At 40.2% G+C, this 144,179-nt stretch overlaps 2 protein-coding genes across 10 annotated transcripts in view; both read right to left on the bottom strand.

The window, feature by feature from the left end:
• Nucleotides 1-23,867: 23,867 nt before the first annotated feature.
• Cyp2c66 (cytochrome P450, family 2, subfamily c, polypeptide 66) lies at nt 23,868-118,661 on the bottom strand. 2 transcript variants are annotated; one of them, XM_087609343.1, is made up of 10 exons: nt 118,458-118,661; nt 104,150-104,312; nt 103,784-103,933; nt 82,589-82,749; nt 54,743-54,919; nt 53,411-53,552; nt 46,852-47,039; nt 45,260-45,401; nt 27,471-27,689; nt 23,868-24,120 (listed from the first exon to the last, which is right to left on the bottom strand). In XM_087609343.1, the coding sequence occupies exons 1-9, from the start codon at nt 118,623-118,625 to the stop codon at nt 27,508-27,510; spliced, it is 1,473 nt and encodes a 490-aa protein (XP_087465469.1). In that variant the 5' UTR covers nt 118,626-118,661; the 3' UTR covers nt 23,868-24,120; nt 27,471-27,507. The 2 variants fall into 2 exon arrangements, with proteins under 2 accessions (XP_087465469.1, XP_087465465.1); XM_087609339.1 differs by lacking the exon at nt 23,868-24,120 and having other exon boundaries at nt 27,220-27,689.
• A 23,915-nt stretch (nt 118,662-142,576) lies between these two features.
• Cyp2c55 (cytochrome P450, family 2, subfamily c, polypeptide 55) overlaps nt 142,577-144,179 on the bottom strand; it is a 73,425-nt gene continuing 71,822 nt past the window's right edge. For 7 of the 8 annotated variants that reach the window (XM_087641612.1, XM_087640953.1, XM_087641771.1 and 4 more), the window contains one exon: nt 142,577-143,113. In XM_087641612.1, the coding sequence (XP_087497738.1) occupies nt 142,932-143,113 (182 nt within the window). In that variant the 3' untranslated portion in view covers nt 142,577-142,931. The remainder of the gene's footprint in view (nt 143,114-144,179) is intronic. The other variant, NM_001419527.1, reaches the window with a different exon arrangement.

Here is a 144,179-nt window from a genome sequence, read left to right as displayed (position 1 = left end):
AGGACTGCTATAGCACCGTATAAACATAAAGGTTAAGAAGTTTGGATGAAGGTCTGCAGGGAGATAGGAGGGCCATTGACTAATGTTGGCCTAGCTGCAGCAATGGTACAATTAAAAAGGAAGGGTACTACAGAGATTTGCTTCAGATGTGGCCGTAAAGGGCACTAAAGAAGTCAGTGCCCAGACAGAAGTGGAGAACAGAGTAATAGCAGACCTCCACAACCTAGATTGTGCCCCCGCTGTAAGAAAGGGAACCACTGGGCAAATGAATGTCGATCTATAAAAGACATAGATGATCGCCCCCTAGCGACAGGATATGGTGTTGCACGGCCAAAAAACGGACAACAGGGCCCAGGTCCCCAGGCCCCTCAAATATATGGGGCTCTACAGAACGACAGGCAGGGACAAGACAGAGGCCTTGGCCTCCTCTTCACCACCCAAAGGACCGAGGAGAGCCACTAAAGGCTCTGCAGGACTGGACCTCCACTCCACCACCAGACTCATACTGACCCCCCAAATGGGAGTACAGCCTAAAGACACAGATTTTAGAGGACCTCTCCCTAAAGATACAGTTGGGCTGTTGTTGGGATGCTTCTCCTCTGCCCTGAAAGGTTTACAAATTGTACCTGGAGTAATTGACCCTGATTATTTAGGCACAGTAAAAGTCTTGGTAACCTCTCCCCAGGGAATTACTGCTATTTCTCCTGGAGACAGAATTGCTCAGCTGCTGCTTCTGCCTAGCTTGCATAGGCATTTTCCTGCTGAAAATAGAGTCAGAGGAGACAGAGGTTTAGGATCTACAGGCTCCCGATTTGCCTTTATCTTGTTAGAACTGGGTAATCGTCCAATGTTAACTTTGACTGTGGAGGGATGTTCTTTCCTTGGTTTGTGAGACACTGGAGCAGATCGTAGTATCATCTTTGTTCATGACTGGCCACCCAGGTGGCCTACGCAAACATCGTCTCAGGCCCTATGTGGTCTAGGGTACAAAATGGCTCCCTTACTTAGCTCCAAGGAATTGACATGGAAGGATGCAGAAGGAAGGTCAGGAAAGATTACTCCATATATTATAGACATTCCTGTGACACTGTGGGGCAGAGATGTATTAATAAATCTAGACATGAGACTGACTAATGAGTACTCCCCACAGGCCAAGGATATGATGATAAAAATGGGCTACATGCCCAGAAAAGGTCTAGGAAAAAATTTACAAGGACAAGCTGACCCAGTGCTGCTGAATTCTAAAAGGGACAGGACAGGTCTGGGTTTTTCCTAGGGGCCATTGAGGGAGGCACACCCATTACATGGAAAACAGAGGAACATGTGTGGATTCCTCAATGGCCTTTATCCTCTGAAAAATTAACTGCTGCTGCTGAATTAGTGTCTGAACAGCTGCAATTGGGACATATACAGCCATCCACATCACCCTGGAACACACCTATATTTGTTATCAAGAAAAAATCAGAAAAGTGGCAATTATGACATGATTTAAGAGCTATCAATTCTCAGATGCAAATAATGGGTCCCATACAGAGAGGTTTACCACTGCTCTCTAGTATTCCTGATGATTGGCCTATTATTATTATTGACATTAAAGACTGCTTTTTATTCCATTCCTCTTGCCCCACAAGATAGCGTGTGATTTGCATTTATTTTACCCTCTATGAATAATGAAGAACCTGATAAGCGTTATCAGTGGGTGGTCTTGCCTCAAGGTATGGCTAATAGCCCTACTATGTGTCAGCTGTATGTACGACAAGCCCTACAGCCTATACGTGACCAATTCCCAAAATTAAGAATAATACATTTTATGGATGATATATTGCTTTCTGCTAAAGATTGTAGCACCCTAGAAACGGCCTATGCTAAAGTGGTTAAGGTGCTTGAAAACAATCAATTGTTTATAGCACCAGAAAAGGTTCAAATGGGCAAAAAGGGAGAGTATTTAGGAACAAAGATTACTCCTCCTAGTATTTCCCCTCAGAAAATTGAATTACGAAAAGATCATTTAAAAACATTAAATGACTTTCAAAAGTTACTAGGAAGCATAAATTGGATTCGACCGTATAGTAAAATGCCTAATGTAGATTTACAGCCACTCTATGAGATCCTGAAAGGGGATTCTCAGCTTACTTCACCCAGTGCTTTAACCAAGGAAGCACGATTATCCTTAAGGAAAGTAGAGGAAGGACTGGAAAAGGCAATGCTAAGAAAGTACAGGGAAAAGGAGGATCTTCTTTTGTGTATACTGAGAACTTTTCGTCAGTCTACAGGAGTGCTATGGCAACAAGGACCACTTCTGTGGATTTATCCCCATATTTCTCCTAATAAGACCCTTGAATATTATCCTTCTGCTGTTGCACAGCTTGCTATGTTAGGTGTTAAATCTTGTATTCAGCATTTTGGTATTTTACCCAAGAAAATTATTATACCATATACTGCAACACAGGTGGAAACACTGTGTGCCCTAATAGATGATTGAGCCATATTACGCTGTAGTTTTGATGGAGAGTTTGACAATCATTATCCTAAGGATTCTTTGTTACAATTTTTTACTGAACATCCAGTGATTTTTCCTAAAGTCACTGCCTCAGAGCCTTTGTCTGGAGTGTTAGATATTTATACACATGGCTCCAAGACAGGTGTAGATGCCTATATGGTTGATTCTCAAGAACCAGTATTAATTCAATACAGTCCAGGCACCCCCCAAATTACAGAATGTAAAATTGTATTGGAAATTTTTATAAGATTTCATGATTCTTTTAATTTAATTTCTGATTCTGCTTATGTAGTTAACGCTGTGCGCTCACTTGAAATTTCAGGGCCAATTAGGTCGACTAGTACTGTATGTCAAATTCTTTTAGAATTACAAAAATTGATTTGGGCCAGAAAAAATAAATTTTTCATACAACATATTCGAGCTCATACTAATTTGCCTGGTCCCATGGCCAGTAATAATGCCCTGGTGGATGGTAGTACTCATAGAGAATTTATTTTTCATGCAGCTCCAGTTGATCTCCCTAGAGAATTTCATCAAAAGTTCCATGTTCCTGCTTTCACTCTTCAACAAAAATTTAAAATCTCTAGAGCTGCAGCTCGTAATGTGGTGCTAAGTTGCCAGAATTGTGTTCAATTTCACCCCCCTCCTCAGGTGGGAATTGACCCTCGTGGTCTGATTCTGCTAAGACTTTGGCAGATGGATGTCACACACATATCTCAATTTGGAAATTTAAAAAATGCTCATGTTTCTGTTGATACCTGCTCCGGTATTATACATGCCACTCTGATGACTGGTGAAAAGGCTCGTAATGCCATTAGTCATTGCTTAGAGGCGTGGGCAGCCTGGGGAAAGCCTGATAGTCTCAAGACAGACAACGGGCCTGCCTACACTGCAAAGTCCATTTGGGCATTTTGTCAAACTATGCAGGTCAAACATACTACAGGATTGCCATACAATCCCCAAGGTGAAGGAATTGTGGAAAAAGCACATCGTACCTTAAAAGAGCTCTTACAAAAACAAAAAGGGGGAATTGCCTATGGCAGAACACCAAGAGAACAGTTGTCTTTAGCTCTTTTTACTCTGAATTTCTTAATTTTGGACACGCATGGCTGCTCTGCTACGGATCGCCATACTGCTACTAAAACTATAACTAATGCAGACGTAAAGTGGAAGGATGTCTTAACTGGTGAATGGTGTGGCCCAGATCCCGTAATTTTGAGATCTAGGGGAGCTGTTTGTGTTTTTCCACAGAATCAAGACAATCCGATCTGGGTGCCTGAACGTTTGACTCGCAAACTGCCTCCTGCTATTCCTGAAGATGAGACTACGAACCTTACTATTACTACTGGGAATGGTAATCCAGGTTGGTTCACTCATGCTGTGGGCTAATGCTAGATCCTGGCCAGTACTTATGCCAGTTCATAGCAATTCTACTGTTTTGCCAACCTTTTTCTCCACATCCTGTTTGCGTGATGTTCCTTGTATAGTGCCAAATGGAGAATTGCCCCAACGGTATACTGCCACTAATCTTTCTTTGTTACATACATTATGTTTCACTCTTAAAAATTCCTCCCAGTCTTGCATATAGCTGCGAAGGACAACATTGGCAAATTGGTTAGATCCTGTGAGTAATAGTGCTATGGGCACTGGAACCATCCTGGCTGCCTTGAGTCAAATTACCCAAGGAGCCTCTTCAGGCAGTGGAGACACATCAATCAATAATTCTGCAAAGTTGAACATTACAACTTTAATTATGGTGCATAATTGTAGTTTTCCATCACCCCCAGGGCAAGGCATTCACACACTGGATAACTCTACCTGTCGTAGAGTCCTACCTACTTGCCCCCCCATATCAAGCCTTTCCACCTAATTTTACCCCATGTCAGAGTCCATTCCATAGAGCAAAACAATTCCTACCAGGATTTGAATTTTCCCCTCCTCTTGGCAATGTACAGTATGATATGGAAAAAAATAAGACTGGCAAGCGTAATTTTTGGCCTTGGTATCAATGGGCATTATCAAATGAGCAGGAAGCATGCACATCTCTAATTCCTTTTGCTCAATTATTAGGTGAAGAATTTACATTGTATAATATTTCAGCCACTAGAACTAATAACAAAACCAGTTTAGTAAATGTAAAGATTAATGGCCTTTTAGCAAATGATACTGCCGTTGGTGCTTCAGTATGTGTTAGACCACCTTTCTTCTTTCTCATAAGCACTAATGTAAGCGATAATGCTTTAAATTGTAATAACTCTGATGTAGTCTATTATTTAGCTGAATGCTGGGATGGCACCAATGATACTGCAGTGATGGTCAAGATTCCTTCTTTTGTGCCTATCCCTGTGGAAGCAAATCCAGATAATTTTCCCATACTTAATTTACTAAGAACTAAAAGGGATTTTCGTATTACAGCAGCTACAATTTCAGCCATTGTACTATCAGCCGCTACAGCTACAACAGCCGCGATTGCTATGACTAATCAACTACAGACGGCTAAGACTATCAATCAGATTGTGGAAAGAACCGCAGTGGCATTAGAGATACATGAAGAATTTAATGCCCACGTGGCATCTGGCTTTCTATTAGCTAACCAACGAATTGATTTAATTCAAGAACAAATTGAGGCATTATATCATATGACACAGCTGACCTGGGTTTCCTCCCTTAGAGGCTTATGTATTACTCCTTTGCAAGCTAACCTTTCTCAGTATTCTCAACAGAGCAAAGAAATCTCGAATTATCTGAAAGAAAACTGGTCCATGAAAGCAGAGCAGTTATCGAGACAATTGCTGATGCAGATTGCTGTCCTTAACAAAACTAGAATGGAACCGATCACATTTGGAGATTTCACCTCGTGGATTACCAATGCTTTCTCCTTTTTTAAAGAACGGGCTGGCATGTTTGCCTGGGGGGCCATTGTCCTCTTGGGATGTGGAGTATGTCTATGGCTCTTTTGCCATTTACAACGAGAGCATGCCAGAGACAAAGCGATTGTTTATCAGGCTATGGTTGCCATTGAAAGTGGTGCTTCTCCCAATATATGGCTGGCCTCTTTGAAAAATTAAGAGGTAGCCCTAGATCGTATTTTGTCACTGTTATGTAAAGCCATTGTATCCAGAGACGGGCAACTTTTCTTGGGCTTGGACCAACCTAAGGAAGGAGCCCGGTGGCGATAGGGTTATCCAACGACGGGTAAGGCCGAACTGTCTAGAGGAACGACCTAAGACAGGAGCAATGACAATATTGACTTGACACCCTGATCTAGACCAGTCATAGACAGAGGTGGCTACGCCCCGTTTGAACATTCGGGCTGGTCAAATGCCCCTCTGCCCAGTTTCTCCACCAAATTAAACACACACGAATAGCCCAGAACGGTGTGTTACACCATAAATCATCTCTAGCCATTGGGGTGCAGTCCTAACTGCAAGAGTGGCTTGCCATGGCCGAGCTGGGCACTCTGTGAGACATGTCTGATCTCTCTCAGACCACTACCTCCATCTAATGGTTTCATTTTTATAATACAATAAATGGGGAGTTGTTGGGAGTGGTTAAATATGGTGCTGACATCTAGTGGTCGTTTGTGGTATTACAACCAATTAGCTGTGTCCTTGGCATTTCCTCTGGCATTTACAAGGCCAGGGTGATATGCATGCTAATAAGGTATCTCATACTCCACCAATCCCCAGAGGACAAGTTTATAGCCACTGTCTGTTCTGTACTTAAGGCGAGTGCTTTTGATCCCCGGGGTCCCCCGTATCAAGAATGAGGTTTTCCTGCAATAAAGGCTGTTGAGAAGAACACAACGGTGTTGTGTCTTCCTTGCTGGTCAAGGTGGGCACTTCAGGCTGAAAGGAAATAGGAAAAACAGGTCTACAGCACTCCTGACACACAGGCTTAGAGGACAGTCTAGCCACTGTCAGAAATAGCAGAACGAGGTAACACCAGAGACAACCTGATGGCAAGAGGCAAGCACAGGAACCCAAGCAACTGAAACCAAGACTACATGGCATCATCAGAGCCCAATTCACCCACCAAAGCAAACACTGAATATCCAAACACAAAAGAAAAGCAAGATCTAGATTTAAAAACACCTTTGATCAAGATGCTGGAGGACTTCAAGAAAGACATGAAGAACTTCCTTAGAGAAACACAGGAAAACATAAATAAACAAGTAGAAGCCTATAGAGAGGAATCAAAAAAATCCATGAAAGAATTTCAGGAAAACACAATCAGACAGTTGAAGGAATTAAAAATGGAAATAGAAGCAAAGAAGAAAGAACACAGGGAAACAACCCTGGATATAGAAAACCAAAGGAGGAGACAAGGAGCCATAGATATAAGCATCACAAACAGAATACAAGAGATAGAAGAGAGAATCTCAGGAACAGAAGATTCCATAGAAATCATCGACACAACTGTCAAATATAATGTAAAACGGAAAGAGCTACTGGTTCAAAACATACAGGAAATCCAGGACTCAATGAGAAGATCAAACCTAAGGATAATAGGTATAGAAGAGAGTGAAGACACCTAGCTCAAAGGACCAGTAAATATCTTCAAAAAATCATAGAAGAAAACTTCCCTAACCTAAAGAAAGAGATGCCCATGAACATACAAGAAGACTACAGAATTCCAAATAGATTGGACCAGAAAAGAAACTCCTCCTGTCACATAATAGTCAAAACAGCAAATGCACAAAACAAAGAAAGAATATTAAAAGCAGTAAGGGAAAAAGGACAAGTAACTTATAAAGGCAGACCTGTCAGCATCACACCAGACTTCTCACCAGACACTATGAAAGTCAGAAGACCCTGGACAGATGTCATACTGACCCTAAGAGAACACAATTGCCATCACAGATTACTGTATTCTGTAAAAATCTCAATTAACGTAGATGGAGAAAGCAAGATATTCCATGAAAAATCCAAATTTACACAATATTTTTCTATAAATCCAGCAGTACAAAGGAAAATCTATGGTAAAGGCCAACATAAGGAGGCAAGTTAGACCCTAGAAAAACCAAGAAACTAATCATCTTGGCAAAAAATCAAAGAGCAGAAAAGCACACAAACATAATCTCACATGCAAATATAAATAACAAGATGCAATAATCACTATTCATTAATATCTCTCAACATCAATGGTCTCAACTCTCCAATGAAAAGACATAGATTAAGAAACTGGATATGCAATGAGGATCCTGCATTCTGCTGACTACAGGAAACACACCTCAGAGACAAAAACATACACTACCTCAGAGTGAAATGCTGGAAAACGAATTTCCAAGCAAATGGTCTGAAGAAGCAAGATGGAGTAGCCATTCTAATATCTAATAAAATCAACCTTCAATTTAAAGTCATCAAAATGATAAGGAAGGACACTTCATATTCATCAAAGGAAAAATCCACCTAGATGAACTCTCAATCCTCAATATCTATGCTCCAAATATAAGGGCACATACCTACATGAAAGGAACCTTACTAAAGCTCAAAGCATACATTGCACATCACACAATAATAGTAGGAGATTTCAAAACCCCACTCTCATCAAAGGACAGATCATGGAAACAGAAATTAAATAGAGATATACACAGACTAAAAGAAGTCATGAACCAAATGGACTTAACAGATATTTATAGAACATCCTACACTAAAGCAAAAGGATACACGTTTTACTCACCACCTCATATTACTTTCTCCAAAATTGACCATATAATTGGTGATAAAACAGGCCTCAACAGATATAGAAAGATAGAAATAATCCCATGCATCCTATCAGACCATCACGGGCTAAATCAGGTCTTCAATAACAAAAAGGGAAGGATACCCACATATACATGGAAGTTGAACAATGCTCTACTCAATGATAATCTAGTCAAGTAAGAAAAAAGAAAGAAATTAAAGACTTTTTAGAATTTAATAAAAATGAAGGTACAACATCTCCAAACTTATGGGACACAATGAAAGCTGTGTTAAGAGGAAAACTCATAGGTCTCAGTGCGGGCAGAAAGAAACAAGAGAAAGCATATGTCAGCAGCTTGACAGCACACCTAAAAGCTCTAGAACAAAAAGAGGCAAATACAGCCAGGAGGAGCAGAAGGAAGGAAATAATCAAACTCAGAGCTGAAATCAACCAAGTAGAAACTAAAAGGACCATAGGATGAATCAACAGAACCAAAAGTTGGTTCTTTGAGAAAATCAACAAGAAAGATAAACCCTTAGCCAGACTAATGAGAGGACACAGAGAGTGTGTACAAATTAACAAAATCAGAAATGAAAAGGGATACATAACTAGAGGAAATTCAAAAAATCATCAGATCCTACTACAAAAGCCTATATTCCACAAAACTTGAAAATCTGCAGGAAATGGACAATTTCCTAGACAGATACCAGGTACCGAAGTTAAGTCAGGAACAGACAAACCATTTAAACAATCCCATAACTCCTAACGAAATAGAAGCAGTCATTAAAGGTCTCCCAACCAAAAAGAGTCCAGGTCCAGACGGGATTAGTGCAGAGATCTATCAGACCTTCATAGAAGACCTCGTACCAATACTATCCAAACTATTCCACAAAATTGAAACAGATGGAGCACTACCGAATTCCTTCTATGAAGCCACAATTACTCTTATACCTAAACCACACAAAAACCCAACAAAGAAAGAGAACTTCAGACGAATTTCCCCTATGAATATCGATGCAAAAATACTCAATAAAATTCTGGCAAACCGAATCCAAGAACACATCAAAACAATCATCCACCAGGATCAAGTAGGCTTCATCCCAGGCATGCAGGGATGGTTTAATATACAGAAAACAATCAACATAATCCATTATATAAACAAACTGAAATATGAAAACCACATGATCATTTCATTAGATGCTGAGAAAGCATTTGAAAAATTCAACAGCCCTTCATGATAAAACTCCTGGAAAGAATTGGAATTCAAGGCCTATACCTAAACATAGTAAAAGCCATACACAGCAAACCAGTTGCTAATATTAAACTAAATGGAGAGAAACTTGAAGCAATCCCACTAAAATCAGGGACTAGACAAGGCTGCTCACTCTCTCCTTTCTTATTCAATATACTTCTTGAAGTTCTAGTCAAAGCAATCAGACAACAAAAGGAGATCAAGGGGATACAGATTGGAAAAGAAGAAGTCAAAATATCACTATTTGCATATGATATGATAGTATATTTACATGATGCCCAAAGTTCCACCAGAGAACTACTTAATTGGATAAACACCTTCAGCAAAGTGGCTGGGTACAAAATTAAGTCAAATAAATCAGAAGCCTTCCTCTACACAAAAGAGAAACAAGCCGAGAAAGAAATTAGGGAAAAGACATGCTTCATAATAGTCCCAAATAATATAAAATACCTCAGTGTGAATTTAAACAAGCAAGTGAAAGATCTGTATAAGAACTTCAAGCCTCTGAAGAAAGAAATTGAAGAAGACCTCCGAAGATGGAAAGATCTCCCATGCTTATGGATTGGAAGGACTAATATAGTAAAAATGGCCATTTTACCAAAAGCAATCTGCAGATTCAATGCAATCCCCATCAAAATACTAATCCAATTCTTCAAAGAGCTAGACAGAACAATTTGCAAATTCATATGGAATAACAAAAAACCCATGATAGCTAAAACTATCCTCAACAATAAAAGGACTTCTGGGGGAATCACTATCCCTGAACTCAAGCAGTATGACAGAACAATAGTGGTAAAAACTGCATGCTATTGGTACAGAGAAAGACAGATAGACCAGTGGAATAGAATTGAAGACCCAGAAATGAACCCATACACCTATGGTCACTTGATTTTTGACAAAGGAGCTAAAACCATCCAATGAAAAAAAGATAGCATTTTCAGCAAATGGTCAACTGGAGGTCAGCATGTAGAAGAATGCAGATCAATCCATGCTTATCACCCTGTACAAAGCTTAAGTCCAAATGGATCAAGGACATCTACATCAAACCAGATACACTCAAACTAATAGAAGAAAATATGGGGAAGCATCTCGAACACACAGGCACTGTAGAATATTTCCTGAACAAAACACCAATAGCTTATGCTCTAAGATCAAAAAACGACAAATGGTATCTCATAAAACTGCAAAGATTCTGTAAGGCAAAGGACACTGTTGTTAGGACAAAACAACAACCAACAAATTGGAAAAAGATCTTTACCATTCCTACAACAGATAGAGGGTTTATGTCCAAAGTATACAAAGAACTCAAGAAGTTAGACTGCAGGGAGACAATTAACCCTATTAAAAATGGGGTTCAGAGCTAAACAAAGAATTCACAGCTGAGGAATGCCTAATGGCTGAGAAACACCTAAAGAAATGTCAACATCTTTAGTCAAAGAGAAATGCAAATCAAAGCAACCCTGAGATTTCACCTCACACAAGTGAGAATGGCTAAATCAAAAACTCAGGTGACAGCAAATGCTGGCGAGGATGTGTAGGAAGAGGAACACTTCTCCATTGTTGGTGGGATTGCAGACTGGTACAACCATTCTGGAAATCAGTCTGGAGATTCCTCAGAAAAGTGGACATTGAACTACCTGAGGACCCAGCTATACCTCTCTTGTGCATATACCCAAACGATGCCCCAACATATAACAAAGACACGTGCTCCACTATGTTCATAGCAGCCTTATTTATAATAGCCAGAAGCTGGAAATAAACCATATGCCCTTCAACAGACAAATGGATACAGAAAATGTGGTACATCTACACAATGGAATATTACTCAGCTATCAAAAACAATGACTTTATGAAATTCATAGGCAAATGGATGTAACTCAAAAATATCATCCTGAGTGAGGTAACCCAATCACAAAAACACACATGGTATGCAATCATTGACAAATGTGTACTAGCCCAAATGTTTGAATTACACTAGATGCACAGAACACATGAAACTCAAGATGGATGACCAAAATGCGAATGCTTCACTCCTTCTTTAAAAGGGGAACAAGAATACCCTTGGCAGGAAATCGGAAGGCAAAGTTTAGAACAGTGGCAGAATGAATACCCATTCAGAGCCTGCCCCACATGTGGCCCATATATATACAGCCACCAAACTAGATAAGATGGATGAAGCAAAGAAGTGCAGGCCGACAGGAGCCGGATGTAGATCTCTCCTGAGAGACACATCCAGAATACAGCAAATACATAGGTGAATGCCAGCAGCAAACCACTGAACTGAGAATGGGACCCACGTTGAAGGAATCAGAGAAAGGCCTGGAAGAGCTTGAAGGGGCTCAAGACCCCATATGAACAACAATGCCTACCAACCAGAGCTTCCAGGGACTATACCACTACCCAAAGACTATACATGAACTGACCATGGGCTCCAACCTCATAAGTAGCAATGAATAGCCTAGTAATAGCACCAGTGGAAGGGGAAGCCCTTGGTCCTGCCAATACTGAACCCCCAGTGAATGTGATTGTTGGGGGAAGGGCGATAATGGGGAGAGGATGGGGAGGGGAACACCCATGTACAAGGGGCATGGGAGCGGTTAGCGGATGTTGACCTGGAAACCGGGAAGGGGAATAACAATTGAAATGTAAATAAGAAATGCTCAAGTTAATAAAGATAAAAAAAATAAAAAGATGCCAAAAGCCTACAATGGAAAAAAGAAATGATCTTCAACAAATGATACTGATCTAACTGGAAGACAATATGTAGAAGAAAGAAAATAGATCCATATTTATCACCTTGTACAAAATTCAAGTCCAAATAGATCAAGGACTTCAAATTAAAACCAGATACACTAAATATCATAGAAGAGAAAGTGGGAAATACCCATGAACACATTGGAACAGGAGACAATATCTTGAACAGAACACCAGTGTCTCAGGTCAGTTTTGAGGATCAACAATTGATAAATGGGCCCTCGTGAAACTCAAAGGCTTCTGTAAGTCAAAGGATATTGTCAATAAGGCAAAATGGTAGCCTACAGATTATGAAAGGATCTGAACATACCTACATATGAGAGAAGGCTAATATCTGAAACTTATTTTTTAAATTTTTTACTGTTTTTTTATTCATTTACATTTCAAATGTTATGCCCCTTCCCAGTTTTCCTTCCACAAGCCCCCTATCCTCTCCTTACTCCCCCTACCCCTATTTCCCACCTGCCCACCCACTATGGCCTCAGTGGCGTAGCATTTTCCTATCCTGGGTCATCAAGCCTCTATAGGACCAAGGGGTTGCCTTTCCAGTGACGCCATATAAGGCAATCCTCTGATAAATATCCACCTGGAGGCATGGGGAACCCCAGTATACTCTTTGGTTGGTGGTTTAGTACTTGGGAACATTGGGGGCTCTGATTGGTTGATATTGTTGTTCTTCCTATGAGGTTGCTACAGTCCTTTCCCTTTTCCTTCCAGGTCCCCATGCTTTGTCCAATGATTGGCTGTGTACATCCACATCTGTATTGGTTTGAATCTGGCAGATCCTCTCAGGGGAAAGCTCTACTGGGCTCCTTTCAGTAAGCACTTCTTTGCATTAGCAATAGTCTCTTTGTTTGGTATTATCAGATTGGATGGATCCCTAGCATCTGGGAATTTCTAGGGGCTACCAACAGTTCCCCTTCCCCCACTTGCTACACATCTACTTTCAAATTCCTAACCCTCTGTATTTCTCCACCATCTCCTTCCATATTTGAACTGCCCCCCCCTTTTCACTCCACCTTCTCTCTTCTTCCCAGATTCCTGTCTCCCTCTACTTTCCAGAGATTATTCTCTTCCCCCTACTGAGTAGTACTGCAGCATCCACACTTTGTGGATCTCCTTTTTTTTTTAGTTTCATATGGTCTGTGGGCCACATCATATGTATGCCAAGTTTCTTTTTGGCTAATATCCACTTATCAATTAGTACATAACATGTGTGTTCTTTTATGAGTGGGTTAACTCACTCAGGATGATATTTTCAAGTTCCATCCATTTGCCTATGAATTTCATGAAGTCATTGTTTTTAATAACTGAGTAGTACTCGTTGTGTAAATGTACCACGTTTTCTAAATCCATTCTTCTGTTGAGAGACATCTTGATTCTTTCCAGCTTCTAGCTAATATAAACAAGGCTGCTAAGAACATAGATGAGCATATGTCCTTGTTATATGTTAGGGCATTTTTGTGTATATGCCCAGGAGAAGTACAGCTGGGTACTCAAGTAGAACTAATTCCAACATTCTGAGGTACTGCCAGACTGTTTTCCACAGTGGTTGTACCAGCTTGCAATCCCACCAGAAATGGAGATGTGTTCTCTTTCTGCACATCCTCACCAGCATCTGAGTTTTTGATCCTAGCCATTCTGACTAGTGTGAGATGGATTCTCAGGGTTGATTTGATTTGCATTTCCCTGATGACGAAGGATGTTGAAAATTTTTAGGTGCTTCTCTTCTTGGCTGTTTGAGATTCCTGAACTGAGAATTCTCTGTTTAGCTCTGTGCCCCATTTTAGTAGGATTATTTGGTTCTCTGGAGTCTAACTTCTTGAGTTATTTGTATATTTTGGATATTAACCCAGTATCAGATGTAGGGTTGTTAAAGACAACTCATCTTTGCATTGCCATTTTGTTCTATTGACCATGTGCTTTGCCTTACAGAATCTTTGCAATTTTATGAGTTCTCACTTGTCAATTCTTGATCTTAGAGCATAACCATTGATGTTCTATGCAAGAAATTTTCCCTGTGCCAATGTGTTTGAGGTTCTTTCCCACTTTTTCTTCTATTAGATTTATCATATCTGGTTTTATGTGGAGGTCCTTGATCCACTTGGACTTGAGCTTTGTACAAGGAGATAAAAATAGGTCAATTTGCATTCTTCTACATGCTAACCACCAGTTGAACCATCAACATTTGTTGAAAATGCTATCATTTTTCCCACTGGATGGTTTTGGGTCCTTGAACTCAAGAAGTTAGACACCCACAATGCAATTTTAAAATGGGGTACAGAGGAAAAGAGAGAAATCTCAATTGTCTGAAGAACACTTAAAGAAATGTTCAAAGTCCTTAGTGATCAGGAAAATGCAAATCAAACAATTCTAAGATTTGATCTTACATATGTCAGAATGGCTAGGATCAAAAACTCAAATGGTAGCACATACTGATGAGGTTGTAGAGCACAGGGAACACTGCTCCATCGCTGGTAGGAGTGCAAACTTTTACAAACACTTGGAAAATCAATTTGATGCTTTCACAGAAAACTAGGAATGGCTCTACCTCAAGAACCAGATATATCACTCCCTGGGCACATATCCAAAAGATGCTCCACAATACCACAAAGACAGTTAATCAACTATGCAATGGCAGCTTTATTTGTAGTTGTCAGAAACTGAAAACAATCTAGATGTCCCTCAACTGAAGAATGGTTAATGAAAATGTGGTATGTCTATACAACAGAATACTTTCATCTATAAAAAAACAAATATTTCATGAATTTTACAGGCAAATGGATGGATCTTAAGAATTTTATCCTAAGTTAACCCAGTCTCCAAAGGACATGCTCTTGTAAGTGTATATTAGCCACAAATTACACGGTATCCATGCTACCACAGACTCAAGGAGACTGTAACAGAAGGAGAGCACAATCAAGGATGTTTGATGATCACTTGGAAGGGGACAGAGAATTGTGGAAGGCAGATGGGGATATGGAACTGAGTGGGAGAAGGGATCATGAAATGTGGTGGGAGATTCAGTGTTGGTTGTGTGGAGGAACAGGGGAGATGGCTGGATGGCCATGAGAATGAATGGAAAGCAGCAACTAACAGGGGGAAGGGCAACTTCAGGTAAATAAAGAGACCTGGTTTAGGAGAGACATCCAAGAATCAGTAGTTGTATCCTTACCTGTGACTCACAGCTTTGGGTATATGGAGCCAGGGAAGGCAGGAACCCAGGTTAAGCAATAGGAAAACCAACCCATCCAAAAATTTTGATCCAAAACTTTTCCTGTTTACAGGAAATGCAGGGCTTGGAAATGGAGTAGAGCCTGAGGAATGGCCAAACAAAACCAGCCCAACTTGAGACACATCCCAAGGACAAACACCAAACCCTGACACTATTACTAATACTCTGTTATGCCTACAGACAAGAGTCTAGCATGGCTGTCCTCAGACAGGCTCAAACTACCAACTGACTCAGACAGATGCAGACATCCACAGCCAAACAGTGGATGGAGTTTGGTGACTTTTATGGAAGAAGAGGAAGAGGATTGCGACCTTTCTTTTTAGAGAGGGGAAATCGACAAGAAGACCAACAGAATATCTTTTTAGAGATGGGAATTCCACAAGAAGACCAACAGAATCAACTGACCTCGGCAATTGGGGCTTTCAGAGACTTAACCACCAACCAAAGAACATAAAACGACTAGACCTAGGTCTCTTTGCACATATATAGCAGATGTACAGCTTGGCCTTCATTTGAGACCTGAACAGATGAAACTGAGGCTATCCCAAAAGCTGTTTGATGCATGTAGGATATGTTATTCTAGCTGTACTGCCTTGTCAGGATTCAGTGGGAGAGGAGGCACCTACTCTTGCAGAGACTTGAAGTGTAGGATTGGGGAATACCCAGGAGTCCCCCAACCACAGAAAGGAGAAAGTAAGAGAGGACTGGGGAAGGAGTATGTGAGGGGGGTTGACTGGGAGGGGAAGTGGGCCACATGTAAAGTGAATAATTAAAAAATAAAAAATAGAGGTCATCGGCATGTGTGCCCCTCTGAAGACTCTACAACCTGAAGGCCTCCAAGAAGATCTGCTGCACCCAAGGCAACAGGGAAGGTACCCTCCCAAATAACTTCAGTAGCTGGGCCCCCAAGGAGTCCAGTGGACTAGGTACCCATCTCATTTACACAAACTGTACATCCATTCTGGTCAGTGCCTTCTGCATGGGCAGATCATCAGCATATCAGTCCCTCAGAAGACTCCACAGTCTGAAGGCATCCCAGAAGAACTTCTGCACACCCATAGCAACAGGTAAAGAACACTCACAAATAACCACAGCACACAGGACCCCTGAGGAACCCATTGGACATCTCCATTCAAACTCCACCTCCCTTCAAGCCTACATCTTCTGCCAGGATGTATCATCAGCATATCTGCCCTTCTGATGATTCCACAATCTGAAGGACACCAAGGAGATCTGTTGAACCCGGGCAAAAGATCCCACAGAAAGAAGGCCTACTACGGGGACTGCTACACCTAAGGCAAGAGACCACACAGTCTGAAGGATTCCCAGGAGACCTACAACCAGGGCCACAGATCTCCCAGGGATACTGAAGCAAACCACTGACACAGGAGGTAGGTGCAAGACAGAGAAAACTAAATCAGTTAACAATAGAGATAACCAGATATTGAGAAGCAAGTGCAAGAGCATAATCAATGAAAGCAATGTACACTGGCACCATAAGAACTCATTTGGATACCCCAAAGCAAGTGAAAATTATGATGTTGACCTGAAATCCTATCTCATGAAGTTAAGAGGGTTAATTTAAAAAGACATAAGAAAAAGTGGGGAAGAATCTCAAACACTTGGGCACTGGAGAAAATTTCATGAACAAAAACCAATGGCTTATGCTCTAAGATCGAGATTCGAAAAATGGGATTTCATAAAACTACAAGGCTTCTGTAAGGCAAAGGACACTGTGGTTAGGAAAAACAGCAACCAACAGATTGGGAAAAGATCTTTACCAATCCCACAACTGATAGAGGGCTTATATCCAAAATACACAAAGAACTCACAAAGGTAGACTGCAGGGCGGCAAATAACCCTATTAAAAAATAGGGTTCAACCCATCCAGAGCCTGCCCCACATGTGGCCCATACATATACAGCCACCCAATTTGACAAGATGGATGAAGCAAAGAAGTGCAGACCGACAGGAGCCGGATGTAGATCGCTCCTGAGAGACACAGCCAGAATACAGCAAATACAGAGGCGAATGCCAGCAGCAAACCACTGAACTGAGAATAGGTCCCCTGTTGAAGGAATCAGAGAAAGAACTGGAAGAGCTTGAAGGGGCTCGAGACCCCAAAAGTACAACAATGCCAAGCAACCAGAGCTTCCAGGGACTAAGCCACTACCTAAAGACTATACATGGACTGACCCTGGACTCTGACCCCATAGGTAGCAATGAATATCCTAGTAAGAGCACCAGTGGAAGGGGAAGCCCTGGGTCCTGCTAAGACTGAACCACCAGTGAACTAGTCTATGGGGGGAGGGCGGCAATGGGGGGAGGGTTGGGAGGGGAACACCCATAAGGAAGGGGAGGGGGGAGGGGGATGTTTGCCCGGAAACCGGGAAAGGGAATAACACTCGAAATGTATATAAGAAATACTCAAGTTAATAAAAAAAATTGAAAAAAAAATAGGGTTCAGAGGTAAACAAAGAATTCACAGCTGAGGAATGCTAAATGGCTGAGAAGCACCTAAAGAAATGTTCAACATTTTTAGTCATAAGGGAAATGCAAATCAAAACAACCCTGAGATTCTACCTCACACCAGTCAGAATGGCTAAGATCAAAAACTCAGGTGACAGCAAATGCTGGAAAGGATGTGGAGAAAGAGGAACACTCCTCCATTTTTGGTGGGATTACAGAATGGTTTAACAATTCTGGAAATCAGTCTGGACGTTCCTCAGAAAATTGGACATTGAACTACCTGAGGACCCAGCCATACCCAAACGATGCCCATACATATAATAAAGACACATGCTCCACTATGTTTATAGCATCCTTCTTTATAATAGCCAGAATCTGGAAAGAACCCAGATGCCCTTCAACAGAGGAATGATAGAGAAAATGTGGTACATCTACACAATGGAATACTATTCAGTTATCAAAAAACAATGACTTTATGAAATTCATAGGCAAATGGATGGAACTGGAAAATTGGGATCTAGACTGAGGAAACCCAATCACAGAAAAACACACATGGTATGTATTCATTGATAAGTGGATATTAGCCCAATGCTTGAATTACCCTAGCTGCACAGAGCACATGAAACTCAAGAAAGATGAACAAATTGAGAATGCTTCATTCCTTCTTTAAAAGGGGAACAAGAATACCCTTGGGAGGGAATAGGGAGGCAAAGTTTAGAACAGAGGCTGAAGGAACGCCTATTCAGAGCCTGCCCCACATGTGGCCCATACATATACAGCCACCAAACTAGATAAGATGGATGAAGCAAAGAAGTGCATGCTGACAGGAACCAGATGTAGATCTCTCCTGAGAGACACAGCCAGAATATCGCAAATACATAGACAAATGCCAGCAGCAAACCACTGAACTGAGAGGAGGACCCTCGTTGAAGGAATCAGGAAAAGGACTGAAAGAACTTAAGGGGCTTGAGACCCCATATGAACAACAATGCCAACCAACCATAGCCTCCAGTGACTAAGCCACTACACAAAAACTATACATGGACTGACCCTGGGCTCCAACTGCATAGATAGCAATGAATAGCTTAGTAAGGGCACCAGTGGATGGGGAAGTCCTTGGTTCTGCCAAGGCTGGACCCCCACTGAACGGGATTGTTGGGGGGAGGGCGGTAATGGGGGGAGGATGGGAAGGGGAACACCGATATAGAAGGGGAACGGGAGCAGTTAGGGGTATGTTGGCCTGGAAACCAGGAAAGGGAACAGCAATTGCAAGGTAAATAAGAAATATCCAATTTCATAAAGATGGAGAAAAAAAAAAACTTCAGCGACAGCAGATGCTGGTGAGGATGTGGAGAAAGATGAACACTCCTCCATTGTTGGTGGGATTCCAGACTGGTACAAGAGGGGTAGGGTTGGGGTATGTTGGCCTGGAAACCAGGAAAGGGAATAACATTTGAAATGTAAATAAGAAATTCCCAATTTCATAAGGATGAGGAAAAAAAGAAAAAAAACAGGAAGAATAAGATGAAAATCCCAGAAGCCAGAGGGAGGGAAGAACTTGGGTTTGGGAAGAATACGGGAAAGGGCAAGGGGGAACAGGGTCGCATACAGGGTGGAGAGATAGGATAGAAACTCTGAAGGCCAGTATAACAAATGTAATTATGTGACCTCAGGGGTTGGGATCTGGGGTTACCCTCTAAAAACCAGAAATCTGGGAGGTGAGAGAATTTCTGGATTCAAATGAAGAACCCTTAAATAAAATGCCTTACAGTAGAGATAGGGACCTTGTACAGCATACCTCAAATAGGAAGACAGGGCATCAAGTGTACATTTGGGGTTGCCATCTCACAGTCAAACCCCTGACCCAGAATTGTTCCTGTTTAAAATAACTTCAGGGACAAAAATGAAGAAGAATCTGAGGGAAAGGAGGTTCAGCGATTGGCCCACCTTTGGATTCAGCTCAGGTGGTTGTTCCAAGGCTTGACCCTATTACTTATGCTGTGGTGTGGTTATAGGCAGGAGCCTAGCATGTCATTAATCTGAGAGATCCAACAAACAACTGATATAGATGCAATAATTATACCTAAACAATGGACTGAAGTTGAGAACCCCTGTGTTTGAATTAGGGAAAGGCTGGAAGAAGCTGAGGAGGAGGGTGACCCCATAGAAAAATCATCAATCTCAACTAACCTGAACCCCTGAGATCTTTCTTTCACGAAACCACCAACCAAGCAGCATACATGAGCTGGTCTGAGGTCCCCTGACATATATACAGCAGACTTCCTGGTCTGGCCTCAATGGGAAAAGTGCCTAACCCTGGAGAGAGTTGAGGCCTCAGGAAGTGTGGAGGCTTGGCCATATGAGGTTGGAACATCCTCTTGGAGATGATAAGATGAATGGGATAAGGAACTGTAAGAGGGTGACCAGGGAGGAGGGCAATGACTGGACTATAAAAAAATAAAAGTAATAATAGAAAATAAAATAAATAAAAATAAAACAGAAAATCCTGTTGTAGAACGTGTGTAGTCTACCACTATGTGTCCCACCATATACCCTTTTATTCACATATTTTTACTTGAAAATGTTCATTGCAATGAGTCATTGGTCTGGTTGAAGATCTCTGGCTTCCACTACATCATCAATAAAAGACCCTGACAGGAACTCCTCTCACATACCCTGATGTTGGCATATGTCATAGAGATCCTTTAGCTTTGGATCTGCAGGACCTGCCCTTTTACACACTCCAGCAGTTCATAGATGAGGTAGATGTTAGGGATGGGTCAACTCAAAGCCCTGTATTTGGGGCTGTGTGGTAGCTAAATTGATGGTCCCACCAGCTCTCCTGAACTCATACCACCAGGACAAACTCTCCAGCATTACACCTGCTATCTCACACAGAACTGTAATCAACAAGGAACGAGGCCAACTCTTACACTTTCATACTGTAGAAGCTGGCTCACCCATGCCATTGTCATCATGTCATCATATCATCTACTGTGCTACCCAGGCAAAATGCAGGGCCTCCCTCCCAGTGATGCAGCAAGGTAGGGTGGGCCAGTTCTCCTACCTTCATGACCCCATGTCTATTTCTTCAAACCATGATAGTGGAGAGGGCATCTTTCTAGTGTCTACCCCACATCATGGTAGGCAAGTGGCAAGTCCAGCTTTCTCACTCTCACACACTCAAGGCTGATGTACTCACAAGCAACTAGGCCTAGCTCTACTGTACTTTCAGGATGAGCTGCAAAGCCTACTCTCAGGGTGCTGCAGCTGGAGAGCAATGGGGCCAGCTCTTCCACAAGGCCCCAGCAAAGAATGAGGCAGTTTTTCACAGGCTGCAGATATCAACATGACCCCAAATGTCAGCCCAGGTCAGGGACATTCTCCTGGTCTTTGGTGATAATAGACTCTCACTGTCTCAGGGTCATGAACCTAGACATGGCCTTCGGTGGCAGCATAGACCAACACTTCAAAATGTCCTTAGGCAGTATCACTGTCTATTCATATCATGGTGCTCCTCACTACTCTCAAGTCTTCAGTTCCAACTCTTTACATTGTGAACACATCCTTCCACTTCTTTTTCTCTTCCATCTCTCCATCACTTAGCTACATGAGGTGGCCTCTTCTGTTTCCATGTCCCCACTATTTAGTATCTCACCTAAAGTCACCCACATTGACTCCTGGGAGCCTCCCCTCTCCCAAGTCTCTGGGACTTCTTAGAGATTCCCCTCCCCTCTCCACTCCCCTTTCCCCAACCCCAGCAGTTTCAGATTTCAATACATTCTCCTAGTCCTCTGGGTCTCTCTCTTGTCTCTCCCCATACCTAATCCTCTCTCCCATTCCCCCTTTCCCTTCCTCCTCTCGCCCAGTTCCCTCCCTCCCTCTACTCCCTGTGACTATTTGGTTTCCCTGTCTAAGTATGATTCAAGCATCCTTGCTCAGGCCTTCTCATTTAACTTCTTTGAGCTTATGAGTGTATCAAGAGTATGCTCTACTTAAAAATAATATCTACTCATCAGTGAGGACATACCATGCATGCCATTAGACGCTGAAAAAAGACTCTGAGATCCCAAGAAATACTTTTTAATAATGCAAAATAAGTCAATGATATTAACTGCTCTAACAAGTAAAATGCCAGTCAGGTGGTGGTGGCATATGCCTTTAATCCCTGTATTCAAAAGGCAGAAGCAGGTTGATTTCTGAATTCCAAGCCAGTCTTGTCTACAGAAAAAGTTCCAGAACAGCCAGAATTACAAATATAAATCTTGTCTCAAAAAAAAAACAACAACAAAAAACAAAAATAAGTGGAGAGGGATTTTGAGATCATTTATCATCATTCTGTTATCCTGAGGCTTTTCCTGGAATACTGCTTTATAGAAGTATAGAGGATTTTAATCCGGCAACATGGTCACTCTGGCAAGGGATCATGTCCAAAGACCCAGGTTGTGTGATCTAGCTGGAATGCAGACATACCACACATCTTTAATACCTTTGGTTGGAATTTAGACACACAGGTGTAGTGGGTGGGCCTAATGCTGATTCCTCAAGACCTGGTTACCCCAGAGACAAAAGAGTACACACGTAGATAAACAAAAGTGATACTATGTGACCTTACTCCCAAGTTTTTTCTGATTGGTAAATAAAGACGCCAACTACCAATAGTTGGACAGAAGAAACATAGTTAGTCTTGAGGATTCCAGGGCTTTGGATTGGGGGAAGAACCACAAGAGAAAGAAGGGCATGATGGAGAAACCATGATAGGTAAGGTGAGTCATGAAAATGTGGCCCTAAGGGTTGACCAATTGGACTTTTTTTAGTTAATGTTTTATGAATCCTTTTATTTTGCTGATGTTACTATTTTATATATATGAATGTACATACAGATTCACAGGCAGAAGAAAACCTCAAGCCCTACCCCCAGTAAGAGATACGAGAACTGTAGGATACCTGACAAGGAAAGCTACAGATCAGGTGTGGAACCAGAACAATTGGATGAAGTATGTTACAGTCAGCAAATCCAAAAGGAATTGGAAATATGAAGAATATTTTGACATCAGACATGGAAATGCAGAATTTGGGGTTTACTCTGCAGGTTTTTAGTATAACTTTGGTCCAGTATTTCCTACTATATTTCCTTTCCTTCCCCTTTGACAGTAATATATATCTGGGCCAATTGGACTTAAGAGCATCCCAGATGAAATATAGTAAGTAATTTCTCAATGTTATCCATAGGAAAATAAATTTTAATAGCATAGACAGCAGATATCTACCAAGCTCTTGTGATGTTTAAGGTTCATTGTAAATAATCAAAATTGTGTGTCTTTTATCTAGGATCTGAAAGATCAAGGCTGGGTAGAAATTCCAGATGGGGATTAAAATTTTCTGTAATACATGTTTGGTATGCACCTTTAAGATAAAATTAATTGGCAGAAGGAAACAGCCATATTTGAAAGTGACATCTAATTGAGGTGCAGACAAAATGATACAACAGAGAAAGTTTATAGAGAAAGAGCCAGGTAGGATGTGCCCAACTCTCATGGCAATAGGACAGAAAAGAGAAGCTATTTAAGAGTAGCGCAAGGAGAGTCAGTCAGTTCTGTGTAGAGCATTTGAGTGAGTGCAGTGCAGTGGAGTTGAGTTCATTTATAAGTTCATGCAGTTCAGTGCAGGTCAGCAGAGGAAGTTGAAGCCAGAGAATAAGAAGCCAAAGGATTAGAACATATTTCCAGAATTAGTTTCAGGCCAATCAGGGCCATTCAGAAAGAAATTGAGGGAAGCCAGATTGAGTCAATCAGTTTGGAAAGTACTTTGTGTCAAAATAGCTGAATTGGACCAGCCAGCCAGAATTCAGAGAAAACTAGAAACGTAAGCATCTTCAACATTAAGCATCCAAGACAGCAATTACATCTGATGAATAAAAGTTACATTTACATAGAAAATAGCAAAATACAAGGTACAAGCTATATGAGTTCAATTTAACAATGAATTTTATTTAATTCCATATAAATGCATATGTATATATGGCATGTGTTGGAAGTAAGTTGTAAATGTACCCATGTATATGTGCAGATATATATGCATCTAAGCATTAATATCTTACATTAATCAGTGATATTAGTTCTTTTGGGTTAACTTGAGAATTTAAGTTAAAGTTCTTCAAAATAGTAGGGCAGAATAAAAATAATGTCATTTGAGCCAGATCCTCTCTTACACAAATCCATTATCCTGTAAAAAAAAATTATATAATTAACCCCTTCTACTTGACAGGAACAACCAGTGTGATTGCAGCTCTAACAAAGAGAATGGCAAACAGATTCTTTGAGAAATGAACTTCAAAAGGCCAATTACTGAATTGGAGTGATGCTCAGTGGTTAAGAATACAGGCTGATCAAACCCAGACAATATTGCTGATGCCAAGAAGTGAATGCTGACAGGAGCTTGATATACCTGTATCCTGCAATGCTCTGCCAGAGTATGATAAATACAGAGGCAAATGCTGACAGCCAACCACTGAACTGAGAATGGGGTCCCCATTGGAGAAGTTAGAAATAGAATTGAAGGAGCTGAAGAGGTTTGCAACCACATAAGAAAAACAATATCTACCAACCAGAGTTCCCAGGGACTAAACTACTACCGAAAGAGTATACATGGACAGACCCATGGCTCCAGCTGCATATGTAGGAGAGGGTGGCCATGTTGGGTGCCAATGAGAGGAGAAGTCCTTGGCCCTGCCAAAGTTGGATCCCCCAATGTAAGGGAATGTCAGAGTAGGGAGGTAGGAAGGGGTGAGAGGTGGATGGGGGAACATCCTCATAGAAGAAGGGGAGGGGAACGGAATAGAGGCTTTATGAAATGAGAAAGGGGATAACATTTTAAATGTAAATTTAAAAATATCCAATAAAAGAGAAACCAGAGGAGACTACTCTCTGCCCACAATTCTGACTCTAGAGGAAAACACCTAGTGCCATCTGGGCCCCCTGCACACAGGGATCCAGGAGCAGTCAGGGCTAATGCACATGCCTACAGGAGGGACAACCATTGTCAGAAACAGCAATACAAGGTAACACCAGAGACAACCTGATGGCGAGAGGCAAGTGCAGGAGCCCAAGCAACAGAAACCAAGACTGGATGATACCATCAGAGCCCAATTCTCCCACCAAAGCAAACACTGAATATCCAAACACACCAGAAAAGCAAGAACTAGATTTCAAATCACATTTTATCATGATGATGGAGGACTTTAAGGTCATAAATAACCCTAAGGAAACACAGGACAACAAAAGTAAACGACTAGAAGTCCTTGAAGAGGAAACACAAAAATCCCTTAAAAAACTACAGGAAAAAACAAACAAACAGGAGAAGGAAATGAACAAAACCATCCAGGAGTTAAAAATGGAAATAGAAACAATAAAGGAAGCACAAAGGGAGACAACCCTGGAGATAGAAAAACTAGGAAAGAGATAAGGAGTCAGAGATGCGAGCATCACCAACAGAATACAAGAGATAGAAGAAAGAATCTCAGGAGAAGAAGATTCCATACACAACTACCAAAGATAATGTAAAACAGAAAAAGTTACTAGCCCAAAACATTAAGGAAATCCAGGACACAATGAGAAGATCAAGTCAAAGGATAATAGGTATAGAAGAGAGTGAAGACTCCTGACTCAAAGGACCAGTAAATATCTTCAACAAAATCATAGAAAAAAATTCCCTAACCTAAAGAAAGAGATGCCCACATACAAGAAGCCTACAGAACTCCAAATAGATTGGACCAGAAAAGAAACTCCTCCCGTCACATAATAGTCAAAACACCAAATGCAGAAAACAAAGAATATTAAAAGGAGTAAGGGGAAAGGGTCAAGTAATGTATAAAGGCAGAGTTATCAGAATTACACCAGACTTCTCACCAGAGTCTATAAAAGCCAGAAGGTCCTAGACCAATGTCATAAAGACCATAAGAGGACACAAAAGCCAGCCCAGATTACTATATCCAGCAAAAACCTCAATTAACATAGATGGAGAAACCAAGATATTCCATGATAAAACCAAATTTACAAAATATCTTTCTACAAATCCAGCCCTACAAAGGAAAATAAATGGTTAACCCCAACATAATGAGGCAAATTACACCCTAGAAAAAGCAAGAAACTAATCTTTTTTTCTGAAAAGCAAAGAGAAGAGAAGCACACAAACATAATTTCACCTCCAAATATGAAGATAACAAGAAATCACAATTACTGTTCCTTATTATCTCTCAATAACAATGGACTCAATTCTACAATAAAAAGACAGATTAACAAACTGGATACACAATGAGGATCCAGAATTTTCCTGCATGCAAAAAACACACCTCTGAGACAAAGACAGACATGACCTCAGTTTAAAAGGCTGTAAAACAACTTTCCAAGCAAATGGTCTGAAGAAGCAAGCTGGAGTAGTCATTCTAATATTAAATAAATCAATTTTCAAACAAAAGTCATTAAAAAAGATGAGGAAGGACACTTCACATTCATCAAAGGAAAAATCCACTAAGATGAACTTTCAATCCTAAATATCTATGCTCCAAATACAAGGGCACTTACATACATAAAAGAAACCTTACTAAATCTCAAAGCACACATTGCACCTCACACAATAATAGTAGGAGATTTCAACAACCCCACTCAAATCAATGAACAGATCATGGAAACAGAAATTAAACAGAGACATAGACAGACTACCACAAGTTATGAACCAAATGGACTTAACAGATATTTATAGAATATTCTATCCTAAAACAAAAAGATATACCTTCTTCTTACCACCGCATGGTACTTTCTCCAAAATTGACCATATAATCAGTCACAAAACAGGCCTCAACAGATACAGAAAAATAGAAGTAATCCCATGTATCCTATCAGACCACCACAGGCTAAAGCTGGTCTTCAATAACAATAAGTGAAAAATGCCCACATATACATGTAAGTTGAACGATGCTCTACTCAATGATAACCTGGTCAAGGAAGAAATAAAGAAAGAAATTAAAGACTTCTTAGAATTTAATGAAAATGAAGGTACAACATACCCAAACTTATGGGACACAATGAAACCTATGCTAAGAGGAAAACTCATAGCTCTGAGGGTCTGCAGAAAGAAACAGGAGAGAGCAATCATGACAGTTAATGTGCCATCCTCCCTATGTTGGGCCCTTTCTCTGTGTTCTTTTATAGCATCCTTCTTATTTTGATCTAACACTGCAGTTACTATTAGTGAGACTTTGCTAAAGAGCCTTTCTACCACTCACTCTTTCTTTCTTTATACTATAATGAAGAAACAAAACTATCTTGAGACATTCTTTTAATTTATTACCACTTTCCTTATGACCAAAAAAGGACAATATATCAGTTTTTGCTATAGATAAATGATAGGTAGATAGATAGATAGATAGATAGATAGATAGATAATAGATAGATAGATAGATAATAGATAGATAGATAGATAGATAGATAGATAGATAGATAGATAGATAGATAGATAGATAGATTCCCAGAACTCAGGTGGTAGGGTAGAGAGATATGTATGACAGAAGAGATTACCTATACCCTCAAGGAAAGGGCTTTAGGGAGAAATCCATTATATGGGAATGAAGCATATCTGGAACTTGGGTGGCACAGAAACAAATCCATTGGCAACTGGGTTGGTATCAAGTTCTTTCAGATCAACTGGAGATTTCAGGTTAAAATTCTGTAAAATTGTGGTCAGGAATAAAAATAATTCTGTTCGAGCCAGACCCTCTCCCACACAAATTCGTTTTCCTGCAAATAAAAAAATACAGAATGTAATTAACTCCTTGTACTTGACTTGGATAAGGACTGTGCTCACCACTATAATAATAGACAATCTATGTCTCTCTTTGATATGGATGGATGGATGGATGGATGGATGGATGGATGGATGGATAGATGGATGGACATTTGGATGGACAAATGTAAAAATGATAGACATATTTTTCTCTGTGTCTAATACAAGGAAACACAGTATTAAAGTAACTGTATAAAAAGCTTGAGTGGGTGAAATAGCTATTCTGAACACTGGACGTCCCATCAACACAATGACAACAAAGCAACACTTATTTAACTGCTCCTGGAAGTGAGTAGCCCTGGTAAACCCTGGAATTTAATTGAGCACAAAAGGAGAGCTGGTGTGCTCCAGAGAATATGAAGTATGCAAGAATCAGCTTACCACTGTTCTGGAAGCAAATACCAGGATAATTTAAAAGACTATCATCAAAGGGAAAAAGGGGAGAAGAGAAAGTGGGGCAACATAGACAGAAGGCTCCACCCAAATAAAAATGGTTTAAATAAGCAGATAACCAAAAACCTTCCTAACCAAGGAACTTTACAGAAAACCTTCACATATCTCTTAGCAAATACTCAGAGTACTATAGCCAGCAGCCATCTTGAGAATAATCCTAAATTATAAAACTTAAATTTCTCTGGGGACTAGAATACCTGATATCATTGCAAACTGAGTCACCACAGATGAACAGTTCACAGCTATAACTGGACAGGTAGTTGTCACCACAGACAGTTGCTTAGAAAAGAATGTGTAATGTGTACTGAATACAATATGTCATCCATTGACTCATATATTCGATTAAATATATAGTCCATAATTGTCAATGCTGTTTTATAATGTGGAAACTTTAGTAGGTAGAAACCTAGGATTGAAACTCAGTCACTGAAGATGTATCTTGAATGTTTATAGTCTCTCTAGCTTCCACCAGGCCATCTGTTTCATGTTCAGCCACAATGTGAAGTGTATGTTTCCAGCCACCCCAGTGCCACATATTTCCAGTTCCCCAAGCCTCCTACCAAGTAGCAAGTGCTAGGAAACCATCAATTCTTTGAACAAACTGGGGCTTCTGTGTCATGTCTCTTCGTCCACTTTAGACTATCCTCCCTCAAATCTTAAGCCAAAATAAGTCCTTATAGTGCTTAACTGGCATTTGTACACAAGAACAAGAAAAATAACTTGTACAGAATACTGGTACCAAGGTGTGGGCTATCATGATACTGGCAGCCTTCCTCACAAGTGCAAGGTGTCCTACTGTCTAGGAAAATAGTTTTATATCTAGACACACAATCCAACCACACTATGATCTAGTTGATGAGTTTAGAAAAAATAGGTCAACATTCTAAAGGCCCACTAATGTGGGTCTGAAGATATGTCTTGCCTCAGAGAAAATGCATGGGCATTGAGAATAATGATCAGATAAAATATAATCTACTAACCCAGAAGAAAATACATGTAAGTTTCAAGGGATGCATACAAGTTAGTCTGTGTTACCCAGATTTTTTTTTGAAATCCAAATATAATTACATCATTGACTCCTTCCCTTTACTTTCTGTAAACTTCTCCATGCCCTGCTTGCTCCCTCTCAAATCCATGATCTCTTTTACTATGTTATTGTTACATGTAAATGTTAAAATATATATACATATATATAATTAAATGTATACATAACATATATACATAAATATAAAAACATAACATGCTGACTCCATTAATGTTACTTCTTTGTGACCCGCGGATCCCGGCCCGCAGCAGCTCTCTGCTCCCAGACCCCATGGGAAAGAGACCTCACCGCCTGGTCAGGTGGGCACTCCTGAGGCTGCAGAGCGGAAGAGACCACCAACACTGCCCACCCCTGCCCACATCCCTGGCGCAAGAGGAAACTGTATAAGGCCTCTGGGCTCCTGTGGGGGAGGGCCCAGGAGCGGCAGGACCCCTGCCTGAGACACCGCGGGAACCTAAAGGAAACAGACCAGATAAACAGTTCTCTGCACCCAAATCCCGGGGGGAGGGAGAGCTAAACTTTCAGAGAGGCAGACAAGCCTGGGAAACCAGAAGAGACTGCTCTCTGTACATACATCTCGGACGCCAGAGGAAAACACCAAAGGCCATCTGGAACCCTGGTGCACTGAAGCTCCTGGAAGGGGCGGCACAGGTCTTCCTGGTTGCTGCCGCTGCAGAGAGCCCATGGGCAGCACCCCGCGAGTGAACTTGAGCCTCGGGACCACAGGTAAGACCAACTTGTCTGCTGCAAGAAAGCTGCCTGGTGAACTCAAGACACAGGCCCACAGGAACAACTGAAAACCTATAGAGAGGAAAAACTACACGCCCGAAAGCAGAACACTCTGTCCCCATAACTGACTGAAAGAGAGGAAAACAGGTCTACAGCACTACTGACACACAGGCTTATAGGACAGTCTATCCACTGTCAGAAATAGCAGAACAAAGTAACACTAGAGATAATCTGATGGCGAGAGGCAAGCGCAGGAACCCAAGCAACAGAAACCAAGACTACATGGCATCATCGGAGCCCAATTCTCCCACCAAAACAAACATGGAATATCCAAACACACCAGAAAAGCAAGATCTAGTTTCAAAATCATATTTGATCATGATGCTGGAGGACTTCAAGAAAGACGTGAAGAACTCCCTTAGGGAAACACAGGAAAACATTAATAAACAAGTAGAAGCCTACAGAGAGGAATTGCAAAAATCCCTGAAAGAATCGCAAAAATCCCTGAAAGAATTACAGGAAAACACAATCAAACAGGTGAAGGAACTAAAAATGGAAATAGAAGCAATCAAGAAAGAACACATGGAAACAACCCTGGATATAGAAAACCAAAAGAAGAGACAAGGAGCTGTAGATACAAGCTTCACCAACAGAATACAAGAGATGGAAAAGAGAATATCAGGAGCAGAAGATTCCATAGAAATCATTGACTCAACTGTCAAAGATAATGTAAAGCGGAAAAAGCTACTGGTCCAAAACATACAGGAAATCCAGGACTCAATGAGAAGATCAAACCTAAGGATAATAGGTATAGAAGAGAGTGAAGAGTCCCAGCTCAAAGGACCAGTAAATATCTTCAACAAAATCATAGAAGAAAACTTCCCTAACCTAAAAAAAGAGATACCCATAGGCATACAAGAAGCCTACAGAACTCCAAATAGATTGGACCAGAAAAGAAACACCTCCCGTCACATAATAGTCAAAACACCAAACGCACAAAATAAAAAAAGACTATTAAAAGCAGTAAGGGAAAAAGGTCAAGTAACATATAAAGGCAAACCTGTCAGAATCACACAAACTTTTCGCCAGAAACTATGAAGGCCAGAAGATCCTAGACTGGTGGCATACAGACTCTAAGAGAACACAAATGCCAGCCCAGGTTACTGTATCCTGCAAAATTCTCAATTAACATAGATGGAGAAACCAAGATATCCCATGACAAAACCAAATTTACACAATATCTTTCTACAAATCCAGAACTACAAAGGATAATAAATGGTAAAGCCCAACATAAGGAGGCAAGCTATACCCTAGAAGAAGCAAGAAACTAATCGTCTTGGCAACAAAACAAAGAGAATGAAAGCACACAAACATAACCTCACATCCAAATATGAATATAACGGGAAGCAATAATCACTATTCCTTAATATCTCTCAACATCAATGGCCTCAACTCCCCAATGAAAAGACATAGATTAACAAACTGGATACACAACGAGGACCCTGCATTCTGCTGCCTACAGGAAACACACCTCAGAGACAAAGACAGACATTACCTCAGAGTGAAAGCCTGGAAAACAATTTTCCAAGCAAATGGTCAGAAGAAGCAAGCTGGAGTAGCCATTCTAATATCAAATAAAATCAATTTTCAACCAAAAGTCATCAAAAAAGTTAAGGACACTTCACATTCATCAAAGAAAAAATCCACCAAGATGAACTCTCAATCCTAAATATCTATGCCCCAAATACAAGGGCACCTACATATGTAAAAGAAACCTTACTAAAGCTCAAAACACACATTGCACTTCACACAATAATAGTGGGAGATTTCAACACCCCACTCTCATCAATGGACATATCATGGAAACAGAAATTAAACAGAGATGTAGACAGACTAAGAGAAGTCATGAGCCAAATGGACTTAATGGATATTTATAGAACATTCTATCCTGAAGCAAAAGGATATACATTCTTCTCAGCTCCTCATGGTACTTTCTCCAAAATTGACCATATAATTGGTCAAAAAACGGGCCTCAATAGGTACAGAAAGATAGACATAATCCCATGTGTGCTATCGGACCACCACGGCCTAAAACTGGTCTTCAATAGCAATAAGAAATTGAACAATGCTCTACTCAATGATAACCTGGTCAAGGAAGAAATAAAGAAAGAAATTAAAAACTTTTTAGAATTTAATGAAAATGAAGGTACAACATACCCAAACTTATGGGACACAATGAAAGCTGTGCTAAGAGCAAAACTCATAGCTCTGAGTACCTGCAGAAAGAAACATGAAAGAGCATATGTCAGCAGCTTGACAGCACACCTAAAAGCTCTAGAACAAAAAGAAGCAAATACACCCAGGAGGAGTAGAAGGCAGGAAATAATCAAACTCAGAGCTGAAATCAACCAAGTAGAAACAAGAAGGACCATAGAAAGAATCAACAGAACCAAAAGTTGGTTCTTTGAGAAAATCAACAAGATAGATAAACCCTTAGCCAGACTAACGAGAGGACACAGAGAGTGCGTCCAAATTAACAAAATCAGAAATGAAAAGGGAGACATAACAACAGATTCAGAGGAAATTCAAAAAATCATCAGATCTTACTATAAAAACCTATATTCAACAAAACTTGAAAATCTTCAGGAAATGGACAATTTCCTAGACAGATACCAGGTACCGAAGTTAAATCAGGAACAGATAAACCAGTTAAACAACCCCATAAGTCCTAAGGAAATAGAAGCAGTCATTAAAGGTCTCCCAACCAAAAAGAGCCCAGGTCCAGACGGGTTTAGTGCAGAATTCTCTCAAACCTTCATACAAGACCTCATACCAATATTATCCAAACTATTCCACAAAATTGAAACAGATGGAGCACTACCGAATTCCTTCTACAAAGCCACAATTACTCTTATACCTAAACCACACAAAGACACAACAAAGAAAGAGAACTTCAGACCAATTTCCCTTATGAATATCGACGCAAAAATACTCAATAAAATTCTGGCAAACCGAATTCAAGAGCACATCAAAACAATCATCCACCATGACCAAGTAGGCTTCATCCCAGGCATGCAGGGATGGTTTAATATAGGGAAAACCATCAACGTGATCCATTATATAAACAAACTGAAAGAACAGAACCACATGATCATTTCATTAGATGCTGAGAAAGCATTTGACAAAATTCAACACCCCTTCATGATAAAAGTCCTGGAAAGAATAGGAATTCAAGGCCCATACCTGAACATAGTAAAAGCCATACACAGCAAACCAGTTGCTAACATTAAACTAAATGGAGAGAAACTTGAAGCAATCCCACTAAAATCAGGGACTAGACAAGGCTGCCCACTCTCTCCCTACTTATAAAATATAGTTCTTGAAGTTCTAGTCAGAGCAATCAGACAACAAAAGGAGGTCAAGGCGATACAGATCAGAAAAGAAGAAGTCAAAATATCACTATTTGCAGATGATATGATAGTATATTTAAGTGATCCCAAAAGTTCCACCAGAGAACTACTAAAGCTGATAAACAACTTCAGCAAAGTGGCTGGGTATAAAATTAACTCAAATAAATCAGTTGCCTTCCTCTATACAAAAGAGAAACAAGCCGAGAAAGAAATTAGGGAAACGACACCCTTCATAATAGACCCAAATAATATAAAGTACCTCGGTGTGACTTTAACCAAGCAAGTAAAAGATCTGTACAATAAGAACTTCAAAACAATGAAGAAGGAAATTGACGAAGACCTCAGAAGATGGAAAGATCTCCCATGCTCATGGATTGGCAGGATTAATATAGTAAAAATGGCCATTTTACCAAAAGCAATCTACAGATTCAATGCAATCCCCATCAAAATACCAATCCAATTCTTCAAAGAGTTAGACAGAACAATTTGCAAATTCATCTGGAATAACAAAAAACCCAGGATAGCTAAAGCTATCCTCAACAATAAAAGGACTTCAGGGGGAATCACTATCCCTGAACTCAAGCAATATTACAGAGCAATAGTGATAAAAGCTGCATGGTATTGGTACAGAGACAGACAGATAGACCACTGGAATAGAATTGAAGACCCAGAAATGAACCCACACACCTATGGTCACTTGATTTTTGACAAAGGAGCCAAAACCATCCAATGGAAAAAAGATAGCATTTTCAGCAAATGGTACTGGTTCAACTGGAGGTCAACATGTAGAAGAATGCAGATCGATCCATGCTTATCCCCCTGTACAAAGCTTAAGTCCAAGTGGATCAAGGACCTCCACATCAAACCAGACACACTCAAACTAATAGAAGAAAAACTAGGGAAGCATCTGGAACACATGGGCACTGGAAAAAATTTCCTAAACAAAACACCAATGGCTTACGCTCTAAGATCAAGAATCGACAAATGGGATCTCATAAAACTGCAAAGCTTCTGTAAGGCAAAGGACACTGTGGTTAGGACAAAACAGCAAACAACAGATTGGGAAAAGATCTTTACCAATCCTACAACAGATAGAGGCCTTATATCCAAAATATACAAAGAACTCAAGAAGTTAGACCGCAGAGAAACAAATAACCCTATTAAAAAATGGTGTTCAGAGCTAAACAAAAAATTCACAGCTGAGGAATGCCGTATGGCTGAGAAACACCTAAAGAAATGTTCAACATCTTTAGTCATAAGGGAAATGCAAATCAAAACAACCCTGAGATTTCACCTCACACCAGTGAGAATGGCTAACATCAAAAACTCAGGTGACAGCAGATGCTGGCGAGGATGTGGAGAAAGAGGAACACTCCTCCATTGTTGGTGGGATTTCAGACTGGTACAACCATTCTGGAAATCAGTCTGGAGGTTCCTCAGAAAATTGGACATTGAACTGCCTGAGGATCCAGCTATACCACTCTTGGGCTTATACTCAAAAGTTGCCCCAACATATAAAAAAGACACGTGCTCCACTATGTTCATTGTAGCCTTCTTTATAATAGCCAGAAAATGGAAAGAACCCAGATGCCCTTCAACAGAGGATTGGATACAGAAAATGTGGTACATCTACACAATGGAATATTGCTCAGCTATCAAAAACAACGACTTTATGAAATTCGTAGGCAAATGGTTGGAACTGGAAAACATCATCCTGAGTGAGCTAACCCAATCACAGAAAGATATACATGGTATGCACTCATTGATAAGTGGCTATTAGCCCAAATGCTTGAATTACCCTAGATGTCTAGAACAAATGAAACTCAAGACGGATGATCAAAATGTGAATGCTTCACTCCTTCTTTAAAAGGGGAACAAGAATACCCTTGGCAGGGAAGAGAGAGGCAAAGATTAAAACAGAGACTGAAGGAACACCCATTCAGAGCCTGCCCCACATGTGGCCCATGCATATACAGCCACCCAATTTGACAAGATGGATGAAGCAAAGAAGTGCAGACCGACAGGAGCCGGATGTAGATCGCTCCTGAGAGACACAGCCAGAATACAGAAAATACAGAGGCGAATGCCAGCAGCAAACCACTGAACTGAGAATAGGACCCCCGTTGAAGGAATCAGAGAAAGAACTGGAAGAGCTTGAAGGGGCTCGAGACCCCATATGTACAACAATGCCAAGCAACCAGAGCTTCCAGGGACTAAGCCACTACCTAAATACTATACATGGACTGACCCTGGACTCTGACCTCATAGGTAGCAATGAATATCCTAGTAAGAGCACCAGTGGAATGGGAAGCCCTGGGTCCTGCTAAGACTGAACCCCCAGTGAACTAGACTGGTGGGGGGAGGGCGGCAATGGGGGGAGGGTTGGGAGGGGTACACCCATAAGGAAGGGGAGGGGAGAGGGGGATGTTTGCCCGGATACCGGGAAAGGGAATAACACTTGAAATGTATATAAGAAATACTCAAGTTAATAAAAAAAAGTTACTTGTTTGCATATAATTTAAAAGCTAACAAGTTAGTAATTTAAAAACAATTAGGAGGCTCATCAATGGGGACAAAGTTTTTTCCCCACTCTTGGTATTCTTTAGCTGTCTGTGGTACTTTGTTTAGGAATGGAGCCCCAAGAGATTTCCCTTTTTCATGCTAGCATACCTATTGGTGCTGTACATGCTCAGATATTGTTAGGCAGCAGTATAACTGAGATATAATGGGTCGAATTTTCCTGTCACTTCTAGGAGACACAATTTCATAAGGGAAGGAGGCAACCAATATTCCTACCTATCTATGATATTGATGATCTACAATAATACCAAGCATGTCAAAATATCTCTATGGGTTCAATAGTGACAACACATATCTTATTGGTAAACAGTGGCTGTCTTGTCAGGAGCCATAATAGACAAGCTAATAACCAGCAGGTGATCATCCTGGGATGGCCAGCCTTGGATTATTATATAATCTGTGACTGGTTTGCCCTTATGAAGCAAGGCTGTAAGAGACTCATTTTAGGAAAGATGTCTGCTATTAAAATGCTTTTCCTGTTGTTATTATTAAACATATACAACAATCATTAAGTAATAGCACACCCCTTTGGAGCAGATCTCTGCGATCAATGAAAATGTACTGTCTCGTAGTGCTGCCATATAGACAAATAGATCACTTCTTAAGTCTTAATGATAATCCTATAAGAATTCCTAAATTATATCAGTGATTGTTAAGCTCTTTTATAGTGGGACTGCTATTAAGTCTTTTTCTGATAGTCAAAACTGCAGTAAGAACTCTGCCAGTCTCCCAAGTGTCAACAGTTAATTGTTCCTAGTAACCAGACTTTCTCCTACTCAGAACACATTCTAAGAGGTTGTAAAACAATTAACCAACAATCATAAAAAAGGGAACCAGTGATTTATTATAAGTGCTAGGACAGCGGATAAAATATTTACTGGGTTTATCTATACAAAGCTTCACTAATAACTTAGTTATGATTTTAAACATTCAGTGAACCGTGGAGCTGTGACAGGTGATGGATGGTTGGCAACATAATTACTGCTGATGGATATGCATGTAAATATTCTCTGTTTTAACTTCTATTTCAATTTATGATTTGAATTTTCATATTAACTTGTGATGAACTTTATAACATGTGATCATGTATTCTGTAAGATATTTAAATGCTGAAGACTGAGCTCAAGAGTCAAGGACTGAGCTGGAGGGGATTGAGTCAGGACTGAGTGAAGTAGAACTGAACTGAATTGAGCTAGGAGAACTGATCTAAAAAGATCTGGGCTGAGAAGAAATGCAGAGTGGAATAACTTAGAGACTACAGGTAACATAAGAGAGAAATGTGCAGAATGCAAAGGGAAAGAGGCAAATGAAGAAACTGGAGAGAGCAGAAGGAGCAGGCAGGTTTTTCCTTACCATGGAACAAAACAGGTCATTTCTCAATAGCAACGCAAGCTTAGTCTTATTAAAAGGAATATGTCTTTTCTCTTACAAACTTGGGTTTAAGTAATTTAGCATTAAAAGGGTAGAAGCTATTTCTTTCCCTATGCAATAAAGATTAAAGCTCATCTTTCATACAGAATGAATGAGTTCTTTCTGTACTGGGGCTTGGTATTTTGCTCCATATGCATATGCAAGTATGGATGTCTGTGTAAGTATGTAATTGTGAGATTGTATGCATGTGTATGTGTAAGAATGTAATTGTAGGCTGAGTCCTACTATTTTGAGTCTAAATGTATAAATACTACATATATGAAAGTATATACATTTATGCATGTTTGCCTATGTAAAAGTTTTTCCTTCTGCAAGTGCTAGTCACTTCTCTTGGTTCAATAGACCTTTATTGCTCCAAACTTACGCCTAGCATGACAAGCAAGAAGCCTAGGGACAAAAGGGAAAAGGCTCTGACAATTTATCCTCTACTTTATCTCCTGATGTCCTAGAATGAGGTGCTAAATGCCAGAGACTGAAGTTTCTGGCCTCAGAGGAAAACAAAAGGCAGGTCAGTTACAATAGCAGAGCATAGTGACTTAGATATAAATAAGTAAATCAGCTACAGTAACATAGTAACTTAGACTTAGCTAAGAAAACATATTATTATACAGCAACCCTAAATATCTCCTAAGAAGAGTTTTAAACCCATATCTCTTAAGAGAAAGTCTTACCCTCTGCCAACGCTCTTCCCCCTCTGCTGCCTCAAGAAGAACCAACAATAAAGAAGACTAATGCTGCAGCTGGCCCCCCAGCACTGAATAATTGGTCTTTTTTTTTAAATTTTCTTCTCCATTGTTATTAAATTGGGTATTTCATATTTACATTACAAATGTTATTCCCTTTCCTTGTTTCCAGGTAAACATACCCCTAAACCCTTCCCTTCCCTTCTATATGGGTGTTCCAATCCCCACCCTCCCCACATTGCAACCCTCCTTCCAAAAATCCCATTCACTGGGGGTTCAGACGAGGCAGGACCAAGGGCTTCCCTTTCCACTGGTGCCCTTACTAGGCTATTCATGGCTACATAGGCAGTTGGAGTCCAGGGTCAGCCCATGTGCAGTCTTTGGGTAGTGGCTTAGTCCCTGGAAGTTCTGGTTGGTTGGCATTGTTGTTCATATGGGGTCTCAAGGCCCCTCAAACTGTTTCAGTCCTTTCTCTGAATCCTTCAACAAGAGTTGAGTTCTCAGTTCAGTGGTTTGCTGCTGGCATTCATATATATTTTTGCCATATTCTGGCTGTGTCTCTCAGGAGAGATCTACATCTGGTCCCTGTAAGCTTGCACTTCTTTCATTCATCCATTGAATCGAGTTTGGTGGCTGTATATGTATGGGCCACATGTGGGGCAGGCTCTGAATGGGCATTCCTTCAGTCTCTGTTCAAAACTTTGCCTCCATATCCCCTCCCTAGGATATTCTTGTTCCCCTTTTAAAGTAGGAGTGAAGCATCCACATTTTGGTGATCCTTCTTGAGTTTCATGTGTTCTGTGCATTTAGGGTAATTTGAGCATTTGGGCTAATATCCACCTATCAATGAGTGCATACCATGTGTGTTTTTCTGTGATTGGGTTACCTCACTCAGGATGATACTTTCCAGTTCCATCATTTTGCCTATGAATTTCATAAAGTCATTGTTTTTGATAGCTAAGTAGTATATTCCATTGTGTAGATGTAACACATTTTCTGTAGCCATTCCTCTGTTGAAGGACATGTGGGCTCTTACCAGCTTCTGGCTAGTATAAATGAGGCTGCTATTAACATAGTGATGCATATGTCTTTGTTATACATTGGGGCATCTTTTGGATATATACCCAAGAGGGGTATAGATGGGTCCTCAGGTAGTTCAATATCAAATGATCGGAGGAAGCTCCAGACTGATTTCCAGAATAGTTGTACCAGCCTGCAATCCCAGCAACAATGGAGGAGTGTTCCTCTTTCTCCACATACTCACCAACATCTGCTGTCACCTGAGTTTTTGATCTTAGCCATTCTGACTGGTGTGAGGTGGAATCTCAGGGTTGTTTTGATCTGTATTTCCCTTATGACTAAAGATGTCGAACATTTCTTTAGGTGTTTCTAAGCTTTTCGGCGTTCCTCAGCTGTGAATTCTTTGTTTAGCTCTGAACCCCATTTTTAACAGGATTATTTGTCTCCCTGCAGTCTAACTTCATGAGTTCTTTGTATACTTTGGATATAAGCCCTCTCTGCAGTCTAACTTCATGAGTTCTTTGTATACTTTGGATATAAGCCCTCTATCAGTTGTAGAATTAGTAAAGATCTTTTCCCAATTTGTTGCTTGCAGTTTTGTTATAACAACAATGTCCTTTGACTTACAGAAGCTTTGAAGTTTTACAAGATCCCATTTGCCGATTCTTGATCTTAGAGCATAAGCCATTGGTGTTTTGTTCCAAAAGTTTTCTCCAGTGCCCCTGTGTTCAAGATTCTTCCCCACTTTTTCTTCTATTAGTTTGAGTGGATCTGGTTTGATGTGGAGGTCCTTGATCCACTTGGACTTAAGCTTTGTACAGAGTGATGAGCATGGAATGATGCATTCTTCTACATGCTGACCTCCAGTTGAACGACCACCATTTGCTGAACATGCTGTTTTTATCCATTGGACGATTTTGGCTCCATTGTCAAAAATCAACTGATCATGGGTGTGTGGGTTGATTTCTGGATCTGCAATTCTATTCCACTGGTCTATCTGTCTGTCTCTATACCAATACCATGCAGTTTTTATCACTATCACTCTGTAATACTGCTTGAGATAAGGGATAATGATTTACACAGAAGTCCTTTTACTGTTGAGAATAGTTTTATCTATACTGGGTTTTTTGTTATTCCAGATGAAATTGCCATTTGTTTTGTCTAACACTATGAAGACTGGGTTGAAATTTTGATGGGGATTGCATTGACTCTGTAGATCACTTTTGGTAAAATGGCTATTTTTACTATATTAATCCTGCCAATCCATGAGTATGGGAGAACTTTCCAACTTCTGAGATCTTCTTCACCTTCTTTCTTCAGAGGGTTGACATTCTTCTCATACAGATCTTTCACTTGCTTAGTTAAAGTCACACCAAGGTATTTTATATTATTTGGGACTGTTATGAAGCATGTCATTTCCCTTATTTCTTTCTCGGCTTGTTTCTCTTTTGTGTAGAGGAAGGCTACTGATTTATTTGAGTTAATTTTATACCCAGGCACTTTGCTGAAGGTTTTCATCAGGTTAAGTAGTTCTCTGGTGGAACTTTTAGGATCACTTAAGTATACTACCATATCATCTGCAAATAGTGATGTTTTGACCTCTTCCTTTCCAATCTGTATCCCCTTGATCTCCTTTTGTTGTCTTATTGCTCTGGCTAGGACGTCGAGAACTATATTGAATGAGTAGAGAGAGAGTGAGCACCCTTGTCTAGTCCCTGATTTTAGTGGAATTGCTTCAAGTTTCTCTCCATTTAGTTTAATGTTACTGATTGGTTTGCTGTATATGGCTTTTACTATGTTTAGGTATGGGCCTTGAATTCCTATTCTTTCCAGGACTTTTATCATGAAGGGGTGTTGAATTTTGTCAAATGCTTTCTCAGCATCTAATAAAATGATCATGTGGTTTTATTCTTTCAGTTTCTTTATATAGTGGGTTACTTTGATGGTGTTCCATACATTAAACCATCCCTGCATGCCTGGGATGAAGCTTACTTGATAATGGTGGATGATTGTTTTGATGTGCTCTTGGATTCAGTTGGCCAGATTTTTATTGAGTATTTTTACGTCGATATTCATAAGGGAAATTGGTCTGAAGTTCTCTTTCTTTCTTGGGTCTTTGTGTGGTTTAGGTATAAGAGTAATTGTGGCTTCATAGAAGGAGTTCGGTAGCACTCCATCTGTTTCAATTTCGTGGAATAGTTTGGATAGTATTGGTACGAGGTCTTCTATGAAGGTCTGATAGAATTCTGCAGTGAACCTGTCTGGACCTAGGCTCTTTTTGGTTGGGAGACCTTTAATGACTGCTTCTATTTCGTTAGGAGTTATGGGGTTTTTTAACTAGTTTATCTGTTCCTGATTTAACTTCGGTACCTGGTATCTGTCTAGGAAATTCTCCATCCTGCAGATTTTCAGGTTTTGTTGAATATAGGCTTTTGTAGTAGGATCTGATGATTTTTTTTAATTTCCTCTGATTCTACAGCTATATCTCCCTTTTCATTTCTGATTTTGTTAATGTGTTCACACTCTCTGTGTCCTCTCGTTAGTCTGACTAAGTGTTTATCTATCTTGTTGATTTTCTCAAAGAACCAACTTTTGGTTCTGTTGATTCTTTCTATGGTCCTTTTTGTTTCTACTTGGTTGATTTCAGCTCTGAGTTTGATTATTTCCTGCCTTCTGCTCCTCCTGGGTGTATTTGCTTCTTTTTGTTCTAGAGCTTTTAGGTGTGCTGTCAAGCTGCAGATATATGCTCTCTCCTGTTTCTTTCTGCAGGCACTCAGAGCTATGAGTTTTGCTCTTAGCACAGCTTACACTGTGTCCCATAAGTTTGGATATGTTGTACCTTCATTTTCATTAAGTTCTAAGAAGTCTTTCATTTCTTTTTTTATTTCTTCCTTGACCAGGTTATCATTGAGTAGAGCATTGTTCAACTTCCATGTATATGTGGGTGTTCTTCCCTTGTTATTGAAGACCAGCTTTAGCCCGTGGTGGTCTGATAGGACACATGGTATTATTTCTATCTTTCTGTATCTGTTGAGGCTTGTTTTTTGATCAATTACATGGTCAATTTTGGAGAACGTACCATGAGGTGGTGAGAAGAAGGTATATCCTTTTGTTTTAGGATAGAATACTCTACAAATGTCTGTTAAGTCCATTTGGTTCATGACTTCTCTTAGTCTGTCTACGTCTCTGCTTAATTTCTGTTTCCATGATCTGTCCATTGATGAGAGTGGGGTGTTGAAATCTCCTACTATTATTGTGTGAGGTGCAAGGAGTGTTTCAGCTTAGTAAGGTTTCTTTTATGTATGTAGGTGACGTTGTACTTGCAACATAGATATTTAGTATTGAGAGTTCATCTTGGTGGATTTTACCTTTGATGAATATGAAGTGTCCTTCCTTATCTTTTTTGATGACTTTTGGTTAAAAATCAATTTTATTCGATATTAGGATGGCTACTCCAGCTTGCTTCTTCAGACCATTTGCTTGGAAGGTTGTTTTCCAGCCTTTTACTCTGAGGTAGTGTCTGTCTTTTTCTCTGAGGTGTGTTTCCTGTAGGCAGCAAAATGTTGGGTCCTCATTTCGTATTCAGTTTGTTAATCTGTGTCTTTTTATTGGGGAATTGACTCGATTGATGTTGAGAGATATTAAGAAATAGTGATTGTTGCTTCCTGTTATATTTATGTTTGAATGTGAGATTATGTTTGTGTGCTTTTCTTTGTTTTTTTGCAAAAATGATTAATTTCTTGCTTTTTTCTAGGGTGTAGCTTACCTCCTTGTGTTTGGGGTTTACCATTTATTATCCTTTTTAGGGCTGGATTTGTAGAAAGATATTGTGTAAATTTGGTTTTGTCATGGAATATCTTGGTTTCTCCATCTATGTTAATTGAGAGTTTTGCTGCATACTGTAACCTTGGCTGGCATTTTTGTTCTATTATGTCTGTGTGACATCTGTCCAGGATCTTATGACTTTCATAGTCTCTGGTGAGAAGTCTGGTGTAATTCTGGTAGGTCTGCCTCTATATGTTACTTGACCTTTTTTCCTTACTGCTTTTAATATTTTTCTTTGTTTTGTGCATTTGGCGTTTTAGCTATTATGTGACGGGAGGACTTTCTTTTCTGGTCCAATCTATTTGGAGTTCTGTAGGCTTCCTGTATGTTCAAGGACATCTCTTGCTTTAGGTTAGGGAAGTTTTCTTCTATGATTTTGTTGAAGATATTTCCATGTCCTTTGATTTGGGAATCTTCAATCTCTTCTATACCTATTATCCTTAGGTTTAATCTTCTCATTGTGTCCTGGATTTCCTTTATGTTTTGGGCCAGTAGCTTTTTCTGTTTCACATTATCTTCGGCAGTTGTGTCGATGATTTCTATAAAATCTTCTGCTCCTGAGATACCCTCTTCTATCTCTTGCATTCTGTTGGTGATGTTTGTATCTGCCGCTCCTTGTCTCTTCCTTTGGTGTTCTATTTCCAGGGTTGTCTCCCTTTGTGCTTCCTTTATTGCTTCTATATACATTTTTAATTCCTTCACCTGTTTGATTGTGTTTTCCCATAATTCTTTCAGGGATTTTTGTGTTTCCTCTCTATACGCTTCTGCTTGTTTATTTGTGTTTTCCTGCATTTCTCTAAGGGAATTCTTCATGTCTTTCTTGAAGTCCTCCATCATCATGACCAAATGTGATTTTCAATCCAGATCTTGCTTTTCTGGTGTCTTTGGACATTCAGTGTTTGCTTTGGTGGGAGAATTGGTCTCCGATGATGCCATAAAGTCTTGGTTTCTGTTGCTTGGGTTCCTGAGCTTGTCTCTTGCCATCATGTTGTCTCTGGTGTTACCTTGTTCTGCTATTTCTGACAGTGGTTAGACCGTCCTATAGGCCTGTTTGTCAGGAGTGCTGTAGACCTGTTTTCCTGTTTTCTTTCAGCCAGTTATACGAACAGGGTGTTCTGCTTTCAGGCGTGTAGTCATTCCTGTCTCCTGGTCTTCAAGTGTTCCTGTGGGCATGGGTCCTGAGGCCACTTGGCAGGTCACTTGGAGCAGAAATGTTAGTCATGCCTCTCGTCTCAGGCCTGAAGCCACTCCTAGTAGGTGGGTTTCAGCTCTCAGTGAGGGCATCAAACAGAAGGGCCTGTCCCACTTTCTCTTGTGTCCCTGTGCACAGAGGGCACAGATGGTGCTATGTGTTTTCCTCTAAAGTCGGGAATGTGGGCAGAGAGTAGTCTCTTATGGCATCCCAGGTGTGTCTGCCCCTCTGAAGGTCTAGCTCCCTCCCATGTGATTTGGGTGCAGGGCGCTGTTTGACTGGGTCCCTTCAGACACGGGAGCAGTCTGGACCGCAGCCTGGACCACAGAGTTCCTGCAGCTTGAGTGCCCCCTTCTTCCTGTTCTCAGAGGCCCTATACAGCTTCCTCTTGGGCCAGGGATGTGGGCAAGGGTGGGCAGTACTGGTGGTCTCTCCTGCCCTGCAATCTCAGGAGTGCCCATCTGTCTGGGCGATGAGCTCTCTCTCTCTCTCCCACAGGGTTTGGGAGCAGGGAGCTGTGGGCCGGGATCAGCGAGGTTCAGGCCCCAGCTAGAAACCAGAAGTGTCCGGTCCCAGAGGAATTTTTGTGTCCTGAGTCCACCAGGCTGGTCACTTGGAGCAGAAAATTTGGTCTTTCCTCTTGTCTCTGGCATGAAGTCGCTCCTCAGAGCTGGGTTTCAGCTCTCAGTGAGGGCAACAACCAGAAGGGCCTGCCCCACCTTCTCTCAGGACCCTGTGCACTGGGGGGAGCATAGATAGTGTTAGACATTTTCCTCTAGAGTCTGGAATGTGGCCAGAGAGTAGTCTCTTCTGGCTTCCCAAGTGTGTCTCTGTCTAATTGTTTTTAAAGTCCCTCCAAGAGGTACTGGAAATTTATTCAACTTCTCTGAGATAGCGAGGTCCTGCTTCTTCTTATCTATATTTGCAGACAAGTGTCTTTCTCACATTCATCAAAGAAGTTTGCCTTTGCAACAAAGAAAGACCCTTATATAAAACCATAACTGATAAAAATTCAAAGAATAATTGAGCACTGGGTGTCTAGCTCCAGCAGAAACATCTACAACATAAGTCCTGCAGGTAAGGCTCAAGGAGCATTGCAAAAGCATAGGTGGAAATATTGTAAGATTCAAAAAGCCCAGGAAATAATTTTGAATACCTGTTGAGAAAGGGAAAAAGTAGTCACTTTTCTTAACCTTGCCATTCTCATCCAGAAAGTGACTAGGATCAAACTTCTCTGGGTTGGGGAATTCTTTATCATCATACAACACAGAAGTCAATGATGCTATGACAGTGGTGCCCTGGAAACAAAAAGAATAGACAGGTCAAGTTATAAAAAGATTACAAAACAATGATCATGGCATAGTAAAAGCTTATGAGCAAATCATACCCAAACAAGGGTACATATACAAGAGTATATCTAGACAGACAAATCATGTAATACACAGGAATGGGTTGGCAGTAGTCCAGTGGCAGTAATCTTGATACAGTGTCCTCCAAATAAGTAATGGTATGTTCTGTTATCAACAGAACACTGTTATGCATCACCATCCACTTCTTTCCTATGCCACTGTTATTACTGAATCATGCATGCTTGAAATGTGGTTTCAAATGTAAGGTTTTGTGTGAAAATTGGAAGTATCTACTCATAGCAGTGTTGCATAAGTAGTATCTGATGAAAGTAAAAATGTCTTGTGGAATAACATGGACAAAACCAAATTATTCAGAGTTTTCCCTGACACACAGTTTATTTGCCTTAATTTTAAAACATAGGTGAGGTCTTTTCATAGTCAAGACAACTGGGGAAAAAAACTAAAGAGATGACAGACTTAGAAACTTCGTGATTTTCTAGGAACTTCAGTCAGAGACATCAGTTTACTTGAGTATAAACATTGAAACTGCAAAACTGATCAGATGACTCACATAAATGGGATATTCATAAGATGCCAATGAGCTATACCATAGGTTTTATTAAGTACAAAAGAGCAGAACTCCTGTAATGGGGAGATCTAAATATCACCTTAAGACAAGATGTAGGCATATCCACTAACAGCATAGTTAACATGCTCCAGCCCACCTTACAACATGAGAACCCTGTAGTATCTCATTTGTCCATTTTTCTGCCAAAGCTTTAACTGGTAGCAAACTATTAAAGGACAATGACATGCAAGCCAACCCTGAAACAGAGGACATAATTATATGAACTGGAATATTTAATAGGTCAATATATGAATTATGCTAAATGTACCTATATTCTTCTTGGCATTCTGATAAAATCATAGAAGAATCTTCACAGAGACCTATAATCTGAACTTTAAATTTTATTTGAAATGTGAATAGCCAAGATAAATTTGGAAGTCCTACAGAGCCAAAAACTAAGACTTGATCTAAAAATTTACTCTCCAGCTCTTACTGGAAATAGCATAAAGTTTATCCAGGTTCCATACTTAAATTGTTTGTTATTATGGGGACAGAAAACTGCAATCAACCACTGAGTAAATTCTTAAGAATTCTAGGACAGTCTGATTTTGAATATGCTATCTGTACTTTGGTTGGCTTAATCACCTAAACTCCTTGAAGGTATATATATATATATATATATATATATATATATATATATATATATATTCTTTCTCTTTAACATTGATAATCTGAAATTGCAAGATCCAATATCTTGGACCAATGATCTAATGTCACTCACTCATTTGAGATCAAGACCATTAAGGCACAGTGTAGAAGAAGGAAGCTTACCTTGGGAATGAAATAATCTCTGAATTTCATGTCACAGGTCAGTGCATGGGGAAGGCTGGTGGGAAGGAGGTCAATGTATCGCTGTATCTCATGCAATACAGCATCAGTGTAGGGCATGTGATGCCTGTCCTGCATGCAAGGGCTCCTGTGTCTGCCAATCACATGGTCAATCTCTTCCTGGACTTTGGCTGTTTCAAGACAGTGAAAAATGACAGAAATGGAAAGAAGTGGCACACTGGTCACAACTCAGGGTTGCTTGCAGGATGCTAGATGAGCGTGCCTGGCAATGTTTTGAAAACATGATATATGCTAATGAAGTGACAGTTGCTATGATATAAATACTAACATTCAATATATTAGGTGTCACACTATATAACCCTTATGTATAAATTAGCATACTTAAATTTGATATTGATTTCAAACAATGAAAAGAACATTAATTCGAGAAAAATAGCTTTTATAGAAGAAAGCTATTAAACAACTATGTTTATACCAAAACAATATAATACATTTAAAACTCATTTTAATGGCATTGTGTGAATGTTTTTACGAAATTTCCAAAGGTATGTAAGACTGTGTAATTTGCTGAATATGGCCGCATTCTAACAATTTCTCTTGAAATTTATGTTTATATGTAATGACTATTTCATTCTTATCTATCATTGGAGAAATTTAATTCTTCATGTGGGAATTGGGGTTTCATATTTTGTAGATGTGTTAAATATAAACAAATTTCCCTGAGTCTAATTCTCATAGGGCAACTGTGTTCTATTCATTGGTTAAATCTTTGTTACTACATAAAATCTGTGCCCTACCACCACCAGAAAGCATGCAGGAGCTGAACCTAGAGCACCCCCATGCATTTTTAGCAAATTTACAAGTTGGTCTTCATATAGGGCCCTTAACAAGTGAAATGGAGGGGTGTTTTGGTATTGGTCCTTGTCACTGGAACCCCTTCTCCCTACCTGGACTGCTTGGTTGTGCCTCAGTGGAAAAGGGTATGCCTAGTCTTGCTGGGACTAGATTCCCCAGAGTGGAGTGGGACCCCAGGGGACTCCTCTTTTCTGAGGAGAAGGGGATGGACCAATTGGGGAGGCACTTACAAAAATGGGACTGGGAAGAGAAGAGGGAGGAGAGGAGAATCCGTGCCTGTTAAGAAAACAATGACTATTTTCATTGTTGATGATACCTTGGACTTAACTCTATTTCTCTTTATCAGTTTAGATTTTTTTCATTTTATTGGAATTATTTTGAAATACTCAAGTAGATGTTTCAAAGTTCAACTGAAACATGTCCAATTATATGTTTTATATTATCAACCACTTATTTCTGCTTACTTCCTTGTGCTCTTCTCACATTTTTATTATCCATCAGTTGTTCCGAAATGATCAGTGAGTTTTTAGGTGTGATGCCCAGCAGCCTCCTTTACATTTCAATCTCCCCATGAGTACTCCAAATTCCTGTAGCCCATTACTTCTTATGACTTTGTGTCAGATATCAGAAATGAAAAGAAAGACATAATGACGGAATCTGATGAAATTTTTAAAAAATCAGATCCTCCTACAAAAGCCTATATCCAACAAAACTGGAAAATCTAGAGAAATTTTACAATTTGATGGACAAATACCAGGTGCTAAAGTTAAATCAGGATCAGATAAACCATCTAAACAACCCCATCACTACTAAAGAAATAGAAGCAGTTATTAAGTCTCCCAACCAAAAAGAGCCCAGGACCAGATGGGATTAGTGCAGAATTCTGTCAGACTTTCATAGAAGACCTCATACAATACTGTTCAAAGTATTCCACAAAAAGAATTTCTTTTCTGGTCCCACCTATTTGGAGTTCTGTAGGCTTCTTTTCTGTTTATGGGTATCTCTTTTTTAGGTTAGGGAAGTTTTCATCTATCATTTTGTTGAAGATATTTACTGGGCCTTTAGGTTGGGAAACTTCACTATCTTCTATACCTATTATAATGAGGTTTGGTCTTCTCATTGTGTCCTGAATATTTTCGGTTAGGAGATTTTTACATTTTATATTTTCTTTGATGTTTGTGTCAGTGTTTTCTATGGTATCTTCTTCCCCTGATATTCTCTGTTCTGTCTCTTGTATTTGTTGATGATGCTTGCCATCTATGTCTCCTGATCTCTTCCCTATGTTTTCTATCTCTAGGTTGTCTCCCTTTGTGATTTCTTTATTGCTTCTATTTCCACTTTTAGATCATGGAATGTTTTGTTCAATTTTTTTACCTGTTTGGTTGTTTTTTTTGTAATTCCTTAAGAGATTTTTGTATTTCCTCTTTAAGGTCTTCTACTTTTTCATCTGTATTCTCATGATGTCTTTAAGGGAGTTACTTATGTACTTCTTAAAGTCCTCTATCATTATCATTAGATGTGATTTTTAAATCCAAATCTTGCTTTTCTGTTTTGTTTGGGTATCCAGAACTTTCTGGGTTAGGAGTATTGGGTTCTGGTGATGTCAAGTAGTCTTGGTTTCTGTTGCTTAAGTTCCTGTGCTAGCCTCTCACCATAAGGGTGTCTCTGGTGTTAGCTTGTCTTGATGTCTCTGACAGTGGCTTGACATTCCTGTAAACCTATGTTTCAGCACACCTGGAGTCCTGCTTTCTCCTAGTGAAATATGGGTACAGAGAGCTGTGCAGCTGGGTCAGCTCTGGGCCCAGGTAGAAACTGGAAGTGTCCTGTCCGAGACTGCTCCTAAATTTGTGTATCCTGAATCCCCCAGGCAGCTGCTCAGAGAAAAAGAGTTAGTCTAACCTCTGTTCTCAGGTGTGTCAGTGCTCCTGGAGACTGGTTTACAGCTCCCGGCACTGGCAGGGAATGGAAAGATCCTCTCCCTGACTGCTCCTAGGTTCCAGTGTCCAGAGGGCTCTAGGCGGGTTCCTCTTGGGGCCAGGAATGTGAGCAGAAGTAGTGGTCTCCCCTGAGCTCCCCTGAGGATTGTCCACATTTCTGAGTGTCCACCTCTCTCCCCCACCAGGTTTGGGTACAGAGAGCTGTGGGCCCAAGTGAGCTCCTTCATTGGTCAATTTTAGTAAGCAATCTCAACTCCTCTGAACTTAAAAGTATTAATTCAGCTTTGAAATTATCATCACCAAAGATCTCCCACCCTGCTGCAGACACATCTTATTTCAGATCTCTAACTGTGCCTGGAAGTAGATCCTGTGCTCCAGCTCTACCCACACACACCCAGAGACAGTTTGACTCCCAGGATTTCTGTCACCTCCAGGCTCACAGGTGTGTCCTCTACTCCCTAATCCCTGGTCTAGCGGGGGCCCCCCACCAAGGGCCCAGAGGAAGCAGAACCTCCCACCTTGCCAGAGATACAAATACCTTACAATTTGAATCTGTGCTGGGAAGCATATCCTGTACTCCACTTGATCCCCACCCTGCCCAAACCTAGAGAAAGCTTGATTCCCAGGATTTCTGACACCCCCAGGCACACAGGTGAGTCCTTTGCCATACCCCAATACCTAACATAACTGAGAACTCCTCCAAGGCTCAGAGGATGCAAGATCTCCTGCCCTACTAGAGACATGTACAACTGGGAGCAGATCTTGTGCTACAATCCCCTTCTGCACATTGTCAACATCCAGAGACAGCTTGACTCTCAGGACTTCTGATACAGTCAAGCACACAGATCAGTCTCTCTAGATTCCCTTCCATACCTAAAGACAATCTGACCCCAAAAAGCACAGTATAACCAGGCTCAAAGGCAAAACAGGCTTCAGTCAGAGACAGCAAGGCCACTTAATATCTGAGACAACCAAATGATGAAAGACAAGCACAAGAATATAAGAAACAGAAACCAATGTTATGTGGCAACATCAAAACCCAATTCTTCCACCACAGCAAGCCCTGGATACCATAACCCACCTGAAAAGCAAGATTCTGATCTAAAATCCCATCTCCTGAAGATGATAGAGGACCTAATGGAGGAAATAAATAGCTCCCTTAAATAAATACAAGAGAAGACAGGTAAACAGGTAGAACCCCTTAAAGAAGAAACACATAAATGCCATAAATAAATACAGGAAAACACAATCAAATAAGTGAAGGAATTGAACAAAATTGTGCAGGATCTAAAAATGGAAATAGCAACAATAAAAAAATCACAAAGGGAGACAATCCTGGAGACAGAAAACCTAGGAAAGAGGACAGAAATCACAGATACAAGCATCACCAGCAGGATACAAGAGATAGAATCTAAAGAGAATCTAAAGTGTAGAAGGTAGCAAAGAAGATATTGACACAACAGTACCAGGCAAAGGGCAAAAAAGCTCCTAGCCCAAAACATCCAAGAAATTTAGGATGAAAAGACCAAACCGAAGAATAATAGGAATAGAAGAGAGTGAAGATTCCCAACACAGAAGGTGAGTAAACAACTTCAAGAAAATCATAGAAGATATCTTCCCTAACTAAAGAAAGAGATGCCCATAAACATACAAGAAATCTACAGAAACCCAAATAGATTGGATGAGAAAAGAAGTTCCTCTGGTCACATAGTAATCAAAACACCAACTGCACAAAACAAAGAATATTAAATCTGGTAAGGATAAAAGGCCAAGTAACATATAAAGGCAGATGTCTCACAATTACACCATACTTTTCAACAAATACACTAAAAGCCAGAAGGTCTTGAACAGATGTCATACAGACCCAAAGAGAACAAAAATGCCAGCCCAGCCTACCATATCCAGCAAAACACTCAATTACCATATAAGAAGAAACCATGACAAAACCAAATTTGAACAATATCTTTCCACCAATCCAGCCCTACAAGGGATGACAGAAAAAAAATCCCAACACAGGGAGGGAAATTGCACCCAAGAAAAAACAAGAAATTAATCTTCTGTCAAAAAAAAAAACAAAAGAAGAGAACCACACAAACAATAAAACCTCCTCTAACAACAAAAATATCAGAAGCAACAATCATTGGTAGTGAATATCTCTCAATAGCAATGGGCTCAATTCCCCAATAAAAAGACGTACACTAGCATACTGGTTACATAAATAGGACCAAGCATTTTGTACATACAGGAAACAATTCTCAGTGATAAAGACAGATACTACCTTAGGGTATGAGGCTGGAAAAACTTTCCAACGTTGGAAATGTAAACAAATAAAATAATCAATTAAAAACGGAAGAAAAGAAATAATAATCATCACTTGAGTGGACTTGTGGCAAAATTGCAAAGTTTTTTTCACATGTGTGACATAGTTCAGGTTACTTTCTTACATTTTTTTATTCTCTCTCTCTCTCTCTCTCTCTCTCTCTCTCTCTCTCCCTCCCTCCCCCCTCTCTCTGACTTTGTATGTGGTGTGTGTGTGTGTAATATGTGTATGCGTGTGCATGCATTCACATGAGGACATGAATGTGGGTATGTGGATGTGCAGTTTTGCATGTGCTGCAGTGTGTGTATGGAGAAAGACCTATGACATCAAGGAGTCCATTCTCTTCTTCCACCATATACCTGGGAGCAAGGAATATAGATTTTCAGCAAGAACCTTTCCTCATTAAGGCATCTGACTGTTCTTGCTTGTAACTCTTTAAGAAAACTTATAGAGATGTTCTTAAAAGAGAAAATTATAGGGCTATCTTGTTGGGCCTAAGTGAGAGAATTAACCTAATCTGCCAGATATTTGATGTGCCAGGGTTGGGGAAAACCTAGAGGGCCTCACCCTCTCAGAAGAGAATGGGAGAGAGGAGGAACTCTGTGAGGGAAGGGCTGGGAGGGGAGCAGTGTTTGGGTTTGTTAATTGATTAACTACTTAATAAAGATAAGAAAAATGGCTGAACGGTTAAGAGCACTTGTTGCTCCTGAAAAGACCTAGATTCATTTCCCATCATTCATACATTGGATCATAACCATGTATAACCTACAGTTCTAGATCTATGATTCCCTCTTCTAACCTCTGTGGGCAATAGGCATGCACATGGTACACAGAAATAAATATAGGCAAAACATTCATATACATAGAAAATTTTTAATTTAAAAATTTATAGTTCCTCAATAATTTGTTCTTTGTTAAATAATATTTTAGGGAAGCAGATTTCTAAAATAACAGATGTGGAGACTTTTTTAGAAAGTCTGCCTAAAAGGAGACATCCTCTCATTAAATTCTAAAACTGATATTTATTTTCTGTAAAAAAAAGTTTCTATAACAAGAAAAGAATTATAAGAATAAGTAAAAATACCTTCGAGAATGGATCTGCTATTCAGTATAGCTTTTTCCTATTTAAACTAACTTGTATCTTTAAAACAATTTGTATGAACACAATCACTTGCTATGAAATCTATGCACTAAATCTGGACTTTAGAAATCTTTATTTTTTTCTCCTGCCTTGTGTCTTCACTTTTATACAGCATCCTCCTCTGCTATGGACTAAGATATCTCACTTCAGTCCTACTGGAAAATATAGCAGATTGTAGTTCTGCAAAAGATTAAATTGTGAGGCTTCTCTTAGACAAGCAAAATGAAGAACTCAGGGGCATCTTCTAATTTCTTTCTGAAACCACTTGCTTCCCACCTATGTCCTTACCTGTCACTTCTGGATACTTGAGCAGGAGCAGCAGAGAGTACCTCAGGGTTGTACTAGTTGTCTCTGTCCCAGCAGCAAAGAGATCAGATGCTGTGAAGATCAAGTTCTCACAAGTAAACTCTGTCTTTGGGTTGTGTTTTTCCTAGGAACAGTTTGACTGTGTTATCCAACAAATAATTTGTCAATGTGCATATTAGAGTGAATAAAATTACTTATACATGGAAAGTTTGACCTGACAGACCTTACAGAGTTTAGCAAACGAAGAAACTGACCTGTGTTCAGGAGATATGTACACTCCCTGCCCTATCTTCCAATCTTACACCAAGTTTCTTGTGTGGAAAATTTTTCATGAGACTCTTTAGTCAGCTGAGACATGAAGCCTACTGCATTCCCAAAAATAGATAAACAAAAGAAATGGTCCCCATTTCCTTTTTGTAAAAAACAGGTTTTACTCATAACATACATAAGGATAAAAAGCAGATGTCCTGTGATATGGGAGCTAGTCATGACGATAAAGGTCTCAATTGTAAATGTAGTAAAGAAAACTGGAAGGTCACTGACTCATCAGGTAAGTATACTGCTTGAATAAGAAAGAAAATCCATTACACAGCAAGCATAAGTGTATATGTCGGTGGATCAGAATGGAGAGCTAACAAAACGAAGACCAACAAAGACATTTATGGTGAGTTCCAACAGAATTAAATGGAAACAAGTGGCTTTTCAACAAAATGAAGCCATGAGAGAAGCATTTATTCATATAGGTGCCTTAAAATTAATCTATAATTCCATATCCATGTAAATTCAGTTGAAGTTACACAGTTAAGAAACCTTTCATCCTTAGTACTAATGATTTACTTCTCATGCTACAACGTACACCTTAGATTCCATCTGAAAGCCCTTCACCCATACACAGCTAATATTATAAGATTTGGTATCTTAAAATTCCACCTGCAGATGTTGTAGTTAGTCTGCCTATCTTGAACTGCTTTTCTAAGTTTTGATATATTGTCTACAAAGACAGTATTCATCTCTATTATATGACATGACATTTTCTGAGAATTTTGGAAATATATCCATTTTATGGACACATTGCATCCTATGACTCTTTAAGGTTATTTTTGTCTACAAAATACGGCCAATATAATCAAATTACTGAACTTTGTAATGTCTGGAATGTTTACTGAAAATTCATATACACATTAGGCACATAAAGTGCTTGTCAAAAATTGCCAGTCTGAACCATTTAAATGTCCCTGTAAACACAGACAATTCATGGAACAAAACATGCTCAAGCAGTCAAATAACTAAATTGGAGTTTTATTAACATTTTACCTGCTCCATCTTGATCAGGAAACAATCAATAAAGTCCCGAGGATTGTTAATATCCAGTGACTCTTGATGCTGTATTACTTTGGCCAAAAAGTAATGTTTTGCAAAGGCAAAATTTTTAAGTAATTTTCTGTGTCTTCCTGGTAAATAATCAATGATAGCAGGAAAATTATTGCAAATCTACAAAAGAAAATGATAGAAGTTTAAAACACAGAATGCATGTATGTGCAACTTATAGTACAGTATATCTTGGACAGAAAAAGTAAATACAAATATAAATAATGTTATCCACCCTGATAAGTGAATTTATGCTTTACATAGAAATTTTTGCTTGTAAAAATGTCTATGGAAATATGGAATAAGACTTTTAGTAGGGAGCCTTCCGGTATCCATCTGCACCCCAGAGTTAACACTGTGGCACAACACTACAGACACAAGCACCTCTCAGAGAGCTGGTCTCTCAGGAGTGTTTTGCCCCTAAGTTCACATGTTAGACAAATATTTTGCTACAAAAAATGGCCAAAGAATGACCAACTAGGAGACCACACAGATCAGGAACCACAGAGTAACTGAGGTAAGGATCTTTCTAGTCTCCATCAGCAAGGTAAAAGAGTGAATCTCAGGTGCAACATTTTCATAAAAAAACATTGACACAACAGTGAAAGAAAATGCAAAATGCAAAGAGCTCCTAACCCAAAACATCCAGAAAATCCAGGAAACAATGAGAAGACCAAACCTAATTATAATAGGTATAGAAGACAGTGAAGATTCCCAACTTAAAGGGCCAGTAAATATCTTGAACAAAATGATAGAAGAAAATGTCCCTAACCTTAAGAAAGAGATGCCCATGAACATACAAGAGACCTAAAGAAAGCCAAACAGATTGAACCAGAAAATAATCCCTTACTCTCACATAATAATCTAACCACCAAATGCAAAAAAAAAAAAATTAAAAGCAGTAAGGGAAAAGGAGTCACTTAACATATAAATACAGACATGTCAGAAATACACCATAATTCTTACCAGAGATTCTAAAAGCCAGAAGATCCTGGTCAGATGTCACACAGAACCTAATAGAACACAAATACCAACCCAGGCAAAATTCTCAATTAACATGAATGAGGAAACCAAGATATTCCATGGCAAAACAAAATTTACACAGTATCTTTACACAAATCCATCCCTACAAAGAATAATAGTGTTGGGAGCGGCTAAAGATGACACTGACATCTAGTGGTTGTTTGTGGTATTACAACCATTATAGCCGTGTCTTTGGCCTTCCTCTGGCATTTACAAGGCCAATACATGCTAATAAGGTATTTCATACTCCACCAATCCCCAGAGGACAAGTTTACAGCCATTGTCTGTCTTGTATTTAAGGCGAGTGCCTTTGTTCCTCGGGGTCCCCCATATCAAGAATAAGGTGTTCCTGCAATAAAGGCTGTTGAGAAGAATCCAACGGTATTGCGTCTTCCTTGCTGGTCGATGTGGGAGCTTCAAATAGATTGAAAACTCCAACAAAAGCAGGAAAACTACATGCTAGGAAAGGCACGAAAGTAAAGTTCTTTCAAAAAACCAAAAAAAAGCACAATTCCTTCCTCCCAAAACCCATGGGAGAGAGAGTTCACCAGTCAGATAGGTGGGAACTCCTGAGACTGCAGGGCAGGAGAGACTTTCAGTACTGCCCACCCTTGCCCACATCCCTGGCCCAAGAGGAAACTGTATAGGGCCTCTGGGAACAGTAAGATAGGGTCACTCAATGCTGTGGCCCAGACATCACCCGAATCTGAAGGGACCCAGTCAAACAGCTCCCTGCACCCAAATCCCGTGGGAAGGAGAGCTAGACCTTCAGAGGGGCAGACACGCCTAGGAAGCCAGAGTAGACTACTTTCTGCCCACATTTCTGACACTAGAGGAAAACACCTAGCACCATCTGGGCCCCCTATGCACAGGGTCCTGAGCAAAGGCGGGGCGGGCCCTTCTGGTTGCTGCCTTCACGGAGAGCTGAAACACTGGCTCAGAGAAGCAACTCCAGGCTCAAGACCAGAGGTAAGACCAACTTTTCTGCTCCAAGTGACCAGCCTGGTGGACTCAGGACTCTCAAAGGCAAAATGCCTCTGGGACCGGGCACTTCCGCTTTCTAGCTGGGACCCAAACCTCACTGATCCCGGCCCAGAGCTCTCTGCTCCCAAGGGTTTTGGGAGCAGAGAGCTCACTGCCCAGAAAGGTAGGCACTCCAGAGACTGCAGGGCAGGAAGGAACACCAGTACTGCCCACCCTTGCCCACATTCTTGGCCAAAGAGGAAACTGTATAGGGCCTCTGGAAACAGGAAGATAGGGGCACTCAATGCTGAAGTCCAGACAGCATCTGGATCTGAAAAGACCTGGTCAAACAGCTCCCGGCACCCAAAACCCTTGGGAGGGAGAGCTAGACTTTCAGAGGGGCAGACATGCCTGGGAAGCCAGAGGAAACTACTCACTGCCCACAATTCTGACTCTAGAGGACAATGCCTGGCACCAACTGGGCCCCCTGTGCACAGGGTCCCAAGTGAAGGGGGGGCAGGACCTTCTAGTGGCTGCCCCCACTGAGAGTTGAAACCAGGTGTGAGAAGTGACACCAGGCCTGAGACCAGAGAAAAGATCAACTTTTCTGCTCACACTGACCTGCCTGGTAGACTCAGGACACACGCCCACAGGAACACTTGAAGACCAGTAGACAGGAAAGACTACACACCTGAAAGCAGAACACTCTGTTCCCATAACTGGCTGAAAGAGAACAGGAAAACAGGTCTACAGCACTCCTGACAAACAGGCCTACAGGACTGTCTAACCACTGTCAGAAATAGCAGAAAAAGGTAACACCAGAGACAATGTGATGGAAAGAGGCAAGCACAGGTACCCAAGCAACAGAAACTAAGACTACATGGCTTCATCGGAGCCCAATTCTCCCACCAAAGCAAACACTGAGTATCCAAACACATCAGAAAAGCAAGATCTGAATTTAACATTACATTTGATCATGAAGATGGAGGACTTCAAGAAAGACATGAAGAACTCCCTTAGAGAAATGCAGGAAAACACAAATAAACAAGCAGAAGCCTATAGACGGTAAATGCAAAAATCCCTGAAAGAATTACAGGAAAACACAATCAAACAAATGAAAGAAATAAAAATGGAAATAGAAGTGATAAAGAAAACACAAAGGGAGACAACCCTGGATATAGAACACCAAAGGAAGAGACAAGGAGCCATAGATACAAGTATCACCAACAGAATGCAAGAGATAGAAGAGAGAATCTCAGGAGCAGAAGATTCCATAAAAATCATCAACTCAACTGTCAAAGATAATGTAAAACAGAAAAAGCTACTGATCCAAAACATACAAGAAATCCAGGACACAATGAGAAGATCAAACCTAAGGATAATAGGTATAGAAGAGATTGAAGATTCCCAAATCAAAGGACCTGGAAATATCTTCAACAAAATCATAGAAGAAAACTTCCCTAACCTAAAGCAAGAGATGCCCATAAACATACAAGAAGCCTACAGAATTCCAAATAGATTGGACCAGAAAAGAAACTCCTCCCATCACATAATAGTCAAAACAGCAAATGCACAAAACAAAGAAAGAATATTAAAAGCAGTAAGGGAAAAAGGTCAAATAACATATAAAGGCAGACATATCAGAATTACACCAAACTTCTCACCAGAGACTGTGAAAGCCAGAAGATCCTGGATAGATGTAAAACACACCTTAAGAGAGCACAAATGCCAGCCCAGGTTACTGTATCCAGCAAAACTCTTAATTAACATAGATGGAGAAACCAAGAAATTCCATGACAAAACCAAATTTACACAGTGTCTTTCTGCAAATCCAGCGCTACAAAGGATAATAAATGGTAAAGCCCAACACAAGGAGGCAAGCTATACCCTAGAAAAATCAAGAAACTAATAGTTCTGCAGCAAAACAAACAGAACACAAGCACAGAAGCATAATCTAACATCCAAACATGAATATAACAGGAATCAACAATCACTATTACTTAATATCTCTCAACATCAATGGAGTCAATTCCTCAATAAAAAGACACAGATTAACAAACTGGATATGCGACACCCGCGGATCCCGGCCCGCAGCAGCTCTCTGCTCCCAGACCCCGTGAGAGAGAGACCCAAATGCCTGGTCAGGTGGGCACTCCTGAGGCTGCAGAGCGGAAGAGACCACCAACACTGCTAACCCCTGCCCACATCCCTGGCCCAAGAGGAAACTGTATAAGGCCTCTGGGCTCCCGTGGGGGAGGGCCCAGGAGCGGCAGGACGCCTGCCTGAGACACCGCCAGAACCTGAAGGAAACAGACCGGATAAACAGTTCTCTGCACCCAAATTCCGTGGGAGGGAGAGCTAAACCTTCAGAGAGGCAGACAAGCCTGGGAAACCAGAAGAGACTGCTCTCTGCACACACATCTCAGACGCCAGAGGAAAAAGCCAAAGACCATGTGGAACCCTGGTGCACTGAAGCTCCCGGAAGGGGCGGCACAGGTCTTCCTGGTTGCTGCCACTGCAGAGAGCCCGTGGGCAGCACCCCCACGAGCGAACATGAGCCTCGGGACCACAGGTAAGACCAAATTTTCTGCTGCAAGAAAGCTGCCTGGTGAACTCAAGACACAGGCCCACAGGAAGAGCTGAAGACCTGTAGAGAGGAAAAACTACACGCCCGAAAACAGAACACTCTGTCCCCATAACTGACTGAAAGAAAGGAAAACAGGTCTACAGCACTCCTGACACACAGGCTTATAGGACAGTCTAGCCACTGTCAGAAATAGCAGAACAAAGTAACACTAGAGATAATCTGATGGCGAGAGGCAAGCGCAGGAACGCAAGCAACAGAAACCAAGATTACATGGCACCATCGGAGCCCAATTCTCCCATCAAAACAAACATGGAATATCCAAACACACCAGAAAAGCAAGATCTAGTTTCAAAATCATTTTTGATCATGATGCTGGAGGACTTCAAGAAAGACGTGAAGAACTCCCTTAGAGAACAAGTAGAAGCCTACAGAGAGGAATCGCAAAAATGCCTGAAAGAATTCCAGGAAAAACATAAATAAAAAAGTAGAAGCCCATAGAGAGGAGACACAAAAATCCCTGAAAGAATTACAGGAAAACACAATCAAACATTTGAAGGAATTAAAAATGGAAATAGAAGCAATCAAGAAAGAACACATGGAAACAACCCTGGATATAGAAAACCAAAAGAAGAGACAAGGAGCTGTAGATACAAGCTTCACCAACAGAATACAAGAGATGGAAGAGAGAATCTCAGGAGCAGAAGATTCCATAGAAATCATTGACTCAACTGTCAAAGATAATGTAAAGCAGAAAAAGCTACTGGTCCAAAACATACAGGAAATCCAGGACTCAATGAGAAGATCAAACCTAAGGATAATAGGTATAGAAGAGAGGGAAGACTCCCAGCTCAAAGGACCAGTAAATATCTTCAACAAAATCATAGAAGAAAACTTCCCTAACCTAAAAAAAGAGATACCCATAGACATACAAGAAGCCTACAGAACTCCAAATAGATTGGACCAGAAAAGAAACACCTCCCGTCACATAATTGTCAAAACACCAAACGCACAAAATAAAGAAAGAATATTAAAAGCAGGAAGGGAAAAAGGTCAAGTAACATATAAAAGCAGACCTATCAGAATCACACCACACTTCTCGCCAGAAACTATGAAGGCCAGAAGATCCTGGACTGATGTCATACAGACCCTAAGAGAACACAAATGCCAGCCCAGGTTACTGTATCCAGCAAAACTCTCAATTAACATTGATGGAGAAACCAAGATATTCCATGACAAAACCAAATTTACACAATATCTTTCTACAAATCCAGCACTACAAAGGATAATAAATAGAAAAGCCCAACATAAGGAGGCAAGCTGTACCCTAGAAGAAACAAGAAACTAATCGTCTTGGCAACAAAACAAAGAGAATGAAAGCACACAAACATAACCTCACATCCAAATATGAATATAAAGGGAAGCAATAATCACTATTCCTTAATATCTCTCAATATCAATGGCCTCAACTCCCCAATAAAAAGACATAGATTAACAAACTGGATACGCAACGAGGACCCTGCATTCTGCTGCCTACAGGAAACACACCTCAGAGAAAAAGACAGACACTACCTCAGAGTGAAAGGCTGGAAAACAACTTTCCAAGCAAATGGTCAGAAGAAGCAAGCTGGAGTAGCCGTTCTAATATCAAATAAAATCAATTTCCAACTAAAAGTCAACAAAAAAGATAAGGAAGGACACTTCATATTCATCAAAGGAAAAATCCACCAAGATGAACTCTCAATCCTAAATATCTATGCCCCAAATACAAGGGCACCTACATACGTAAAAGAAACCTTACTAAAGCTCAAAACACACATTGCACCTCACACAATAATAGTGGGAGATTTCAACACCCCACTCTCATCAATGGACAGATCATGGAAACAGAAATTAAACAGTGATGTCGACAGACTAAGAAGTCATGAGCCAAATGGACTTAACGGATATTTATAGAACATTCTATCCTAAAGCAAAAGGATATACCTTCTTCTCAGCTCCTCATGGTACTTTCTCCAAAATTGACCATATAATTGGTCAAAAAACGGGCCTCAACAGGTACAGAAAGATAGAAATAATCCCATGCGTGCAATTGGACCACCACGGCCTAAAACTGGTCTTCAATAACAATAAGGGAAGAATGCCCACATATACGTGGAAACTGAACAATGCTCTACTCAATGATAACCTGGTCAAGGAAGAAATAAAGAAAGAAATTAAAAACTTTTTAGAATTTAATGAAAATGAAGATACAACATACCGAAACTTATGGGACACAATGAAAGCTGTGCTAAGAGGAAAACTCATAGAGCTGAGTGCCTGCAGAAAGAAACAGGAAAGAGCATATGTCAGCAGCTTGACAGCACACCTAAAAGCTCTAGAACAAAAAGAAGCAAATACACCCAGGAGGAGTAGAAGGCAGGAAATAATCAAACTCAGAACTGAAATCAACCAAGTAGAAACAAAAAGGACCATAGAAAGAATCAACAGAACCAAAAGTTGGTTCTTTGAGAAAATCAACAAGATAGATAAACCCTTAGCCAGACTAACGAGAGGACACAGAGAGTGCGTCCAAATTAACAAAAACAGAAATGAAAAGGGAGACATAACTACAGATTCAGAGAAAATTCAAAAAATCATCAGATCTTACAATAAAAACCTATATTCAACAAAACTTGAAAATCTTCAGGAAATGTACAATTTCCTAGACAGATACCAGGTACCGAAGTTAAATCAGGAACAGATAAACCAGTTAAACAACCCCATAAGTCCTAAGGAAATAGAAGCAGTCATTAAAGGTCTCCCAACCAAAAAGAGCCCAGGTCCAGACGGGTTTAGTGCAGAATTCTCTCAAACCTTCATACAAGACCTCATACCAATATTATCCAAACTATTCCACAAAATTGAAACAGATGGAGCACTACCGAATTCCTTCTACAAAGCCACAATTACTCTTATACCTAAACCACACAAAGACACAACAAAGAAAGAGAACTTCAGACCAATTTCCCTTATGAATATCGACGCAAAAATACTCAATAAAATTCTGGCAAACCGAATTCAAGAGCACATCAAAACAATCATCCACCATGACCAAGTAGGCTTCATCCCAGGCATGCAGGGATGGTTTAATATAGGGAAAACCATCAACGTGATCCATTATATAAACAAACTGAAAGAACAGAACCACATGATCATTTCATTAGATGCTGAGAAAGCATTTGACAAAATTCAACACCCCTTCATGATAAAAGTCCTGGAAAGAATAGGAATTCAAGGCCCATATCTAAACATAGTAAAAGCCATATACAGCAAACCAGTTGCTAACATTAAACTAAATGGAGAGAAACTTAAGCAATCCCACTAAAATCAGGGACTAGACAAGGCTGCCCACTCTCTCCCTACTTATTCAATATAGTTCTTGAAGTTCTAGCCAGAGCAATCAGACAACAAAAGGAGATCAAGGGGATACAGATCGGAAAAGAAGAGGTCAAAATATCACTATTTGCAGATGACATGATAGTATATTTAAGTGATCCCAAAAGTTCCACCAGAGAACTACTAAAGCTGATAAACAACTTCAGCAAAGTGGCTGGGTATAAAATTAACTCAAATAAATCAGTTGCCTTCCTCTATACAAAAGAGAAACAAGCCGAGAAAGAAATTAGGGAAACGACACCCTTCATAATAGACCCAAATAATATAAAGTACCTCGGTGTGACTTTAACCAAGCAAGTAAAAGATCTGTACAATAAGAACTTCAAGACACTGAGGAAAGAAATTGAAGAAGACCTCAGAAGATGGAAAGATCTCCCATGCTCATGGATTGGCAGGATTAATATAGTAAAAATGGCCATTTTACCAAAAGCAATCTACAGATTCAATGCTATCCCCATCAAAATACCAATCCAATTCTTCAAAGAGTTAGACAGAACAATTTGCAAATTCATCTGGAATAACAAAAAACCCAGGATAGCTAAAGCTATCCTCAACAATAAAAGGACTTCAGGGGGAATCACTATCCCTGAACTCAAGCAGTATTACAGAGCAATAGTGATAAAAACTGCATGGTATTGGTACAGAGACAGACAGATAGACCAATGGAATAGAATTGAAGACCCAGAAATGAACCCACACACCTATGGTCACTTGATTTTTGACAAAGGAGCCAAAACCATCCAATGAAAAAAGGATAGCATTTTCAGCAAATGGTGCTGGTTCAACTGGAGGGCAACATGTAGAAGAATGCAGATCGATCCATGCTTATCACCCTGTACAAAGCTTAAGTCCAAGTGGATCAAGGACCTCCACATCAAACCAGACACACTCAAACTAATAGAAGAAAAACTAGGGAAGCATCTGGGTCACATAGGCACTGGAAAAAATTTCCTGAACAAAACACCAATGGCTTATGCTCTAAGATCAAGAATCGACAAATGGGATCTCATAAAACTGCAAAGCTTCTGTAAGGCAAAGGACACTGTGGTTAGGACAAAACGGCAACCAATAGATTGGGAAAAGATCTTTACCAATCCTACAACAGATAGAGGCCTTATATCCAAAATATACAAAGAACTCAAGAAGTTAGACCGCAGGGAAACAAATAACCCTATTAAAAAATGGGGTTCAGAGCTAAACAAAGAATTCACAGCTGAGGAATGCCGAATGGCTGAGAAACACCTAAAGAAATGTTCAGCATCTTTAGTCATAAGGGAAATGCAAATCAAAACAACCCTGAGATTTCACCTCACACCAGTGAGAATGGCTAAGATCAAAAACTCAGGTGACAGCAGATGCTGGCGAGGATGTGGAGAAAGAGGAACACTCCTCCATTGTTGGTGGGATTGCAGACTGGTAAAACCATTCTAGAAATCAGTCTGGAGGTTCCTCAGAAAATTGGACATTGAACTGCCTGAGGATCCAGCTATACCTCTCTTGGGCATATACCCAAAAGATGCCTCAACATATAAAAGAGACACGTGCTCCACTATGTTCATCGCAGCCTTATTTATAATAGCCAGAAAATGGAAAGAACCCAGATGCCCTTCAACAGAGGAATGGATACAGAAAATGTGGTACATCTACACAATGGAATATTACTCAGCTATCAAAAACAACGAGTTTATGAAATTCGTAGGCAAATGGTTGGAACTGGAAAATATCATCCTGAGTGAGCTAACCCAATCACAGAAAGACATACATGGTATGCACTCATTGATAAGTGGCTATTAGCCCAAATGCTTGAATTACCCTAGATCCCTAGAACAAACGAAACTCAAGATGGATGATCAAAATGTGAATGCTTCACTCCTTCTTTAAATGAGGAAAAAGAATACCCTTGGCAGGGAAGGGAGAGGCAAAGATTAAAACAGAGACTGAAGGAACACCCATTTAGAGCCTGCCCCACATGTGGCCCATACATATACAGCCATCCAATTAGACAAGATGGATGAAGCAAAGAAGTGCAGGCCGATAGGAGCCGGATGTAGATCGCTCCTGAGAGACACAGCCAGAATACAGCAAATACAGAGGCGAATGCCAGCAGCAAACCACTGAACTGAGAATAGGTCCCCTATTGAAGGAATCAGAGAAAGAACTGGAAGAGCTTGAAGGGGCTCGAGACCCCAAAAGTACAACAATGTCAAGCAACCAGAGCTTCCAGGGACTAAGCCACTACCTAAAGACTATACATGGACTGACCCTGGACTCTGACCCCATAGGAAGCAATGAATATCCTAGTAAGAGCACCAGTGGAAGGGGAAGCCCTGGGTCCTGCTAAGACTGAACCCCCAGTGAACTAGTCTATGGTGGGAGGGCGGCAATGGGGGGAGGGTTGGGAGGGGAACACCCATAAGGAAGGGGAGCGGGGAGGGGGATGTTTGCCTGGAAACCGGGAAAGGGAATAACACTTGAAATGTATATAAGAAATACTCAAGTTAATAAAAAAAAAACTGGATATGCAATGAGGATCAAACATTTTGATGCCTACCGAAAACACATCTCAGAGACAATGATAGACACTACCTCAGAGTAAAAGGCTGGAAAACAACTTTCAAAGAAAATGGTCTGAAGAAACAAGCTGGAGTAGACATTCTAATATCGAATAAAATAGATTTTCAACCAAAAGTCATCAAAAAAGATAAGGAAGGACACTTCATATTCATCAAAAGAAAAATCCACCAAGATGAACTCTCAATCCTAAATTTCTATGCTCCAAATACAAGGGCACCTACATAAATAAAAGAAACCTTACTAAAGCTCAAAGCACACATTGCACCTCATGCAGTAATAGTAGGAGATTTCAACACCCCACTCTCATCAATGGACAGATCAGGGAAATAGAAATTAAACAGAGACATAGACATACTAAGAGAAATCATGAACCAAATGGACTTAACAGGTGTGTATAGAACATTTTATCCTAAAACAAAAGGATATACCTTCTTCTCACCACCTCATGGTACTTTCTCCAAAATTGACCATATAATCTGTCATAAAAAGGCCTCAACAGATTCAGAAGCATATAAATAATCCCATGTGTCCTATCAGACCACCGCAGGCTAAAGCTGGTCTTCAATAACAATAAGGGAAGAACACATATACGTGGAAGTTGAACAATGCTTTACTCAATGATAACCTGGTCAAGGAAGAAATAAAGAAAGAAATTAAAGACTTTTTAGAATTTAATGAAAATGAAGGTACAACATACCCAAACTTATGGGACACAATGAAAGCTGTGATAAGAGGAAAGCTCATAGCTCTGAGTGCCTGCAGAAAGAAACAGGAGAGAGCATATATAAGCAGCTTGACAGCACACCTAAAAGCTCTAGAACAAAAAGAAGCAAATACACCCAGGAGGAGTAGAAGGAAGGAAATAATCAAATGCTTCACTCCTTCTTTAAAAAGGGAACAAGAATACCCTTGGCAGGGAATAGGGAAGCAAAGTTTAGAACAGAGGCTGAAGGAATGCCCATTCAGAGCCTGCCCCACATGTGGCCCATACATATACAGCCACCCAATTAGACAAGATGGATGAAGGAAAGAAGTGCAGGCTGACAGGAACCAGATGTAGATCTCTAACGAGAGACACAGCCAGAATACATCAAATACACAGGTGACTGACAGCAGCAAACCATGGAACTGAGAACGGGACCCCCATTGAAGGATTCAGAAGAAGGACTGAGAGAGCTTTAAGGGGCTTGAGACCCTATATGAATATCAATGCCAACCAAACAGAGCTTCCAGGGACTAAGCAACTACCCAAAGACTATACGTGGAATGACCCTGGGCTCCAACCTCATAAGTAGCAATGGATAACCTAGTAAGGGCACCAGTGGAAGGGGAATCCCTTTGTCCTGCCAAGACTGAACCCCCAGTGAACAGGATGGTTGGGGAGGGCAGTTAAGTGGGGAGCATGAGAAGTGAAACACCCATATAGAAGGGGAGGAGGAGGGATTAGGGGGATGTTGGCCTGGAAATCTGGAAATGGAATAACAATTGAAATGTAAATAAGAAATACCCAATTTAATAAAGAGGGAAAAAATGTTAGGTAAAAAAAAAAAAAAGACATAGACTAACAAACTGGATAAATTAACAGGACACAGCATTTTGCTCCATACAAAAAACAAAGCACGGTGAGAAAAACAGACACTATCTCAGAGTAAAAGACTGGAAAATACATTTTCCAATCAAATGGTCCCCTCAAAAAAGTTGAAGCAGCTATTCTAATATTGAATATGATCTATTTTCAAAGAAAAGTTATTAAAAAAGATAAGGAAGGACATTTCAAATTCATCAAAGGAAAAATCCATCAAGCTGAACTCTCAATTCTAGACAACTATTATCCCAATGCAATGGCAACCACATTCATAAAAGAAACTTTACTAAAGATAAAAGAACAGAATGTACCTCAAACAATAATAGTTGGAGACTTCAACATTCCACTCTCATCAATGGATAGATCATGGAAACAGAAATTGAACAGAGATACAGTGAAAGGAACAGAAGTTATGAACCAAATGGTTTTAACAGATACCTATAGAACATTTCATGCTATAACAAAAGAATATACTTTCTTCTCAGAATATCATAAGACTTTCTCCAAAATTGATCATATAATCAGTCCCAAAACAGGTCTCAACAAATATAAGAAGATTGAAATAATCCCATGCATCCTATCAGATGACCATGGAATAAGGCTGTTCTTCAATCAACAGAAAGTCCATGGAAGCTGAATACATTCTACTCAATGATAACTTAGTCAAGGAAGAAATAAAGAAAATGAAGACTTTTTAGACTTTTTAGAACTCAATAGAAATGAAGTCACAGCATGCCCAAATTTATGGGACACAATGAAAGTAGTGCTAAGAGGAAAACTTATAGCTGTGAGTGCCTCCAAAATGAAACAGGAGAGAACATACATTATCAGCTTGACAGCACACCTAAAAGTTCTAGAACAAAAAGAAACAAATAAACCCAAGAGGAGTAATGACAGGAAACAATCGAATTCAGGGCTGAAATCAACTGAATAGAAACAAAATCAACAAAACCAGGAGCTGGTTCTTTGAGAAACTTGACAAGATAGATAAACCCTTAGCCAGATTAATCAGAGAGCACAGAGAGTGTATCCAAATTAACATAATCAGAAATGAAGAGGGAGACAAACAACAGAAACCAGGAAAAAGTTGAAAAAAATCAACAGATCCTACTACAAAAGTCTATACTCAACAAAATTGGAAAATCTGGAGGAAATGGAAAATATCCTGGACAGACACCAGTTAAATCAGAATCAGATAAACCATCTAAACACTCCCATAATCCCTAAAGGAATAGAAGCAGTCATTAAAAATGTCTCCCGACTTGTTCTCTCTGTTCTTCTCTGCTCTTCCTTGTCTCTTTTCTCCCCATACTCCCTCCCCCTCCCCCATATGCCCATGGCTAGCCTCCTTTCCTCTTCTCTCTTCTTCTTCTCTCATTAAACCTCTCCACATGGAAAAAAAAGCCTCCCAATCAAAAAGAAGCCCCAGACCAGATCAGTTTAGTGCAGAATTCTATCAGACCATCAAATAAGTCCTAATACTAATACTCCCAAATTATTCCATAAAATAGCAACAGAAGAAATAATATTCAATTCATTCTATGAAGCCACAATTACGTTTATAATTAAATGACAACAAAGACCCAACAAAGAAAGAGAACTTTGGGCCAATTTCTCTTATGAATACTGATGCAAAAATACTCAATAAAATTCTCTCAAATTGAATCCAAGAACACAACAAAATGATCATCCATCATGATCAAGTAGGCTTCATCCCAGGGATACAGGGATAGTTCAATATACAGAAATCCATTAATGTGATCCACTATAAAACAAACTCAAAGAAAAAATACCACATGATGCTTTCATTAACTGCTGAGAAAGCATTTGACAAAATTCAACACTCCATCATGATAAAAGTCTTGGAACGATAAAGAATTCAAGGCCCATACCTAAACATAGTAAAAGTAATATACAGCCAACCAGTGGCCAACATCAAGAGAGAAACTTGAAGCCATGCCACTAAAATCAGTGACTAGACAAGGCTGCCTAATCTCTCCCTACCTATTTAATATAGCACTTGAAGTCCTACCCAGAGAAATTATACAACAAAAGGAAATCAAAGGGACGCAGATTGGAAAGGTAAATGTTAAAATTTCAATATTTGCAATGAAATGATAATATATGTACGACCCCAGAAAATTACATCAGAAACTGTTAAACATGATAAACAACTTCAACAAATTGGCTGGACAAAACTTGACTCAAATAAAACAGTAGCCTTCCTCTGCTCAAAAGGATAAACAAGCTAAGAAAGAAATGAGGGAAGTGACAGCTTTCACAATAGTCACAAATAATATAAAATACCTGGGTGTGACTCTAACCAAGCAAGTGAAAGATCCTATGACAAAAAAACTTCAAGTCTCTGAAGAAAGAAATTGAAGATCTCAGAAACTGAAAAGATCTCCCATGCTCATGGATTGGCAGCATTAATCTAGTAAAAACTGGCACCTTGCTAAAAGCAATCTACAGATTCAAAGCAATCCCCATCAAATTTCCAACTCAATTCTTCATGGAGTAAGAAAGAACAATTTGCAAATATATTTGGAATAAGAAAAAACAAAACAAAAACAAAACCGGATAGCCTCTGCCACCTCCTCTTTTCTGCTGGGACAGACTGCTAGCTAGTCTGCTCCCCAGAAGAGGCTATACCCTGAGACATTCCAAAGGATCCACTGCATTTAACATTTTGTATGAATTCAGCCCCGAAATCCCACAGATGCTGCTGGGGGCCTTGGACTCTGGGACTCACCATGGCCACAAAACCCCACATGCTGAATACCAATCCACTTCTAGCTGGTCCTCCCCCCACCCTGGATATTTTTTATTTGCCTTCAAATGTTATTCTCTTTCGCTGTTTCCCATCTATAAGCCCCCTATCCCGCCCTCTCCCATTATAAGTGTGTTCCCCCTCTCCAGCCACCCCCTGCCCTCCTCCCTGCCCTGATACTCCCCTACACTTGGGGAAGGAGGGTTCAGCCTTGCAAGGACCAATGGCTTCTCCTTTCATTGTGCCCAACAAGACCATCCTCTGCTACATATAAAGCTGGAGCCATGGGTCTGTCCATGGGTAGTCTTTGGGTAGTGATTTTCTTCCTGGGAGCTCTGATTGGTTGGTATTGTTGTTCTAATGGGGCTGCCAGCCCCTTCAACTCCTTCCACCCTTTCTCTAACTCCTCCAACGTGGACCCCTTTCTCAGGTCAATGGTTTGCTTCTATCATTCACCTCTGTATTTGTCACATTCTGGCTGAGCTTCTCAGGAGACAGATATACCAGGCTCCTGTCGGCATGCACTTCGTGGCTTCAGCAATACTGTCTACTATTCCTTCAGTCTCTGCTCCAAACTTTGTCTCCATATCTCCTCCGATGAATATTTTTAAGACAGACAGAAGCATCCAAACTTTTGTCTTCCTTCCTGAACTTCATGTGCTCTGTGGATTGTATCATAGGTAATTTGAGCTTTTGGGCTAATATTCATTTATCAGTGAGTGCATACCCTGTGTGTTTTTTATGATTGGGTTACCTCACTCAGGATATTTTCTAGTTCCATTCATTTGCCTATGAATTTCATGAATTCATAGTTTTGGTAAATGAGTAGTACTCCATTCTGTAAATGTACCACATTTTCTGTATTCATTCCACTGTTCAAGGGCATCTGGGTTCTTTCCACCTTCTAGCTCTTATAAATAAAGCTGCTATGAACAGAGTAGACTATGTGTTCTTGTTGTATATCAAGCACCATTTGGGTATATGTCCAGGAGTGGAATAGCTGGGTCCTCAGGTGGTAAAATGTCCAATTTTTTGAGAAGGCTCCACACTAATATCCAGAATGGTTTGACCAGCTTTCAATCCCATCAACAATGGAGGAGTGTTCCTCTTTCTCCACATTCTTGCCAGCATCTGTTGTCACTTGAGTTTTTGACCTTACACATTCTGACTGGTCTGAGGTAGAATCTTAGGCTTGTTTTGATTTGCATTTCCATGATGACAAAGGATGTTGAACATTTCCTTATGTATTTCTGAGTCATTAGATGTTCCTCAACAGCGAATATCTTGTTTAGCACTGTACCCCATTTTTAATAGGGTAATTTGACTCTCTGGAGTCTAAATTCTTGAGTCTTTGTATATATTGAATATTAGCTGTCTGTTGGATGTAGAATTGGTAAATATCATTTCCCAATATATGGTTGCTGTTTTGTTCTAATGACAGTGTCTTTTGCCTTACAGAAGCTTTGCAGTATTATGAGGTCCCATTTGTCAATTCTTGATCTTAGATCATAAGCCATTGGTGTTTTGTTCAGGATATTTTCCCCTATGCCTATGTGTTCAAGGCTCTTCCCAAATTTTTCTTCTATTAGTTTTAGTGTATCTGGTTTTATGTGGATGTCCTTAATCTACTTGGACTTAAGATTTGTATATGGAAAAAAGAATGGATCAATTAGTATTCTTCTACATTCTTACCTTCGATTGAACTAGCACCATTTGTTGAAAATGCTGTTTTTTTCCACTATATGGTTTGAGCTCTTTTGTCAAATATCAAGTGATCATATGTGTAGGCTCATTTCTGGGTCTTCAATTCTATTCCACTGATCTACCTGTCTGTCTAAGAGCAGAGGTAAGACCAATCTTCTGCTCCAAGTGACCCACCTAGAGCCCTCAGGACAAACAAACCCAGGAGCACTCTGGGGCAAGACCCTACTTGTTTCTGCCTGCACCCAGAGATGAACAGTCCCACAGCTCTTTCTACCCAGATCTGGCTGGAAGAAAACATGTCTACAGGAGGGTCAAGCCTCTGTCAGAAAGAGCAAGGCCAGCTAACACCAGAGACCACCTAATGGAGAGAGGCAAGGGCAGGAACCTAAGCAACAGAAAGCAAGAATGCTTAGGATAATCAGAGCCCTGTTACCCCAACAAAGCAAATACTGGATATCCAAACACACCGAAATGGCAATATTTGGATTTAAAATCACATCTCATGATGATGATAGAGGACTTTAACAAGGCCATAAATAACTCCCTTTAAAAAATACAGAACAACACAGGTAAACATGTAGAAGCCAAGATGAAACACAAAAATCCCTTTAAAAATTACAGGAAAACACAAGAAAACAGGTGAAGGAATTGAACAAAACCATCCGGGGTTTAAAAGGGTGAATAGAAACAATAAAAAATCATGAAGAGAGACAACACTGGAGATTGAAAACTATGAAAGAGATCAGTAGTCATACACACAAGCATCACCAACAGAATACAAGAGATAGAGGAGAGAATCCCAGGGGCAGAAGATAACATAGAAAGCATTGACACAACCATCAAAGATAATGTAAAATGAAAAAACGTCCTAATCCAAAACATTCAGAAAATCCAGGACACAATGAGAAGATCAAACCTAAAGATAATAGGTATAGAAGAGAGCTAAGACTCCCAACTTAAGAGCCAGTAAATATCTTCAACAAAATGATAGAAAATAACTTCCCTAACCTAAAGAAAGAGATGCCCATAAACAAACAAGAAGCATACAGAACTTGAAATAAATTGGACCAGAAAAAAAAATTCCTCCTGTCAGATGAAAGTCAAAACACCAAATGTACAAAACAAAAGAAGAATATTAAAATCAGGAGTGGAAAAAGGTCAAGTAACATATAAAGGCAGAACTATCAGAATTACATGAGACTTTAACCAGTGACTATGAAAGCCAGAAGATCCTGGGCAGATATCATACAGACCCTAAGAGAACACAAATCCCAGCCCAGGCTACTGTATCCAGCAAAACTCTCAATTAACATAGAAGGAAAAACCAAGATATTTCATGATAAACCCATCAATAAACTAAATTCCCTAATAAAAACATAGACTAACAGACCAGAGATGTAAAGAGGACCCAACATTTTGCTGCATAGAGAAAACACATCTCAAAGACAGACACTACCTCAGACTAAAAGGCTGGAAAAAACTTTGCAAGCAAATGGTCCGAAGAAACAAGCTGGAGTAGTCATTTTAATATTGAATAAAATCAACTTTTAACCAAAAGTTATCAAGAAAGATGCGGAAAGACACTTTATAATCATGGAAGCACATATTTCACCCCACACATAATAGAAGGAGATTTCAACACCTCACTCTCATTAATGTACAGATCATGGAAACAGAAACTAAACAGAGACATAGAGAAACTAACAGAAGTTATGAACCCAATGGATTTAACAGATATTTATAGAACATTTCATCCTAAAACAAAAGGATATACCTTCTTCTCAGCAACTCATGATACCTTCTCCAAATTGACCATATAATCGGTCACAAAACAGGCCTCAACAGATACAAGGAGATTGAAATAATCCAATGCATCCTATAAGATCACCACAGACTAAAGCTGGTCTTCAATAACAACAATAAAGAGAGAAAACCAACATATACATGGACATTGAACAATGGCCTACTCAATGATAACTTGATCAAGGAAGAAATAAAGAAAGAAATTAAAGACTTTTTAGAATTTAGTGACAATGAAGGCATAACATACTCAAACTTATGGGACACAATGAAAGTATGGCTAAGAGGAAAACTCATAGCTCTGAGTGCCTCCAAAAAGAAACAGGAGAGAGCATACATTAGCAAATTGACAGCAAATGTAAAAGCTCTAGAACAAAAAGAAGCAAATGCAAGAGGAGTAGAAGGCAGGAAATACTCAAACTCGGGGCTGAAACTGACCAAGTAGAAACAAAAAGGACTATATAAAGAGTAAACAAAACCAGGAGCTGGTTCTTTGAGAAAATCAACAAGAGAGATAAATCCATAGCCAGACTAACCAGAGGGCACAGAGGGTGTATCCAAATTACCCAAATCAGAAATAAACAGGGAGAAATAATCTTAGAAAGGACTGAAAGAGCTTGAAGCGGCTCAAGACCCCATATGAACAACAATGCCAACCAACCAGAGCTTCCAGGACTAAGCCACTATCCAAAGACTATACATGGACTGACCCTGGGTTCCAACCTCATAGGTAGCAATGAATAGCCTATTAAGAGCACCAGTGGGAGGGGAAGTCCTTGGTCCTGCCAAGACTGAACCCCCAGTGAACGTGAGAGTTGGGGGGAAGGGTGGTAATGGGGGGAGGATGGGGAGGGGAACACCCATACAGAAGGGGAAAGGGAGGGGTTAGGGGGATGTTGGCCTGGAAACCGGGAAGGGGAATAACAATCAAAATGTAAATAAGAAATACTCAAGTTAATAAAGAGCCCAGGGTCAGTCCATGTATAGTCTTTGGGTTGTGGCTTAGTCCCTGGAAGCTCTGGTTGGTTGGCACTGTTGTTCATATGGGGTCTCAAGCCCCTTCAAGCTCTTTCAGTCCTTTCTAAACAGATACCAAGTACCAAAGTTAAATAAGGATCAGATAAACTATCTAAACAATCCTATAAATCCTAAAAAAAAAAAATAGAAGCAGTTCTTAAAAGTTTCCCAACCAAAAAGAGCCCAGGACCAGATGGGTTTAGAGCAGAATTCTATCCAACCTTCATAGAAGACCTCGTACCAATACTGTCCAAATTATCCATGAACTAAAAACAGAAGGAGCACTACTAAATTCCTTTTATGAAGCCACAATTAGGCTTATACCTAAACCACACAAAGAAAGAGTACTTCAGACCAATTTCCTTTATGAATATTGATGCAAAAAATCCTCAAAACACTTCTCACAAACCAAATCCAAGAACACATCAAAGTGATCATCCATCATGATCATGTAGGCTTCATCCCAGGGATGCAGAGATAGTTCAATATATGGAATTCCATCAATGTAATTCCCCATATAAATAAACTCAAAGGAAAAAACACATGTTCATTTCATTAGATGTTGAGAAAGCATTTGACAAAATTCAACACCCCTTCATGATAAAAGTCCTGGAAAGAATAGGAATTCAAGGCCCATACCTAAACATAGTAAATGTAATATACAGCAAACCAGTAGCCAACATTAAACTAAATGGAGAAAAACTTGAGGAAATCCCACTAATATAGGGGACTAGGAAAGGCTGCCCACTCCCTTCCTACTTATTCAATATAGTACTTGAAATCCTAGCCAGAGGAAACAGACAACAAAAAGGAGTCAAAGGGATACAAATTGCAAAGGTAGAAGTCAAAATGTCACTGTTGGCAGATGATATGATAGTATACTTAAATGACTCCAAAAGTTCGACCAGAGAATGACTAAGCCTGATAAACCACTTAAGCAAAGTGGCTTTGTATAAAATTAACTTAAACAAATCAGTAGCCTTCCTCTACTCAAAGGATAAACAGGCAGAGAAATAAATTAGGGAAATGACACCATTCACAATAGTTATAAATAAAAAATACCTCGGTGTGACTCTAATGAAGCAAGTGAAAGACCTATATGACAAGAATTTCATATCTCTGAGGAAAGAAACTGATGACGATCTCAGAAAATGCAAAGACTTCTAATGCTCAAGGAATGCAGGATTAATATACTAAAATGGCCATTTTGCAAAAAGCAATCTACAAATTCAATACAATCCCCATCAAAATTCCAACTCAATTCATCATAGAGTTAGAAAGAGCAATTTGCAAAATTCATTTGAAATAACCTAAAACCTAGAATAGCAAAAACTATCTACAACAATAAAAGAAATTCTGGGAGAATCACCATCCCTAACCTCAAGCAGTATTACATAGCAATAGTGATAAAAAAATAACTGTATGGTATAGGTACAGATAAAGGCAGGTAGATCAGTGGAATAGAATTGAAAGAAACCCACACACCTATAGTCACATGATATTTGACAAAGGAGCTAAAACTGTCCAGCGGAAAAAAGATAGCAGTTTCAACAAATGGTACTGAAGGTCAGCATGTAGAAGAATGTAAATCAACCCATTCTTACTGACTTGTACGAAGCTTAAGTCCAAATGGATAAAGGACCTCAACCTCAAACCAGATACATTCGAACTAATAGAAGAAAAATTGGGGCACATGGGCACTGGGGAAAATTTCCTGAACAAAAAACCAATGACTTATCTCTAAGATCAAGAATCAACAAATAGGACCTCATACAACTACCAAGCTTCTGTAAGGCAAATGACACTGTCATTAGGAACCAATAGATTGGGAAAAGATCTTTACCAATCGTACATCCAATAGAGGGATAATATCCAATATATACAAATAACTCAAGAAGTTATACTCCAGAGAGCCAAATAACCCTATTAAAAATGGGGAACAGAGCTAAACAAGGTATTCTTAGCTGAGGAATATTGAATGACTAAGAAGTACCTAAAGAAATGTTCAACATTCTTAGTCATCATGGAAATGCAAATCAAAATAACCCTGAGATTCCACCTCATACTAGTCAGAAAGGCTAAAATCAAAACTTAGGTGACAACAGATGCTGGAGAGGATATGGAGAAAGAAGAACACTGTTGGTGGGATTTCAAACTAGTACAATCTCTGGAAATCAGTCTGGACTTTCCTCAGAACATTGGACATTGCACTGCCTGAGGACCCAGCTATACCACACCTGTTTATATCCCCAAATGAAGCTCCAAACTACTACAAAGACACATGCTCCACTATGTTTGTATCAGTCTAATTTATAATAGCCAGAATCTGGAAAGAGCCCCAATGTGATAAATAACTTCAGCAATGTGGCCGGATATAAAATTAACTGAAATAAATTAGTAGCCTTCCTTTATGCAAATGATAAATGGACTGGAGGAAAAGGGGGACACAACTCCCTTCACAATAGCCACAGATGATATTAGATATCTTCGTGCTACTCTAACCAAACAACTGAAAGATCATTATGATAAGAATTCAAGAAAGAAGTGAAAGAAGACCTCAGAGACCTCAGAGACCTCAGAGATCTCGGAGACCTCAGAGATCTCCCATGCTCATGGATTGGCAGAATTAACATAGTAAAAATAGCCACCCTACCAAAGGCAATCTACAGATTTAATGCAGTCCACATCAAAATCCCAACACAATTCTTCAAACACATGGAAAAAGCAATTATCAAATTCATCTGAAAAGTCAAAAAATCCAAGAGTAGCAAAAAAACAATTCTTAACAATAAAAGAACTGCTGGGTGAATCACCATCTCTGACCTCAAGCTCTACTGCAAGGCAGTAGTGATAAAAAGTGCATGGTATTGGTACAGAGACGCAAAGGTTAATCAATGGACTAAAATTGAAGACCCAGAAATAAAACCACACACTTACATACACTTGATATTTGACAAAGAAACCAAAAATATACAATGGGGGGGGGGAGCATCTTCAGTAAATGGTGCTGATCTAACTGGCAGTTTGTATGCTAAAAAATGAAAATAGACCCATATTTTTCACTATACACAAAGGTCAAGTGCAAGTGGATGAAGGACTTCAACATAAAACTAGACACACTGAATCTAATAGAAGAGAAAGTGGGAAAGAGCCTTGAACTTACTTTCACAGGGGGAAAATTGCTAAACAGAACTCCAATGGCTCACTCTAAGATCAAGAAACTGGAAAATTTCTGTAAGACAAAGGGCATAGTCAATAAGACAAATCAACATCCTACAGATTGGGAAAACATCTTCACTAACCCCATATCTGATAAAGGGCTAATATCCAAAACACATAAAGAACTCAAGGAGCTAACCACCAAAAAAACAAATAACCCAATCAAAAATGGGGTATAAAACTAAACTGACAATTCACAACAAAAGAATCTTGAATGGCAGAGAAGCACCTAGAGAAATGTTCAAAGTCCTTAGTGATGAGAGAAATGGAAATCAAAATGACCTTGTGATTCTACTTTACACCAGTCAGATGGCTAAGGCCAAAACCTCAGGTAACAACACAAGGTGGTGACGATGTGGAGAAAGAGTGACACTCCTCCATTGCTGGTGGGATTGCAAAATGTTACCACCACTCTAGAAATCTATTTGGAGTTTCCTCAAAAAATTGGAAATAGACTTACCTAATGATCCAGAAATACCAGTCTTGGGAATATACCCTAAAGATGCTCCACCATGCCATAGGGGCACATGTTCCACTATGTCCATCGCAGCCTTATTTGTGGTAGCCAGAAGCCAGAAACAACCCAGATGTCCCACGACAGAAGACTGGATACAAAAAATGTGGTTTCTTTACACAATGGAATACTACTCAGCTATTAAAAATGAGCACATCCTGAGTTTTGCAGGCAAATGGTAGAACTAAAAAATATCATCCTGAGTGAGATAACTCAGACCCAAAAGGACATACATGGTATGTTTTCACTAATAAGTGGAAATTGGGGGGGGGGGATTTACAGAATACCCAAGATACAGTCCACAGAACTCAAAATTTCAACAAGCTTAAGGATCCAAGAGAGAATGCCTCAGTTCCTCAGAACCACAAGGGAGGAGGGAAGGAGGGACAGAGGAAGGAAAGGAGATGAGGGGAGCATGATTTAGTACTGGGTGGGGAAAAAGGACTGAAGCCTTGAGGGCTAGCACAAAGAATAGAAACAGGGAACTTCAGGACATAGGAAGTGGGGAGAATTCTCCAGAATGTACCAGAGACCTGGGAAGTGAGAGACTCTCAGGACTTAAAGGGAAGGACCCTAGATGAAGTGCCCTACAGTGGAGAGAGGGAACTTACTAAAACCAAATCCAGCATAAAGACAGGGCATCAAGTGAGGGGTGGGATTGCTATCCCACAGTCAAAGTTCTGACCCATAATTCTTCCTGTCTGAAAAAAATTGCAGGGATGAAAATGGAGAAAAGCCTGAGGAAAAGAAGGTCCAATGACAGGCCCAAAGTGGGATCAGGCTCAAGGGAAGGCCCCAAGACCTGCCACAATTACTGAGGCTATGGGGTGTTCACAAAAAGGGACCTATCATGACTTCAGACCTTTTCCCCCACCCAGTACCAGATCATGCCCCCCCTCATCTCCTTTCCTTCCTCTGTCCCTCCTTCCCTCCCCCCTTGTGGTTGCTTTCTTCCCTCCCAAGTGGAACTGAGGCCCAACAAAAGACCCAACAAGCAGCTGAAAGAGTCAGATGCAGATATTTGCACTGAACCAATGAACAGAAGCTGCTGACTCCTCTGGGTGAATTAGGGAAAAGATGGAAACTGAGGCAACCCTGTAGGAGGACCAGCAGCCTCAATTAACCTGGACCCCTGAGACCTCTCAAACCCTGGATCGCCAAACAGGCAGCATAAACCAGCTTAGATGAGGCCTCCAACACATATACAGCAGAGGACTCACAGGTCTGGGTTCAGTCAGAGAAAAAAGTGGAGCCCTCAGGAACTTTAGAGGTCTTGAGGTGTGGGTGGGGTAGGGGACATATTTGTGGAGGCAAAGGGGGGAGGAGTTATGGAATGTGGAACTGTTCGGGGTCGGGGGATGTGTACCAGGACTGGAATAAAATCTGGAATGTAAAAATATGTGAATAAAAAATATTTAAAATAAAACCCAGGATAGTGAAAAATATTCTCAACAATAAAAGAACTTCTACCCCTGACTCCAAGCTGTATAACAGAGCAATTGTGATAAAAACTGCATGGTATGATACAAAGACAAGCAGGTAGATCAATGGAATAGAATTGAAGACCCAGAAATGAACCCACACACCTATGATCACTTGATCTTTGACAAAGGAGCTAAAACCATCCAGTGGGAAAAAAAAGATTTGACAACTATTTGTTGTCAACAAATAGTGTGGGTTTGACCGGATTTCAGCCTGTAGAAGAATGCAAATTGATCCATTTTTTTCACCTTATACAAAGTTCAAGTTCAAGTGGATCCAGAACCTGCACATAAAAACAGATACACTGAGACTAATAGAAGCCAAAGTGGGGAAGTGCCTCAAACACATGAGCACAGGAAAATTTCCTGAACAAAACACCAATGGCTTATGCTCTAAAATCAACAATAGACAAATGGGACCTCATAAAATTGCAAAGCTTCTGTAAGGCAAAGGACATGATCAACTGGACAAATTAGCCACCAACAGATTGGGAAAAGATCTTTACCAATCCTATATTCTATAGAGGGCTAATATCTAATATATGCAAAGAACACAAGAAGTTAGACTCCAGAGAATCAAATAACCCTATTAACAAATGAGGTATAGAGCTAAACAAAGAATTCTCAAGCTAGGAATATTGAAAGACTGAGAAACACCTAAAGAAATGTTCAACATTCTTACTCATCAGGGAAATGCAAATCAAAACAACCCTGAGATTCTATCTCATACTAGTCAGAATGGATAAGATCAAAAACTCAGATGACAGCAAATCCTGGCATGAATGTGGAGAAAGAGATACTTTCCCCCATTGCTGGTGGGATTGCAAACTGGTACAACCACTAGGGAAATCAGTCTGGTGGCTCCTCAGAAAAGTGAATATAGTACTACCTGAGGAACCAGCTATACCACTCCTCCTCATATACCCAAAAGATGCTCTAATATATAAAAAATACACCTGCTCCAATATGTTGATAGCTTTCTTATTTATAATAGCCAGAAGATGGAAAGAATACAGAGGTCCTTCAACAGAGGAATAGATACAGAATATGTGGTACATCTACCTGATGGAGTAGATGTTTAGAGCAGAGACTGAAGGAATGGCCATTCTGAGCCTGCCTCACCTGGGGATCCAGACCATATACATATAGCCACCAAACCCAGACAATTTTGTTGATTCCAAGTGCATACTGACAGGAGCCTTAAATAGCTGGCTCCTGAGAGGCTCTGCCAGAGTATGACAAATACAGAGGCGGATGCTCACAGCCAACCATTGAACTGAGAACAGATTCCCCATTGGAGGAGTTAGAGAAAGGATTGAAGGAGCTGAAGTGGCTTGCAACTCAATAAGAACAACAATACCAACCAACCATAGTTCCCATGGATTGAACCACCACCCAAAGAGTACAAATGGACAGATCCATGGCTCCAGCTGCATATGTAGCAGAGGATGGCCTTGTTGGGCACCAATGAGAGGAGAAGCACTTGTTTCTGCCAAGTCTGGATCCACCAGTGTAGGGAAATGACTGGGAAGGGAGGTGGGCAGGGGTGGTTAGGTGGGTGAGGGAACACCCTCATAGAAGGAAGGCTTCTATAAGGAGGGATGGGATAGGGGGTTTATGGACGAGAAACTGGAAGAAGGAATAAAATTTGAAATGTAAATAAAAATGTCCAAAAAAAAGTAAACAATGACTTCATGAAATTCTTAGACAAATGGATTGGAACTAGAAAATATCATCCTGAGTGAGGTGAACCAATCACAAAATCATACATGCTATGTAATCACTGATAAGTAGATATTAGCCCAAAAGCTTCAAATACCTAAGATACAATTCATAGACCACATGGGGCTCAGAAAAAGGAAGACCTAAGTGTTGAATCTTCAGTCCTTCTTAGAAGGGTGAACAACATATTCACAGGAGGAAATATGGAGACAAAGTGTGGAGCAGAGACTTAAGGAAAGGTCGTCCAGAGACTGCACCACCTAGGAGTCCATCCCATATAGTCATTAAATCCAGACTCTATTGCAGGAAGGCCAGAAGTGAATGCTGACAGGAGCCTAATAAAGCTGTCTCCTGAGAGGTTCTACCAGATTCTAACAATTACAGAAGCTTGCACTCAACCATTGGACTGAGCACTGGGTCCCAAATGGAGGATTTGGAAAGAGGACTGAAAGAGCTGAAGGGGTTTGCAACCTCATAGGGAGAACAAAAATATCAACCCTCCAAACTCATCAGAGATCCCAGGGATGAAACCACCAACCAAAGAGTACACATGGAAGGACCCATGACTCCAGCCACATATGTATCAGAGGATGGCATTCTCAGGTGTCAATGGAAGAAGAGTCCTGTGAAGGCTAGATTCCCCCATGTAGAGGAATGTAAGAATGGGGAAGGTAGTGAGTGTTGGGGAAGCACCCTCATAGAAGCAGGGGGAGGAGAGATGGGATAGTGAGTTTATGGAAGGGAAACCAGGAAATGGGATAACATTTGAAATGTAAATCAATTAAAATGTTAATTAAAAGAAAAATTAACATACCAACAGTGTTTAGAAGATATTTGAAGTGTTTGAAGATATTGCCAGCTCAGCAACAGGAAAAATTTGATGGGATCAAGACACTACTCAAATATTTTGTCACTCCTATGCCAACTATATGGCTACTTAAGTTGTTGCCTGTTGATTAAATACTAGTGCTATATTCCAGGGTTCCTAGCAGTTTCAACCCCAATCACTGTCTCTACTTGAAGAAAATATTCTTATTGCAAATTATGATGTTTCTGCTAAGTGTTTTGATGACCAGGTCTCTAATATTTAATGAAGCATAAGCCTTGCTGCTAACAGAAAATTTCAACAATGAAATAAATATCCACTCAATTATGTAGGCATCTTCTAAGCATTGACCTGATAATTTATATCAGTGAACAGTGTTCTACCAGCCCACGGTTAAGCCTTCATTTCTCTAAATCTTTTTTTGAAATTTCATGGAACCTATATCTCTAAGTGGTTGTTGTTTCATGTGGTGTGGTGTGGTGTGGTGTGGTGTGGTGTGGTGTGGTGTGGTGTGGTGTGTGTTGGGTTGGGTATGGTCAGGTTGGGTTTTTAAAACAGAAACATAAACTCACCTGAATCCAAGGAGAACTCAGAATCTCTACATTTTCATTTAAGATGTCTATTAGGGCAAGAAATTCCTGATCTTTATAATCAAAACGATTCTGGAAAACAATGGAGCAGATGACATTGCAAGGAGCACAGCCCAGGATGAAGGTGGGATCACAGGGTACACCTAAAGGATTGGGAACAATTATAAAACGATACTGAAATATATATGTGTGCACAAAATGATATCTCTTAGCAGATAAAGAAACTGATGATAATTTAAGCAAGTCTTACCCACATATGGTCTGATAGACATAACAGTATGGACTACACCTCTGTACCATTTTTACATTTATTTAAGTTCATTGACCTGGCCTGCTATCTAAGTCATGAATTTAAGTATGCTCAGTTCTATTTTCATACCTCTATTGGCTGGCCTTTCAAACAAGGTGTCTGCTCTTTTACAAAGAGGAAAAAGACTGCAAATCTTTAGCAATCCAAAGCTAGAAGTTAGTCATGTCTGTTTGTCAAGGCTCTAAACAACACAATACAAAGATGAATGGGGATGGAAGGCAATATGGATCTGGGAACATTTTGGGGATGAGTATGATCAAAATGCACCGTACAAACTTCTCAAAGAACTAATAAAAATGAAAGAGAAAAAACATTACCCTCCAAAAAGTGGGGGGGGGGGATATGGAATTCTAGAAACACTTATATGTAGCAGTTAAAAGATTCATGTCTTTAGCCAGTAGGATATAGTAAATAGAGATTGTCAAGTTCATGTATTGGGAAAACTAACATGAAAATGAAAGGCATCTATGTTATACGACATGAAAATTATATAAATAGGTATTAAATATAAAACTGATTTCTTAGAGCAAAATTAAGATGAGAGCCTTTATTTGATGACAATCTTGATTTGAAAGATGTCCCCAAAAAGAAAGAAAACAAAAGTAATAAATAGATAAAATTTTAATTCTTTCTTTTATTTCAAAAACTCCTTATAATTTCCCCCCATTTAAAGGGAACTAAATGTCTAAGTTGCTTAATATTGATTATCATTGTGACAGGCTCTCATATCACAAGGAAGAAGAGCTTCTAGACATACCAGTGGAGTGGGAAGACCCATCCCATTGATTAGCACCATTCCATAGGCTTAGGTCCTGGACTTCATAAATTGAAGGGAGTTGGCTAAGCAGGACCACTTTTTCATGATTATACTTCATATTTATTTATATTTTTATAAATTATTTTATTTATTAACATTCTAAATGTTGCCCCTTCCTGTCCCCCTCTCAAAGTTCTTTACTCTGTTTGCCTATAAGAGTGTGCTCCCCTACCCACCCTCCCTGCTTACACCCACCTACCCCCACCTCAACCTCCCCAGCATTCCCCTTCCTTGGAGTATCAGGTCTGTACAGGATTAAGCCCATCCTCTCCCACTGAGGCCAGACAAGGTACTCCTGTGCTACATATGTGCCAGGGACCATGGAGTAATCAGGAAGTGATTCAAGTTCCCCTTCTGTGAAATTCCACCATGATAGATTATAACCAAAAACTATAATCCCAAATTATTCTCCTTTGGATGCTTTTGTCAGGTATTTTATTATAGCAACAGAAGTACCTAAAATGTCCATCATCATTTAACATTATTACATTTTAACATTTGTGTATTGTTTGAGGAGGACTTTATAATCAAATCAATAAAAGACGTAGAAAACTTGAAACCTAAAATAAAAATAACTTGAATTAAAAGTACTTTGGAGAAGGGGAATGGGAGGGGATAGGCGACTTAAGGGAAAGGGAATAACATTTGAAATATAAATAAAATACATCCAATTAAAAAAAAACAAAGGAAAGAAATCTGCCCCCAGTGCCAAAGAAATTATACAAAAAAAAATTAAAAATCGGCTTTTTTATAAGTACTTTGAATAAATATTGGGATGTTAGATAATAAGAAATTGAGTTAATCATTCAAATTTGATGTACATTAAACAATATAGCATTGTCGGAAATATTCTCTCAATAAATATTTTGTTATGTCAAAGAACAAAATAAACTTTCCTAAAGAAGCATGGATGTATGTGTGACTCAGAATAGAAATCTGACTTTTTTCTCTTCTGTCACTTAATGTGAAAGACAGCATTTCAAAACCAGGTCATGTTTCATTGTGACAAGTACTTAAAAACTTTCTAAACCTGAGAATGAAAGAAAACAATTATTGTTATAAATTTGCAATGCCTAATACATCAAATAAAAGGAAATGAGATAAATACATGAAGATAGAGCCAATAATGAAACCTAGTTATACCAACCACTGATATTGAGCATTGATGTTTAAAATCATATACATTTATTCAAAAATATAAATCAATAGCATAAGTAATTTATTCTAATTTTTATAAGTTGTGCTATTATTTCAATAGAACATAAACTGATAAATCTTTATTAAGATAAGCCATGCAAAAAAGTGTTACACAGCAAAATTCTATCAGAATTTTATGCATGGATGTAACATATATTGGTTGTACAATATAGTCCAATCAAAGACAATTGTGCTACATGGTTTATTTTTCTTTTTGACTTTTTAATTTTATTTTCTTGGCTATTTTACATTTCAAATGTTATCCCCGTTCCCCACTCTTCCATACCCCTTACACCTCCCCAAGCATGGATGATGACCCTCCAACTCCCACCCTCTCACTCTCACCCAAACACACTGTCAATCCCCTACATTGGGGAGACATCCCAGGGCCAAAGGCTTTTCCTCCTATTGATGAAGGAAAATGGAATCCTCTGCTACCTGTGGGGCTATAGACATGGGTCCCTCCATATGTACACATTGGTCAGGAGATTAGTCCCTGGGAACTCTTGGTGTGGTCTTGTTAATTGATATTCTTGTTCTTTCTATGGGGTTGAAAACCCTTTCAGTTCCTTCAGTCTTTTCTCTAACTCCTCCATTGGGGTCCCAGTGCTCAGTACAATGGTTAGCTGCATCTTCATCTGTAATAAGTAGGACTCTGGCAGACCTTCTAAAAAGACATCCATATCGGGCTCCTGTCAGCCAGCAATTCTTGGCAACAGCAATAATGACTGGGTTTGGTGGCTGCATATGGAATGGATCCACAGGTGGGGCAGTCTCTGGATGACCTTTTCTTCACTCCATGCTCCACCCTTGTCCTTGTATTTCTTCCCTTGATAATTTGGTTCACCCTTATAGGTGTTTATATGTGGATTAAGTTGATAAATTTCTGTATATTGAGCCATCATTGCATCCCTGGAATGAAGCCTACTTGACTATGATGTCTGATTGTTTTGAAGTGTTCTTGGTTCTGTTTGCATGAATTTTATTCAGCATTTTTGCATATTCATAGGGGAAATTTTTCTGAAATTCTCTTTCTTTGTTGGGAATTTTTGGCTTAAGTTTAAACATAATTGTGACTTCCAAGAATCAATTGGATAGTGTTCTTTCTCTTTCTATTTTGTGGAATAGTTTGAAAAGTATTAGTATTAGGTTTCTTTGAAGGTCTGATTGAATTCTGCAATAACCCATCTGGTCCTGGGCTTTTATTGGTTGGGAGACTTTTAAAAACTCCTTCTATGTCTTTAGGGGACTCTAGATGGCCTATCTGATCCTGATTTAACTTTGGTTACTGGTTTCTGTCTAGAAAATTGTCTTTCATCCGTATTTTCCAGTTTTGATGAGTATAGAATTTTATAGTAGGAATACATTTTTTGAATTTCTTAAGTTTCTGATGTTATATCTTCCTTTCCATTTCTGATTTTGTTACCTTTGATACTCTTTCTGTGCCCTCTGGTTAGTCTGGCCAAGTGTTTATCCATCTTGTTGATTTTCGCCAAGAGCCAGCTCCTGCTTTTGTTGATTCTTTGAATTGTTCTTTTTGTTTCCACTTTGTTGATTTCAGCCCTGAGTTTTACTATTCCCTGCCTTCTACTCCTCTTAGGTGAATTTGCTTCCTTTTGTTTTAAAGTTTTCAAGTGTGCTATCAAGCTGTTAGTGTATGCTATTTCCAGTTTCGTTTTGGAGGTACTCGAAGCTATGAGTTTTCCACTTAGCACTGCTTTCATTGTATCCCATAAATTTGGGTATGCTGCGCCTTCATTTTTATTAAATTCTAAAAAGTCTGTTTTCTTTATTTCTTCTTGACCATTGAGTAAAGGGTTGTTCAGCTTCCATATAATTGTGTGCTTTTTGTTGTTTTGGTTGTTATTGATGACCAGCCTTATTCCATGGTGATCTGATAGGATGCACTGGATTAGTTCAACCTTCTTGTATCTGTTGAGGAATGTTTTGTGACCAATTATGTGGTAAGTTTTGGAGATGGCACCATGAGGTGCTGAGAAGAAGGGATATTATTTTGTTTTAGGATGAACTGTTTTATAGATATCTGTTAAATCCATTTGATTCAGAACATCTGTTAGTTTCACTGGGTCTCTGTTTAGTTTCTGTTACCATAGTCTGTCCATTGATGAGAATAGTGTGTTGAAGTCTCCCACTATTATTTTGTGAGGTGCAGTATATGCTTTGAGCTTTAGTAAAGTTTCTTTTATGAATGTGGGTGCCCTTGCATGTTAAGCATAGATATTCAACATTGAGAGTTTATCTTGCTAGATTTTTCTTCTGATAAGTATGAAGTGTCCTTACATGTCTTTTTGATAACTTTTATTTGAAATTTGATTTTATTTGATATGGTTACTCCAACTTGTTTCTTGGGACTATTTGCTTGGAAAACTTTTTCCCAGCCTTTTACTCTTAGGTAGTATCTGTCTTTGTCCCTAAGGTGCATTTCCTATATGTCACAATGTTGAGTCCTTTTTAGGTATCCTGTTTGTTAGCCTATGTATTTTATTATGGAATTGAGTCCATTGATGTTAAGAGATGTTAAAAAATAGTGATTGTTGTTTTCTGTTATTTTTGTTGTTAGAGATGGAATTATGTTTGTATGACTATCCTCTTTTGGATTTGTTGCAAGAAGATTATGTTCATGCTTTCTCTCGGGTGTAGTTTCCTTCCTTGTGTTGGAGTTTTCCATCTATTATCCTTTGTAGGGTGGATTTGTGGAAAGATATTGTGTAAATTTGGTTTAGTCATGTACTATCTTGGTTTCTCCATATATGGTAATTGAGAGTTTTGCTAAATATAGCAGCATGGGCTGGCATTTGTGTTCTTTTAGCGTCTGTATGACATCTGCCCAGGATCTTCTGGCTTTCATAATCTCTGGAGAGAAGTCTGGTGTAATTCTGATAGGTCTGCAGGTTGTATGTTACTTGACCATTTTCCCTTACTGTTTTTAATATTCTTTCTCTGTTTTGTGCATTTGGTGTTTTGACTATTATGTGACGAGAGGAATTTCTTTTCTGGTAAATTGTGTTTGGAGTAATGTAGGCTTCTTTTATGATCATGAGCATCTCTTTCTTTGGGTTAGGGAAGTTTTCTTTCATAATTTTGTTGAAGATATTTTCTAGCCTTTTAAGTTGGGAATCTTCATTCTCTTGTAGACCTATTATCCTTAGGTTTGGTCTGCTTATTTTGTCCTGGATTTCCTGGATGCTTTGGTTTAGGAGGTTTTTGCATTTTACATTTCTTTTTTTTTTCTTTTCTTTTTTCTTTTTTTCAGAGCTGGGGACCTAACCCAGGGCCTTGGGGTGGCTAGGCAAGCACTCTACCACTGAGCTAAATCCCCAACCCCTCATTTTGCATTTCTTTTGATGCCTGTGTCAATGTTTTTCTATCAATCTTCTACCTCTGAGGTTCTCTTTTACATTCTTTTGGTAATGCTTTCGTATCTGACTCCTGATCTCTTTCCTATGTTTTCTTTTTTTTTTTTTATTATTATTAACTTGAGTATTTCTTATACACATTTCGAGTGTTATTCCCTTTCCCGGTTTCCGGGCAAACATCCCCCTCCCCCATCCCCTTCCTTATGGGTGTTCCCCTCCCAACCCTCCCCCCATTGCCGCCCTCCCCCCATAGACTAGTTCACTGGGGGTTCAGTCTTAGCAGGACCCAGGGCTTCCCCTTCCACTGGTGCTCTTACTAGGATATTCATTGCTACTTATGGGGTCAGAGTCCAGGGTCAGTCCATGTATAGTCTTTAGGTAGTGGCTTAGTCCCTGGAAGCTCTGGTTGCTTGGCATTGTTGTACTTTTGGGGTCTCGAGCCCCTTCAAGCTCTTCCAGTTCTTTCTCTGATTCCTTCAACAGGGGACCTATTCTCAGTTCAGTGGTTTGCTGCTGGCATTCGCCTCTGTATTTGCTGTATTCTGGCTGTGTCACTCAGGAGCGATCTACATCCGGCTCCTGTCGGTCTGCACTTCTTTGCTTCATCCATCTTGTCTAATTGGGTGGCTGTATATGTATGGGCCACATGTGGGGCAGGCTCTGAATGGGTGTTCCTTCAGTCTCTGTTTTAACCTTTGCCTCTCCCTTCCCTGCCAAGGGTATTCTTTTTCCTCATTTAAAGAAGGAGTGAAGCATTCACATTTTGATCATCCGTCTTGAGTTTCGTTTGTTCTAGGGATCTAGGGTAATTCAAGCATTTGGGCTAATAGCCACTTATCAATGAGTGCATACCATGTATGTCTTTCTGTGATTGGGTTAGCTCACTCAGGATGATATTTCCAAGTTCCAACCATTTGCCTACGAATTTCATAAAATCGTTGTTTTTGATAGCTGAGTAATATTCCAATGTGTAGATGTACCACATTTTCTGTATCCATTCCTCTGTTGAAGGGCATCTGGGTTCTTTCCATTTTCTGGCTATTATAAATAAGGCTGCGATGAACATAGTGGAGCACGTGTCTCTTTTATATGTGGAGGCATCTTTTGGGTATATGCCCAAGAGAGGTATAGCTGGATCCTCAGGCAGCTCAATGTCCAATTTTCTGAGGAACCTCCAGACTGATTTCCAGAATGGTTTTACCAGTCTGCAATCCCACCAACAATGGAGGAGTGTTCCTCTTTCTCCACATCCTCGCCAGCATCTGCTGTCAACTGAGTTTTTGATCTTAGCCATTCTCACAGGTGTGAGGTGAAATCTCAGGGTTGTTTTGATTTGCATTTCCCTTATGACTAAAGATGTTGAACATTTCTTTAGGTGTTTCTCAGCCATTCGGCATTCCTCAGCTGTGAATTCTTTGTTTAGCTCTGAACCCCATTTTTTAATAGGGTTATTTGTTTCCCTGCGGTCTAACTTCTTGAGTTCTTTGTATATTTTGGATATAAGGCCTCTATCTGTTGTAGGATTGGTAAAGATCTTTTCCCAATCTGTTGGTTGCCGTTTTGTCCTAACCACAGTGTCCTTTGCCTTACAGAAGCTTTGCAGTTTTATGAGATCCCATTTGTCGATTCTTGATCTTAGAGCATAAGCCATTGGTGTTTTGTTCAGGAAATTTTTTCCAGTGCCCATGTGTTCCAGATGCTTCCCTAGTTTTTCTTCATAAGTTTGAGTGTGTCTGGTTTGATGTGGAGGTCCTTGATCCACTTGGACTTAAGCTTTGTATAGGGTGATAAGCATGGATCAATCTGCATTCTTCTACATGTTGCCCTCCAGTTGAACCAGCACCATTTGCTGAAAATGCTATCTTTTTTCCATTGGATGGTTTTGGCTCCTTTGTCAAAAATCAAGTGACCATAGGTGTGTGGGTTCATTTCTGGGTCTTCAATTCTATTCCATTGGTCTATCTGTCTGTCTCTGTACCAATACCATGCAGTTTTTATCACTATTACTCTGTAATACTGCTTGAGTTCAGGGATAGTGATTCCCCCTGAAGTCCTTTTATAGTTGAGGATAGCTTTAGCTATCCTGGTTTTCTGTTATTCCAGATGAATTTGCAAATTGTTCTGTCTAACTCTTTGAAGAATTGGATTGGTATTTTGATGGGGATTGCATTGAATCTGTAGATTGCTTTTGGTAAAATGGCCATTTTTACTATATTAATCCTGCCAATCCATGAGCATGGGAGATCTTTCCATCTTCTGAGGTCTTCTTCAATTTCTTTCCTCAGTGTCTTGAAGTTCTTATTGTACAGATCTTTTACTTGCTTGGTTAAAGTCACACCGAGGTACTTTATATTATTTGGGTCTATTATGAAGGGTGTCGTTTCCCTAATTTCTTTCTCGGCTTGTTTCTCTTTTGTATAGAGGAAGGCAACTGATTTATTTGAGTTAATTTTATACCCAGCCACTTTGCTGAAGTTGTTTATCACCTTTAGTAGTTCTCTGGTGGAACTTTTGGGATCACTTAAATATACTATCATGTCATCTGCAAATAGTGATATTTTGACCTCTTCTTTTCCGATCTATATCCCCTTGATCTCCTTTTGTTGTCTGATTGCTCTGGCTAGAACTTCAAGAACTATATTGAGTAAGTAGGGAGAGAGTGGGCAGCCTTGTCTAGTCCCGGATTTTAGTGGGATTGCTTCAAGTTTCTCTCCATTTAGTTTAATGTTAGCAACTGGTTTGCTGTATATGATTTTACTATGTTTAGGTATGGGCCTTGAATTCCTATTCTTTCCAGGACTTTTATCATGAAGGGGTGTTGAATTTTGTCAAATGCTTTCTCAGCATCTAATGAAATGATCATGTGGTTCTGTTCTTTCAGTTTGTTTCTATAATGGATCACGTTGATGGTTTTCCCTATATTAAACCATCCCTGCATGCCTGGGATGAAGCCTACTTGATCATGGTGGATGATTGTTTTGATGTGCTCTTGAATTCGGTTTGCCAGAATTTTATTGAGTATTTTTGCATCGATATTCATAAGGGAAATTGGTCTGAAGTTCTCTTTCTTTGTTGTGTCTTTGTGTGGTTGAGGTATAAGAGTAATTGTTGCTTCGTAGAAGGAATTTGGTAGGGCTCCATCTGTTTCAATTTTGTGGAATAGTTTGGATATTATTGGTATGAGGTCTTCTATGAAGGTTTGAGAGAATTCTGCACTAAACCCGTCTGGACCTGGGCTCTTTTTGGTTGGGAGACCTTTAATGACTGCTTCTATTTCCTTAGGAGTTATGGGGTTGTTTAACTGGTTTATCTGTTCCTGATTTAACTTCGATACCTGGTATCTGTCTAGGAAATTGTCCATTTCCTGAAGATTTTCAAATTTTGTTGAATATAGGTTTTTATAGTAAGATCTGATGATTTTTTGAATTTCCTCTGAATCTGTAGTTATGTCTCCCTTTTCATTTCTGATTTTGTTAATTTGGACGCACTCTCTGTGTCCTCTCGTTAGTCTGGCTAAGGGTTTATCTATCTTGTTGATTTTCTCAAAGAACCAACTTTTGGTTCTGTTGATTCTTTCTATGGTCCTTTTTGTTTCTACTTGGTTGATTTGAGCTCTGAGTTTGATTATTTCCTGCCTTCTACTCCTCCTGGGTGTATTTGCTTCTTTTTGTTCTAGAGCTTTTAGGTGTGCTGTCAAGCTGCTGACATATGCTCTTTCCTGTTTCTTTCTGCAGGCACTCAGCGCTATGAGTTTTCCTCTTAGCACAGCTTTCATTGTGTCCCATAAGTTTCGGTATGTTGTACCTTCATTTTCATTAAATTCTAAAAAGTTTTTAATTTCTTTCTTTATTTCTTCCTTGACCAGGTTATCATTGAGTAGAGCATTGTTAAGTTTCCACCTATATGTGGGCATTCTTCCCTTATTGTTATTGAAGACCAGTTTTAGGCCGTGGTGGTCCAATAGCACGCATGGGATTATTTCTATCTTTCTGTACCTGTTGAGGCCCGTTTTTTGACCAATTATATGGTCAATTTTGGAGAAAGTACCATGAGGAGCTGAGAAGAAGGTATATCCTTTTGCTTTAGGATAGAATGTTCTATAAATATCCGTTAAGTCCATTTGGCTCATGACTTCTCTTAGTCTGTCGACATCACTGTTTAATTTCTGTTTCCCTGATCTGTCCATTGATGAGAGTGGGGTGTTGAAATCTCCCACTATTATTGTGTGAGGTGCAATGTGTGTTTTGAGCTTTAGTAAGGTTTCTTTTACGTATGTAGGTGCCCTTGTATTTGGGGCATAGATATTTAGGATTGAGAGTTGATCTTGGTGGATTTTTCCTTTGATGAATATGAAGTGTCCTTCCTTATCTTTTTTGTTGACTTTTAGTTGGAAATTGATTTTATTTGATATTAGAATGGCTACTCCAACTTGCTTCTTCTGACCATTTGCTTGGAAAGTTGTTTTCCAGCCTTTCACGCTGAGGTAGTGTCTGTCTTTGTCTCTGAGGTGTGTTTCCTGTAGGCAGCAGAATGCAGGGTCCTCGTTGCGTATCCAGTTTGTTAATCTATGTCTTTTTATTGGGGAGTTGAGGCCATTGATATTGAGAGATATTAAGGAATAGTGATTATTGCTTCCCTTTATATTCATATTTGGATGTGAGGTTATGTTTGTGTGCTTTCATTCTCTTTGTTTTGTTGCCAAGACGATTAGTTTCTTGCTTCTTCTAGGGTATAGCTTGTCTCCTTATGTTGGGCTTTACCATTTATTATCCTTTGTAGTGCTGGATTTGTAGAAAGATATTGTGTAAATTTGGTTTTGTCATGGAATATCTTGGTTTCTCCATCAATGTTAATTGAGAGTTTTGCTGGATACAGTAACCTGGGCTGGCATTTGTGTTCTCTTAGGGTCTGTATGACATCAGTCCAGGATCTTCTGGCCTTCATAGCTTCTGGCGAGAAGTCTGGTGTGATTCTGATAGGTCTGCCTTTATATGTTACTTGACCTTTTTCCCTTACTGCTTTTAATATTCTTTCTTTATTTTGTGCGTTTGGTGTTTTGACAATTATGTGACGGGAGGTGTTTCTTTTCTCGTCCACTCTATTTGGAGTTCTGTAGGCTTCTTGTATGTCTATGGGTATCTCTTTTTTTAGGTTAGGGAAGTTTTCTTCTATGATTTTGTTGAAGATATTTACTGGTCCTTTGAGCTGGGAGTCTTCACTCTCTTCTATACCTATTATCCTTAGGTTTGATCTTCTCATTGAGTCCTGGATTACCTGTATGTTTTGGACCAGTAGCTTTTTCTGCTTTACATTATCTTTGACAGTTGAGTCAATGATTTCTATGGAATCTTCTGCTCCTGAGATTCTCTCTTCCATCTCTTGTATTCTGTTGGTGAAGCTTGTATCTACAGCTCCTTGTCTCTTCTTTTGGTTTTCTATATCCAGGGTTGTTTCCATGTGTTCTTTCTTGATTGCTTCTATTTCCATTTTTAATTCCTTCAACTGTTTGATTGTGTTTTCCTGTAATTCTTTCAGGGATTTTTGTGTCTCCTCTCTATGGGCTTCTACTTGTTTAATAATGTTTTCCTGTAATTCTTTCAGGGATTTTTGTGTCTCCTCTCTATGGGCTTCTACTTGTTTATTTATGTTTTCCTGGAATTCTTTCAGGGATTTTTGCCATTCTTTCAGGCATTTTTGTGACTCCTCTCTGTAGGCTTCTACTTGTTCTCTAAGGGAGTTCTTCATGTCTTTCTTGAAGTCCTCCAGCATCATGATCAAATATGATTTTGAAAATAGATCTTGCTTTTCTTGTGTGTTTGGATATTCCATGTTTGTTTTGATGGGAGAATTGGGCTCCGATGGTGCCATGTAGTCTTGGTTTCTGTTGCTTGGGTTCCTGCGCTTGCCTCTCGCCATCAGATTATCTCTAGTGTTACTTTGTTCTGCTATTTCTGACAGTGGCTAGACTGTCCTATAAGCCTGTGTGTCAGGAGTGCTGTAGACCTGTTTTCCTCTCTTTCAGTCAGTTATGGGGACAGAGTGTTCTTCTTTCGGGCGTGTAGTTTTTCCTCTCTACAGGTCTTCAGCTGTTCCTGTGGGCCTGTGTCTTGAGTTCACCAGGCAGCTTTCCTGCAGCAGAAAATTTGGTCTTACCTGTGGTCCTGAGGCTCAAGTTCACTCGTGGGGTGCTGCCCACGGGCTCTCTGCAGCGGCAGCAAGCAGGAAGAACTGTGCTGCCCCTTCCGGGCGCTTCAGTGCACCAGGGTTCCAGATGGTCTTTGGCTTTTTCCTCTGGCGTCCGAGATGTGTGTGCAGGGAGCAGTCTCTTCTGGTTTCCCAGGCTTGTCTGCCTCTCTGAAGGTTTAGCTCTCCCTCCCACGGGATTTGGGTGCAGAGAACTGTTTATCTGGTCTGTTTCTTTCAGGTTCTGGAGGTGTCTCAGGCAGGGGTCCTGCCGCTCCTGGGTCCTCCACCACGGGAGCCCAGAGGCCTTATACAGTTTCCTCTTGGGCCAGGGATGTGGGCAGGGGTGAGCAGAGTTGGTGGTCTCTTCCGCTCTGCAGCCTCAGGAGTGCCCACCTGACCAGGCGGTTGGGTCTCTCTCTCACCGGGTCTGGGAGCAGAGAGCTGCTGCGGGCCGGGATCCGCGGGTGTGGGACTTCCGGTAAACACAGAACGTGTCCGGTCCTAGAGAAATTCTGCTTCCGTGTGTCCCAAGCTCACCAGGCAGCTTTCTTGCAGCAGAAAATTTGGTCTTACCTGTGGTCCCGAGGCTCAGGTTCGCTCGTGGGGTGGTGCCCAGGGACTCTCTGCAGCGGCAGCAACCAGGAAGACCTGTGCCGCCCCTTCCGGGAGCTTCAGTGCACCAGGGTTCCAGATGGTCTTTGGCTTTTTCCTCTGGCGTCCGAGATGTGTGTGCAGGGAGCAGTCTCTTCTGGTTTCCCAGGCTTGTCTGCCTCTCTGAAGGTTTAGCTCTCCCTCCCACGTGATTTGGGTGCAGAGAACTGTTTATCCAGTCTGTTTCTTTCAGGTTCCTGCGGTGTCTCAGGCGGGGGCGTGCCGCTCCTGGGCCCTCCCCCACAGGAGCCCAGAGGCCTTATACAGTTTCCTCTTGGGCCAGGGATGTGGGCAGGGGTGAGCAGAGTTGGTGGTCTCTTCCGCTCTGCAGCCTCAGGAGTGCCCACCTGACCAGGCGTTTGGGTCCCTCTCTCACCGGGTCTGGGAGCAGAGAGCTGCTGCGGGCCAGGATCCCTATGTTTTCTATATTCAGGATTGTCTCCCTTTGTGATTTCTTTATTGTTTCTATTTCCATTTTTAGATTCTGGATGGTTTTTGTTCAGTTCCTTAACCTGTTTGGTTGTTTTCCTGTAACTCTTTAAGGGATTTTGTGTTTCATCTTTAAGGGTTTCTATTTGTTTACCTGTGTTTTCCTGTATTTCTTTTTTTTTTTTTTTTTGTTTCTTTTTTTTTTTTTTATTAACTTGAGTATTTCTTATATACATTTCAAGTGTTATTCCCTTTCCCGGTTTCCGGGCAAACATTCCCCTCCCCCCTCCCCTTCGTCATGGGTGTTCCCCTCTCAACCCTCCCCCCATTGCCGCCCTCCCCCCATAGACTAGTTCACTGGGGGTTCAGTCTTAGCAGGACCCAGGGCTTCCCTTTCCACTGGTGCTCTTACTAGGATATTCATTGCTACCTATGGGGTCAGAGTCCAGGGTCAGTCCATGTATAGTCTTTAGGTAGTGGCTTAGTACCTGGAAGCTCTGATTGCTTGGCATTGTTGTACTTTTGGGGTCTCGAGCCCCTTCAAGCTCTTCCAGTTCTTTCTCTGATTCCTTCAATAGGGGACCTATTCTCAGTTCAGTGGTTTGCTGCTGGCATTCGCCTCTGTATTTGCTGTATTCTGGCTGTGTCTCTCAGGAGAGATCTACATCCGGCTCCTGTCGGTCTGCACTTCTTTGCTTCATCCATCTTGTCTAATTGGGTGGCTGTATATGTATGGGCCACATGTGGGGCAGGCTCTGAATGGGTGTTCCTTCAGTCTCTGTTTTAATCTTTGCCTCTCCCTTCCCTGCCAAGGGTATTCTTTTTCCTCATTTAAAGAAGGAGTGAAGCATTCACATTTTGATCATCCGTTTTGAGTTTCGTTTGTTCTAGGGATCTAGGGTAATTCAAGCATTTGGGCTAATAGCCACTTATCAATGAGTGCATACCATGTATGTCTTTCTCTGATTGGGTTAGCTCACTCAGGATGATATTTTCCAGTTCCAACCATTTGCCTACGAATTTCATAAACTCGTTGTTTTTGATAGCTGAGTAATATTCCATTGTGTAGATGTACCACATTTTCTGTATCCATTCCTCTGTTGAGGGGCATCTGGGTTCTTTCCAGTTTCTGGCTATTATAAATAAGGCTGCGATGAACATAGTGGAGCACGTGTCTCTTTTATATGTTGAGGCATCTTTTGGGTATATGCCCAAGAGAGGTATAGCTGGATCCTCAGGCAGTTCAATGTCCAATTTTCTGAGGACCCTCCAGAATGATTTCCAGAATGGTTTTACCAGTCTGCAATCCCACCAACAATGGAGGAGTGTTCCTCTTTCTCCACATCCTCGCCAGCATCTGCTGTCACCTGAGTTTTTGATCTTAGCCATTCTCACAGGTGTGAGGTGAAATCTCAGGGTTGTTTTGATTTGCATTTCCCTTATGACTAAAAATGTTGAACATTTCTTTAGGTGTTTCTCGGCCATTCGGCATTCCTCAGCTGTGAATTCTTTGTTTAGCTCTGAACCCCATTTTTTAATAGGGTTATTTGTTTCCCTACGGTCTAACTTCTTGAGTTCTTTGTATATTTTGGATATAAGGCCTCTGTCTGTTGTAGGATTGGTAAAGATCTTTTCCCAATCTGTTGGTTGCCGTTTTGTCCTAACCACAGTGTCCTTTGCCTTACAGAAGCTTTGCAGTTTTATGAGATCCCATTTGTCGATTCTTGATCTTAGAGCATAAGCCATTGGTGTTTTGTTCAGGAAATTTTTTCCAGTGCCCATGTGTTCCAGATGCTTCCCTAGTTTTTCTTCTATTACTTTGAGTGTGTCTGGTTTGATGTGGAGGTCCTTGATCCACTTGGACTTAAGCTTTGTACAGGGTGATAAGCATGGATCGATCTGCATTCTTCTACATGTTGACCTCCAGTTGAACCAGCACCATTTGCTGAAAATGCTATCTTTTTTCCATTGGATGGTTTTGGCTCCTTTGTCAAAAATCAAGTGACCATAGGTGTGTGGGTTCATTTCTGGGTCTTCAATTTTATTCCATTGGTCTATCTGTCTGTCTCTGTACCAATACCATGCAGTTTTTATCACTATTGCTCTGTAATACTGCTTCAGTTCAGGGATAGTGATTCCCCCTGAAGTCCTTTTATTGTTGAGGATAGCTTTAGCTATCCTGGGTTTTTTGTTATTCCAGATGAATTTGCAAATTGTTCTGTCTAACTCTTTGAAGAATTGGATTGGTATTTTGATGGGGATTGCATTGAATCTGTAGATTGCTTTTGGTAAAATGGCCATTTTTACTATATTAATCCTGCCAATCCATGAGCATGGGAGATCTTTCCATCTTCTGAGGTCTTCTTCAATTTCTTTCCTCAGTGTCTTGAAGTTCTTATTGTACAGATCTTTTACTTGCTTGGTTAAAGTCACACCGAGGTACTTTATATTATTTGGGTCTATTATGAAGGGTGTCGTTTCCCTAATTTCTTTCTCGGCTTGTTTCTCTTTTGTATAGAGGAAGGCAACTGATTTATTTGAGTTAATTTTATACCCAGCCACTTTGCTGAAGTTGTTTATCAGCTTTAGTAGTTCTCTGGTGGAACTTTTGGGATCACTTAAATATACTATCATGTCATCTGCAAATAGTGATATTTTGACCTCTTCTTTTCCGATCTGTATCCCCTTGATCTCCTTTTGTTGTCTGATTGCTCTGGCTAGAACTTCAAGAACTATATTGAATAAGTAGGGAGAGAGTGGGCAGCCTTGTCTAGTCCCTGATTTTAGTGGGATTGCTTCAAGTTTCTCTCCATTTAGTTTAATGTTAGCAACTGGTTTGCTGTATATGGCTTTTACTATGTTTAGATATGGGCCTTGAATTCCTATTCTTTCCAGGACTTTTATCATGAAGGGGTGTTGAATTTTGTCAAATGCTTTCTCAGCATCTAATGAAATGATCATGTGGTTCTGTTCTTTCAGTTTGTTTATATAATGGATCACGTTGATGGTTTGCCGTATATTAAACCATCCCTGCATGCCTGGGATGAAGCCTACTTGATCATGGTGGATGATTGTTTTGATGTGCTCTTGAATTCGGTTTGCCAGAATTTTATTGAGTATTTTTGCGTCGATATTCATAAGGGAATTTGGTCTGAAGTTCTCTTTCTTTGTTGTGTCTTTGTGTGGTTGAGGTATAAGAGTAATTGTTGCTTCGTAGAAGGAATTCGGTAGGGCTCCATCTGTTTCAATTTTGTGGAATAGTTTGGATAATATTGGTATGAGGTCTTCTATGAAGGTTTGGTAGAATTCTGCACTAAACCCGTCTGGACCTGGGCTCTTTTTGGTTGGGAGAACTTTAATGACTGCTTCTATTTCCTTAGGAGTTATGGGGTTGTTTAACTGGTTTATCTGTTCCTGATTTAACTTCGATACCTGGTATCTGTCTAGGAAATTGTCCATTTCCTGAAGATTTTCAAATTTTGTTGAATATAGGTTTTTATAGTAAGATCTGATGATTTTTTGAATTTTCTCTGAATCTGTAGTTATGTCTCCCTTTTCATTTCTGATTTTGTTAATTTGGACGCACTCTCTGTGTCCTCTCGTTAGTCTGGCTAAGGGTTTATCTATCTTGTTGATTTTCTCAAAGAACCAACTTTTGGTTCTGTTGATTCTTTCTATGGTCCTTTTTGTTTCTACTTGGTTGATTTCAGCTCTGAGTTTGATTATTTCCTGCCTTCTACTCCTCCTGGGTGTATTTGCTTCTTTTTGTTCTAGAGCTTTTAGGTGTGCTGTCAAGCTGCTGACATATGCTCTTTCCTGTTTCTTTCTGCAGGCACTCAGCGCTATGAGTTTTCCTCTTAGCACAGCTTTCATTGTGTCCCATAAGTTTGAGTATGTTGTATCTTCATTTTCATTAAATTCTAAAAAGTTTTTAATTTCTTTCTTTATTTCTTCCTTGACCAGGTTATCATTGAGTAGAGCATTGTTCAATTTCCACGTATATGTGGGCATTCTTCCCTTATTGTTATTGAAGACCAGTTTTAGGCCGTGGTGGTCCGATAGCACGCATGGGATTATTTCTATCTTTCTGTACCTGTTGAGGCCCGTTTTTTGACCAATTATATGGTCAATTTTGGAGAAAGTACCATGAGGATCTGAGAAGAAGGTATATCCTGTTGCTTTAGGATAGAAAGTTCTATAAATATCCGTTAAGTCCATTTGGCTCATGACTTCTCTTAGTCTGTCGACATCACTGTTTAATTTCTGTTTCCCTGATCTGTCCATTGATGAGAGTGGGGTGTTGAAATCTCCCACTATTATTGTGTGAGGTGCAATGTGTGTTTTGAGCTTTAGTAAGGTTTCTTTTACGTATGTAGGTGCCCTTGTATTTGGGGCATAGATATTTAGGATTGAGAGTTCATCTTGGTGGATTTTTCCTTTGATGAATATGAAGTGTCCTTCCTTATCTTTTTTGTTGACTTTTAGTTGGAAATTGATTTTATTTGATATTAGAATGGCTACTCCAACTTGCTTCTTCTGACCATTTGCTTGGAAAGTTGTTTTCCAGCCTTTCACTCTGAGGTAGTGTCTGTCTTTGTCTCTGAGGTGTGTTTCCTGTAGGCAGCAGAATGCAGGGTCCTCGTTGCGTATCCAGTTTGTTAATCTATGTCTTTTTATTGGGGAGTTGAGGCCATTGATATTGAGAGATATTAAGGAATAGTGATTATTGTTTCCCTTTATATTCATATTTGGATGTGAGGTTATGTTTGTGTGCTTTCATTCTCTTTGTTTTGTTGCCAAGACGATTAGTTTCTTGCTTCTTCTAGGGTATAGCTTGCCTCCTTATGTTGGGCTTTACCATTTATTATCCTTTGTAGTGCTGGATTTGTAGAAAGATATTGTGTAAATTTGGTTTTGTCATGGAATATCTTGGTTTCTCCATCAATGTTAATTGAGAGTTTTGCTGGATACAGTAACCTGGGCTGGCATTTGTGTTCTCTTAGGGTCTGTATAACATCAGTCCAGGATCTTCTGGCCTTCATAGTTTCTGGCGAGAAGTCTGGTGTGATTCTGATAGGTCTCCCTTTATATGTTACTTGACCTTTTTCCCTTCCTGCTTTTAATATTCTTTCTTTATTTTGTGCGTTTGGTGTTTTGACAATTATGTGACGGGAGGTGTTTCTTTTCTGGTCCAATCTATTTGGAGTTCTGTAGGCTTCTTGTATGTCTATGGGTATCTCTTTTTTTAGGTTAGGGAAGTTTCTTCTATGATTTTGTTGAAGATATTTACTGGTCCTTTGAGCTGGGAGTCTTCACTCTCTTCTATACCTATTATCCTTAGGTTTGATCTTCTCATTGAGTCCTGGATTTCCTGTATGTTTTGGACCAGTAGCTTTTTCCGCTTTACATTATCTTTGACAGTTGAGTCAATGATTTCTATGGAATCTTCTGCTCCTGAGATTCTCTCTTCCATCTCTTGTATTCTGTTGGTGAAGCTTGTATCTACAGCTCCTTGTCTCTTCTTTTGGTTTTCTATATCCAGGGTTGTTTCCATGTGTTCTTTCTTGATTGCTTCTATTTCCATTTTTAATTCCTTCAACTGTTTGTTTGTGTTTTCCTGGAATTCTTTCAGGGATTTTTGCGATTCCTCTCTGTAGGCTTCTACTTGTTTATTAATGTTTTCCTGTGCTTCCCTAAGTGTGTTCATGTCTTTCTTGAAGTCCTCCAGCATCATGATCAAATATGATTTTGAAACTAGATCTTGCTTTTCTGGTGTGTTTGGATATTCCGTGTTTGCTTTGGTGGGAGAATTGGGCTCCGATGATGCCATGTAGTCTTGGTTTCTGTTGCTTGGGTTCCTGCGCTTGCCTCTCGCCATCAGATTATCTCTATTGTTTCTTTGTTCTTCTATTTCTGACAGTGGCTAGACTGTCCTATAAGCCTGTGTGTCAGGAGTGCTGTAGACCTGTTTTCCTCTCTTTCAGTCAGTTATGGGGACAGAGTGTTCTGCTTTCGGGCGTGTAGTTTTTCCTCTCTACAGGTCTTCAGCTGTTCCTGTGGGCCTGTGTCTTGAGTTCACCAGGCAGCTTTCTTGCAGCAGAAAATTTGGTCTTACCTGTGGTCCTGAGGCTCAAGTTCGCTCATGGGGTGCTGCCCACGGGCTCTCTGCAGCGGCAGCAACCAGGAAGACCTGTGCCGCCCCTTCCGGGAGCTTCAGTGCACCAGGGTTCCAGATGGTCTTTGGCTTTTTCCTCTGGCGTCCGAGATGTGTGTGCAGGGAGCAGTCTCTTCTGGTTTCCCAGGCTTGTCTGCCTCTCTGAAGGTTTAGCTCTCCCTCCCACGGGATTTGGGTGCAGAGAACTGTTTATCCGGTCTGTTTCTTTCAGGTTCCGGCGGTGTCTCAGGCGCAGGAGTCCTGCCGCTCCTGGGCCCTCCCCCACGGGAGCCCAGAGGCCTTATACAGTTTCCTCTTGGGCCAGGGATGTGGGCAGGGGTGAGCAGTGTTGGTGGTCTCTTCTGCTCTGCAGCCTCAGGAGTGCCCACCTGACCAGGTGGTTGGGTCTCTCTCTCACCGGGTCTGGGAGCAGAGAGCTGCTGCGGGCCGGGATCCGCGGGTGTGGGACTTCCGCTAAACACAGAACGTGCCCGGTCCTAGAGAAATTCTGCTTCCGTGTGTCCCAAGCTCACCAGGCAGCTTTCGTGCAGCAGAAATTTTGGTCTTACCTGTGGTCCCGAGGCTCAGGTTCGCTCGTGGGGTGCTGCCCAGGGGCTCTCTGTAGCGGCAGCAACCAGGAAGACCTGTGCCGCCCCTTCCGGGAGCTTCAGTGCACCAGGGTTCCAGATGGTCTTTGGCTTTTTCCTCTGGCGTCCGAGATGTGTGTGCAGGGAGCAGTCTCTTCTGGTTTCCCAGGCTTGTCTGCCTCTCTGAAGGTTTAGCTCTCCCTCCCACGGGATTTGGGTGCAGAGAACTGTTTATCCGGTCTGTTTCTTTCAGGTTCCGGCGGTGTCTCAGGCGCAGGGGTCCTGCCGCTCCTGGGCCCTCCCCCACGGGAGCCCAGAGGCCTTATACAGTTTCCTCTTGGGCCAGGGATGTGGGCAGGGGTGAACAGTGTTGGTGGTCTCTTCCGCTCTGCAGCCTCAGGAGTGCCCACCTGACCAGGCGGTTGGGTCTCTCTCTCACCGGGTCTGGGAGCGGAGAGCTGCTGCGGGCCGGGATCCGCGGGTGTCCTGTATTTCTTTATATACAGGAGTTATTTATATCCTTCTTAAAGTTCTCTACCATCATTCTGATGTATTTGTATTTTTAAATCCAAATCATACTTTTCTGGTACATTGGGGTATCCAATATTTACTGTGGTAGGAGAACTGGGTTCTGATGATGCCAACTAGCCTTGGTTGTTGTTGCTTAGTTTCTTGTGCCTGCCTCTTGCCATCTGGACATCTCTCACGTTTGTTCATCTTGCTGTCTCTGACTGGAGCTTGTCCCTTCTGTGAGCCTGTGAGCCTCTGAGTCTGTGATACTGGGAATGAGAGTTCTTCTGGGAGTCCAGCTCTCTCCAGGCAGGTTTTGGGTCCATATGGCTGTAGGACAGCCTTAGCTCTGGGCACAGATTGAGACTGGATGGATCCTGTTGCAGTCTGCCCTGTTGCTCCCATGTCCCATGTGCTGAGGGTGGGTCTCTCCTTGGACAGTCAGTGGAGCGAAAGTGGGGTCCCACCTGTGAGCTCAAGAGTGAGAGCACTTGTGGTAGACCAGCTATTTGCAGGCATGTTTTGGATCCAAAAGACTATGGGACAGCCTTAGCTCTTAGTGCAGATGGCAACTGAATGGTGGTTTCTTTTCTATACAAATGTGATGCTGTGATTACATGCAGCATGTTTTCTAGTGAGGTTAATATTTATACTAATGGAAATTATCATCCTTAAATAGTCAGAAAATAAGCTCACAACATAGATTCATATAATCATTTTGCTATTTGAAAACAAAGCACTTGGGAAAATTGACATGAAATGATGGCTTAGACCCTTTAAAACAGACACAATCCCACCATAAAACAAGTATCACAGATATAAAAGCTCTCCTATTTTTCTCTACATATCATGATTTCCATATGAAGGCGGAGGCATAATATAGAATGAAAGTTCTAGCAAGCCTCAAAATTCCTTGAAAACCTCACAAAATATAGAAGTCAAAGATGAGGGACACCCACCATTGGTTTTTCTCAACTCATCTACAAGACAGCGAGCCTCCTCTTGAACTCGGTCTTCAATGCTTCTCTTCCCCATCCCAAAGTTTCGCAGAGTCATGAGTGAGAAGCGTCTCATCTCTTTCCAGGTCCTCCCACTACTGAAAACAACCCCTACAAGGAAGAGCAGAAATGAGAAGCGAATTCCCAGATAAGGAAGAGGGCTGATGGGTGGCTGCCACACAGAAACCCAAGTTGGGATTGAATAATTTTCAAGTCTGCCTTCCATCCTCACATCCCCTATGACCACAGTTCAACACATAGGTGCATGAGAACAGTTGGATTCATAGATACTTAGGCACATGGGCATATTGGTTCATGGACATTTACCACAGTTTTTGTTAAACTTCTCAGCCACTGGAAAGATTCCTCTTCCAGCAAATTCCTCCCCATGATCAATCAAGGCTTCTTTCACAGCTTCATATCCATGTAACACCACAGCAGGCTTCCTGCCAAAGTACAGGGTGAACACAGGGCCATAGACTTTTGAAAACTGAAAAACAAAAAAGAGATGAAAACGTAGTAAAAAGTTGTCAGTAGGTGGAAGGCCATACCTGGCAGAAGATAAGGTAGACTGTCCATAGACCTTTCCCTCTTTGTTTCTTACCATAAACACAATTCTTAAGGTAACCCCTAGTATATCAACAGAATACAAGCTGCAGCTCCTCTTCCCACTGTTTATGACTCCTATGGATTTCACAGATCACCCCACCCTTGACATCCATCACCACCTCTCTGCTGTATCTCAGACCCAAACTCAAGATTGATACACCCTGTTCAAGCACAGGAGATGCTGAGCAGAAGTCAGGTAGGCTTCCCTACACTCCATTTTCCAGAAACAATAATCTGGGTCTTGCCTACCACAATAGGAGGGAGCACCTTTGGGACAAGCCAGAGATTTAGAATGAGAGAAACTCCTCAGAGGATCACCTCCTGTAGCCAGGCAGGAACCCCAGTGGAGGGATAAGGACACCAACCCACCCACAAAATCTTTTACCTGAAATTTGCCCTACCTATGAGAAGTACAGGAACAAAGATAGAGTAGAGACAGAGTGAATGGCCAACCAATGACTGTCCTAAATTGAGACTCATTCCATGGGAAAGAAACACTCTCTGACATTATTACTGATACTATGCTATTCTTGCAGACAGGAGCCTAGCATGACTGCCCTCTGAGAGGCTCCACCCATCAGATGACTGAAACAGAGTAATCTTGGCTGTGCAAAGACCCACAGCCAAGCATTAGACAGAACTCAGGGAGTCTTGTGGAAGAATTGGCTTAAGGATTGAGGGACCTGGAGGGGATATGACCTGCCCAAGAGGACCAACAGTGTCAACTGGCCTGGACCCTTGGGGGTTTCCAAAAACTAAACCATTAACTAAATAGCATACACGGGCTGCACCTAATTCTCCACACATATGTAGCAGATATGCAGCTCAGTCTTCATTCAGGTCCCCAATCACTGAAGCAGGGGCTGTCCCTTAGTCTGTTCCATGCCTGTAGATTCTGTTCACTTAACTGGGTCTCCTTGTCTGGCCTCAGTGGGAAAGGACTGACTAGTCCTGCAGTGAACTGAACCAGGGTGGAGTGATACAGGGGTCTTGCCTTTCTCAGAGAGGGAGAGGGAGGAAAAACAGTTGCGTGAGGAGTTACTGAGAGAGGTGGAGGCTGTTATAGTGATGTAAAGTGAATAAATACATCAATTGATTTAATAAAAAAAGTAAAAATAAACAAAATGAACCAAATATATTTATGTATTTATAGAACATTCTACCCCAAAACAAAATAATATACCTCTTTCTCATTGCCTCATGAAACTTTCTCAAAACATGGCTACATACTCTTCCACAAATTAAGTTTTAATAGATAGAAGAAAATTGAAATAACCCCCTGCATCTTATCAGACCACCACACATTAAACCAGAAAGCTTACAAACTCATAAAGACACAATTCTCTACTGAATGAAAATGGTTCATACGAAAATAAAGAAAGAAATTAAATACTTTTTAGAATTCAATGAAAATATATACAAACTTATGGGACATGCTGAAAGCAGTACTAAGAGGGAAGTTCATAGCACTGAGTGCTTACATTAAAAAAAATGAAGAAATTTCATACTAACAGTTTATCAGCACACCAGAAAGGTCTAAAACAAAATGAAGTAAGTGCATGCAAGGAAAGTAGACAGAAGAAATAATCAACCTGATGGTAAAAATCAATAAAACAGAAACAAAGAAAACACTAAAAATGGATGAAGATAGAAAATATCATCCTGAGTGAGGTGACCCAGTCTCAAAAGAACACACATGGTATGCGCTCACTGATAAGTGGATATTAGCCCAAAAGTTTGGAATACCCAAGATATAATTCACATACCATATGAAGCTCAAGAAGAAGGAAGACCAAATGTGGATGCTTCAGTCCTTCTTAGAAGGGGGACAAAATACTCATGGGAAGTAGAGGGTGGGAGGGACTTCGGAGGAAGAGAGGAGGGAGAAGGGAAAGGGGAGCAGGATCAGGTATGAGAGAAAATTGGGATTCTATACAGAGAAGTAGGAATTTGAACAGAGGTGTGTCAGAATGGGGAATGGGGACTAGAGGTTGCCACCAGCAAGGCCCATATGCCAAGAAAGCAAGAGGCTCCAAGGGCCCAACAGGGATGAGATGAGTTGAAACACCCAACAAAGGGGAGAGAGAACCTGTAGAGACCATATCCACAAGTTAGGTCCCTTTGGGGGATGGGGTCACCCACCCTTCTCAAATTTTTAACCCAGAATTTCTCCTGTCTAAAGGAAATACAGGGACAAAAAGTGGAGCAGAGACTGAAGAAAAGGCCATCCAGAGATTGCCCTACCTGGGGATTTATACCATATGCAACCATCAAATCTAGTCACTATTGTTGGTGCCAAGAAGTGCTTGCTGACAGGAGCCTGATATGGACATCTTCTGAGAGGTTCTGTCAGAGACTTACCTATACAGATGATGATGCTTACAACTAACCATCAGACTGAGCAGGGGGACCCCAATGGAGGAGATAGAGAAAAAACTGAAAGAGCTGAAGGGGTTTGTAACAACATAGGAAGAACAACAACATCAACCAACCTGGCACTCCAGAGCTCCCAGGGACTAAACCACCAACCAAAGAGTATACATGAAGGAACCCATGGCTCCAACTGCATGTATAGCAAAGGATGTCATTGTTTGGCATCAAAGGAGAAGAAGCCTCTGGTCCTGTGAAGTCTTGTTTCCCCAGTGCAGGAGAATGCCAGGGCAGTGAGGTGGAAGTGGGTGAGTGGGAAGGGGTAGCATCCTCATAAAAGCAGGGGGAGGTGGGAGGGGTATGGAAAAGTGAGGAAAGGGGATAACATTTGAATGTAAATACATAAAATATCCAATAAAGATGCAAAAAATTCAATGAAACAAAAGAGTTGATTCTTTGAGAAAATGAACAAGACATACAAATACTTATTTAAATTAACTAAAAGGCAGTGAAAGAACATACAAAGTAATGAACTTAGAAACAAAATGTTGGACAAAACAACAGAAGAGATGCAGAAAATCACTAGGTCTTGCTTCAAAATCCTATACTCTACCAAATTAAAATCTAAAAGAGATTTACTTTTTTCTCAATTGGTACAATTTATCAACATTAATTCAATATCAGACAAACAATTTAAAAAGACCTATAATCTCTGGTGAAATATAAGCAGTCATTTAAAGTTTCCCAGCCCGCATCCTCCCAAAAAACATGTCTATGGCCAGACAGTCAATCAAAAATACATTGAAAAGGTCATCCACCATGTTCAAGGAGGCTTCATCCCAGAGATGCAGGGATGATTCAACATATGAATAAGCAACATATTATAATTAAACTGAAAGAAGAAAAACACAATTGTCTCATTAAACGCAAAAAGGGGGCACTGGCTAAATGCAACACCCCTGATTTTTAAAAAAAGGAACTAGAGAAATTAAGGATAAAACACAATTTCCAGCAAGCCTATAGCCAACATTAAATTAAATGAAGAGAAATTCAAAGCATTTCCTCTAAACTCGGGAAACAATTTGCCCCCTGTCTCCAGTCTATACAATATAGTATTCAAAGTTTTAGCTAGAACATTAACACAACTAAAGCAGATCAATTAGAAACGACATCACAGTATTATCATTTGCAGATGCTATGGTAGTATTTCATGGGTCATTTTAAAAATACTAGGGAACTTTTACAGCTGATACACACTTTCAACAAAGTGACTGGATACAAGATAAATTCAAATAATGGCAACACAACAAAAACAGTAGCTTCTTTCCATACAATTGCCAAATATACTAAAGGAAAATTAGAGAAGCAATACATTCCACAATAGACTCAAATAACACAAAGTATCTCGGAGTGAGTAATAGCTAACCAAGCAAGTGAAAGACTTGTATAATTAATAACTTCAAGTCTTTGATGAAAGAAGTTGAAGGGGATATCAGAGAATGGAAAGACCTAACATGCCTATGAGTTGCTAAATTTAACTTAGTTAAAATAGCCATACTACCAAAAGCAATCTACGCATTCAATGCAATCTCCTTCAAAATTTCAACACAATTATTCTCGGACTTTAAAAGGAAAATTATCAATTTCATATGGAAAAACAAAAACTCCAGTATAACTACAACAATCCTGTAGAACTTCTAGTCGTATCAGCATCCCTGATTTTAAGCTCTACTACAGAGCTATAGTAATAAAATGGCATGGTATTGGAATAAAAACAGACAGGTATATCAATGGAATTGAATTAAAGACCCAAACATGAATCCACAGGCCTATGGACACCTGATTTTTTTTTTTATTTTTAGAGAAGACAGAAATAAGCAATGAAACAAAGAAAGCATCTTCAACAAATATTGCTGGTCTAACTGTGTGTCTGAATACAGAAAGATGCAAATTAATCTATACTTATTACAATACATGAAACCCAAGTCCAAGAAGATAAAAGACCTCAACATAAAACCAGATATACTAGACACCTCCTGGAACTGAAGGGACCGGATCAACAGTTCTCTGCACCCATATCCCGTGGGAGGGAGACCGAAACATTCAGAGGGGCAGACATGCCTGGGAAGCCAGAAGAGACTACACTCTGCCCACATTTCTGACTCCAGAGGAAAAAACCTAACACCATCTGGGATCCCAGAAAAGGCGGTGCAGGCCCTCCTGGTTGCCACCCCCATGGAGAGCTCAAAAGCAACCCCCCACGACCAAACTTCAGCCATGGGACCACAGGTAAGACCAACTTTTCTACTCAAAGCCACCTGCCTGGTGGTCTCAAGACACACAGAGGCAAAATTACTCTGAGACCGGACACTTCTGGTTTTTAACTGGAGCCCCAACCTCACTGATCCCTGCCAGAGGCTCACTGCTCCCAAACCCCTTGGGAGAGAGAGCTCACCTCCCGGACAGGTGAGCACTCCTGAGACTGCACAGCTGGAGAGACCACCAATACTGCCCACCCCTGCCCACATCCCTGCCCCAAGAGGAAACTGTATACAGCCTCTGGGAACCAGAAGATAGGTGCAATGGAGCTGCAGGTCCCCTGTGCTCCAGACACCTCCTGGACCTGAAGGGACAGGATGAACTGTTCTTTGCACACAAATCCCGTGGAAGGGAGAGCTAAACCTTCAGAGGGATAGACCCACCTGGGAAGACAAAAGAGACTACACTCTGCCCACATTTCTAACTCCAGAGGAAAATACCTAACACCATCTGGGACCCAGGGGCACAGGGGCTCCCAGAAAAGGTGGTGCTGGCCCTGCTGGTTGCCACCCTCACAGAGAGCTCAAAAGCAGCCCCCAACAAGCAACTTCAGCCTCGGGACCACAGGTAAGACCAACTTTTCTGCTCCAAGCGACCTGCTTGGTGGACTCAGGACACAGGCCCACAGGAACAACTGAAGACCAGTAGACAGGAAAGACTACATGCCCGAAAGCAGAACGCTCTGTTTCCATAACTGGCTGAAAGAAAACAGGAAAACAGGTCCACAACACTCGTGACACACAGGCCTATAGGACGGTCTACTCATTGTCAGAAATAGCAGGAAAAAGTAACACTAGAGACAACCTGATAGCGAGAGGCAAACGTAGGAACCCAAGCAACAGAAACCAAGATTACATGGCATCATCGGAGCCCAATTCTCCCACCAAAGTGAACACTGAATATCCAAACACACAGAAAAGCAAGATCTAGATTTAAAATCATATTTGATCATGATGCTGGAGGACTTCAAGAAAGATATGAAGAATTCCCTTAGAGAAACGCAGGAAAACATAAATAAAAAAGTAGAAACCTATAGAGAAGAATCACAAAAATCGCTGAAAGAATTCCAGGAAAACACAAACAAACAGTTGAAGGAATTAAAAATGGAAAAAGAAGCAATAATGAAAGAAAACAGGGAAACAAACTTGGATGTTGAAAACCAAAGGAAGAGACAAGTAACCGTAGATACAAGCATCACCAACAGAATACAAGAAAAAGAAGAGAGAATCTCAGGAGCAGAAGATTCCATAGAAATCATCAAAACAACTGTCAAACATAATGTAAAACGGAAAAAGCTACAGGTCCAAAACATACAGGAAATCCAGCACTCAATGAGAAGATCAAACCTAAGGATAATAGGTATAGAAGAGAGTGAAGACTCCCAGCTCAAACGACCAGTAAATATCTTGAACAAAATCATAGAAGAGAACTTCCCTAACCTAAAGAAAGAGATGCCCATAAACATACAAGAAGCCTACAAAACTCCAAATAGATTGGACCAGAAAGAAACTCCTCCCATCACATAATAGTCAAAACAGCAAATGCACAAAATAAAGAAAGAATATTAAAAGCAGTAGGGAAAAAGTCAAGTAACATATAAAGGCAAACCTATCAGAATCACACCAGACTTTTCGCCAGAGACTATGAAAGCCAAAAGATCCTGGACAGATGTCATACAGACCCTAAGAGAACACAAATGCCATCCCAGGTTACTGTATCCTGCAAAACTATCAATAAACATAGATGGAGAAACCAAGATATTCCATGACAAAACCAAATTTACACAATATCTTTCTACAAATCCAGCACTACAAAGGATAATAAATGGTAAAACCCAAAATAAGGAGTCAAGTTACACCCCAGAATAAGCAAGAAACTAATCGTCTTGGCAACAAAACAAAGAGAAGAAAAGCACACAAACATAACCTCATATCTAAATATGACTATAACAGGAAGCAATAATCACTATTCCTTAATATCTCTCAACACCAATGGTCTCAACTCTCCAATAAAAAGACATAGATTGACAAACAGGATACACAATGAGGACCATGCATTCTGCTGCCTACAGGAAACACACCTAAGAAACAAACACAGACACAACCTCAGAGTGAAAGGCTAGAAAACAATCTTCCAAGCAAACAGTCAGAAGAAGCAAGCAGGAGGAGCCATTCTAATATCGAATAAAATCGAATTTCAACTAACAATCATCAAAAAAGATAAGGAAGGACACTTCATATTCATCAAAGGAAAAATCCACCAAGATGAACTCTCAATCCTAAATATCTATGCTCCAAATAAAAGGGCAACTACACACATAAAAGAAACCTTACTAAAGCTCAAAACACACATTGCACCTCACACAATAATAGTAGGAGATTTCAGTACCCCACTCTCATCAATGGACAGATCATGGAAACAGAAATTAAACAGAAACACAGACAGACTAAGAGAAGTCATGAACCAAATGGATTTAAAAGATATTGATCGAGCATTCTATTCTAAAGCAAAAGGATATACATTCTTCTCACCACCTCATGTCCAAAAATTGTCCAAAATTGACCATATAATTGGTCAAAAATGGGCCCCAACACTTACAGAAAGATAGAAATAATCCCATGTGTCCTATCATACCACTACAGGCTAAAGCTGGTCTTCAAAAACAATAAGGGAAGAATGCCCACATATACGTGAAAGTTGAACAATGCTCTACTCAATGATAACCTGGTCACGGAAGAAATAAAGAAAGAAATTAAAGACTTGTTAGAATTTAATGAAAATGAAGTTACAACATACCCAAACTAATGGGACACAATGAAGTCTGTGCTAAGAGGAAAACTCATAGCACTGAGTGCCTCCAGAAAGAAACAGGAGAGAGCATATATCAGCTGCTTGACAGCACACCTAAAAGCTCTAGAACAAAAAGAAGCAAATACACCCAGGAGGAGTAGAAGGCAGGAAACAATCAAACTCAGAGCTGAAATCAACCGAATAAAAACAAAAAGGACCATAGAAAGAATCAACAGAACCAAAAGTTTGTTCTTTGAGAAAATCAACAAGATAGATAAACCCTTAGCCAGACTAACGAGAGGACACAGAGAGTGTGTACAAATTAACAAAATCAGAAATGAAAAGGGAGGCAAAACTATAGAATCAGAGGAATTCAAAAAATCATCAAATCCTACTACAAAAGCCTATACTCAACAAAAGTTGAAAATCTGCAGGAAGTGGACAATTTCTGAGACAGATACCAGTACCGAAGTTAAATCAGGAAGAGATAAACCATTTACACAACCCCATAACACCTAACGAAATGGAAGCAGTCATTACAGGTCTGCCAACCAAAAAGAGCCCAGGTCCAGAAGGGTTTAGTGCAGAATTCTATCAAACCTTCATAGAAGACCTCATACCAATACTATCCAAACTATTCCACAAAATTGAAATAGATGGAGCACTACCGAATTCCTTCTATGAAGTCACAATTACACTTATACCTAGACCACACAAAGACCCAACAAAGAAAAAGAACTTCAGACAAATTTCTTTTATGAATATCAACACAAAATAATAAAATTCTGGCAAACTGAATCCAAGAGTACATTAAAAACATCATCCACATTATCAAGTAGGCTTCATCCCAGGCATGCAGGGATGGTTTAATATGAGGAAAACCATCAACTTGATCCATTATATAAACAAACTGAAAGAACAAAACTACATGATCATTTCATTAGATGCTAAGAAAGCATTTGACAAAATTCAACAACCCTTCATGATAAAAGTCCTGGAAAGAATAGGAATTCAAGGCCCATACCTAAACATAGTAATAGCCATATGCAGCAAACTAGTTGCTAACATTAAACTAAATGGAGAGAAACTTGAAGCAATCCCACTAAAATCAGGGACTAGACAAGGCTATCCACTCTCTCCCTCCTTATTCAATATAGTTCTTGTAGTTCTAGCCAGAGCAATCTGAAAACAAAAGGAGATCACGGGGATACAGATCGGAAAAGAAGAAGTCAAAATATCACTATTCTCAGATGATATGATAGTATATTTAAGTGATCCCAAAAGTTCCACCAGAGAACTACTAAAGCTGTAAACGACTTCATCAAAGTGGCTGTGTATAAAATTAACTCAAATAAATCAGTAGCCTTCCTCTACACAAAAGAGAAACAAGCCGAGAAAGGAATTAGGGAAACGACACCCTTCATAATAGACCCAAATAATATAAAGTACCTCTGTGTGACTTTAACCAAGCAAGTAAAAGATCTGTACAATAAGAACTTCAAGACTCTGAAGAAAGAAATTGAAGAAGACCTCAGAAGATGGAAAGATCTCCCATGCCCATGGATTGGCAGGATTAATATAGTAAAAATGGCCATTTTACCAAAAGCGATCTACATATTCAATGCAATCCCCATCAAAATACCAATCCAATTCTTCAAAGAGTTAGACAGAACAATTTGCAAATTCATCTGGAATAACAAAAAACCCAGGATAGCTAAAACTATCCTCAACAATAAAAGGACTTCAGGGGCAATCACTATCCCTGAACTCAAGCAGTATTACAGAGCAATAGTGATAAAAACTGCATGGTATTGGTACAGAGACAGACAGATAGACCAGTGGAATCGAATTGAAGACCCAGAAATGAACCCACACACCTATGGGCACTTGATTTTTGTCAAAGGAGCCAAAACCATCCAATGGAAAAAAGATAGCATTTTCAGTAAATGGTGCTGGTTCAACTGGAGGTCAACATGTAGAAGAATGCAAATTGATCCATGCTTATCATCCTGTACAAAGCTTAAGTCCAAGTGGATCAAGGCCCTCCACATCAAACCAGATACACTCAAACTAATAGAAGAAAAAGTGGGGAAGCATCTCTAACACTTGGGCACTGGGGAAAATTTCCTGAACAAAACACCAGTGGCTTATGCTCTAAGATCAAGAATTGACAAATGGGATCTCATAAAACTCCAAAGCTTTTGTTCGGCAAAGGACACTGTGGTTAGGACAAAACGACAACCAAGAGATTGGGAAAAGATCTTTATCAATCCTACAACAGATAGAAGGTTTATATCCAAAACATACAAAGAATTCAAGAAGTTAGACTGCAGGGAGAGAAATAACCCTATTAAAAAATGGGGTTCAGAGCTAAACAAAGAATTCACAGCTGAGGAATGCTGAATGGCTGAGAAACACCTAAAGAAATGTTCAGGGGTTGGGGATTTAGCTCAGTGGTAGAGCGCTTGCCTAGGAAGTGCAAGACCCTGGGTTCGGTCCCCAGCTCCAAAAAAAGAAAAAGGAAAAAAAAAGAAAAAGAAAAAAAAGAAAAGAAATGTTCAACATCTTTAGTCATAAGGGAACTGCAAATCAAGACAACCTTAGATTTCACCTCACACCAGTGAGAATGGCTAAGATCAAAAACTCAGGTGACAGCAAATGCTGGCGAGGATGTGGAGAACGAGGAACACTCCTCCATTGTTGGTGGGATTGCAGACTGGTATAACCATTCTGGAAATCAGTCAGGAGGTTCCTCAGAAAATTGGACATGGAACTACCTGAGGATCCAGCTATACCTCTCTTGGGCATATACCCAAAAGATACCCCAATATATAGCAAAGACACATACTCCACTATATTTATAGCAGCCTTATTTATAATAGCTAGAAGCTGGAAAGAACCCAGATGCCCTTCAACAGAGGAATGGATACAGAAAATGTGGTACATCTACACAATGGAATACTACTCGGGTATCAAAAAAAAAAAAAACAATGACTTTATGAGATTCACAGGCAAATGGATGGAACTGAAAAATATCATCCTGAATGAGGTAACCCAATCACAGAAAAACACACATGGTATGTACTCATTGATAAGTGGCTATTAGCCCAAATGCTTGAATTACCCTAGATGCACAGAACACATGAAACTCAAAATGGATGATCAAAATGCGAATGCTTCACTCCTTCTTTAAAATGGGAACAAGAATACCCTTGGCAGGGAATTGGGAGGCAAAGTTTAAAACAGAGGCAGAAGCAACACCCATTCAGAGCCTGCCCCACATGTGGCCCATACATATACAGCCACCAAACTAGTTAAGATGGATGAAGCAAAGAAGTGCAGGCTGACAGGAACCGGATGTAGATCTCTCCTGAGAGACACAGCCAGAATACAGCAAATACATAGGCGAATGCCAGCAGAAAACCAATGAACTGAGAAGGGGACCCCTGTTGACAGAATCAGAGAAAAGACTGGAAGAGCTTGAAGGGGCTCAAGACCCCATATGAACAAAAATACCAACCAACCAGAGCTTCCAGGGACTAAGCCACTACCCAAAGACTATTCATGGACTGACCCTGGGCTCCAACCTCATAGGTAGCAATGAATAGCCTAGTAAGAGCACCAGTGGAAGGGGAAGCCCTTCGCCCTGCCAAGATTGAACCCCAAGTGAACGTGATTATTGGGGGGCAGTTGGTAATGGGTGGAGGATGGGGAGGGGAACATCGATATAGAAGGGGATGGGGAGAGGTTATGGCGTTGTTGACCTCGAAACCGGGTAAGGGGATAACAATTGAAATGTAAATAAGAAATACCCAAGTTAATAAAGATGGAGGAAAAAAGAAATGTAAATACTTAAAATATTCAATAAAAATTTTTAAAATTACAAAAAAAGAAAGTGAATAGGTTGAGGTGTGAGCTTGGAACAACATTCACTTCTACAAACTAGTCTCTGTGGTGTGAGAAAATACTCTGCAGTCTACAGAAAGAGAAACCTGAACAGCAATCCAGCCTCAAAATCCTCAACCTACAATCTGCCCAACTTGCAAGATGTGCTGTGGCAATGATGGCGCAGAAATTGTGGGAGTGGTCAACCAATATTTGGTTTAACTTAAGGCCCACACCATAAAGTGGACTCCCCAAGTCCAACACTGCCTGGATGGCCAGGAACCACATACTGGATAACCCAAACACAACTGAAAACAATCAATGAAATAATTCCTTATTGAATCCTGCTATACTCGTAGATCAATGCCTTGCCCAGCCATCATCAGAGCTTGCTCTAGCAGTTTATTGGAGTGGATACAGAGACCAATAGACAGACATTATGTCAAAAGAGAGAATCTAAATTTGAGTTCTCCATCATGTCTCTGCTATTAGAAATCAGGAAACTGTAGAGACAATCTTTTGTGTACTGAATGTCAATAAAATTTGATGGCCTATTACCTGAGTCAGAAAATAGAGGGTAACATTTCTGATATGGAGAGAACTATGGGATAGAATCAGTCACAGGAATAGATTCACCCTGAAATCTAAGGAAACAGACACATAAAACTGAGGAGTGGCATCCAGCCATGGGGAGCACACAGAATAGAACAAATGTGTGTTATAAATTGTGAGCTGTTTGGGAAGTGAACCAAAGCTTATGGCCTAGGTATTGAATAACTAAGTCTCAGAGTCATTTTTTTCTGGGAACAAAGGGGTCCAATGGAAAAGCTCATGGCTATAAGGAACTCCATGGAAGTTGGGGATAAAAGATTGAGGAAATAAGAGGGCATGGAGGATACCAGGAGAACATGACCTACAGAATCAACTAAGCAGGGTTCACCCTGCATGGGTCTGCACCAGATCTTCTACATGTATGGTATGGGCTATTAGCTTTATGAGTTTGTTAGACTCATAATAGTGGTAGCAGGTGTACCTCTGGGTCTTTTGCCTGCTCTTAAGAACCATTTTCTCCTATTAGGTTGCCTTGACAGTCCTCAACATCAGGTCTTTTGCTTTGCTTTATTGTATCATATTTTGTCATGCTTGGTTGATGTCTCCAAGAGGACTACTGTTGATGAAGTGAAATGGAGGGAAAGTGAACTTGGGAGAAAGAGGAGGTGGGAAGAAACTGGGGGAGTGGAGGGGGGAAACTGTAATCAGGATGTATTACAGGAGAGATAGTAAAGAAAAAGAAGGAAGGAAGGAAGAAAAAAGGAAAGGAAGGAAGGAAGAATGAAAGGAAAGAAAGAAGGAAGGAAGGAAAGAAAGAGAGAAGAAAGAAAGAAAGAAAGAAAGAAAGAAAGAAAGAAAGGAAGGAAGAAAGGAAGGAAAACATAATTAGTAATTCTGATATCTTTGAAAATATAGTCCACATTCACCATTAATAGAATACAAGAATAACTGTCCTATGTAAATAGGAAGTAATTTAAATATCAAGGGAAAAATTGAATACCGTCTCTTCATCACATAAAAAAATTTAATAAGAAAAAATTGTCAGTGTTATTTCCATGCAATATGCTGAACTACTACAGATATTATCATTACTTTATAATTTTATAACATATTATTGCATGTTGCATCAATATTTTACTTTGATTCATAAATATTAGAGTAATAGTAATAATTTTCATTTATGAATGGCCTAAAACTGCCTAACCAGTTGGTGAACAGATGGCAGTTAACTATTAAATCTACATATTTAGCATTTACATTTACATTACATTATTTAAAAAAAAGAGCAGAATTATCATAACTTATCTTTAAGTGTCCCAAATTCTAAATGCTAGAAATCCCAATATTTTTTGAAATCCCAAGTTTTAACACTGTCTATTCTGTTTTTCACATTGAAATTAATACCCAGATGACTGTTTCACCATCACCTACAAGCTCTACTCAGAGAGGTCCTGAATCAGTACCTCCAGAGTTAGCTATTCTATATTTTAAGTGATATCACCCAGGCTGCTTTGCACTCTACAAACATTGCAAACAAATAGAAAATTTCCAGGAGGTGCCACATTTTCCAGAAGCAAGTTACAACGCATGCCACATTCTTGGTCCCAGAAAAGGGTGTGTTCAGACTGAAAAGAATTCTAATGGCAACCACTAAGCCCTGAATGACTACTTGTTCCTATCATTTTTTATATTGTTCAAACACATAACTATTTTCTGGATATCAGACAGACATTAATTGTTCACAGAAAATAGATTTGTTTTCCCATTCTACATATACTGCATGGTTAAGATAGGTGAAGAAAATCTCTAACTACTTCATTTGGTTTTCCTCCAGTCATTAACTGAAGGTATAAAGAAGGAAAAACTGCAACTTTGCCACACCATAATTTTCATTCTACTAACAGCCTCTAATATTTAAATAGACACACCACAATGTCTCATGTTATAATTTCTGACAATGACATGATGAAAAATACATCTAGTCCTTCAAGCTTAGGTAACAAGTTTCAATCCTCTACTGTATAGGGCATGCCTAGCCATATTTTTCACTTAAACATTGGACCACTTACCTATCTTTGAGTTCTGCTGGGAAAACCAAATGTATACTTACATTCCTCAGAGATTTGCTGATGTCCTTAAGATCTATCTGAAGAATATTTCCAATGATAGGAAGAGGTGTGGGGCCAGGAGGAAGGTTTCTTCTCTGAAAATTCTGCTTCCACAGTGAAAGGAGAAGCAGACATGTTAGAAAAAGCCCCAGAAACACACCTAGAATCATTGCTTCCTTCTCTTCTTAAGATGTGACTGTACACACAACCAAAAGCTTATATAATGAAATCTGCCAATACATCTGTGAGTTTCTGATACAAAACAGACCAACCAGAAAGAACACTTAATCTCTCCTCCCATTGGACTTTGTTCTAACATAGTGATAAGTAAAGTGCTGGCTCCTTTGCTCTCATTTATGCTACAGAAGATCCTGTAGATTGTGTAATGGGTTGGGTTTGAAAAATTTAGGTGAAAGGGTTTTCTGATATGTAGCCACAAATGAAAAAGAAACAATAAGGATATTTCATGATAGAAAATTGGAAAGTTTTGGAAAATTCTGAATTCTCAAAGTTAGCAAACAATTAAGGACTTCTAATATTAGAAAAGTTTTATATTTTATATAACTGGCAAATAAAAAGAAATTTTACATTGTATAAAACATTGACTATTCTTTCACAATAACACAATGAGATGAGTTTTCCAATAATATGCTAACATTACAAAGACACTAACAGAAAAGCGCAAATAACATATACTGTCAATGATAATACAATAAGTTTTTAATTAAACTAATGAGGATAATTTTTATCATAAGACAATTTTAAGATAGATATATAGATGATCACATTTTATATTTCAAATATGGAAAGGAACTTTCTGTCAGGAAACCTGTCATTCTAACACAGCTCCTAGATATCGAGTATATTTAAATTAGATCTGATAACCACTGTTATTCAGTATTACTTACAGATCAGAATAATCCCATCAACTAAAATATATACCACAATAGAAATTACCCTATTATACTTCTTCTGCTCTTGTTATAAAGCCAGAAGTACCACATTAAATACACACCTTTTATTACTTCGAGTAATACAATAAGATATTTTCCCAAACAAAAAAAAACTAAAAATCAATCTTCTTTCCATAATGAAGAAAGATTGAACCTCAGAGAACTTGGATACAGCAAGTTAGAAAATTATAGGTTTCAAAATGTTATTTAGATATATTAATTATGTCATTTTCACAAATAAAATTAAATAATACACAATGGAAAGCAAACTTGCCAACTAGAAGCAATAGAAAATGAGTGTTGTACTTCAAATATAAAATACCCCCATGGGCTCATGTATTTGAATACTTGGTTTTCTTGGAGGAATGATTTTGAAGAACTATGAATTCTTTTTGTCCAAGGAAAATGTTACTTTCTTATGGATACTTGAGCAGGAGGTGGGGTTTTATAGCCTAGATCTACCATTGCTGTGTGCTTTCTGTTCCAACAAGGTGTGAAAATTGGAGGTATCCCAGTTAGACACTCTCGCCATCAGGCATCATCTTTCCCTATGCCTTTCCCTACATGGTGAACCAAAACCCCTCATTCTATGAAACAAAATTAAGTCTTCCATCCTCAAATTGTTTCCTTCCAGATGTTTAGTCACAACTACAAGAAAAATAACTAAAAGAGAAAGTTTACATACGAAGTGGGGTCATTCTGATACATCTAACTGAAATTCTTAACCTTTGAAATTGGTCTTCTAGAAGACTGTGTAAGAGTTTAGAGATGTAAGCTAAGAATATTTGGAGTGCTATAAATAGAGATTAATAGGGTAATCTGTTAAGAGTTTGGAGGGTGGGAATGCTGAAAGAATGAGAACAGTGGAAGACTATCTCAAGAGGTTTATTATGAGAAACTACTTCTAGGAACTGGGATAGAGGCTATTCCTGTTTTAATTTGGGCATAAAATATGGTTACATTCTGCTTATTTCATAAGAACTTGAGCAAAGTTAGATTCAAAAGTAATAACCTAATTTGTTCAGTAGAGGAAATATCAAGACAGGAGAGCATTTTAGTTGCAGCATGCCTGTTGATCACTGCTCTTATCTCAGTAAAAGAGAACAGCGCATGGGACAGAACTGTATGAAAACATTTTGTTTTGTGGAGAACAAATGGGAGCCAGCTTAACATAGCATTTATTTGATGGGTAAAGCTACTAATATGATGTAATTGGAAAAGATATTGCCATAGCAAATTAGAAACTAGGACCTCTGCACTGAGACAATAAGAAAGATTCCTTGGGAACAAGATACCATCCATCAGAGGTTGTAACTTGTAAGAATACAAATTCACATGAAATTAGGGAACCTAAACTGAGATTTCTGCAACAACTTTCATCTCAAAAAGCCTTACCTTTGAAGCATTTCCCAATGGTGAACCTCAAGAGAACAAAGATGTCACTGCGTATGTGGCACAAAAATTCCTGTAGTTGGTCTTGAGCTGCTAATAAAACCTGGTGACATTACCTACATGGTAATAGCCTTACAGGTATAAAATACAAAGTTGGGGAGTTGCAAAGGCTTGCCCCATGGCACCAAACAACTTCACACATGAAGTAATGTTTGACAGTATAGAATTCTATACACTAAATAACAAAGACACCATTATATAAAGCTGAGAAGATGAGCCATATGTAGTAAAGAAGATGTCATGTTGTTGTTACTGCCAGTACTTTGGGACATTTGCTGAAAGGGCTATAAATATAAATGTGTAGATGATCACAGACAGTGCAGAAGATAGACTTGAACAGTTGTGGCTACCTTATGCTGTCAAAAACTGATTCTATCCTGAGCCCCAGATGCTTGATATTGAGTTGCAGGAATTTTTGATACCCAACTGGATGTTATTTTTGCCTTGTTCTGTTCTTTCTATTTCCTGCTGCCATTCTTCCTTTTTGGAGTGTTAATGTTTACTTTTCGTCAAGCAATATCATAAGAATGTAACTAGGTTTTTATCTAACAGAATTTCTGTTAACAGATTGCCTTTGGTCTCAGAAGGAATTTTAGACTTTAGACTATTGAACAGTGTATGAACTGTTGAAGTCTACAGGAACATTGTGAGTTGTAATAAATGCATTTTTGAATTATGAGACAACCAGGAGCATAGGAATCAGGGTAAGAAGTCGAATTTGAGTGACAGATTTAAACTTCTGCCACAACTTTGTCCAACCCAATCCTGCCCAAAGAGAGCTTGTCTCACAGGAGTGCTGACACACTTAAGATCACAGGCTTACAGGATCATAGGACAACAATCTACAACCAGAAACAACAAGAGCAGCTAACACCAGATGATGAGAGGAAAGCAGAAAAGTATAAGGAACAAAATAACAAGACTATTTTGCATCATCAGGACTCAATTCTCCTACCAGAGCAAGCCCTAGATATGGCAAGAAAACTAAGATTCTGATTTAAAACCACATATCATGATGACTATAAAGGAGTTTCAGAAGGACATAAATAACTCCCTTAAAGAAATACAGGACAACACAGGTAAAAAGGTAGAAGCTCTTAAAGACATATAGGAGAAAAACAACAGCACAGGTGAAGGACTTGAACAAAACCATTCAAGATCTACAAATGGACAAAGAAATAACAAAGGAAGACAACTCTAAAGATAGAAAACCTGGGAAAGAGATCAGGAGTCATAGATGCAAGCACCACCAACAGAATAAAAGAAAAAGAAGAGAAATTCTCAGGTGTAGAAGATAACTTAGAAAACATTGACAAAACACTCAAAAAACATTCAAAATGCAAAAAGGTCATAGGAAATCTAGGGCACAATGAAAAAACGAAACCTAAGGATAATAAGTATCAAAGAAAGAAAGGATTCCCAAGACAAAGAGACAGTAAATATCTTCAACAAAATCCATCCAACATATAGTCACCAAACCCAGACACTATTGCCAATGCCAAGAAATACATACTGACAGGAGCCTGACATAGCTGTCTCCTGGGATGCTATGCCAGTGTCTGACAAATACAGAGGCAGATGCTCCCATCTAACCACTGGACTGAAAATGAGGTCCCCAATGGAGGAGTTACAGAAAGGACTGGGGGAACTGAAGGGATTTGCAATTACATAGGAAGAACAACACCATCACCAACCAGACCCACCAGAACTTCCAGGAACCAAACCACCAACCAAAGAGTACACATGGAGTGACCCATGTTCCAGCTGCGTATGTAGCAGAGGATGGTCTTGCTGGGTATCAGTGGGAGGAGGGGCCCTTGGTTCTGTGAAGTCTCAATGTCCCAATGTACAGGAATACCGGGGTGGGCAGGCAGAAGAAAGTGGGTGGATCAGTGGGTGGGCGGGTGAAGGAGCACCCTTATAAAAGCAGGGGGAGAGGGTATGGGATAAAGGGTTTTCGGAGGAGAAAGCAGGAAAGGAGGATAACATTTGAAATGTAAATAAAGAAAATATCCAAAAAAAGAAAAGAAAAAAAAAAAAGAAGAAAACTTCCCTAACCTAAAGAAAGAGATGCCCATAAACATACAAGAAGCCTAAAGAACCCCCAAATAGATTGGACCAGAAAAGAAATTCCAACCACCATATAATAATCAAAACACCAAATGCACAAAACACAATAAAAATATTAAAATTGGTAACAGATAAAGGTCAAGTAACATATAAAGTTAGACCTACCGGAATTACATCAGACTTCTCAACAGAGACTCTAAAACCCAGAAGACCCTGGAAAAATGTTATATAAACCCTAAGAGAACACAAATGTTAACACAGGCTACTATATCCAGAAAAATATCTCAATTATCATAGATGAAAAAACAAGATATTCCATGACAAAACCAAATTTACACAGTATCCAAATTAAGAAAATCAGAAAAGAAAGGGGAAATATAAGGCCAGAAACCCAGGAAATTAAAAAAAGTCATCGAATCCTACTATGCAGGCCTATACTCAAAAAAACTAGAAAATCTGGATGAAATGGATAATTTTCTAGACAGATAAGAGGTACCAAGGTTAAATCAGGATCAGATAAGCCATCTAAACAGTTCCATAACCCCTTAAAAATAGAAGCAGTCATTAAAAGTTTTCACACAAAAAAACCTGATGGGTTTTAGTTCACAATTCCATCAAACATTCAAAGAAGACCTAATATCAATACTCTTTAAATGATTCCGCAAAATAGAAACAGAAGGAACACTATCCAATTCATTCTAAGAAACCAAACATAGAACCAACAAAGAAAAAAACTTCAGAACAATTTTCCTTATGAAAATTGACCAAAATACTTAAGAAAATTTTCACAAAAAAAATCCAAGAACACATGAAAATGATCATCCATCATGATTAAGTAGACTTCATCCCAGGGATGAAGGAATGATTCCATCAATGTAATCAGCTACTTAAACAAACTCAAAGAAAAAAACATATGATCATTTCACTAACTTCTGAGAAAGCATTTGACAAAATTCAACAGCCCTTCATGATAAAAGCCTTGGAAAGATCAGGAATCCAATGCCATTACCTAAACATAGTAAATGCAATATCCTGCAAACCAGTACACAATCTCAAACTAAATGGAGAGAAACTTGAAGCAATGCCACTAAAATCAGGGCCTAGACAAGGCTGACCACTCTTTCTCTACCTAATCAATATAGTGTCAAAATCTACCCAGAACATTAAGACAACAACACAAGGTTAAAGGGAAACAAACTGGAAAGGAAGAAGTCCAAATACCATTTGCAGATGACATGATAGAATACTTAAATAACTCCAAAAATTCTACCAGATAATTCCTACAGCTGATAAAGGACTTCAACTAAGTGTCTAGATATAAAATCAGTAGCCTTCATCTACTCAAAGGATAAACAGACTGAGAAACAAATATTTTACGTTATTAGTGACTATTATGTAGGAAAAGACACCCTACATAATAGTCACTAATAATGTAAAATACCTGGGTGTGACTCTAACCATGAAAATGAAAGATCTGTATGAAAGAACCTTAAGTCTCTAAAGAAAGAAATTGAAGAAGATCTCAGAAGATGGAAAGACCTCCCATGCTCATGGATTAGCAGGATTAATATACAAAAAAAGGCCAACTTTCCAAAAGTAATCTACAAATTCAATGCAATCACCATGAAAATTACAACTCAATACTGCATAGAGTTAGAGCAACTATCAAGTTCATTTGGAATAACCAAAAACCTAGGATAGCAAAAGCTATTCTCAACAATAAAAGAATTTCTATGGAATCACCATCCCTGACCTCAAGCTGTACTACAGAGCAAGAGTGATAAAAAACTACATAGCATTGGTACAAAGACAGGCAGGTAGATCAATGGAATAGAATTGAAGACCCATAAATGAAGCCATACACCTATGGTCACATGATCTTTGACAAAAATATTAAAATCATCCACTGCTAAAAAGACTTCATGATCAACTGGTGGTCAGCCTGTAGAAGAATACAAATTGATCAATTCTCATGTCCTTATACAAAGCTCAAATCCAACTGAACCAAGGACCTCCATATAAAACAAGATAAGTTGAATCTAGTAGAAGAAAAAGTCTGGAAAAGTCTCAAATACATAGGCACAGGGAAATTTTTCCTGAACAGAATACCAATGGCTTATGCTGTAAGATCAACAACCAACAAATGGGACCTCATAAAATTGAAAAGCTTCTGTAAGGCAACAGACACTGTCAATAGGACAAAATGGCAACCAACAGACTGGCAAAACATCTTTATAAATCCTACATCCAATAGAAGGCTAATATCCAATATATACAAAGAACTCAAGAAGTTAGACTCCAGAGAATTAAAAAACCCTATAAGAAATGGGGTACAGAGCTAAACAAAGAATTCTCAACTGAAAAATCTCACAAGGCTAAGAAGCACTTAAAGAAATGTTCAACATTCTTAGACATCAGGGAAATGCAAATCAAAACAACCTTGAGATTTTACTTTATACCAGTCAGAATGGCTAGAATCAAAAACTCAGGAGACAGAAGATGCTGGCAAGAATGTGGAGAAAGAGGAACCCTCCTCCATTGTTGGTAAACACTCCTCCATTTCAAGCTGGTAAAAACCACATTGGAAAACTGACTGGAAGTTCCTCAGAAAAATTGGACATAGTACTACATGAGAAACCAGCTATACCACTCCTAGACTTATACTTAAAAGATGCCTCAACATAGAACAAGGACCCATGTTCCACTACATTTATAGCAGCCTTATTTATAATAGCCAGAGACTAGAAACAATCCAGATGTCCCCCAAGAGGAATGGATACAGAAAATATAGTAGCTTTACACAATGGAGTTCTACTCAGCTGTTAAAAACAATGACTTTGAGAAATTCTCAAGCAGATGGTTGGAACTAGATAATATCCTGAATAAGGTAAACTAGTCACACAAAACACACATGGTATGTACTCACTGATAAGTGAAAATTCGGCAAAAGCTCAGAATACCCATGATACAACTCACAAACCACATGAATCTCAAGAAGAAGGAAGACTAAAGTGTGGATGCTTCAGTCCTTCTTAGAATGGGGAACAAAATACTCACAAGAGGTAGAGGGTGGGAAGGACTTAAGAAGAAAAGGGAAGGGGAGGGGAACAAAAGTAGGGCAGGATGAGGTATGGGAGGAGACAGGGATGATATACAGAATGTTGGAAAATTGATCATAGGTATGTAGCAATGGGGTATGGGGAACTCGTGGCAGTCACCAGAAAGTCCCAGAGCCAGTAAAGTAAGAATCTCCCATTACCCCATGAGGATGACATTAGCTGAAATACCCAAAAAAGGGAAGAGAGAACCATAGAAACCATATCCAGAGTTTAGACATGACCCTTGAGTGAGGGAATAGGGCCACCTACTCATCTCCAAATTTTATCCCAGAGTTGCTCCTGCCTAAAGGAAATACAGGGATGAAGATTAGAGCAGAGACTGAAGAAAAGGCCATACAGGGGCTTCTCTACCTGGGGATCCATCCCATATGAAGACATCAAACACCAACACTTTTGTTAATGCCAAGAAGTGCTTGCTGACAGGACCATGATATGGATACCTCCTGAAAGGTTCTGACAGAGCCTTACTGATACAGATGAGGTTGCTTGCAGCCAACCATTGACCTGAACATGGGAACCCTAATGGAGTAGTCAAGGGAAGGACAGTAGGAGTTGAAGGGATTTGCAACCCCATATGAAAAACAATATCAACTATCCAGACACCCCCCCAGAGCTCCCAGGGACTAAACCACCAACCAAAGAATACACATGGAGGGACTCATGGCTTCAGCCGCATATGTAGCAGAGGATGGCCTTATCTACTATCAATGGGAGGAGAGACCCTTAGTCCTGTGAAGGTTTGATGCCCCAGTGTAGGGAAATGCCAGGACAGGGAGCAAGAGTGGGTATATGGGTGGGTTATACCCTCATAGAAACCGGTGGATATTAAAAAAGAAATGTGGTTTGAATGGGAAAGGTCTCTCATACCCTTAAGTGTTTGAACACTAGTCCATAACTAGTGACAGTGTTCTAGATTACTGTGGGAAGAATTAAGACACAGAGTTTTCTTGAAAAATTAGAGAACTATCGGTTGGTCTTTATGGTTTTGTTCCTCATCCCACTTCCTGTCTGCTCTATATTTTCTGTTCTACCAAGATGTCAGAAGCAACATGCACTTTCCTCCACATGGAACACTATTTTCTTAAACTGTAATTCAAATTAAAGCCATCATTCCTTAAGTTGCTTCTTATCAAATATTTGATCACACACCAAGAAAAGCTGCCAAAACAATAGAGAAAGAAGTATATTATTCATTGGACAAAAGCATGTGGGCACCACAGTATTTACACACATGAGAGAAAATATTGAATGGTCTTGAGGATATAATGATCTCTATGATATAAACTTCATCATCACTGATGACAATGCTTAGCAAAAATAGAATTTTTATTAGTTTCAGGGTATCTGGTTTTATGTTGAGGTCTTTGATTCACCTGGATTTGAGCTTTCTACAATGAGGCAAGAATGGATCGATTTGCATTCTTCTAGAAATTGACCTCCAGTTTACCCAGCACCATTTGTTGGAAGTGCAATCTTTTTTCCATTGGATGGTTTCAGCACTATTGTCAAAGATCAAGTAAACACAGATTTGTGGGTTCATTTCTGGGTCTTCATTTCTATTCCATTGACCTACCTTCCTGTCTCTGCCAATACCATGCAGTTTTTAACACAATTGCTCTATAAAACAGATTGAGGTCCAGAGTACCAAATAATTCTATTAAAAATGAGGTAGAGGGTTGGAGAGATGGCTCAGCGGTTAAGAGCACTGACTGCTCTTCCAGAGGTCCGGAGTTCAATTCCCAGCGACCACATGGTGGCTCACAACCATCTGTAATGGGATCAGATGCCCTCTTCAGGTGTGTCTGAAGACAGTGACAGTGTACACATAGAAATAAAAATTAATAAATCTTTTAAAAAATGAGGTAGAGAGGTAAACAAAAATTCTCAACTGAGGAATCTAAAGAAGCAACTAAAGAAATGGTCAACATCCTTGGTCATCAGGGAAATGCAAATCAAAACAACCCTGAAATTCCAACTCACACAATTCACCATGGATGAGATCAAAAACTCAGGTGACAAACCCCGTGGGAGAGAGCCCTCACCGCCTGGACAGGTGGGCACTCCTGAGACTGCAGAGAGGAAGAGACCACCAACACTGCCCACCCCTGCCCACATCCCTGGCCCAAGGGGAAACTGTATATGGCCTCTGGGTTCCCTTGGATAAGGGCACAGCAGCAGCAGGTACCCTGCATCTGAGACACCCCTGGAACCTGAAGGGACCGAACGGATAAACAGTTCACTGCACCCAAACCCCGTGGGAGGGAGAGCTGAACCTTCAGAGAGGCAAACATGCCTAGGAAACCAGAAGAGACTGCACTCTCCACACATTACTGATTCCAGAGAAAAACATCAAATGCCATCTGGAACCCTGGTGCACTGAAGCTCCCGGAAAGGGCGGCATAGATCTTCCTGGTTGCTACCCGGACAGAGAGCTAATAAGCAACACCCCACGAGCAAACGTGAGCCTCGAGACCACAGGTAAGACCAACTTTTCTGCTCCAAGCGACCTGCCTGGTGAACTCAAACATAGGCCCACAGGAACAGCTGAAGACCTGTAGAAAGGAAAAACTACACGCCCGAAAGCAGAACACTCTGTCCCCATAACTGGCTGAAAGAAAACAGGAAAACAGGTCTACAGCACCCCTGACACACAGGCTTATAGGACAGTCTAGCCACTGTCAGAAATAGCAAAACAAAGTAACACTAGAGATAATCTGATGGCGAGAGGCAAGCACAGGAATCCAAGCAACAGAAACCAAGACTACATGGCATCATCGGAGCCCAATTCTCCCACCAAAGCAAACACGGAATATCCAAACACACCAGAAAAGCAAGATCTAGTTTCAAAATCATATTTGATCATGATGCTGGAGGACTTCAAGAAAGACGGGAAGAACTCCCTTAGAGAACACAGGAAAACATTAATGAACAAGTAAAAGCCTACAGAGAGGAATTGCAAAAATCCCTGAAAGAATTCCAGGAAAACATAAATAAACAAGTAGAAGCTCATAGGGAGGAGTCACAAAAATACCTGAAAGAATTCCAGGAAAACACAATCAAACAGTTGAAGAAATTAAAAATGGAAATAGAAGAAAAGAAGAAAAAACACAGGGAAACAACCCTGGATATAGAAAACCAAAAGAAGAGACAAGGAGTGGTAGATACAAGCTTCACCAACAGAATACAAGAGATGGAAGAGAGAATCTCAGGAGCAGAAGATTCCATAGAAATCATGGACACAACGCTCAAAGATAATGTAAAGCAGAAAAAGCTACTGGTCCAAAACATACAGGAAATCCAGCACTCAATGAGAAGATCAAACCTAAGGATAATAGGTATGGAAGAGAGTGAAGACTCCCAGCTCAAAGGACCAGTAAATATCTTCAACAAAATCATAGAAGAAAACTTCCCTAGCGTAAAGAAAGAGATGCCCATAAATATACAAGAAGCCTACAGAACTCCAAATAGATTGGACCAGAGAAGAAACTCCTCCCGTCACATAATAGTCAAAACACCAAATGCAAAAAATAAAGAAAGAATATTAAAAGCAGTAAGGGAAAAAGGTCAAGTAACATACAAAGGCAGACCTATCAGAATCAAAGCCAGAAGATACTGGACAGATGTCATACAGACCCTAAGAGAACAAAAATGCTAGCCCAGGTTTCTATATCCTGCAAAACTCTCAATTAACATAGATGGAGAAACCAAGATATCCCATGACAAAACCCAATTTACACAATATCTTTCTACAAATCCAGCACTACAAAGGATAATAAATGGTAAAGCCCAACATAAGGAGGCAACCTATACCCTAGAAGAAGCAAGAAACTAATCGTCTTGGCAACAAAACAAAGAGAAGAAAAGCACACAAACATAACATCATATCCAAATATGAATATAACAGGAAGCAATAATAACTATTCCTTAATATCTCTCAAAATCAGTGGCCTCAACTCCCCAATAAAAAGACATAGATTAACAAACTGGATACCCAACGAGGACCCTGCATTCTGCTGCCTACAGGAAACACACCTCAGAGACAAAGACAGACACTACCTCAGAGTGAAAGGCTGGAAAACAACTTTCCAAGCAAATGGTCGGAAGAAGCAAACTGGAGTAGCCATTCTAATGTCAAATAAAATCAATTTTGAACTAAAAGTCATCAAAAAAGATAAGGAAGGACACTTCATATTCATCAAAGGAAAAATCCACCAAGATGAACTCTCAATCCTATATATCTATGCCCCAAACACAAGGGCACCTACACACATAAAAGAAACCTTACTAAAGCTCAAAACACACATTGCACCTCACACAATAATAGTAGGAGATTTCAACACCCCACTCTCATCAATGGACAGATCATGGAAACAGAAATTAAACAGAGACGTAGACAGACTAAGAGAAGTCATGAGCCAAATGGACTTAACAGATATTTATAGAACATTCTATCCTAAAGCAAAGGGATATACCTTCTTCTCAGCACCTCATGTTACTTTCTCCAAAATTGACCATATAATTGGTCAAAAAACGGGCATCAACAGGTACAGAAAGATAGAAATAATGCCATGCGTGCTATCAGACCACCACGGCCTAAAGCTGGTCTTCAATAACAATAAGGGAAGAATGCCCACATATACGTGGAAATTGAACAATGCTCTACTCAATGATAACCTGGTCAAGGAAGAAATAAAGAAAGAAATTAAAGACTTTTTAGAATTTAATGAACATGAAGGTACAACATACCCGAATTTATGGGACACAATGAAAGCTGTGCTGAGAGGAAAACTCATATCTCTGAGTGCCTGCAGAAAGAAACAGGAAAGAGCATATGTCACCAGCTTGACAGCACACCTAAAAGCTCTAGAACAAAAAGAAGCAAATACACCCAGGAGGAGTAGAAGGCAGGAAATAATCAAACTCAGAGCTGAAATCAACCAAGTAGAAACAAAAAGGACCATAGAAAGAATCAACAGAACCAAAAGTTGGTTCTTTGAGAAAATCAACAAGATAGATAAACCCTTAGCCAGACTAACGAGAGGACACAGAGAGTGTGTCCAAATTAACAAAATCAGAAATGAAAAGGGAGACATGACTACAGATTCAGAGGAAATTCAAAAAATCATCACATCTTACTATATTCAACAAAACTTGAAAATCTGCAGGAAATGGACAATTTCCTAGACGGATGCCAGGTACCAAAGTTAAATCAGGAACAGATAAACCAGTTAAACAACCCCATAACTCCTAAGGAAATAGAAGCAGTCATTAAAGGTCTCCCAACCAAAAAGAGCCAAGGTCCAGACGGGTTTAGTGCAGAATTGTATCACACCTTCATAGAAGAACTCATACCAATATTATCCAAATGATTCCACAAAATTGAAACAGATGGAGCACTACCGAATTCCTTCTATGAAGCCACAATTACTCTTATACCTAAACCACACAAAGACCCAACAAAGAAAGAGAACTTCAGGGCAATTTCCCTTACGAATATCAACGCAAAAATACTCAATAAAATTCTGGCAAACCGAATCCAAGAGCACATCAAAACAATCATCCAACATGACAAAGTAGGCTTCATCCCAGGCATGCAGGGATAGTTTAATATACGGAAAATCAACATGATCCATTATATAAACAAACTGAAAGAACAAAACCACATGATCATTTCATTAGATACTGAGAAAGCATTTGACAAAATTCAACACCCATTCATGATAAAAGTCCTGGAAAGAATAGGAATTCAAGGCCCATACCTAAACATAGTAAAAGCCATATACAGCAAACCAATCGGTAACATTAAACTAAATGGAGAGAAACTTGAAGCAATTCCACTAAAATCAGGGACTAGACAAGGGTGCTCACTCTCTCTCTACTCATTCAATATAGTTCTCGACGTACTAGCCAGAGCAATAAGACAACAAAAGGAGGTCAAGAGGATACAGATCGGAAAAGAAGAAGTCAAAATATCACTATTTGCAGATGACATGATAGTATATTTAAGTGATCCCAAAAGTTCCACCAGAGAACTATTAAACCTGATAAACCACTTCAACAAAGTGGCTGGGTATAAAATTAACTCAAATAAATCAGTTGCCTTCCTCTACACAAAAGAGAAACAAGCCGAGAAAGAAATTAGGGAAATGACGCCCTTCATTATAGATCCAAATAATATTATGTACCTCGGTGTGACTTTAACCAAGCAAGTAAAAGATCTGTACAATAAGAACTTCAAGACTCTGAAGAAAGAAATTGAAGAAGACCTCAGAAGATGGAAAGATATCCCATGCTCATGGATTGGCAGGATTAATATAGTAAAAATGGCCATTTTACCAAAAGCGATCTACAGATTCAATGCAATCCCCATCAAAATACCAATCCAATTCTTCAAAGAGTTAGACAGAACAATTTGCAAATTCATCTGGAATAACAAAAAACCCAGGATAGCTAAAACTATCCTCAACAATAAAAGGACTTCAGGGGGAATCACTATCCCTGAACTCAAGCAGTATTACAGAGCAATAGTGATAAAAACTGCATGGTATTGGTACAGAGACAGACAGATAGACCAATGGAATAGAATTGAAGACCCAGAAATGAACCCACACAACTACGGGCACTTGATTTTTGACAAAGGAGCCAAAACCATCCAATGGAAAAAAATTGCATTTTCAGCAAATGGTGCTGGTTCAACTGGAGGTCAGTATGTAGAAGAATGCAGATCGATCTATTCTTATCACTCTGTACAAAGCTTAAGTCCAAGTGGATCAAGGACCTCCACATCAAACCACATACACTCAAACTACTAGAAGAAAAACTAGAGAAGCACCTGGAACACATGGGCACTGGAAAAAATTTCCTGAACAAAACACCAATGGCTTATACTCTAAGATCAAGAATTGACAAATGGGATCTCATAAAACTGCAAAGCTTCTGTAAGGCAAAGGACACTGTGGGTAGGACAAAACGGCAACCAATAGATTAGGAAAAGATCTTTATCAATCCTACCACAGATAGAGTGCTTATATCCAAAATATACAAAGAACTCAAGAAGTTAGACCTCAGGGAGACAAATAACCCTATTAAAAAATGGGGTTCAGAGCTAAACAAAGAATTCACAGCTGAGGAATGCCGAATGGCTGAGAAACACCTAAAGAAATGTTCAACATCTTTAGTCATAAGGGAACTGCAAATCAAGACAACCTTAGATTTCACCTCACACCAGTGAGAATGGCTAAGATCAAAAGCTCAGGTGACAGCAAATGCTGGCAAGGATGCGGAGAAAGAGGAACACTCCTCCATTGTTGATTGGATTGCAGACTGGTCCAACCATTCTGGAAATCAGTCTGGAGGTTTCTCAGAAAATTGGACATTGAACTACCTGAGGATCCAGCTATACCTCTCTTGGGCATATACCCAAAAGATGCCCCAACATATAAAAAAGTCACGTGCTCCACTATGTTCATAGCAGCCTTATTTATAACAGCCAGAAGCTGGAAAGAATCCAGATGCCCTTCAACATAGGAATGGATACAGAAAATGTGGTACATCTACACAATGGAATATTACTCGGGTATCAAAAAAAAACAATGACTTTATGAGATTCGTAGGCAAATGGTCAGAACTGGAAAATATCATCCTGAGTGAGGTAACCCAATCACAGAAAAACACACATGGTATGCACTCATTGATAAGTGGCTATTAGCCCAAATGCTTGAATTACCCTAGATGCCTAGAAGAAATGAAACTCAAGACGGATGATCAAAATGTGAATGCTTCACTCCTTCTTTAAAAGGGGAACAAGAATACCCTTGGCAGGGAATAGAGAGGCAAAGATTAAAACAGACACAGAAGGAACACCCATTCAGAGTCTGCCCCACATGTGGCCCATGCATATACAGCCATCCAATTAGACAAGATGGATGAAGCAAAGAAGTGCAGGCCGACAGGAGCCGGATGTAGATCTCTCCGGAGAGACACAGCCAGAATACAGCAAACACAGAGGCGTATGCCAGCAGCAAACCACTGAATTGAGAATAGGACCCCCATTGAAGGAATCAGAGAAAGAACTGGAAGAGCTTGAAGGGGCTCGAGACCCCTTATGAACAACAATGCCAAGCAACCAGAGCTTCCAGGGACTAAGCCACTACGTAAAGACTATACATGGACTGACCGTGGACTCTGACCTCATAGGTAGCAATGAATATCCTAGTAAGAGCACCAGTGGAAGGGGAAGCCCTGGGTCCTGCTAAGACTGAACCCCCAGTGAACGTGATTGTTGGGGGGAGGGCGGCAATGGAGGGAGGATGGGGAGGGGAACACCCATAAAGAAGGGGATGGGGAGGGATTAGGGGGATGTTTGCCCGGAAACCGGGAAAGGGAATAACACTCGAAGTGTAAATAAGAAACACTCAAGTTAGTAAAAAAAAAATGTATACAGAGCTAAACAGAGAATTCTCAAACACTCTAAACAGAATACTCTCTAATGACCAAAAAACACTTAAAGAAATCTTCAACATCCATAGTCATCAGGGAAAAGCAAATCAAAAATGTCTCTGAAATTCCAATTACACCCATCAGAATGGCTAAGATCAAAAGTTTAAGTAACAGCACATGCAGGCAAAGATGTGGAGCAAGGAGAGCACTGCTCCATTGCCAATGGGTGAGCAAACTTTTACAACCACCCTGGAAATCAATTTGGCAGTTTTTCAGAAAAGTGGAGATAGTCCTACCTCAAGACCCAGCTGTACTACTCCCAGGCATATACCCAAAAGATGTTCCACCATCACACAAAGATACACAACTATGTTCATAGCAGCTTTATTTGTATAGCCAGAAATTTCAAACAAGGCAGATGCCCCTCAAATGAAGAATGAATTCAGAAAATGTGGTTTATTTGCACAATTAAATATTACAGAGCTATTAACAAACAGGGACAACATGAAATTTGCAGGCAAATGGACAAAACCAGAAAATATCATCCTGGGTGAAGTAACCCAGACCCCTAACAACATACATGGTATGTACTCACTTATAGTTGGATATTAATCATAAAAAAAAACAAACAGCATACCCACACTACAGTCCACACATCCAAAGAATCTAAAGAAGAAGAAGGGCCCAAAGGAGTATGTGTGAATCTCACTCAGAAGGGAAAATAAAATAGTTGTCTTAATTGGATGGAGTGAGGGAACTGGGTTGGAGAGAGGATATCAAGAAAGAATCAAGAATCAATCAGATGTAAGTAGACCAGACCCAAGGAGAGAAGGCCAGGAAAACAAACAAAAAATGGCAGGGGATAGGGGGAGGGTCTGGGATGTGACAGAGACCATGGATGTGGGAGACTCCATGATGTCTATGAAGGTGACTTTAGCTGAGACTTCTAGCAGTGGGGAATATGTAATCAGAAGTAACCACCTCCTATAGCCAGACAGAACTCCCAGTGGAAGGATAAGAATAACAACTTACCCACAAAATCTTTGACCCCAAATTTGGCCTGCATATAAGTATAGGGAGAAAGATGTCATAGACACTGAGGTAATGGTCAACCAATGACTGTCTCAACTTGAGATCCATCCTATGGGCAAGAACCAATCCCTGACACTTTTTTTTTATTAACTTGAGTATTTCTTATATACATTCCGAGTGTTATTCCCTTTCCCGGTTTCCGGGCAAACATCCCCCTCCCCCCTCCCCTTCCTTATGGGTGTTCCCCTCCCAACCCTCCCCCCATTGCTGCCCTCCCCCCATAGACTAGTTCACTGGGGGTTCAGTCTTAGCAGGACCCAGGGCTTCCCCTTCCACTGGTGCTCTTACTAGGATATTCATTGCTACCTATGGGGTCAGAGTCCAGGGTCAGTCCATGTATAGTCTTTAGGTAGTGGCTTAGTCCCTGGAGGCTCTGGTTGCTTGGCATTGTTGTACTTTTGGGGTCTCGAGCCCCTTCAAGCTCTTCCAGCTCTTTCTCTGATTCCTTCAACAGGGGACCTATTCTCAGTTCAGTGGTTTGCTGCTGGCATTCGCCTCTGTATTTGCTGTATTCTGGCTGTGTCTCTCAGGAGCGATCTACAACCGGCTCCTGTCGGTCTGCACTTCTTTGCTTCATCCATCTTGTCTAATTGGGTGGCTGTATATGTATGGGCCACATGTGGGACAGGCTCTGGATGGCCCGTTTTTTGACCAATTATATGGTCAATTTTGGAGAAAGTACCATGAGGATCTGAGAAGAAGGTATATCCTTTTGCTTTAGGATAGAATGTTCTATAAATATCCGTTAAGTCCATTTGGCTCATGACTTCTCTTAGTCTGTCTACATCTCTGTTTAATTTCTGTTTCCATGATCTGTCCATTGATGAGAGTGGGGTGTTGAAATCTCCCACTATTATTGTGTGAGGTGCAATGTGTGTTTTGAGCTTTAGTAAGGTTTCTTTTACATATGTAGGTGCCCTTGTATTTGGGGCATAGTTATTTAGGATTGAGACTTCATCTTGGTGGATTTTTCCTTTGATGAATATGAAGTGTCCTTCCTTATCTTTTTTGATGACTTTTAGTTGGAAATTGATTTTATTTGATATTAGAATGGCTACTCCAGCTTGCTCTTTCTGACCATTTGCTTGGAAAGTTGTTTTCCAGCCTTTCACTCTGAGGTAGTGTCTGTCTTTGTCTCTGAGGTGTGTTTCCTGTAGGCAGCAGAATGCAGGGTCCTCGTTGCGTATCCAGTTTGTTAATCTATGTCTTTTTATTGGGGAGTTGAGGCCATGGATATTGAGAGATATTAAGGAATAGTGATTATTGTTTCCCTTTATATTCATATTTGGATGTGAGGTTATGTTTGTGTGCTTTCATTCTCTTTGTTTTGTTGCCAAGACAATTAGTTTCTTGCTTCTTCTAGGGTATAGCTTGCCTCCTTATGTTGGGCTTTACCATTTATTATCCTTTGTAGTGCTGGATTTGTAGAAAGATATTGTGTAAATTTGGTTTTGTCATGGAATATCTTGGTTTCTCCATCAATATTAATTGAGAGTTTTGCTGGATACAGTAACCTGGGCTGGCATTTGTGTTCTCTTAGGGTCTGTATGACATCAGTCCAGGATCTTCTGGCCTTCATAGTTTCTGGCGAGAAGTCTGGTGTGATTCTGATAGGTCTGCCTTTATATGTTACTTGACCTTTTTCCCTTACTGCTTTTAATATTCTTTCTTTATTTTGTGCGTTTGGTGTTTTGACAATTATGTGACGGGAGGTGTTTCTTTTCTAGTCCAATCTATTTGGAGTTCTGTAGGCTTCTTGTATGTCTTTGGGTATCTCTTTTTTTAGGTTAGGGAAGTTTTCTTCTATGATTTTGTTGAAGATATTTACTGGTCCTTTGAGCTGGGAGTCTTCACTCTCTTCTATACATATTATCCTTAGGTTTGATCTTCTCATTGAGTCCTGGATTTCCTGTATGTTTTGGACCAGTAGCTTTTTCCGCTTTACATTATCTTTGACAGTTGAGTCAATGATTTCTATGGAATCTTCTGCTCCTGAGATTCTCTCTTCCATCTCTTGTATTCTGTTGGTGAAGCTTGTATCTACAGCTCCTTGTCTCTTCTTTTGGTTTTCTATATCCAGGGTTGTTTCCATGTGTTCTTTCTTGATTGCTTCTATTTCCATTTTTAATTCCTTCAACTGTTTGATTGTGTTTTCCTGGAATTCTTTCAGGGATTTTTGCGATTCCTCTCTGTAGGCTTCTACTTGTTTATTAATGTTTTCCTGTGTTTCCCTAAGTGTGTTCATGTCTTTCTTGAAGTCCTCCAGCATCATGATCAAATATGATTTTGAAACTAGATCTTGCTTTTCTGGTGTGTTTGGATATTCCATGTTTGTTTTGGTGGGAGAATTGGGCTCCGATGATGGCATGTAGTCTTGGTTTCTGTTGCTTGGGTTCCTGCGCTTGCCTCTCGCCATCAGATTATCTCTAGTGTTACTTTGTTCTGCTATTTCTGACAGTGGCTAGACTGTCCTATAAGCCTGTGTGTCAGGAGTGCTGTAGACCTGTTTTCCTCTCTTTCAGTCAGTTATGGGGACAGAGTGTTCTGCTTTCCGGCGTGTAGTTTTTCCTCTCTACAGGTCTTCAGCTGTTCCTGTGGGCCTGTGTCTTGAGTTCACCAGGCAGCTTTCTTGCAGCAGAAAATTTAGTCTTACCTGTGGTCCTGAGGCTCAGGTTCGCTCGTGGGGGTGCTGCCCAGGGGCTCTCTGCAGCGGCAGCAAGCAGGAAGACCTGTGCCGCCCCTTCCGGGAGCTTCAGTGCACCAGGGTTCCAGATGGTCTTTGGCTTTTTCCTCTGGCGTCCGAGATGTGTGTGCAGGGAGCAGTCTCTTCTGGTTTTCCAGGCTTGTCTGCCTCTCTGAAGGTTTAGCTCTCCCTCCCACGGGATTTGGGTGCAGAGAACGGTTTATCCGGTCTGTTTCTTTCAGGTTCTGGCGGTGTCTCAGGCAGGTGTCCTGCCGCTCCTGGGCCCTCCCCCACGGGAGCCCAGAGGCCTTATACAGTTTCCTCTTGGGCCAGGGATGTGGGCAGGGGTGAGCAGTGTTGGTGGTCTCTTCCGCTCTGCAGCCTCAGGAGTGCCCACCTGACCAGGCGGTTGGGTCTCTCTCTCACCGGGTCTGGGAGCAGAGAGCTGCTGCGGGCCGGGCTCCGCGGGTGTGGGACTTCCGGTAAACACAGAACGTGCCCGGTCCTAGAGAAATTCTGCTTCCGTGTGTCCCAAGCTCACCAGGCAGCTTTCTTGCAGCAGAAAATTTGGTCTTACCTGTGGTCCCGAGGCTCAGGTTCGCTCGTGGGGTGCTGCCCACGGGCTCTCTGCAGCGGCAGCAACCAGGAAGACCTGTGCCGCCCCTTCCGGGAGCTTCAGTGCACCAGGGTTCCAGATGGTCTTTGGCTTTTTCCTCTGGCGTCCGAGATGTGTGTGCAGGGAGCAGTCTCTTCTGGTTTTCCAGGCTTGTCTGCCTCTCTGAAGGTTTAGCTCTCCCTCCCATGGGATTTGGGTGCAGAGAACGGTTTATCCGGTCTGTTTCTTTCAGGTTCTGGCGGTGTCTCAGGCAGGTGTCCTGCCGCTCCTGGGCCCTCCCCCACGGGAGCCCAGAGGCCTTATACAGTTTCCTCTTGGGCCAGGGATGTGGGCAGGGGTGAGCAGTGTTGGTGGTCTCTTCCGCTCTGCAGCCTCAGGAGTGCCCACCTGACCAGGCGGTTGGGTCTCTCTCTCACCGGGAATCCCTGACACTCTTAACGATACATTGTTTTGCTTACAGATAGAAGTCTAGCATAACTATCTTCAAAGTTGGTTTGCCAGACCAAAACAGAAGCAAAGAGTCGCATCCAAACACTAGACTAAATTTGGGGATTCTTATTGAAGAGGCAGGAGAGGATTGAGAAGCCGGGAGGGGATAGGAACTCCAAAAGAAGACCATCAGATTGAACTAATCTAATCTGTAACTATGGGGGTTCCCAGAACAAAAGAGCATACAAAGGCTGGACCAACATGTACACACACACACACACACACACACACACACGCACACGCACACGCACACGCACACGCACACACACACGCATACAAGCACATATGTAGCAGGTGTGTAGTATTGTCTTCAAGAGGATCCCCAACAACTGGAGATGGGACTTACATTGATTCTGTTCCCTGCCTATGGATCCTGCTCCCCAACTGGCCTGTCTTGACTGGCCTCAGCAGGAGAGGATTTACCTAGTCCTGCAGTGATTTGAGGTGCTAGGATTGATTTTGCCATAAAAACTATATATACCAGGTATGTTAAGTTCTTGCCAAAGCAATTCTATGCACCAGGGTTTTCCATAAGACAATTACTGTTTAGACAAAGCCAATAATTTGGATTAAGACTGTGAAGATCTAAAAGACCCTTGTTTCTCCAGTCCCTACCAAGGAATTCCTACCTGTGTGAATACCCCAGAAAAAGGAGACTTCTTGTGCCAATGTCCTCCTCAATGCAGAAGGCTGAAATGTAAATGTCCCACTAATTCCTGTGGAGGGAACACCTACTAACGTGGAGGCACCTGTTATAAAGACTGTGACTCTGATTTGCCACACTGCTGGACATGGCCACTGGGGTATCAAAATGTGGGAAGCTTGACTCTGTTTCCCCAACATTGCAGGGTGGGTGCTAGGCTTTAGAGAAGCACCAAGACACTACTCTAGGAATGGAAAAATGCAGTCTGAGAAGGAATAAGCTGAATTTGGGGTTCCAAGGCCTCAAGACACCCAGTCATCCCTATGGTGCCACACAGAGGAGTGGGGAATGAAGAAGCAGGGCCCATGAGGATTCCAAATCCCTTGACATCTAGAGGAGTCAGAAGTGAAGTCATAGACTCTGGATGGAAGCACAGAGACACTTTATCAGGAAGCTTAGGCTACAGCTCTTGGTAGTCAAATGCCTCTCCACACTCCTTATGGCAATTCTTAATGAAACAGTTCATGTTTCTAAACTGTTTATTGACTGTTCACCATGGAAAATGGATATATGCCGACTTCTCAGGGTGGAACCAAGATTAAATACCTTTTGCAGGGAGGAATATCTGGGAAGGGGAGCTTATTGGCTAAACCCTCAGGGCCTCTAGGTACCTCATTAGCATGGAGAATTCTGTTCTGGGCCTATATGACCAGAGATCACATTTCCTTATGTGGGAAGTGTGGCATGTGTTCCTGCCAGAAATCTGGCAGGAAGTGGGGAGGCATCTCAGATATCTACCCACTGAGTCTCCACAGTCTCAGACCCACTCTACCTACCAAACTTCTTGGCATGATTTGCCACCCCACAAAGACCGTGAGCACCCTATCCGTATATGTCCTGCTGGATATGCTGGAAGAGTCTGTGAGGCAGATCACACAGAGTGTGCTTCCACCACTTACCACAGTGAGGCTGTGGGCCACAATGGAATCAATGGCTGGATACTCCTACTTTCTATGTGCCTGGATACCAAGACAAGCATTATGACTTGGAAGTGAATGAAAGTATTACTAGTCCCTACATGGATGAGATAGAATAATACACATGTATCTGTCAAGAGTATTCTGATGTAAACTGTGAGTTGGAAAGTGATGAATGCGGATCCGAGCCATGTCAATATGGAGCCATGTTTTAGGATGTTCTTGGGGCTTACTTCTCTGACGATGTACTTGGAGACCTCTATGAACTCAACTTTGATAATGTACCAGTCAGTCACATTTCCATGAAGGTCTATGTGTGGATGGAGGAAACAAAAACCAATGGGTCTGGACAGGTAGTAGATTCACAGGGACATAGTGTGAGATTTTGATGCCTCATCATTGGTTAAAGCTTTGCAACAATGATATAACATGTGAAGACACTGTTGACAGCTATATTTGTCACTGATGGCCTGGATACTCAGGAGGTGTCTTACGTGATACATACATAATTGAATGCAGTAGTAACCCCTGTCAATTTGGGAGAATGGGGTGGGAAATGTGCTGAGTCATCCTCAGAAGATCAACAGGGACAACATTGCAGTCCTGCCATCATCCTTCAACTACCTTGGAGTCTCAGGCCATGTTTTTATCTGTCAGTCTGGATTCACAGACAGGAGCCTAGCATAAGAGTCCTCTGAGAGGCTTCAGCAAGCAGATGACTGAAACAATTGCAAAGACCCATAGCCAAACAGTACACCAAGCTCAGGAAGTCTTCTGTAGAAGTTGAGAGAGAATTGAGGAACATGGAAGGGATAGGGACTCCACAAAAAGACCGCCGAGTCAATTAACCTGTATACATGGAGCTTCCCAGAGTTTGAACCACCAGCCAAAAAGCATACAAGAACTGGGCCTAGTCCCTTCTCTGCCTTGCACATATGTAGCAGGTGTTCAGCTTTGTCTTCATATGGGTCACCCAAAAACAGGAGCAGGGTCTTAGCCTGACTCTGTTGCCTACTTGCGGATCCTGTTCTCCTAAAAGGCTTTATCTGGCTTCCATGGAAGATGTGCTTATTGATGCAGTGAACTGAGGTTCCAGGGTTAGTTGATTTCCAGGTAAAGGAGAGGAGTGGAAAGGAGGGGCTGTGCAAGGGGGCAAGGAGAACTGGAAGGAAAGTGGGGCTGTGATTGGGCTGTAAAGTGAATAAATAAATTAATTAATAGAAAATAAAATATTCTTCATGCTTACTTCAGCGGTATGTATGCTAAAATTGGAACAATCAATGCCTAGAAGAATAAAAAGGCATATGCACAAAAATGACACACAAATTCATAAACTGTTCCATATTCTTCAGCCGAAGGAAGGCCAACTCAGCTACATCTGGGCCCAGATCCAGAGCTTTGAGTCAGTTTGCCTCAACATCTACTCCATGTATGAACCGTTAGAGTGTTTGAAGAAGTTGGTCCTGCAGAACAGGATCACGATAACTCTGGGCAACAGCAGGATATTAGAGATTAGTCTTGGCTACTGGATATCAGAGATTAGTACTGAATATTAGAGATTAGTCAAGTATTGTCAGAAACAGAAACCTTGAACCAAAACAATGACACAATCCTTTAATTAATAATTCTATTTGTTTTGAATCAACCAGAGTGGAGATGGCTTTCAGGTGAACTCTTCTGTATTACACTCATATTAATAGCTCAGCACATGTCTTAGTACAGTTCATGGTCAATATAAGTGTTACAGACTGAAGAGGGCAGTAGACAGACTTGCATGATAACTCGAGGAAACCTTAAGAAAGGTAGATGCTCACTAGATTGTGGGAGAATGAAGATATGTGTGAAGAGAAATGAGAGAAATGTCCCAAATAGTGGAAAGGATGTGGAGAGTGCCCCCTGAGAAATCACAGATACCAACATAGCAAGAGCAAGTCTGTTCTGTTTTAACGAGGAGTGAAGTACAGCTGGTATGAAGGTGGTACACAACCAAAAGTATTGGTCAATGGGGTAGTGTCAATGTCCTTTGTAGCAACAAAAGATTTCAGGTTAAAATTCTGTACAATGGTGGTCAGAAGCAAAAACAGCTCCATGCGAGCCAGGGCCTCTCCCACGCACATTCGCTTTCCTGAAAAACAAAAGCAACACAGAGGTTTCCCGTCTTACATTAGGTTCCGAACTATTATAAAGGTGCACAGTTAAGTTTGATTCTTAAATGGGGGATGGGTCAAATACAGAATGACTACAAGGATTTTTAAACAGAGATGCACACAACCTTGGACACAAATGTTATCTACTTAATGTCTGGTTTTGACAGGTACCCCTCATTATTAAATATTTACTATAAGCTATACTAACAATTCATACAATATAACTTCCCTTTGAGCTTTTAAGTTGACAGCAATCTTCTAGAAACACATTTATTTCACTGCTTTATTGACTGAAGGGGGAGTATTAAGGTGATTCAGATACTATATTCCATTTGTGCATATCGGATAATAAACAGCCAAAAAGTATGTATGTTTATACTCAGAGTGTTTCAAACTCACCTGTCTATGTCTATGACTTCTTCACTTTAAATGCATCCCCTGAATCTGTCCTGTGAGACAAGACTGAAATGGCTTGGCCTGGACCTTCACATTTTCCTGTCTGATATTCAATACCAGGCTTAACACTCCTCAGCTCTACTTGTAGCTTATTTCTCCATGTTCCAATGCCATAAAGAAAGCTTCATGGTTCACCAATTGTCTCAGAAATGCTTCTCTGATACTTTTCTCAAGGACCACATTCTGTGCCAGTTCTTTTCTTTTTAATTTAAATTATTTTATTTATTTACATTCCAGTCATTGCCTTCCCTCAGTCCTACCTCTGACACTTCCTCATCCCATTCCTCCTTCCCTGAGAGGATGCCCTCCCCACCAGACCTCCCCTTTCTCTGGGGCCTCAAGGCTCTCAAGAATTAAATGAATTCTCACTGAGGCCAAACCAGGTAGACCTCTGCTATATATGTGCACCATGATCAAGTGGGCTTTATCCCAGGGATTTAGGGATGGTTCAATATACAGAAATCTATCAATTAATACACTATATAAACAAACACAGGGAAAAAAACCATGATCATCTCATTAGATACTATAAAAGCCTTTGACAAAATGCAACACCCCTGCATATTAAAAAAATCCTGTAGAGATCAA

The sequence above is a fragment of the Rattus norvegicus genome, chromosome 1 (assembly GCF_021556685.1).
Source record: "Rattus norvegicus strain SHRSP/BbbUtx chromosome 1, alternate assembly SHRSP_T2T, whole genome shotgun sequence".
Classification (NCBI taxonomy): Eukaryota; Metazoa; Chordata; class Mammalia; order Rodentia; family Muridae; genus Rattus; species Rattus norvegicus.
Note: the sequence above shows the minus strand (reverse complement) of the source record. Positions and strands in the feature narration are given on the sequence as shown.

What these genes read in the sequence shown, in the direction of transcription:
- Cyp2c66 (XM_087609343.1), bottom strand. Translation starts at nt 118,625, where the DNA reads ATGATTCTAGGTGTGTTTCTGGGGCTTTTTCTAACATGTCTGCTTCTC. An exon ending in TGAGTTCTCCTTGGATTCAG is followed by an intron (nt 54,920 to 82,588) that starts GTGAGTTTATGT and finishes TTTCTTTTGTAG; the next exon opens with ATTTGCAATAATTTTCCTGC. An exon ending in TCCTGATCAAGATGGAGCAG is followed by an intron (nt 53,553 to 54,742) that starts GTAAAATGTTAA and finishes AACTGTTCCTAG; the next exon opens with GAAAAACACAACCCAAAGAC.